This window comes from Suncus etruscus, chromosome 12, assembly GCF_024139225.1.
Source record: "Suncus etruscus isolate mSunEtr1 chromosome 12, mSunEtr1.pri.cur, whole genome shotgun sequence".
In the NCBI taxonomy this organism is placed as follows: Eukaryota; Metazoa; Chordata; class Mammalia; order Eulipotyphla; family Soricidae; genus Suncus; species Suncus etruscus.
Genome location: NC_064859.1, coordinates 60,173,851 through 60,318,029, shown reverse-complemented (window position 1 = coordinate 60,318,029; position 144,179 = coordinate 60,173,851). Strand labels below are relative to the sequence as shown.

The 144,179-nt window shown below is 35.2% G+C and overlaps 1 pseudogene; it reads right to left on the bottom strand.

Moving 5' to 3' along the window:
• Window positions 1-95,885: 95,885 nt before the first annotated feature.
• On the bottom strand, window positions 95,886-96,019 carry LOC126024976 (uncharacterized; annotated as a pseudogene).
• Between the last annotated feature and the right edge of the window lie 48,160 nt (window positions 96,020-144,179).

Sequence of the window (144,179 nt, the reverse complement as noted above, 5' to 3'; positions counted from 1 at the left end):
CATAGACAGACATTGAAGACCGATTCATAGGTTGCAGTTGAAAAACTGATCCAGGTGGAACAGGTCAGAATGCTGAAAAAATATAAAGCTGGCAGGTCAGATTGAAAGGTTTTCCAATTCCTAGGACAATCTCATTGGTGAGGGTAAACTTTGCCGCAAAAAGGTTTCATGCATTAGATTGTAAATAAATCAGTCTTAAAACAACCATAATTTTCAAGTCTAGATTACTAAGTAATATGGTAATGAGCACTTTAAAAGGAGTATACACAATGAAGTAATCCCTAACAGGTCTTGAGCTTTCAGGTTTCTTTCCTGAAAGCAAATTGAAAACAGGGACATTGTGATATAATAGTAAACTAGCTTGAGTTGAAAATAAACTTCAAAAGCATCTTCAAAAAATGAGCAATGTCGCTAGAGTTTATGGCATGCAGTTTACTGATTTTTACAGATCCTGGCTATTTTTTATATTTCTTGGACTGCTAAAATACAAGGACACTAAATGACCTTGGCAATCAGCCTTTAAGAGACCTACAGTCTCTTGCCTTACATTTGAATATATTCAACAAAGAAGGGTGAGTACTGTGATCATTAACTAACTTAAGAAAAGTTTTAACATGAGAAAGTTTTAGAATGTTAAAATGAAAAGTGTATGCTTAAGCCAAGAAAAATAGTCAACTATTCCCAAGCAAAAGTCACAAGCAAATATATCACTAGTTTATATCTCAGTTTGCTGATTAGTTTGAGGGAAACTTCCAAGACAAGGAGTCAAACATCTGAGAACAGATTCAACTATTTGGCTTGAACTAATGGAATAGAACCACAGAAGGATAAGAGCAAAGCAATTCATCCTGCAGGCATTTATGATGTATACACATCATTTCTCCAACTTCTACTGAGAAGGACAACTTCTTCTTGTTCTCCGTTCTTCATGTTTTCTTTATACTCTTGGTATTGTTTCTTAGGGACTTTAGTTCCCTGTTCCTCTTCAGAACCACCATTCTTTTTTTTTTTTTTTTTTTTTTGGTTTTTGAGGCCACACCCTTTTGATGCTCAGGGGTTACTCCTGGCTAAACACGCAGAAATTGCCCCTGGCTTGGGGGGACCATATGGGACGCCAGGGGATCGAACCGCGTTCCTTCCTTGGCTAGTGCTTGCAAGGCAGACACCTTACCTATAGCGCCACCATGCCAGCCCCGAAAACCGCCATTCTTTTTAATGTGTTCTTTTCTTTGAGCAATTTTCAAAGCTCTTGAATCTTGAAATTTTGCTTTGGTGTTTGGGAAGTTTTATTTTTTATCTCATTTCCTTATTCAATTGTATCATTCAGATAAGAAACCTTTATTGTTTTAGGGGGGGGAAATAAGTGATGTCATTTTTTTCTCATTAGAACCAAAATTTGCTTCATATTTTCATATTGTTTTCTCTTACTCAATTTTTATTAACTACTGTTTTTCAATCATGATGGTCAGCAAGAAGATAATAAAATTATACATTCTGTGCTTAACGTGTCAATAATAGAATGCACAAAAAGAAAGTTTTTTGCTATGTTCAAATGTCAAAAGTCAGACAAAACAAAGGGGTACAATAGAGATTGAAAGAAAAGGATGTTTCTTCAGAGCTGGTGTGAGAATATTATATCTGAACATAGCCTGATGAACAGGAAATAATCAGTTTGGTAGAAAGGTGAGAAGATTTTAGAAGCACAGAATCTAATGAGGTATGTAAAAGTTGGGTACACATGGGAGCATAGAAAATATGGGCATGCAATAATTTCCAACTATATTAAATTTATAGTAACAGAATTAAAAGCAATGTTACCAGAGACTAGTTGTGACAACACTTAAAAGGGTAGATTGTGTCATGAAGTTTATCAGGGTCTTTTCAAAGATGCTAGGCACAATGTACATTAAAGAATTATGGGTAGTAAGAAGAACTGTATCTGTCATATTTGTACTTGCTAAATTCAGTCAAAGAAATTAATGAAGTTCATCAATAAAAGCAGAATTTCTTCTATTTACTCAGACTTTGAAAATGAATTCAGAATAGCTCTAATTTGTTATTAAAGCTGTATTCAATTTGAGAATATTTCAGGGTGCAAAAGAAGTACATAGGGACTACATTGCTGACACCAGAGCCCAGATTTTTCAGTTAAGGGTGTATGAGTGAGCTAAGTAAGATAAATTAATATCATTAGAAGATATTTGCATATTTTAAAATGCAACTACAGTAAAAATGTCTGAGAAAAATTGCTGGGCTGAAGAAAACATTAAGTGTGAATTAAAGCATTTATCAGCTGGGGCCATATGGTCCTCCTTTGTCCTTAAGAATAGCTAGTTATTTGCCCCTGGAATTTTGATACCTTCTGTTGTCATCTCTATGTCCTTTCATATTCTCATTGTCTTAGATATTATGTTCACCAACGATGAAAGTTAAGTAGAATGGGTGTTGGTTTTGTCCAGACAGTATTTGGACTGGTGCTGAGAGTGGGCAGGTATATGGAAGACCCTTCAAAGTTTATTCCTATGGTATGTATGCATAGGCCCCAAATTTTATTTTATTTTAATTTCTTTCTTATTTTTTAACATAATTTTTATTTTAATCATAGTGGGCTACATATCATTGACAATAATATTTTAGGTACATATTAACATAAAATCAGGGGAATTCCCATCACCAAATTGTCCTCCATTCCTGCCCTACCTCCCATATTCTCCTCCCTCACCCCTGGGGCTGCCAGAATAAGTGGTCCCTTCTGTGCCTAGCTAACTACTTAGTGGTCCTACACCAGTTTGGTCTTGGTACCTCACTTATTCCCCGCTCTAGTTGGGAGGCGGGAATAGATATGTGGTTTTGTTTGAAGAAGAGAAAAATAATAAACTGGGGAAAAATAAAAATACACTGAAAATGGGTAGACTCCTTCTGGAAGCTCTCATCCTAGTTTTGAGAGACAAGGGGATAAAGGAGGTGGAACACCACAACAGTACAAAAAGAAGTGTCAAATAAAACATCCAGTGAACACTCCAACAATAAAAATAAGTACCACATAAAGGCCATGGTCTTGAGATAAAAAAAACATGGCAGAGCACATAAAGGAAAAAAAGGAAAGAAGAAAAAAATAAATATGAATGGAGACAACAACTTCAATAACCACAACAAAACAAATAAATCGGCAAAAACTAGATAAATAAATAAAAAAATTTTGCTTTTTGCCTTTTTTTCCCCCTTTTTTCTTCCCTCTGGCACAGGCACAGTAAATATTGGGGTCATTTAAAAAGGAATTCCCTTGGCCTAAGAGAAACAGAGTTTCTACACCCTTGAAGTATATTGTCATGAGATTAACTATAGACTCCTTGCAGGTTCATTTACTTTCCCCTTGGTGCTTTTGTGGTGTATGGAAGACTTGTCCTGGGTGATAAAATCAGACCTCTGTATCTAGAGATTTCAGTATCTCCACAGGTCAGGGAGTGGAACTTATGATGAAGTCTTTCTTTGTGGTTCTAGAAATTCTGTTCCCTCTGTGTCATTTTAATCCGTTTTCTGTGGTTGGTGGCCTTGGTCTTTGCGCTGATCCTAGGACGGGGCCTAGTATGAAAGCGTCTTTTGTTATGTTTCCAGAAGACCCATTCTGTTGCAATTGTCTCAGACAGACTTCTAGAACTAGAGATCATGGTTGTTGTGCAGATTGTAGCTCAAACCCTAGACTAGGGCTTTTTTATTGGTCCCAGGATACATACAGTTCGGTCATGGTTCTATCAGCCAGTCATCTATAGATCACAATCTTGGCTTTTGGACAGACCAAAGGGTGACAAGTCTCCTGATTTTGTCTTACTGTTTGCTGGTGGGGTAGGACAACCTGCTCTTAGGTAAAGTAGTTTCTATTTTCCTCGTTGTCAGGATATCATATTAGAGCTGGCACTTATTGATGTCCGAGTAGTATTAAGGATGTCCCAATGAGATTTGTTTCCTGTGGCTGTTGTGAAGAACTGTGCCATTTCTATGTCTGGGATCCAGTGTTCAAGGCTGGACAGTCAGTGTCTAATCACCTGCAGTCTAAGTTGTGTCCACGTGACATATTTTCAATGTGGGAGATGACCTTGTATTGTAAATAAGTATGAGTTCTTATCTCTAATAGATAAGAGTTCATTTTTATACGTAAGATTTTCCCGTTTTTTAGTGTGCCTTTGCAGGGAGAAATGGTGCTACATTATATTGCCAGTGCATTTGAGGGTGAAAAGAGAAGAAAACAGGTCACACACCCAAAAAAGATAAAAATAGAAATAAAAATGTATGTACATATATATATATATATATATAAAGAAAAGAGATTTAAAAAATTGAAATAAAAAAGTGATTAAAGGAACAGAGTGATGCAAGAGACTACCTTACTTTTGGGGGAAAGCAGGTAAAAAGGTGGTGTAATACAGGTCTTATACTTATGATGGAAGTATAGGTTTCCCCATTGTCTTTTGAAATTTTCTTGTGGTGTGTGGGTTCCCGAGCACCTTTTCATCACACAATCTGACCCTCTTGAGAATGGCAAAAGATTTGTGGCAGGGAGGTCTTGGGAAGAGTTCTTGCATTGGGGATACTTTTATAGCTAAGTCCGGTTTCAAGTAACAATCCACGTTAGGAAGGGTTGGTAAAGAGGACCGTGCAGCATGAGTCAGCAAAAAGAGTTGGTTACCTTTTCTTGCAGAGGACGAGGTGTGGGTTTGATTGGTTGTTTCTTTGCTTGGATGCTGGGTACTGGTTCGTTGGGGTAGGAGGTCAGTCTTGATACCTAATGGGTTAAGAACTGAGGGTCAAGAGGTTTAATAAGGTGGGAAATCTGGGTGGGATTGAGGGGTGAAGGGATAGTCGGATTTTCAAAGGGGGAAAAGGGGAAAGTATATGGAAGGGGAAGGAGAGAAGAAAAGAGAAAATCGATTGAAAAGAAAAAGAGAAAAAAAAGTAGTGAGAAGAGAGGAGAAAAGAGCATGAGAATGCTAGTATGCTTGACTGTCCATGAGTAGGGCCTGTAGTATAAGTCTGTAGGTCACAGTTGCTGCTTCAGTGGTCTGGCTGGTCACGTGTTTCAGGTCCTAAAATAAGATATAACCTATAGATAAAGAGTATGTTAAAGAGTTTTATCAGGACATTTTAATTGTGCAAGCTGGGTATGGTATCTCATGTGAGTGAGCCCCAAGATGTCATCTTAGTTTGTCCACCCTTTGTATCCAAGAATGCCTGTGGACAGAAAAGCTGTGAGGTTATTTTAAATATAGTAAGATTAAGGCATTAAAACAAATTGTTATGAAATGCTTCCATCGAAATCAGTGATTTTCCATGGTATTTACCTGCAATCCTATATAAGATCCCTAAGGCATTATTATGGGCCTTTGTAGTAGAAGGCTGATTACATACCTGTTCTCTCTATGCTGCTGTTTCTGTTGTTGCTGGTTTCTTTGTGCTATAATGTGTAGTCAAGAGTTTGTGTTGTACCTCTTTCATGTGTTTTGGGCACTGATCTCCGGTATATGTTGACTGTTACAGTGTTTGGAGTTTCTATCCTGTTAAACCGTGTTAGTTGATTGTTGAGCATTAGTTGTATATAAGTGTATGTTCTAGGTGCTTCAGAATAGTGCTATCATTCTGTGTTTGTCTTTCATCTTCTGGCTTACTTCATTTAACATAATATGTTCTAGGTCCATCCACGTTGCTGCAGTCTGTGATTGTATCATTTCTGACTGCCATGTAGTATTCCATTGTGTATAGATAACACATCTTAATGATCTATTCATCTGTTGTTGGACATCGAGGTTGGTTCCAAGACTTGGCTATTATACTGAGTGCTGCAATAAATAGTGGGGTGCACACATACTTTGGAATGAATGTCCTTCCAACTTGGGGGTAGATACCTAGGAGAGCGATTGCTGGCTCAAATGGCAGCTCAATTCTGAGATCTTTGAGCACTCTCCGGACTGTTCTCCATAGGTGTTGGACTAGGGGGCATTCCCACCAGCAGTGGATGAGAGTGCCTTTCATACTGCATCCCCACCAACACAGATTATTCCCATTATTTTTGATGTGAGCCATCCTCACTGGTGTAAGGTGGCATCTCATTGTTATCTTGATTTGGATTTCCCTAATGATGAGTGAAGGTGAGCATGTTTCATGTGTTTGTTGGCCATCTTTCGGTCTTCCTCAGAGAAGTGTCTATTCATTTTATCTCCCCATTTTTCTATAGCTTTATTTGGTTTGGGGGGGCTCAGCTTTCTGAGTGCTTTGTATATTCTGGATATCAGCCCTTTATCTGACATGTTGAGTGCAAAAAATTTTTCCCATTCAGTTAACTGTCTCCTTGTGTTAAGTAGGGTTTTTTTTTTTTGCCATGCAGAAGCTTTTTAATTTGGTGTAGTCCTAATTTTTTATGTTTGATGCTAAAGATATTGCTATTGGCATTCCATCATCAAAGACTTTTTAATATATAGGTCTTCAAGTGCTCTGCCTATTTTATTCTCAATAAACTTTATAGATTCGGGTCTGATTTCAAGGTCTTTAATCCATTTTGAGTTGACTTTTGTATATGGGGTGAGGTATGGGTCAATTTTCAATTTCTTACAAATGGTTTTCCAATTGTACCAACACCATTTGTTGAAAAGACTTTCCTTATCCCATTTCAAGTTCTTGGCTCTTTTGTCAAATATTAATTGACTGTATATTTGGGGGCTTATGTCTGGAAATTTTGTTCTAACCCATGGTCTGAGGCTCTGTCCTTGTACTAGTACCATGCTGTTTTGATCACTATGGCTTTATTGTATAGCTTCAGGTTAGGTAGTGAGATGCCACCCAGCTTCCTGTTTTTTTAGTATGTGTTTGGCTATCCTGGGTCTTTTGTGCTTCCAGATGAATTTTATGATTGATTGTTCTAAGTCTTTAAAGAATGATGTTTGAATTTGGATGAGGATTTTGTTAAATCTATATAGGAGTTTGGGTAGAATAGTCATTTTGACTATGTTGATTCTACCTACCCATGAGCATGGGATGTTCTTCCATTTCCCAAGATCCTCTTTAATTTCTTTCTGAAGTGTTTTGAAGTTTGCCTGGTATAAGTCCTTCACTTCCCTTGTAAGGTTGATTCCTAGGTACTTGATGTTTTTTGATACTATTTTAAACGGAGCTGTATTCTTAATCTCTCTCTCCTCTACTTCATTATTTTTATAGAGAAATGCTACTGTCTTTTGTGTATTGACTTTGTAACCAGCCACTTTGCCGTATTGCATTATTGTTTCTAGGAGTTTTACTGTGGACTCTTTAGGGTTTTCAATGTATATCATCATGTCATCTGCAAAAAGAGATAGTTTTAATTCCTCTTTCCCTATTTGAATTCCTTTGATTCCCTTCTCTTATCTGATTGCTATTGCTAGGACGTCTAAGACTATGTTGAATAAGAGTGGAAAGAGTGTACATCCTTGCCTAGTTCCTGACCTTAGTGGGAATGCTTTCAGTTTTTCACCATTAAGAAAATTTTAGCTGTGGGCTTTTCATAGATAGCTGTAACTATCTTTAGAAAGGTTCCTTCCAGACCTATTTTGCTTAGTGTTTTCAACATGAATTGTTGTTGGATTTTGTCAAATGCCTTCTATGCATCAATTGATATGATCATGTGAGTTTTGTCTTTTTTATTATTGATGTGGTGTATGATGTTGATTGATTTGTGTATGTTGAACCAGCCTTGCATCCCTGGGATGAAACCCACTTGGTCATGGTGTATAATATTTTTGATGTAGTGCTGGATTCGGTTAGCTAAAATTTTGTTGAGTATTTTTACGTCTATGTTCATTAGTGAGATTGCTCTGTAGTTTTCTTTCTTGGTGGTATCTTTGCCTTCTTTGGGAATCAGAATGATATTGGCCTCATAAAAGGAATTGGGGAGGATTCCTGTCTTTTTAATGATTTGGAAGAGCCTGTGGATCAGTGGAAATAATTTTTCTTGGAATGTTTGATAGAATTCACCTGTAAAACCATCTGGGCCTGGACTTTTATTCTTGGGGAGTTTCTTAATTACTGTTTCAATTTCTTCTGACATGATGGGCTGTGTAGCCTTTCTAAATCCTCCTTTTCTAGTGTTGGAAGCTGGTATTTTCCCAAGAATCTATCATTTTTTTCTGGGTTCTCTAGCCTAACTGAGTATAGTTGTTCATAATATGTCCTCATGATGTGTTGGATTTCTTGGGGTTCTGTTGTAATCTCTCCCCTTTCATTTGTGATCCTGCTTATTTGGGTGTTTTCCCTCCCTTTTTTGGTGAGTAATGCCAGTGATTTGTCTATCTTATTTATTCTTTCAAAAAACCAACTCCTGGTCTCATTGATTTTCTGTTTTATTTTCTTGGTTTCTATGTTATTTATTTCTGCTCTGGTTTTTATTATTTCGTGTCTTCTGGTTGTGTTTTGGTTTCTTTGTTGCTGTTGTTCCAGCTTGTTAAGATGGTCCATTAAGCTGCTAATTTTGTCATTTTTCTCTTTCCTGACATAGGATTGTATTGCTCTGAGTTTCCTCCTGATTACTGCTTTTGCTGTGTCCCACAAGTTTTGACAAGTTGTTTCTTCATTGTCGTTTGTCTCAAGGAATCTTTTTATTTCTTCCTTGAGTACCTCTTTGTTTTTGAGCAACATGTTGCTAATCTCCAGGTGTTGGATTTTCTTCATTGTTTCTTTTTACAGTCAATTTTGACCTCTGTTGCATAGTGATCAGACAGGGTGCTTCTAATAATCCTTACCTCTGTGATTTTATACAGGTTAGATTTGTATCCTAAGGCATGGTCTATTCTGGAGAAGGTTCCATGTGGACTTGAGAAGAATGTGTATTCTGCTTTCTGGGGGTGAGGGCCCTATATAAGTCTATTAGCCCTAGTTCTTCTAATTTTTCATTTAGGGCTCTTGGTATTTTATTGTTATTTTTTTGTGGATCTGTCCAGTGGTGATAGTGGAGTATTAAGATCTCCTACTACTGGGACCGGCAAGGTGGCACTAGAGATAAGGTGTCTGTCTTGCAAGCGCTAGCCAAGGATCAGGACCGCAGTTCAATCCCCCAGTGTCTCATATGGTCCCCCCAAGCCAGGGGAAATTTCTGAGCCTTAGCCAGGAGTAACCCCTGAGCATCAAATGGTGTGGCCCTAAAAACTAAAAAAAAAAAAAAAAAAAAAAAAAAAAGATCTACTACTATCATATTTCCTTTCATGTGTTTCTCCAGTTGTGCAAGCAGTTACCATACATATTTTGCTGGCTCTGCATTAGGTGCATAGATATTAACCAGTGTTAGCACTTCTTGGTCTAGTTTTCCCCTGATCAGTAAGTAGTGACCCTCTTTGTCTCTGATCACTTTCTTGAGGTTGAATGCAATTTGGTCTGATATAAGAATGGCCATCCCTGATTTATTTTATTTCTATTGGGCTGGATAATTGATTTCCATCCTTTTATTTCAAGCCTTTGCTATCTTGTACTTGTAGGTGTGTTTCTTGTAGGCAGGAAATATCTCGTTTATGTTTTCTAATCCAGTTCTCTATTATGTGTCTTTTAATGGGAGACTTTAGTCCATTAACATTTAAATAGATTATTGACATAGAGGGCTGTGTGCAGTTGTGTTGTTTAGGGTGGTTGTTACATTCAGGGTTTTGGATTGTGTAATTCATCTCTGAGTAGGTCATTTAGGGTTGGTTTTGTTTGCATAAATAGTGCGAGTTCATTTTTGTTTGGGAATGATTTTTAGGCTTCCTTCCATATGAATGAGAGTTTTGCTGGATAGTGGACTCTAGGTTGAAATTTTCTTTCATTCAGTTGTTTAAATATATCATTCCACTGTCTTCTTGCTTGAAGTATTTCATATGGGAGATCTGGTTTGATTCCAATGTTCCTTCCTTTGTATGTGAGGGATATTTTCTCCCTTATTGCTTTAAGTAGGTCACCTTTCTCTTTGTTTCTTACCATTTGAATTACTATGTGTCTTGAAGTTGGTTTGTTAGGGTCTATTTTGTTGGGGTCTCTTTTCACCTCCTGGATTTGCTCAGATGTGTCTTTCCAGGGGGTGGGAAATTTTTCCACTATTATCTTCCTGACTAATTGTTCTTCCCCTTTTCCTGTTTCCTCCCCTTCTGGCATAAATAAATTCTTAGATTGTTTATTTTGTCTTAGTTCATTAAATACTGGACTTTTATCTCCAGTGCTTTCCCTTCTAGTTCTTTGTTGGCTTCTTTGTTGTCTTTGTTTGCAGTTTATCTTTGAGTTGTTCTATGTGTTTCTCGAGCTGTGCGATTCTGCTATTCTGGCTTTCTGCAGTTTTACGAATTTCTTTTAATTCTGTTTCTATGGAGTATTTCATATTTTGTAGGAATTCTTGTTTAAACTGGTTCATTTGTTCATCTATTGATTTATTGTAATCTCAGGCCAGTGTGTTTTTCTTTTTTTATTTAAATATCTTGATTACATATATGATTGTGACTAGGTTTTGGTTATGTAAAGAAAATACACATCACCACTGCAACATAACCACCACCAATGTCCCAAATTTCCCTCCATTCCACCCCATCCCCACCTGTACCCCAGACAGGCTTTCTAGTTCCCTCATTCATTCACATGATTATGGTAGTTATCTGTGTAATTATTTCTATAACTGCACTCACCACTCTTTGTGGTGAGCTTCATGAAGCGAGCTGGAAATTTCAGCCCTCCTCTCATTGTCTCTGAGGATTGTTGCAAAAATGACTTTTATTTTTCTTAAAACCCATAGATGAGTGAGACTATTCTTCATCTTTCTCTCTCTCCCTCTGACTTATTTCACTCAGCATGATAGATTCCTTGTACATCCATGTATAGGAAAATTTCATGAGTTCATCTCTCCTGACAGCTGCATAATATTCCATTGTGTATCTGTACCACAGTTTCTTTAGCCATTCGTCTGTTGAAGGGCATCTTGGTTGTTTCCAGAGCCTGGCTATTGTGAATAGTGCTGCAATAAATAAAGGTGTGAGGAAGGGGTTTTTGTATTGTATTCTTGTGTTCTTAGGGTATATCCCTAGGAGTGTAATAGGTGGGTCAAATGGGAGCTCAATTTCCAGATTTTGGAGGAATCTCCATATTGCTTCCATAGAGATTGGACTAGACAGCATTCCCACCAGCAGTGGATAAAAGTTCCTTTCTCCCCACATTTCCTCCAGCACTGATTGTACTCATTCTTTATGATGTGCACCAATCTCTGTGGTGTGAGGTGGTATCTCATCGTTGTTTTGATTTGCATCTTCCTGATGATTAGTAACGAGAAGCATTTTTTCATGTGCCTTTTGGCCATTTGTATTTCTTTTTTTATCAAAGTGTCTGTTCATTTCTTCTCCCCATTTTTTGATGGGATTAGATGTTTTTTTCTTGTAAAGTTCTGTCAGTGCCCTGTATATTTTTGATATTAGCCCCTTATCTATTGGGTGTTGGGTGAATAGTTTCTCCCACTCGGTGGGTGACTCTTGTATCCTGGGCACTATTTCTTTTAAGGTGCTGAAGCTTCTCAGTTTAATGTATTCCCCTCTGTTGATCTCTAATTTCACTTGTTTGGAAAGTGCAGTTTCCTCCTTGAAGATGTCTTTAGTCTTGATGTAATGGAGTGTTTTTCTGACGTCTTGGTCTATATACCTTATGGTATCAGGTTTGATATCAAGGTCTTTAATCCATTTGGATTTTACCTTCATACTGGATGTTTACTGGGGGTCTATGTTCACTTTTTTGCAAGTGGCTAACCAGTTCTGCCAGCACCACTTGTTGACAGGGTTTTCCCTGCTCCACTTAGGATTTCTTGCTCCTTTGTCAAAAATTAGGTAATTGTATGTCTGGGGAACATTGTCTGAGAACTCAAGCCTATTCCACTGATCTGAGGGTTTGTCTTTATTCCAATACCATGCTGTTTTGATAACTATTGCTTTGTAGTACAGTTTAAAATTGGGGAAAGTAATGCCTCCAATTTTCCTTTTCCCTAGGAGTGCTTTAGCTATTCAAGGGTGTTTATTGTTTCAGATGAACTTCCTAAGTGTTTGATCCACTTCTTTAAAGAATGTCATGAGTATTTTTAAGGGGATTGCATTAAATGTAGAATGCTTTGGGGAGTATTGCCATTTTAATGATGTTAATCCTGCCAATCCATGAGCAGGGTATGTGTTTCCATTTCCATGTGTCCTCTCCAAGAAATAATCTTGGAGCAGGCTTTATAGTTTTCTTTGTATAGTTCCTTCACGTCTTTTGTCAAGTTCACTCCAAGATACTTGAGTTTGTGTGGCACTATTGTGAATGTGATTGCCTTCTTGACCTCCTTTTCTTCCTTATCATTATTGGTGTATAAAAAGGCCATTGATTTCTGTGTGTTAATTTTGTAGCCTGCCACCTTGCTATATGAGTCTATTGTTTCTAGAAGCTTTTTGGTAGAGTATCATGTCATCTGCAAACAATGAGAGCTTGACTTCTTCCTTTCCTATCTCAATTCCCTTGATATCTTTTTCTTGCCTGATCGCTATAGCAAGAACTTCCAGTACTATGTTGAAGAGGAGTGGTGAGAGCGGACAGCCTTGTCCTGTACCATAATTTAGAGGAAAGGCTTTTAGTTTTTCTCCATTGAGGATAATATTAGCAGTTGGCTTGTGGTAGATGGCTTCAACTAGATTGAGAAAGGTTCCTTCCATTCCCATCTTGCTGAGAGTTTTGATCAAGAATGTGTGTTGGTCCTTATCAAATGCTTATCTGAGTCTATTGATATGATCATGTGATTTTTTTCCTGTTGTTGATGTTGTGTATGATGTTGATAGATTTACGGATGTTAAACCATCCTTGTATTCCTGGGATGAAACCTAGTTGGCCGTAGTGTATGATATTCTTGATAATGCGTTGGATCCTATTTGCCAGGATTTTGTTGAAGATCTTTGCATCTGTATTCATCAGAGATATTGGTCTGCAATTTTTTTTTTTGGCAGCATCTCTGTCTGGTTTTGGTGATGTTGGCTTCATAAAAGCTGTTTGGGAGTGTTCCCGTTTTTTTTTTTTTTTTTTTTTTCCAATTTCATGGAAGAACCTGGCTAGGATTGGTAGTATCTCCTCTTGAAAGATTTGAAAAAATTTATTAGGAAATCCATCTGGGCCTAGGCTTTTCTTTTTGGGCAGGTGTTTTATTACAGTTTCAATTTCCTCAGTAGTGATGGGTGTGTTTAGATATGCTACATTCTCCTTACTTAAATGTGGAAGGTTATGTGTCCAAGAATTTTTCTATTTCTTCTAGGTCCTCATGTTTAGTAGCATAAAGTTTCTCAAAGCAGTCTCTGATTACCCTTTGTATCTCTGCAGTATCTGTCATGATATCCCCCTTTTTATTTCTAATACAGGTTATCAGATTTATCTCTCTCTCTTTGTGAGTTTTCCAATGGCCTATCAAACGTGTTTATTTTTTCAAAGAACAAACTTCTGCTTTCGTTGATCTTTCAGATTGTTTTTTTTGGTTTCCACTTCATTGAATTCTGCTGTCAGCTTTTTATTTCCTTCTGTCTCCCTATTTTTGGTTCCTTTTGTTGGTCATTTTCTAATTTTATGAGCTGCGTCATTATGTTATTCAGGTATGCCCCTTCCTTCCTGATGTGTGCTTGTAGAGCTATAAATTTTCCTCTCAGGACCACTTTTTCCATGTCCTCTAGGTTCTGGCAGTTTGTGTCTTCATTATCATTTGTTTCCAGGAAAGTTTTGATTTCTTTTTGATTTCATCTCTGACCCACTGGTTGTTCAGTAGCAGGGTGTTTAATTTCCAATTGTTAAAGTTTTTCTTCTGTGTGGCTTTGTAGTTTACATCTAATTTCAGAGCCTTGTGGTCAGCAAAGGTAGCCCACAAGATTTCTATCCTCTTAATTTTATGGAGATATGCTTTATGTGTCAGCATGTAGTCTATCCTGGAGAATGACCCATGTACATTGGAGAAGAATGTGTATCCAGGTTTTTTAGGATGGAGTGTCCTATATATATCTACTAGTCCTCTTTATTCCATTACTTTTTTCAGGGCTAGTATGTTTTTGTTGGGTTTCAGTCTGGTTGACCTAGCAAGTGTTGATAGGGCTGTGTTGAGGTCTCCCAAATTATTGTGTTATTATTGATTTTTTTCTTTCAGGTTTGTCAGTAATTGTATTAGACAATTTTCTGGACTCTCATTGGGTGCATATATGTTTAATAGTCTGATTTTTTACATATCTTGCACATATCCCTGGATTAGTACATAGTGTCCATCTTTGTCCCTTACCACTTTTCTGAGTATAAATTTGGTATTATCAGGTATTAATATGGCCACCCCAGCTTTTTTGAGGGTGTTGTTTGCTTAGATGATTTTCTTCCAGCCTTTGATTTTGAGTCTATGTTTGTTCTGACTATTCAGATGTGTTTCTTGTAGGCAGCAGAAGGTTGTATTCATCTTTTTGACCCATTTTGCCATTCTGTGTCTTTTAATTGGTGAATTTAGTCCATTGACATTGAGGGAGATTATTGTCATAGGATTTAATGTCATCTTTGTAGATAAGTTTGCTGTGTTTGTTGGTCTCTCTTGTCTTTGTGTTCTGTTCAGATCGATATATGCTTTCTTTGAGTTCTACAAAAATCTTCCATATTGCTATTTTAAGTTCCTTATTGGAGAGGTTAATCAGGTGGTTGAAATTTATTAGGTCATCTGAGCTTTATCTTCATTTTATGTGCATGGCGTTTGCCTGCGAGATTTTCTCATTGTCACGCTTGTAGTGTGGTTTTTCCTGCGTGTTGTGGTGGGGTTCATTGGTTAGAAAGAGTGTGCGGTCATGAAGCAAAGTGAAGCCGCTCTTCTGCTGCCTCTAGTTGACTGTTTTTTGGGTGTGTACTCCCTAGGCCTCTGAGGAGACCTTTAGGGATTCAGAAACACAGGCAGACAGGCACAGGCAGGAGAAATTTCCCTTGAAGTCCTCAGAGTGATCAAAGGCACAGCAGGGCGGAACCTTCGCAGGCCAGAGAGTTCGGCTTATTGAACAGCGACCCCCAGAGCCAGAATGTACTCACTGGGCAGCTTAAAAATGCAGTGTTTTTGGGATGTGCTCCGTAGGCCTTCAAAGAGACCTTCAGGGTTTCAGAAACACAGGCAGACAGGCACAGGCAGGAGAAGTTTCCCCTGAAGTCCTCAGAGTGAACCGCCAGTGTGATTTTCATTTCTTTTAGCATGGCTTGGAATTCTATTCTCATGGCTGCTTTTAGGTGTTTCTCTCTTGAGTCTGTGCATTTTGGTGGACTTGGAAACTTGTTCTGATTTCTCTCCATCTCCCCTGTTGTTAATGTTTTCCTTGGTTTACCCAACTTTCTTTGCATTTATTGTCTTGGCTTGGAGTGCAGTGCCTTCAGGTTTCAGCCCGCTTTTGCCACCTGTGGAGTGAGGCTGGATTCCTTCTCCAGGTGTGGTTATACGTGAGTATGTTGGGTGATGTTGCTGAGTTTTGGACCTTCCCTCATCCTCCTGTCAAATCTGGTCAATCGCCAACCCCTCTCTGCCAGACAGTGTAGGTTCACTCTCTGGCCTGTCCCTGAGCTCAAGGTTCCCTTGAATGGCCGCCTTCTACCCTCTCCAGTAGGAGACCTCCTGTACTCACTCTGGCCTGTCACAGGAGCTCAACCTTCCCTTGAATGACCGCCTTCCATCTGCTTCAGTCAGCGACTTTCTGCACTCACTCTGGCCTGTTCCGGGAGCTCAAGGTTCCCTTGAATGGCTGCCTTCCACCATCTTCCTATTTTATTTTAATTTCTTTACTTCACACTGAGATGCTCAGATATTGTCCCAGTGTCTGCACTCTTGCTCCTGTCAGCATTCAGGAAATTTGTGGGTGGCTGAACCTAGGTCAGCCAAATACAAGGCAAGAATCTTACCCACTGAAATAGTGTCCTAGTCCTTGGGTTTCACATTTTAGTAATTTTTGTTTGTTTGGGGCGGTGTGTGTGTGTGTGTGTGTGTGTGTGTGTGTGTGTGTGTGTGAGACCAGGTTAAATCCAAGATTCTTCAACAGGTCTTGGGATAGGAGTATAGATTTTCAGCATGGAGGTAATAGGCCACACACAGACTCAAGGAGTCACATGAACTTAAAAAATTTCTGAGCTCTGCTGTGCTAAGAATCTGCAGGAGTGGGATCATAGTAGATGGACACAGCTGAATGTCTAGAACCTGGGAAAATTCCCGGACAGGCATTATCTCTGGCAGCTGTACTTAAACTTCTAAAAAAAAATGCTCCATTCACAGAATTCGGGGAATCTCTGACTAACTTGTGGGCGGTAAAGTGTGTACCCACCAGCACCTATAAGAGCCTAGGCTAAGGCTAAGGCTGTAGGATGGATTTTAATACTCCATCCCAGACATTAAGTAAAATATATTTGGAATTTCCTTCACTTGGTGCATATATATTAATTTGGGTCTTATTGATTAGAAAAATTGATCAATGTACGATGTTCTTTCTGTCTCTTACTATCATTTTTGCTCAAAATATATTTTGTTTGATCTAGGTTAGGTCATTCTAGACTTTTAAGGCTATAGTTTGGGATATTACTTTTTCCAGATTTTCACTTTAAGCCTGTGTTGATCATGGAAGATCAAGTGTGTCTCTTGTAAGGAGTAAAAGAATAGGTTTAGTTTTCTGAACCATTTGGTCACTGAGTCTTTTGATAAGTGAATTTTTGCAATTGAAGTATTATTATTAAAATAAATTTAACATTGGTTCTATATTTTTTAGAAATTGGTCTGTGATTTCTTCCATATTTTATTTTCTTCTCCTGTATTTCAATTTTGTATCTACCTCTAAGTAATGTTATGTGTTTTTTCCCTACTTGGTGTGTCAGTTTACATCCTTTCTTAAGTTTAAAAGATGTGAATTTTCAGGTATTATTATTATAATCTGTTCATTATACTTTTATCACAGTTTGTGTTTGAGAATGTTTAAGTGTTTAAAATAGATGTACTTATGTTTTTATTTATTTGCTGTTATAGAGGGCCACTTAGAATGTTTTTTGTAGATCTGATTTAGGTACTGTGCATTTTTAAGCTATTTTTGTCTTTACACCTGATGTCACTTTTTTGAATTTGAGTGATAGATTATATAGAATATTATTTGTTTGAATGCTTATTTCATCCCCTACATTGTTTATTTTATATCATTCCTATTCTAGACTGTACATTTACATTTAGTAAATGTAATGTAAAAGTAAATATCTTGTGAGTAATATATGAGATCCCTTATATGTCAATATTTTATTTGTTCTTTCTGCATTGATCTTTGTCTTACTTTTTGTCTTTTGACATTATAATAGCAATGTGTCTTGATTTTCTTCTTATTGGGTTTACTTGTTTAGATCTCCTTAAACTTATAGATTCTGGGATAAGACTCAATGCTCAGAATGGGAAAGTACTAAGTATACTTTTTCCTATCAATATTTCTTCCCCATTCACACTTTCTTATCCATCTCCTATAATTTGAGTATTATTCCTCCTGAATTTCTCCCATAATTTCACTTTTACTTTTAGTTTTTAGGCCACACCCAATGACACTCAGGGATTACTTCTGGCTATGTGCTCAGAAATCACTCCTGGGTTGGGGCCAGTGAGGTGGCGCTAAAGGTAAGGTGTCTGCCTTGCAATCGCTAGCCAAGGAAGGACCGCAGTTCGATCCCCCAGCATCCCATATGGCGCCCCCAAGCCAGGGGCAATTTTTGAGCACTTAGCCAGGAGTAACCCCTGAGCATCCAATGGATGTGGCCTAAAAAAAAAAAAACAAAAAACAACAACAAAAAAAAAACAAAAAAAAACAGAAATCACTCCTGGATTGGGGACCATATGGGACACCAGGGGATCAAAGCACGGTTTGTCCTAGGCTAGCACGCAAGGTAGACACCTTAGTGCTTACACCATCACTCTGGCCACAATATCACTTTTTTTTTTTACTCATTTTTCCTTATTTTTGATGGAAAAATATATGTTTTGTGTATTTTATACTTTAGCACACTGATCCATTCCCAGGTCATGTAAATCTTCTCTCAGACTCCTCTTATTATTTATTCTATTGAGTTCCTCAGTTTCATGATTTCTGACTGAAGCTTTACTAAAGTTTTTCCTTATTCTTATCTATTTTTGTAATATCTTTATTTCACTTTGATTTCCTTTTTGATACAAATTTTATGTACAAGGATAGTTTTTAGTTCCCAAATGTTAATGTTTTTCTACCATCTTTAAAATGTCTTATTTTTTAATAAATAATTTTTATTTTGACCAAAGTGGATTACAAATCTTTCACAGTAATATTTTAAGTACATTGAATTTTAAGTACATTGACATTGAATCAGGGGCATTCCCACCACTCATGTTGTCCTCCCTTCACCCCTTTTCCCAGCATACATCCCATATTCCCCTTTTTTTGCCCCTGGTCTGCCAGTATAAGTGGTCCCTTCTGTGTCTAGCTTGTTGTAGATTGGATATTGACTCTGTTGTAGTTGGCTTTGGATTTGGTGTTTAAGTCTGATCATTTTTTATTTCTACTCAATGTTCACACAACTGTTTGGTCTTGGTATTCTCCATTATTTCCCCCTCCATTAGTAAGGCAGAACAGGATTGTTCAAGCTATGTGGTTCTGTTTGAAGGAAAGAAAAAATGGAGTGGGGTGGGCAAAAATCAAACAAGCTAAAAACAGAAGGAGTCCTTTGGAGGCTATAAATATCAATTTAAGAAAAGAAAGGGAAAATGAAAGGAGAACATGACAACAATACAAAAAAAAATTGAGAAGCACCACAGCAATAAAGACAACAACCAAACAATAACCACGGTCCCAAAATAAGGACAAAACAATGCATGTTCACACACAATGCGTGTGCGCGTGCGCGCACACACACACACACACAACACAGCAATAGCAATTACAAAAAAAATAAGAGCAAGTGTCTTATCTCACCACCTACAATAAGATGAAATCAGAAGACACATCATTCATTGATCTGTGCAAAAGCCAAGATCAATAACTACAGAAGACTGGCTGTGACCACCATCACTGGGCAGAATGTATCCTGAGACCAATAAAAAAAGACCCTAGTCTAGGCTTTGGCCTATAATCTGAACAACAACCCAGATTTCTAATTCCAGAGGTCTGACTGAGACAACTTCAACTGAGTAGAACTTCTGAAACATAATCAAAGACTCCATCCTAGGCTTCATCCTAGAATCGGTGCAAAAACCAAGACCACCCAATACAGAAGACTGATTAAAACAACAGTGATGGAACAGAACTTCTAGAACCGTAAAGAAAAATTCCATCCTATGCTCCATCCATCTTTAAAATGTTTTTAATTATTTTACTTTTGTTATTCATTTTTAAATTTTAAATACATTATCTAATCATCATTGTAGAAATGTTTGCTCATAATACATTTGTTTCTAGAATTCCATGTTCCAAACATCTAGGTTAAAATTTCCCAATCACTGTACCAGTATTTGTAGTCATCTCCAAGCCAGTCCCCTTGGCAGGAAAAAAATTATTTAATTTATATTTTTATTACAACTACATGATAATGGAATTATCAAAAAATACAGAGAAGAAAATTTGTGAAGAATTTTATATCTCACAATAGAGATATGCTATGCAATGCTATACTATGCTACTTTGACATCTAATTTGGTGTGTTTCTACTGGAGTATCAGTATTGAAAATTTTGGTCCAGTAATTCCAAGCTCTATTGCTGACACAGTGGTGAATGTGGGACATAACTACGACTGCCGTAGTTTCTGGTAGTATGAGGAGGTGGGGAGCAGAGAGGCTGCAGACAATAACTCAGATAAAAACCCTAGATATATCAGTATATGTAGATAGATTATTAGTCTATTATACTATAGATTATTAGTCTATTATCTAAATATTAAAATACCTTTATTTCTGGTCAGTTAAGTTTCACTGCAGAGATCAGTGGTAAAGCAGTGAAGTTGGGCCATTAACATGACAGCTATTATGAATTGTTAGTTCAACTGCAGAGTGGGTTTTTTGGTTTATGAGTTGTTCAGAGTGGTTCAGTTTCACGTAACAGGGGTCTCAAACTCAATTTACCTGGGGGCCGCAGGAGGCAAAGTCAGTAGTAAGCCTTGAATATTGGGGGTGTGACCCAAACAACTAAAACAAAACAAAACAAAAAAAAGATTCCTCTAGGGCAGGGCTATAAAATGCTGTACAGAGGGCAGCAAATGGCCCATGGGCCGCGAGTTTGAGACCTCTGAATGAGATCCCTGGATATTTTTTTCTTGGCTTATAAAACTTCAAAGAATAAAATGCTTCTATGAAGCTGGCTCATGAACTGACCTGGTGGTTGCTGTGGGGTGTGGTTATGTATGGCAGGGCTTCCATAATATAATAAGGTTGAAATGAGGAAGGTTGCCAAATTTCACTCAGACAAAGTCCTGCAGGGTTCAGCCAAAATACTGACATACTTGAAGTTTTGGTAGGTTAGGTATCTCTGCAGAAAATCAGTAGTAAAGCAGTAAATTTGGGTCATTGATGTTGTGGCAATTGTGGATTATAGATATCATACTTTTTATAGTTAATTTCTACTTTCTAAAATTGTTTTTTAAAAACAAATTAATTTCACTTCATTTTTGTAGCTTTCTGAATATTTGAGTTATGCCTAGCATAAGTCTAGAAAATGTTACAAGTACATCAGAGAAAAATGTGTCTTCAGCTCTTTAAAATTGAAGAAAAATTTTTTTGGAGAGAAAAATTTTCCTTGTTTGAAAATCATGGGTATAGACTGAGGCTTGGTTGAGACTTCTAAAATTTATTTTATCATTTGTTTTGAAGTGAAAAACAATCTCTCCTAATGATGACAGATATAGTTTCATTTTAATTCATGTTCTTAGAGTTTCTATTTTCTTTTTTACTTTAAAATAACTTCTGATTTTAATAGTTTAGACTTTCTGCTGCTGGGCAGTCAGGAGAGAATTTTTGGCTTCAGTCCAAAAATCTAGAGGAAGAGGAAGACTCATGGGATTCCAGCAGGGTTGAGTGTATGGGGATTGTGGAACAGATTAGGTACAAGGCTGCATAAGCAGTCATGCAGTTTAGGGTATAAATGACTAAGGAATCAAGGTGGAGGAAGCTGTGTAATAATTCTGAAGCCTGAGGAGCTAGTTAAAATTTAGTTTGAGGCCATAGTGTGGTAAGATTATTTTGATTTGAGTCAAATTGTCAGTTCACAGGACTTATTCCTGGTTATGTGCTCTGGGGTCACTTCTAGTGGGGATCAATAGACATAGGTGTTATAGGGATCAAACAGATTAAGTTGTTTGCAAGACTAGCACCTTACCCATTAAATTATCTTTCCAGCACTAAGTTTTTCTTCTGCTACAGAATGGCTGAAGGGCACAGGATCAAGGTAACAGACTTCAAAATTAACACTATAAGTAATAATTATAACAATTTTAGTCCCTTCATAAAAATAGAATTGGTTTTTACTAAAGAAAGCAACTTAATTATTTAATAAAAAATAGTAACTCTTATTTTAAATGGCTTGTTATGTATCTATTCTATTAGATCAAGAGGATATATCATGTCCCAGGGATCACCCCTTAGGTGAAGAGGTCTAAAGCAGGGATGCCATAAAGTTTAAGAAAACAAGATAGAAGAGAGAAAAGCATGGGGTCAGAGGGCTCCCAACCTCATAGACTGAGAGTCAGACTATCCTCCACACACAATAAATATTTCTCAGGTCCAATCAACATGAGAAAGACAAATACCTATATAATTCTAATAAAGCCTAAGTAGGTCTTCACAACTCAAAAACTGATGTGTATGGAAGAAGAAAGCTAATGAAAAGTCTCTCTGGATTGTCTTCCGAGTGAACACAGGACTTGCACTCCTCACCATCAGGGTGTTTTCCGAGAACATTGGCATTCTGGTAATTAAAATGTAAGAGTATTTTGATTACCTTTTTATATCTCTCTCTTTAGACTTTCAACTCCCTAAACTTATTAATTTCTTGGATGTCTTCATATCTAACACCTTGATATTATTTAAATCAATCATACTATGTATTTGCCTACAATTCCTGACTACACTTTATATGAGAACATACTTTTATATTATTGAATTTGTCAGTTGTCTTAAAATGATCAAAATAGCATCAAATCCATCTTCTTATTCTTCTTGATACTTCTGTATATTCAAATATGCATTAACTTTGTCCTATCCTTCCAGCCCCATCAGTATATGCATCTTCCTTTTGCATTGTGAGGTTCAGAGTGCAAAAGTACTCTTATTTAGGTGGAAAGGTTTCTTTTACAATTCAAGTCCATTGCATATAATTATAATGTGACTTAGTTGAGACTCCCCATTGCAACATAAGCTGACAATTCAATTGGCAAAATAAAATACAAAAGCCACTAAGATGAGACCTGGGGACTAATACATTAGAGGGCAATGGCTGAGTTCAGAAGATTTCCAGTGGATGTTTCCAGGAAAAGGGAAGCTATTTCTCAAGAAAAATTCTGGTATATTTTGGAAAATTTCAGGATCACAAGTGAAAAGAAAAAAGATGTCTCACACTGTCCAAATTAAGTACCCAAATTTATACCACCTTTCACAGATATCAGGACTACACTTTTTTGTTTGAGTCACAAACATCTGTGCTAAGGGATCATTCCTGGTGGGGTTCTTGGGAAATTATAATTTGCTGATGAATGAACCTGGATTAATGACAGATATGTCAAAAAGTCTTATCCAAACTGTATATTCCTCTGGCCCCTATATACACATTCAATTCAATTAGGGTCTATCATTACGGGCAAGTTTCCATTCTTTATTATACTTTGCATTCTATTTGACAATGGAAGAAGTGGTTAAGTTTGTTCTATCTTGATTTGTTTCCAATTTCTAATCATTCAAAGTAATTATAATGTCAAAGCAAATAAAAGTCCTCTACTACAGAAAATTGTATCTCCTTATAAGTTTATATTTTCTATTTTAACTTTCAAGAAAAAATGTAATAAAAGTAATCTTCCAAAATATTAGGACTAGACTTATATATCATATTTTCTGTCTCTGGACTTCTCTGCCTATAGAAAAAGGCTTTTTTCTAACTCTGATAATGTTCAGATTACTGAATATATTATCTTCCATTATTTAGTGGGATCATAGGTTTGAGATAAGAAATATAGAAAATACAAGTTCTTACCTTGCTGTTTCCACAATCAACCAGTTTTGAGACTATGACAGTTATTTTTTTCTTGAGCTTCAGTCAAATTATATTTATTTATCTTATAATTTGGTTTGTTTTGTTTTGGCCACACCTGGTGGCTGCTTATGGCTCTGTACTTAGAAATCACTCCTGGCATGCTCAGGGTATCATCTGAGATGCTGAGGATCGAACCCGGGTCTTTCTTGAATTGGCAGTGTGCAAGGCAAATGCCCTACCACTGTGCTAGCACTCTAGCCCCAATCAATTGATATTTAAAACAACAAGTAGATTCTCAGTGTCCTTCATATTTTTCCTTTATAAAGGTATATATGTGTATCTGTGTGTATGTTCTAGTAACACCCCAAGGTCACACACTTCTGTATTTGTCACACTACACAGTCTTTGACACAAAAATCCATACAGTTTAGGGTTTGAACCTTAATCATCTTACTTGACCTTGAACTGAACTGATTTTTATAGACTGTTAACTATAATGTAGACTGTGAAGAAATAGTCTTTAATGCATAGTATTGTTAAACTCTGTCTGGATCAAATTTTATAAACATTTCAGTCAATTATGATAAGACTATTGAGAGAATTCCTAAACAATGCTGACAGAACATGTTTTTCAAATGAAAAATAAATAGGTCTCTCACTCAATACATAGCTGAACTCAATTTTAAACTTCAAAAGGCACAATTTTGACAGCAAGATCTTTAAATAAAAAGAATGCATTGAATATAAAATGGCACTTATGAGGAAAAATTTCATTTTTTTTTCAATTTTAATGATTTTTTTTTATTTAAACACCTTGATTACATACATGATTGTGTTTGGGTTTCAGTCATAAAAGGAACACCACCCATCACCAGTGCAACATTCCCATCACCCAAGTCCCAAATCTCCCTCCTCCCCACCCAACCCCCGCCTGTACCCTAAACAGGCTCTACATTTCCCTCATACATTCTCAATATTAGGACAGTTCAAAATGTAGTTATTTCCCTAACTAAACTCATCACTCTTTGTGGTGAGCTTCCTGAGGTGAGCTGGAACTTCCAGCTCTTTTCTCTTTTGTGTCTGAAAATTATTATTACCAGGGTGTCTTTCATTTTTCTTAAAACCCATAGATGAGTGAGACCATTCTGTGTTTTTCTCTCTCTCTCTGACTTATTTCACTCAGCATAATAGATTCTGTGTACATCCATGTATAGGAAAATTTCATGACTTCATCCCTCCTGATGGCTGCATAATATTCCATTGTGTATATGTACCACAGTTTCTTTAGCCATTCGTCTGTTGAAGGGCATCTTGGTTGTTTCCAGAGTCTTGCTATGGTAAATAGTGCTGCAATGAATATAGGTGTAAGGAAGGGATTTTTGTATTGTATTTTTGTGTTTCTAGGGTATATTCCTAGGAGTGGTATAGCTGGATCGTATGGGAGCTCGATTTCCAGTTTTTGGAGGAATCTCCATATTGCTTTCCATAAAGGTTGAACTAGATGGCATTCCCACCAGCAGTGGATAAGGGTTCCTTTCTCTCCACATCCCCGCCAGCACTGTTTGTTCTCATTCTTTGTGATGTGTGCCATTCTCTGTGGTGTGAGGTGGTATCTCATTGTTGTTTTGATTTGCATCTCTCTGATGATTAGTGATGTGGAGCATTTCTTCATGTGTCTTTTGGCCATTTGTATTTCTTCTTTGTCAAAGTGTCTGTTCATTTCTTCTCCCCATTTTTTGATGGGATTAGATGTTTTTTTCTTGTAAATTTCTGTCAGTGCCTTGTATATTTTGGAGATTAGCCCTTTGTCTGATGGGTATTGGGTGAATAGATTCTCCCACTCAGTGGGTGGCTCTTGTATCCTGGGTACTATTTCCTTTGAGGTGCAGAAGCTTCTCAACTTAATGTATTCCCATCTGTTAATCTCTGTTTTCACTTGCTTGGAGAGTGCAGTTTCCTCCTTGAACATGCCTGAAGTCTCAATGTCCTGGAGAGTTTTGCCTATGTGTTGTTCTATATATCTTATGGTTTGGGGTCGGATATCGAGGTCTTTAATCCATTTGGATTTTACCTTCGTACATGATGTTAGCTGGGGGTCTAAGTTCAATTTTTTGCAAGTGGCTAGCCAGTTGTGCCAACACCACTTGTTGAAGAGGCTTTCCTTGCTCCATTTAGGATTTCCTGCTCCTTTATCAAAAATTAGGTGATTGTATGTCTGGGGAACATTTTCTGAGTATTCAAGCCTATTCCACTGATCTGAGGGTCTGTCCTTATTCCAATACCATGCTGTTTTGATAACTATTGCTTTGTAGTAAAGTTAAAGTTGGGGAAAGTAATTCCTCCCATATTCTTTTTCCCAATGATTGCTTTAGCTATTCTAGGGTGTTTATTGTTCCAAACAAATTTCAAAAGTGCCTGATCTACCTCTTTGAAGAATGTCATAGGTATCTTTAGAGGGATAGCGTTGAATCTGTATAACGCCTTGGGGAGTATTGCCATTTTGATGATGTTAATCCTGCCAATCCATGAGCAGGGTATTTGTTTCCATTTCCGCGTGTCCTCTCTTATTTCTTAGAGCAGAGTTTTATAGTTTTCTTTGTATAGGTCTTTCACATTTTTAGTCAAGTTGATTCCAAGATATTTGAGTTTGTGTGGCACTATTGTGAATGGGGTTGTTTTCTTAATGTCTATTTCTTCCTTATTACTATTGGTGTATAGAAAGGCCATTGATTTTTGTGTGTTAATTTTGTAGCCTGCCACCTTGCTATATGAGTCTATTGTTTCTAGAAGGTTTTTGGTAGAGTCTTTAGGGTTTTCTAAGTAGAGCATCATGTCATCTGCAAACAGTGAGAGCTTGACTTCTTCCTTTCCTATCTGGATTCCCTTGATATCTTTTTCTTGCCTAATCGCTATAGCAAGTACTTCCAGTGCTATGTTGAATAGGAGTGGTGAGAGAGGACAGCCTTGTCTTGTGCCAGAATTTAGAGGGAAGGCTTTTAGTTTTTCTCCATTGAGGATAATATTTGCCACTGGCTTGTGGTAGATGGCCTTAACTATATTGAGAAAGGTTCCTTCCATTCCCATCTTGCTGAGAGTTTTGATCAAGAATGGGTGTTGGACCTTGTCAAATGCTTTCTCTGCATCTATTGATATAATCATGTGGTTTTTATTTTTCTTGTTGTTGATGTTATGTATTATGTTGATAGACTTACGGATGTTAAACCATCCTTGCATTCCTGGGATGAAAAATTTCTTAAATGTTTTTAGGTCTTCTACATTTTAAACTTCCCTTTTTCAAAGACTGCCCCATTTTAGAATTCTAGCCTGAAAACAGAAACCCCTGCCAGAAGAGCAGGGAGCCGCAGAGACAAAGAGGCCTGAGACAGTTAGAAAAAGGTCTCAGACAGTTAGCTCGAGTTAAGATAAGCAAGTTCTGCTCTCACAGCTCCCAAGGACAGCAAGCCTGGGAGATAAAGACTTGGGCATGTGGGATCAAGGCCCATTTATACTTACTATTATGTTATAGCTGCCACTTTAAGTAAGCTTTAAGTTTTATAGAATATATGTATATCAATAAGTTAAGTTAGCCATTAAGTATTCTTATATTATTGCTAATAATTATAAGCCTAAAGTGATTTCAGCAGTACCAGTCAGAGGGAGCTCTCGGCACTAGAAAGCCCAACTCCCATGCTTCTGAGGCTGACGTATGTGCCACTCTGTGCCAAGGAATCTAACCATTAGCTACATTTGAACCTTGAGATTTAGTGATCCCTTTCTTCTCTACAACTAACAAGGCCAGGTTGTTCCCATCCTGGCCCACTGTGATAAGCTGACACCTGCAATATGTAACACTAGGGTTGATAAGTTTTAATGATCATCTCTCTGTTCATTGAATATGTTTCTTTCTTCTGGCTAAGTTATGATGTAAAAATGCACAAACTGCGCCTGCGCCTGTAAGAAATGATGACACTGTTCCTTTAAGAAATGATCTATATAAACCTTGTTCAAACAAAGCTTGAGGTCTTTGCTTTGGGATCTGTCCCAGGGCACTGACCCTGAATCCACAATAAAATCTCACCTGTGTTCTTGCATGGTCTCTAAGTCATTCCTTGGTACACTAGGGGCACCGTGATGATGGCTATTTTTCCCAGACTCTAACATTTGGCGACCACAAAGGGACTTCCTTGACAGGTGACGCTCAAGTTGTTCTAACGAGGCTGGACCAGATGAGATAAAGCTCTTGTTTGTCTTGTCTTGTTTGTGCAGGTTGTGCTGATTCTTTTGGACTTTCTTGGTCTTATCTGATGCAGCCATGGAGGCTGGTTGCTGATTGTGTTTATGGTTATTGGGAATTTTTCAGTTGTGTCTTTGAATATTTGTCTCTAACAGGTTGCAATTCCTCTATGACTGCTTCTCCTGTCTATTCACCTCTTTGGAAAAGGTCCTGGCATTTGGCATAAAATGGCTGTAAGGTCTTGGCACTCTCTGGTGGCTAGAATTGTGGCTCTGGTACTACTCTCCTATTGGTGGCATTACAGAACCTGAGAATGGCTTTCTAGGTTTAATCCTGTGTCTGGTTTTTCTTGTGCTGAATTAACTGGGATTGCTCTCTGTTGGAAGACACCTTCTCTGCCCCTTTTTGAGAGACAGAAAGCCAGCTCCGTAGGAAGTCCTGTGGGTAAGTGTATAAGAGCTCAGTATCAGTGGTGGTGATTGAGTACTCGCTGACTCTCGTGAGAGGGGATTTGCATTGCTGGCTTGATAGTCGTATCTGAGAGGAGCCACCAATCACGGTCCCCAAGGCGCCTTGGTGGACATTATTGATGGGCCACAGGGACACCTGCGTAGGTGTCTTTAAGGTGAGTACCTGGGGTGCATGAGCCCCTGGGGGCAAAAGCCTCAGCCTGAGTAAGTGGAGGTGAGACCAGGGAGGCTGAGACCTCCAGAACTGGGGCAAGACCCTCGCCAGGTACTGAGCGGGATGGGACATTGTTTTTCTTTTTGGAGCATGGACTGTTCATTTTTGTAGCATTATGGGGCAGTAGCTAGCCACCCCTCTTTTCCTAACTCTTGATCACTGGTCGGAAGTGAAGAGAAGAGCTAAGGAGCTTGCATTTCCAGTTAAGAAGGAAAAGTGGAGGCCCTTTGTGCAGCATAGTGGCCCATTTTTAAGGATGGATAGCCGGCTGAGGGGCCATTCTATTGTGAATTAATTCTGAAAATTAAAAGTGCTGTTTTTCAGCCAGGAGAGTGTGGTTATCATGGCCAGGAGTTATATATTATGGTGTAAACCAACTCAAGTAAAAATCCACGCCCTTGGGTGAAGTGCTTTCTTTCCCCTAACCATTTGCCTCTGCAGAATTCTTTGCTTGCTGTTCTTCCCCTGAAGGCTCTGCAAGTCACGGAGAAAAAGAAGACCCTGGAAAAAGGAGGAGAGACTTAAATCAACAGCTGCCCTGGACATTGAAAATTAGGGAACTTTTTAAATTCAGATCTGTAAGGGTTAAAAGATTCTCCAGGGAGAAAAAGTAACAGGGAGATAAGAGCAATAACTCCCTTTGTTCATGCTTCTCAGAAATTTTAGAGCAAGGTCATAATTCTGTCACTTGACTTGTAATAACAAAATATTGGTAAAAGAAAAACTTCTTGGTGTTTTAAAAGTCAAACGGACACAAAAGTGTTAAAATTTGAGTCTTTTATATTTTTATCAGACAATTTATTTTAATTTTCAGGGTCTTTAAAAGAATTTATTGGTAATTTTATAAGTAGGTTGTTTGGACTTAAGCTCTAAGTGTGGAAATGTATCAAATGTCTTTAACTATATTTTATAAACATAAGTTTTGGATCGATCCTTTTGTTTGTTCATATGTGTGTTCTATTGAATAAAGTGGCCACTAGTGTGAAAAGCTTTGTTTAGTACTGTTTGGTTTTCTGTGAAATGTTTGTTTATTTGGTATCTGTACATTTCATGAACAAATACAGTTTTCAAAGCCTTATTCATTTTTAAGCTAACAGACTGTGGCATCCTGCAACTAAAAAGCAAAAGGCAAGGCCCAGACCTAGTACTTATCAGGGGCCAAGGATCTGTGTGCATTCCTGATACATGGCAGAGGGTGTAGGGGGTTGTAAACCCCAGATTTCTCAATGGCCATTGGGGATAAATTTTCCCTGGAGAAAGTCTGAATTTTGCGATCACCCAGCCTTCCTCCCATATGTTAGTTAAGGCCAAAGGAAAATAAATTTATGGGCCTCTTAAAGCAGTTCCTCTGACTTAAAGGTTCCTTAAAGTAAATCATCTGGTGAAAAATGTTGCAAATTATTGTAATTAACTTTTCTAATGAATTGAGTTTTAATACAGGCAGTGAGAAATGCCACCTGTCCTAAGGAATTTTACCTGCCCTAAGGAATTTGAAGAAGGAAGAAAGAATTATCAATCAGTTCAAAGTAACTTCTACAATTTTAAACCAGGTTATGACAACAATGTAATGTGGGAAAATAAAGAATGACTAAGTCTTGTCAGATGGAAGTAATTATAGCAAATTTTTCTAATATTAAAGTACTATGTCTGAAATGGTTTAAAAAATAAAAAAGAGGATCCTTTTGAGTAATGGTCTAAGTTATTAAAGAAAAAGGTAAAGTAACTAAAATTAAATGAAAAGATCAACCTTTAAAACTATAACTTCTTTAGATTATAAATTTAAATGTACTTGGTTTTGCACTGGTCTAAATTTTTTGTCAATATAGTATATGAAAATTTTAACACTTATAAGTACAATAGAAAATCCTAGCTTTTAAAAGTGTATTTAATGTTTTAATTAAAAGTCTTCTTTTCAAAAATATTATTTATATAGAAGGATGTGTGGTTATGCAAGAAGAATAAGAAATAGGTTTAATACTGGGGAAAAAGGAAGGAAATTCTAAAAGAGAGTAACCAGTTGGTTGCAAATAGGACTGAAGAAAATTTGCAGAGTGAATTCAGAGAAATATGAAGAAGGTGAGAGTATGGATTAATTAGAAAGAAAAAAGGAAAGTAGGTGGGTGCAGAAAGTTTAAGAATGTGTAAAAGAAATTGGGAATGTGTAATAGAATAAAAACTGTATAACCAAATTGGATAATAATTATTAATATGCCTTAAGTTGACATAAAAGGAGTTTGAATGTTTTAAAACATGTTATAGTGTTATTGGGTAAAAATGAGGTAATAGGAAATCTTAAAAACATCTAAAAGATGGGGCCGGGTAGGTGGCGCTGGAGGTAAGGTGTCTGCCTTACAAGCGCTAGCCAAGGAAGGACCGCAGTTCGATCCCCCGGCGTCCCATATGGTCCCCCCAAGCCAGGGGCGATTTCTGAGCACATAGCCAGGAGTAACCCCTGAGCGTCAAACGGGTGTGGCCCAAAAACCAAAAAAAAAAAAAAAAAAAAAAAAAAACCATCTAAAAGATAAAGACTAGTTTTAAGGGAAATAACCAAGAATTTAAGAGGTGGTGAATAGTGATTATTAATCAGAACTCTTTAAGCATTCTTCCTGGTATTCAAGATTAATTTGTGTAGTGTGAATTGCAGGTATCTTTTGCCTGCAAACCGAGGCCAGAAGACAAAGAAAACTTCTACTTCCTGTATGTAGAATTAAGCATGATTAAAACGTTTTTATAATTCTTCATTATTTCCTGCCAAGAATATTAATAAATGTATTACAAGAAGCTTTGTAAACATGGTCATGGTTTAAAGAATTAAAATTATGAAATATTTTATTGTAAAAGGACTCGACAATCAAATGGATTTGAAATTTTTTGTGCAAATTTAAGTAACATTTACTTTTTCTCTCTCTCTATTAACACTTTCAGTACCGTTTTATGTCATGGCATCCCCTTGCTTTGCACAAGATACAAGCAGGTGACTTTCCTCCCTGGATAAGGAGTGATCCCCATGCAGATGGGAAATCGTAAATTAGTGAGGGGACCCCAGTGCCCTCTTTCAGAGGAATATTTGGAGTTGAGGTGGTGTGACAAGCAGGCACCTTTAAGCAGTTGGCTGTGAAGACCAGACCAGGAAGACACCAAGATGAATGGCCTAAGTAAGGAAATTGGAGATTTCCTAGAAGTTTTTGAACCTGTGCTAATTGGACACACAGAGACTGTGGGCCCTAGTCTCACCCTCCACCCTCAGTATCAAGAAAAGGAAAGAGGATTCGAGATCAGAGTTTCTTCCAAGCCTGAAGAGGAGTGGAACAGACAGGCCACCTCTGGAAATTTCTACAGAGGGTGAGATGCTCACGGCCATCCACAAGATCGTCATGCTGAACCGACCAACATCAGCCAAGCCCGAGTGACTATGACATAATAAACCTGCTGTGTCCCCAACCTATCCTCAAAAATGCTCTGTAAGTAATGGGGGTGCCCCAAATGGGGATTTCTCCAACAGTGCTGTATAAGTGCAAAGGAAAAAAAAGCCAAGTTATTAAAATACCTGGTAAGGTACAAAATAAAGGTGAAGAGAAAAATTATTTTTGTAGCTAATTAACTTGAACACATTCTAGTGGGTTTTAAGTTAGGCCACTTCTTTGAAGTAACTTATGTGAAAATGTTCTTACTAGTTGTACTAGACCAGATCATAAATTGTAAACGCAAGCATTAGTCTGGCTGAAGTAACTCAGAGCTATGTTATTGATAATGCTATAATGTTTTGATTTCTGTTTAATTTGTGCTATCATTACAGACAATAAGGACAGCTGTGCCATTCAAGTTGTACCATTTACCACTCTAGGGCCTAATTGGGTTAAGTAATATTCCCCTGTCTAATTGATCTGATTCTTTTCAGGTGTTAAAACTGCAAAAGCGAACCAGTTAACTGCTCATTTAGGAAAATATGAGATTTCACCCTACCTAAAAATTGAGACTACAGCCCCTTGTCAGCCTGAAGTAGCTACAGAAAATTGATCTTTGACCACATTCCCTTTATGACTTCTAGAAAAACAGGGAGCAGAATGGTCATCAGAAAAAGCTTCCAGGGAAATAAAGGGGAAAAAAAGAAGGCCACAGGAGTCAATAAGCCAAGTTAACAATTAAAAATGACACTATGCCTATTTTTCCCAGAATTTGGAGCAGGTAGTTTCTTCATTTCTGTCTGACCCAGTGCAGAAAAGGCAACTGAAGTTTCGGGCTCTATTGTTCTCCCCATCCCAATAGCTGTTTAAGTTGCAGGATTAAAGAAGGGGCAGAAACCTCCTTTTTTTCTTGACGAACTTAGCTCACAAAACCAGAACAAAAGGCAGACAGTCCTGGTGTCCTTCGGCAGTGAGCGTAGTGACTGCATGGCAAATAGCAAAAGCAGAAGTGACGCCCTCGAAATTCCTCCCCTAAACCTTGACTTGGTGTATGGATGTCCACCCTCGTGAGGAAAATGACTAATTCTCGTAGCTCTTTTTCTTCCACTGCAGTTGCCATCCGCCTAGCTGTGCTGGCAACTCTACAATCACAAGTTTGAAAACATCTTGGGTGAGCCTACAAGCCAGGAGAGCTTGCTGTCCCTCACCCAGTCAAGCCCGGGAGATCTCCTACTGGTATGGAGACATCAGACCTTAACCCTGGAACCGAGGTGGAAAGGCCCCTTCCTCGTCCTCCTGCCCACCCCCACTGCAGTGAAAGTGGACGGAATCCACGGTCACATCTCAAGCCTGCACCCATGTCTCCTGAACAAGATGGCTAGTGGGTGAAAAAGACTGATAATACCCTTAAGCTTTGCCTGTGCCGTCAAGAAATGCATTGAAGCAGTCAAATTAATGATCATCAGACAATATCAACAAGAACTGGATGATGAAATGGCGGAAACTATGAAACGTTGAAATTAAAGTTATTCACAACAGGAGAAGTGGGGAATGATGAGGAAAAATGTCTTAAATGTTTTTAGATCTTCTACATTTTAAACTTTCCTTTTTCAAAGACTGCCCCATTTTAGAATTCTAGCCTGCAAACAGAAACCCCTGCCAGAAGAGCAGGGAGCCGCAGAGACAAAGAGGCCTGAGACAGTTAGAAAAAGGTCTCAGACAGTTAGCTCGAGTTAAGATAAGCAAGTTCTGCTCTCACAGCTTTCAAGGACAGCAAACCTGGGAGATAAAGACTTGGGATGTGGGATCAAGGCCCGTTTATACTTACTATTATGTTATAGCTGCCACTTAAGTAAGTTTTAAGTTTTGTAGAATATATATATGTCAATAAGTTAAGTTAGCCATTAAGTATTCTTATATTATTGCTAGTAATTATAAGCCTAAAGTGATTTCAACAGTACCAGCCAGAGGGGGCTCTCGGCACTAAAAAGTCCAATTCCCATGCTTCTGAGGCTGACATATGTGCCACTCTGTGCCAAGGAATCTAACCATTAGCTACATTTGAACCTTGAGTTTTAGTGATCCCCTTTCTTCTCTACAACTAACAAGTCCAGGTTGTTCCCATCCTGGCCCACTGTGATAAGCTGACACCTGCAATATGTAACAATAGGGTTGATAAGTTTTAATGATCATTTCTGTTTATTGAATATGTTTCTTTCTTCTGGCTAAGTTATGATGTAAAAAAAAAAAAAAAAGAAAAATGCACAAACTGTGCCTGCGCCTGTAAGACATGATGACACTGTACCTTTAAGAAATGATCTTTATAAACCTTGCTCAAACAAAGCTTGGGGTTTTTGCTTTGGGATCTGTCCCAGGGCACTGACCCTGGATCCAGAATAAAATCTCACCTATGCTCTTCCATGGTCTCTAAGTCATTCCTTGGAACACTCGGGGCTCCATGATGATGGGGATTTTTCCCAGACCCTAACAGGCACAATGCTTTAATGATAAAAGAGAATTGTGCATTAAAAAGACTTCTTCAAGAAAGTTTCCTTTATTTATATAAGTATATATGTTTTAGTAAGAACTCAATACATATCAGTTGTGATAACATATGAGGATATATTATTTTGTCACCACACCCATAAGTTATTATCTGTTAAATAAAATAACATCTAAGTTTTATTTAAAGAACTAATTTACAAAGTTGTCTATAGTTGTGTTTTAGGTATGTATTCTAACATAAATACTACCACTAGTGTCAATAGTAATCACCAGTGTTCCCAAATACCATCATAAACCTAGTCCCACCCCATACATGCCACTTTAATAGGCACATTACTAAGTTTGGTGGTTGCATCTTAGATCTTATGTTTTTAGTGTTGTTAAGTCCATTTTTTATAGATACACCACTACCCTACATCACCGATATAACTAAAGATTCAATCCCTGTTCCCTTATTCACTTCCATTTCTTATCTTCTTCCTTCCAACTTTGATTTCTTTTCTTCTCTGTCTTTCTCCTCCCTGGTCTAGGGTCAAGGGTAATCTAGGCAAGACATTTTCAAATTCTTGAGTTGACAACTTGAACAAAAATCCCAATTTATAAAATAAGCTGCAAAATTAAATTCATTACTGATCAGCTGATATTATAATCTTACAATTCTTTATTGCTAGCTAAGTGTTAGTTTACTCACAATTCACTATAAATTACCCATAATATATAAAGATTTTAATTTTTTTTTGTTTTTGGGCTACACCCGGTGACATTCAGGAGTAACTCTTGGCTATAAGTTCAGAAATCACTCCTGGCTCGGGAGACCATATGGGACACTGGGGTATCAAAACCAGATCTGTCCTGGGCAGCTGTGTGCAAGGCAAACACCCTTCTGCTGTGCTATAGGTCTAGTCCATATTTATAGAGATTTTAATATGACACAATATAATTAGACCCTCTAAATGTCACATCACAATCTCTATAGTCATACATATTTTATAAAGATTTTTTGTTTGTTTTTTGTTGGTTTTTGGGTCACATCTGGCAGAACTCAGGAGTTAATTCTGGTTCCACACTCAGAAATCACTTCTGGCAGACTCAGGGACCATATGGGATGCTGATATTCGAACCAAAGGCCTTCTGCATGAAAGGCAAATGCCTTACCTCCATGCTATCTCTCCAGTCCCAATATAGTCATATATATTTTATAAATGAAAATAATCATTGTTCACATAATATAAGAATCACTATACTAATAATTGTGTATTGTTGCTTACTTTTTGTTTAATAGCTGTGTTTAGTATTTTTGCACTTTTATAATTTCATTATATCTTTTTTTATTCTGAGCCACACATAGTATGCTCAGGACTTACTCCTGGCTCTGTTCTACAGTGTTACTCCTAGTGGGACCAGAGCATCATAAGGAGTGTCCAGAAATCATACAGAACCAGTTGCATATAAAGCAAGTGTCTTATGTTTCTTCAACTTCTCACTCTTTCTTTTATTTTTCAGTTTTTCCTATACTAACATATTGTCTCAACAGCAGTGTCTTATCCATTCCCTTACTCTTCTCATGAATCACTGAGAGTAGGGATAACAAAGACAAGCTATCCATAAAGCTGTATTGGTGTTGCTTTCTAACTTGTGCTTTTTTCATGAACTGTGGCAACTGAACTCTAGTCAGTGTTGCTATCTTTTTTCACCTTGTTTAAATGTTTCAGATTCCTAAAATATTAAAAATTAAATTTAAACAATAAATTAAATTAAATTAATTAAAAAACATTTCATGTGAGATATGTTTAGAAGAAAACTTAAAACTGAAAATAATGTGATGTTATTCTTCAGAAAAGAATAGCTACATAAATTTTTAGTATATAAATATATATAAGTCCCCAGAAACTTTGTTATAGTATTCTGTAGCTTCTAACCTACTGAAATTGTGATTGGCAACTGAATATTGTTGTATTTGTAGTTTATTTGTAGGCAGTTTAATCTTTATTACAAAAGCATTTCAGACTTTATCATTGGGTTTTTGAAATTTCTTAATCAGAAAATTGGGATGTTGCTAATAAATAAAGCAGAGCTTTGTTTTACTCCAATTCAGTTAAAAATATTTCTATTTCATAAGAAAAATTATTTTCACCTCGAATGATCTCAAACAATAATGCTATTTGCTCAAATAACAGACTTTGGTGCCAACATGACTGTTTCTTTGTCTCCACTCAATTTTCCAACTTCAGATCAGAGTACCGAGTTGGATGCAAACAGGTTCCTGCTTTTTTGCTCGGAGATATAATAATTCATTAAGAGATAACCAGTTTGCCCAAAATTATTTCCAATTGAGAATACATAATTAATGTGTTCACTTTTGAATAAATCTTTATAACCAAAGAGATGATTTGACTACAGGGTGTTGACCTAGAATTGGAATAAAATTTCTTTTCCAAAACCATAGTATTTCCAATCACAAATTTCAGGCTTTGAGTGAATAGAAGGAAAAGGTGCTCTGGAACACAATAATTATTTAGTATTAATGATATTATTTCTATTTTTAAAGTATAAGACACTCAAGATGTATTTATGATGTAGCAAATAAAAAAATATAGGGATAGAGTTGGGCATAAGAAAAGAACAGATTAACAAAGGAGCAGTCCTAAAGCCAGGGAGATAATACAGCTAGTTGTATGTTTGCTTTGCACACAACTAACCCAGGTATGAGCCCAGGAATTCTATATGGCCCACCTATAACTGTCAAGAGTTATTTCTAAAAGCAGAGCTAGGAGTAATCCCTAAATACTACTGAGTTTAGCAAAAAAGTAAAAAAGAGAGAAGAAAGAAAAAGAAAGAAAGAAAGAAAGAAAGAAAGAAAGAAAGAAAGAAAGAAAGAAAGAAAGAAAGAAAGAAAGAAAGAAAGAAAGAAAGAAAGAGAAAGAAAGAAAGAAGAAAGAAAGAAAGAAAGAAAGAGAAGAGAAGAAAGAGAAAGAGAAAGAAAGAAGAAAGAAGAAAAAGAAAGAAGAAAGAGAAAGGAAAGAAGGAAGAAAGAAGAAAGAAAAAGAAAGGAAGAAAGAAAAGGAAAGGAAAAAAGAAAGGATAGGAAGGAAGGAAAGAAGGAAGGAAAGAAGGAAGGAAGGAAGGTAAGAAGGAAGGAAGAAAGGAGGAAGGAGAAGAAAAAAGCAAAGTGATCTTATGCCACTGCCACCCCTGTGTAAGGAACTCTATCCCTAAGGACAAGGCTAAAGTAGAGCAACAGACTTGAGAGGCCTTAGCTGCTTATATCTACAAGGGAAGGCACTTGGTTCAAGAAACAGCTTGTACCCAAAAAAAGGTACTAGGCATTGAGAGATCTTGGCTGCCTGTCCATGAGGTACTTAGGGAAAAGGAAAAACTGATAGAGGACATGGAATAAATATTTGAAACTTCAATAGACCTTTCTTTGAGCCTCTCTTAAAGACCACTCAGATTTCTGTAAAATCTACCCTGTCATGAACAGTTATGTATGCTTAAGCAATTATTTGTCTTAGGGAATATCTAACTGCCCTCAAATTTAGTTTTGCTATTAGTTTAAGTGCAGTCATATTAAGGGTTAATATATATTTGGTTTTTGGGTCACACCCAGCAGCGCTCAGGGGTTACTCCTGCCTCTACACTCAGAAATTGTTCCTGGCAGGCTCGGTGACCATATGGTATGCTGGTATTCGAACCACCATCCTTCTGCATGCAAGGCAAATGCCCTACTACTGTGCTATCTCTCCAGCCCCAAGGGTTAATATTTTTAACCCATTTCAGCGTGCACGAACTGGAGCAAGGCCAAAATAATAAAAAGCACCTTTCGTGTGTGTGTGTTTTTGTTGTTGTTTAGAGTTTAAAGATTAAGAATTTTAAAAAAATATTTAAAATGTTTATATTTTTAATCTCTTTATTTAAACATCATAATTACAAACATATTTCTAGTTTGGTTTTAGTTGTAAAAATAACCCATCCCCCTTCACAAGTGCAACAGTACCACCAGTGGTCCTCAAACTATGGTCCACGGGCCACATATTGTATTTGTATCTGTTTTGTTTCTCATTGCAAAATAAGATATATGCAGTGTGCATAAGAATTCGTTCATAAGTTTTGTTTCTACTATAGTCAGACCCTCCAATGGTCTGAGGGGCAGTGAGCTGGCCCCCCTGTTTAAAAAGTTTGAGGACCCCTGAATTCTATGCCGTCATCTCCCTCCTTCTCCATCCCTTTGCTGTATTCAAGAAAGGAATTCTATTTCTCTAACTTACTACCATTATCATGATAGGTGTTAATGTAGCTATTACTTTAACTGAACTCACTGTGCTTTGTGGTAAGCATGGGCAGGTCCTTCCAGCCCTCATCTCTATTTTCTCTGTGTATTATTACAATGTCTTTTATTTTTCTTAAAACCCAGAGATGAGTGAGACTATTCCTTGTCTATCTTCTTAGCTTAATATAGTCCCATTTGTTTATCTCTGCTTCCACTTGAAAAAGCACCAGTTTTTGAAAAATAATCTTGTTAGCAGAAATTTAAACAAGATAACAGAAGCAGCACAGAAACAAGAGGCAGCCCTGGGTCAATAAAAATAAATATACAGTTTGCCCTGAGCGACTTGCTATGTTCATTTTATTTGGTACAGTGTGAGAACTAATAAGTACTTTTGCAATTATGATACCTTGCCAAGACATTTAGTATAAACATTCTAGCTGTAATATTTAATAAATAAAACTGAATTTGAAACTCACTTCTGAGTTCTTGAATCTCTTGTTTTCCCATCGCCAACTCTGTGCACCCACCTTCCTGAGCAGGGAGCCGAGAATTCCATTAGTAACCTGACCACTAGGCTCTGACAATTCTACAGAAAAAAGTTACAAATATGTGAAGATAATGTCATAATAATAGAATCAGGATGAGCCTGATTGCCTAGAGTACCAGAAGATAAGCATCTCAACATCATGCCCTTGTTATACTGACCTGCTTGCAGTCAAACATATCCATTCCATAGTGCCTTCATACCTTCTACCTTTCTTTTATCCTTTCAAATAAAATATATTCTGAATTTGGTTACCAGATACTCTTTTTTTGCTTCCAATTCTTTTTGCTTGAGAACAAAGTCTGCAAAAATTTCAAATTAAGAATCAAGGAAAGTTCCTTCTGAGTGGTTCTAGGAAGAGAAGAGGACAAACATCAGGGATATCTGTGGGAACATGACTGAAATGCTTTTAGGGTCTTTTTGTTAAGTCTCAACTTGGGCCATTCCAGTTGGTTTATTTGCTCTTGCCCGGATGAAAGTTTCTTTCAAAAAAGACTTGGTATTTTCCTCTCAAGTTTCTGTTAGGATCCTAGAGAACACAATGCCCTACTAAGTCCCACATGCATGCTCTACAGTACTCTTCTCTGAGGCCTTAAGCCATTTTTTCTATACTTTCCCAATTATTTCAACACCAATCATTATAAAATGAAGTGCTTGTATTTAAAAAAACAGTCCTATGAGTTATAAACTGTGGCCATGATGTGCATAGTTTATTTTTGCTTTTTCTTTTAGGGAAATTTTTTTTCCATCTAGTCTCTGAGATTGACCTATATTTTCAAAAATAGGATTTATTTTCTGTCTGGTTAAGAATCTTTCAGATCTGGGCTGAAACATTTATGATTATCAAATAAATTCTATAAAAGTCCTGAAGCAACAAGTAGTGACAAGTAGTCTAACAGTGTTTTTTTCAAGAACATTTCTCTATCAGCTATAATCCCTGTTAGTGAGTATGCCTTTGAGAGATAGATAACTGATTAATTAAATATCGGGATTATTTATTTTATTGACAACAGAATGTATACCATGAGTCACACAATCCAGAAAACATTATGCAGATTATGAGTTTAAAATTATGAGTTTAAAAGACAGACGGGTGTAGAGAAAAAGAAAAAAAAAAAAAAAAAACTAGAATTGGAAGGACAGATTATCAGCTAAGAAGAACCACCTAAAAAGAGGCCAAGAAATATGCACAAGTATTTTTCTTCAAGTGTGTAGAAAAATCGTGATCATATAATTATTTCACTGGATCCTAATTTGGGTTATTGCCGATGATACATATTGGCATCCTAATCACCAGATGTCTTCAGTGTTGCCACTTTTTATTTTATAACTCATGTAAGTACGTCTTTGTGGAACTAACTCTTTTGATGAAACTGTAGCATTAGTTTTCTTTGTCATCTGCTCTGTCCATCTTTGATGTCTTGCTCACGTGTTTTGTCTGTCATATGATCTTGTCTTCACTATTTGCCATATATTTCTCTATACATACATATGTATTATATATACATACATATACATATATATGTAATACATATGTATGCATATATATGTATATGTATGTATATACATATATATCAATATGCTTATAAGTACAATATACTTCTCTATACATATATACATATATATTCAAATGCAGGTCAGCAGTGATGTGCATTTATAGCTACTATATTTGGAGCTACCCTTAGTTTCTACTATATTATTGAATATGCTTTATATAATTAAGGTGTTGTGAGGCTATGAATAATATTTCATATAACCTGTACAAAATTATTTCAGATTATCAACTGAAGGTCTTTTTTTATATGATTTATCCATCCTCATCTCCTCTATAATATTCTTTCTTCTAAGTGGGCATATTAAATGTTTCTAGGATATGTACCAAAAGTCTGTCTTCTGAAATTACTTACAGAAAAAAATGATATTTTTCTTTTATGACACTGAGGATATTCACCATTTTCCTCTTGTTAATTTATTTTAAGGCTCTTTTCCAACTTCTTCTATTATATTGAGATGTTATATGCTACATCTCCCCATGTTATCAAATACTGAGACCTAGGCAGGCACCACATTTATAAAGACCCTAATTGCCAAAGGGAGAGTTTTTAGAAACTGTCTTCTATTACAAAAACTTTTTCAAAGCAGAGAGGATGTTTGAAAAACATAACACCTGTAAGAAAAGATGCTTGAAAAATTAATCTGTACTCTCAAGCATTAGGGCCCTGAAAACATCTTGGTTGCCTGTCTATGAGGTATTTGGGAAATAAAGGGATGTAGAATAAATATTAGTTGAGACATACCTTCAGCTAACATTCTAAGATTACTCAGATTTAATATTTACTTGGATTCAAATATTCTTTATCTAATCATTATTACTCACTTTTCTTAGAGCCTCTCTTAAAAATTACTCAGATATATAAACACAATTTATGAGGAATATTTTTATAGACTCAAGTATTTTCTTTTTCTTAACCTATGTGCAGCCATAGTAAGAGTTAACATTTCAGGCCCCAGTTCAGTATGCATAAAACCAAAAAATTCCCAACTGACTTTGCTACTGGAGAAACTACTAATAGCAAGAAGCAACCTCAAACGTAAAACTATCCTGCATCAGAAATATGCCTTAGGGGCCGGAGAGATAGCATGGAGGTAAAGCATTTACCTTTCATGCAGAAGGTCATCGGTTCGAATCCCGGCGTCCCATATGGTCCCCCGTGCATGCCAGGAGCAATTTCTGAGCACGGAGCCAGGAAAAAACCCCTGAGCACTGCCGGGTGGTGACCCAAAAAAAACACACAAAAAAAATAAATAAATAAATAAAAAAATAAAAAAAAAGAAATATGCCTTTAAACAATTTGTCCCTATAATTTTTTTGTAAATTAGCCTTATGATATGTCAAGAAATTGAGTATAAGTATTCCACTTTATGCTTTGAAATAAACGGAACAGAACTTGATCCCAACTTGACTCCTTGTCCTCTGTTGCCCATTCGCAGACCCTGGTACACACGTTTCAAGGGACCCCAGAAGATTTCTTTGTGTCAAGACTAATCAGTCTGTGACAGTTATAAGCTCATCTTCCAGTACTGTTTATTCCTGTCTTCAGCTATTACTCTGCTAATGAGGCCTTCTAGTAATATTTTCATTTCACCTAACAAGTTCCTTCAGTTGTTATTTTTGTTTGAGGTTTTCTCATTTCTCTACTCTTGTATCCTCTTGAGTCATATTTGCTGTTCATTCCATGTTTTCCTTGAGTTCCCAAAAATTCTCAAAATTTCCTCTCTTAAGTTCTTATCAGAGAGGTGGCCGATACTAGTTCATACAGAACTACCATCTTCATTCACTAGGTATGATGGGGATTTGCATTGCTTTCCTATTGTGAACTTTGCAGTGTGGTGGTAATTTTATGTGTTTGTGGTGGAACTCAGTGACTGGAAGAAATTCATGGCTGTGGAATAAAGCAGAGTAGCCCTGCTCCTCTCAGGGCACTCTGACATGAGGTGAAAATGGTTCTTCTGAATCAAAGAGGAGCCCTTTGCCAATCCCTCTGTTTGCCTCATAATCACATTCCTTTCAATAACTTGAGGTGAAAATGGCTCCTCTCCTTTTCCTTTCTTAGGAAATAACACAGAGTTTTTAAAGTGCAAGTCAGATTTTGAAATGGTTGGTCAAACAGGCCACAGTTCAGAAGTAAGTAATTGGCAATAGAATATTTTGGGGTACACTGTATTCTGAGGAGAATACCTTTTCTTCTTTTGTTTAGGGGTCAGACAAAGCTGTTCTAATGGCTTACTCTTGCTTCTTCACTCAGAAACTATTCTTGGTAATGCTTGGAGAACAATATAGGATGTTAAAGATCAAACCTCAGTAGGATGCATGCAGGACTAGGTCCTACCCACTGTATAATCTCTCTAAACTCTCTGTGGAAAATAATTTGATTATGTAATTAATTATTGTGCTCCAAAAATAACAGTAGCACATTGGAAGATATATATCTACCAAGGTGGGATCCCTTATATGTGAATGAAAGTAGATTGAAAACACAGATGTGTATGATGCTTACAAGTCAGAATATAACATCACTTCTGATCTCAAATTTTAAAGAGATATGTTAGGCTTTGTTCTTAGCAGATCTGGTATCTCAGTATCTCAATGTGAGAGACCAATCCAATTCTTTATCTAAGAGTAATGAATCCAACTCAAAAAACGTATTGACTATGGGAGCACAGAGAAGGACTGGAAATGAACCTTTACATAATTATGTAATTCTGGTGAATATGATACTCCTTGGTAAGATATAACTAATACCAAAATATCTAAGAAATAAAGAGGTTTTCTTGAAAACTTGCTTTTAAAATTAGAAAATGAGAAATAAAAGGAACCCAAAATAGGTAGACAGAAGGACATAATTAAGATTAGAGCAGAAATCAATGAAATGGACATAAAAAACCATACAAAATATCTACAAAAGCAAAAGTTGGTTCTTCGAAAAAATAAACAAGATTGATGTATCACTAACAAAAACTCACAAAGAAGTAGAGAGAGAGAAACTTATAAACTGAATTAAAATGGAAAAGGGTGAGGTCACTATGATACTGCAGAGATTCAAAAGGTAATCAGAGACCTACTTTGAAAAACTCTATGCCACAAAACATGAGAACCTGGAGAAATAGATAAATTCTTGGTTTCCTACAATCTTCCACAGTTAAACTAGAATGATGTAGCCTATCTAAATAGACCATCATTACCGAAGAAATTAAAAGAGTAAACAAAAGTCTTTCCAAAAACAAAAGCCCAGGGTAAGATTTAATGTAGATAACTTATGTATCATCTCTGCATCAGGAAAAGGAACTAGAGATGGGAGGTAGAGAATAATGGTTGAATTTCTCTAAATTCAAACCACTGAAAGTAATCAGCAGAAGCAGAGTCAGTACAGACCAGTTTATATAAACAGGATGAAGTACTCAATGATTTTCAAATGCAGTAGGGCTTCTATATTGGGCTCAATGTTTTTAGAAATCATTCCACATCAAAAAATGTTGCAGGGATGTAGCAAGGTGACCAATTGAAAATTCTCATAATATTGCCTCTCTATCCTCAGTTGTTTTGTAACTTAATGATCATGGCTTATAAAATAACTATCACAAAGGTTAGAGAATAATACTAAAAATGCTCTCAAGATGGAGGTAGAACTTGCTCTCAAAATACATATAATTTATGGGTAACATAAAGAGAAGATTATGTGTCTAATTTGTGGAATTAATTAGTCCTAGTTCAAAGAGAACACAGGGTCCTAAAAATAAAACTTAATCAAGACACAAATAGAATTGTTTGTGATTCAAATTTTTTAATGTGGTGCCAGAATAGATCTTTAGATTAACTGTAGAAATTTTAAAATAGCTACACAAAATTCAGAGGATTTGAAATTCAAGTATGTTTATATATGGAAAAGCAAGGCATTTAAAGCCACAATTAATAGACTAATAAATGAATTGAAGTTTAACTAACATTAAAACACATTAATATATAATAAAGCAACAAATTAGATAAGAGGATCCCCAAAATTAATAAAAAGGGAAGCAACAATATAAGAGAAAATGAAGTAAGGAAAGGTATAAATATAAAATAAAAATCAACTTTATTTATGTAATTTATATCATATCATTACTAAGAATAGCATGAAGTTCAAATGTTAGAAATTATGTTGAATTCCAAAAACATAATCCTAACTATAAGCTGATGATAAGCTATATACTTCAAAGGAAAGAAAAATTACATTATGATACTAATAAAAATGGATTTTTATAAACGGTAAGAAAGATTAAAATTAATAACATTACAAATTATAGAATTATTACATGATTACTATGAATTATCAAATACTTAAAAGAAAATGATTAGTAAAATATATGTTCACATAATTACAGCATTTCAAAAATAAAGTTACAGTCCACTTCATGAAGCTCACCACAAGAGTGATGAGTTTAGTTAGAGAAAAAACTACATTGCGAACTATCCTAACAATGAGAAGGTATGAGGGAAAAAGAAAGCCTGTCTAGAGTACAGGTGGGGGCGGGGTGGGGAGGAGGGATATTTGGGACATTGGTGGTGGGAATGTTGCATTGGTGATGGGGGGGTGTCCTCTTTGTGACTGAAACACAACCACAATCATGTTTGTATCCAAGGTGTTTAAATAAAGAATATTATTTGAAAAAAAAGAACAATTGATGAAAGTCTAAGGAAAAAGAGGAAAATGTATCATTGTTGAAGGTATCGTCAACCTCATTCAATAATTGATCCAAAGAAACAAACATAATGTCAGTAAGTATAGAAGATTATAATAAATACATATTTTTATTCAAGTGCATGTAAAAATATTTTATGTGGCCTAAATTATAATACATCAGGTAGGGCATTTGCCCTTCATTTGGCTGCCCCAGCTTCTATTTCCAGCATTCCATGTGATACCCCATGCACTTCCAAAAGTAATCTCTGAGCAGTACTGGTGTGATCCTCCAGAAAAATCCTTAAAAATATCCTAAAAATATCATATTTTGGGATAAATAAACATTGCAATTTAAATATTTGAAGACTTACCTATGCTTTCTAACCACAGTAAAATGTAATAAAATTATAAAGTAAGTAGGCAATATTTGAAAATAAAATAACATGCTTCAAAAACAATTTATGAACACAAGGAAGAAATTAAAAAAATATAAAACATTTAAAATGTAATGAAAATATCAATATTTGGTATAAGGTATCAATATGTTTACAATAGAATAATCTCAGATTAATGATCATGACTTACACACTGGGAAAAAAGTTATTGAACTTTTAATGTAGGGACCAGTGGAATAGTACATAGATGAAGGCAAATGACTTACTGAGACTGTGGCCACAACAAAAACTTGAGCATTGGCACCAATTATGCTCCCCCATACCAATTGTGACCCCTGCGCACTGCTAAGTATGTTCCTTTTGCCCTAAAAACTGAATGCAATCTGAGGAAGAAAACTGATAAGCTTTAGCGCTAATTTGATAACAAGTTATTTTCTAAAATGATGTAAGTTAATTAGGAAAATATTGCTTCAGTAATAAAAATTAATTAAAAGTTAATTTCTAGACTTATCATATAGGTAATCAAAAGAGTAAAATTATAAACAACTGTTATAAGAAAAAAAATAAGTGGTAATAGGAGATTTTTTATTTTTATAGAGGTTTTCAATGAACTAAAAGGAATTAAAAAGATATAAATAACTTTGCATCCATTAATTTTATAACTAATGTAATCAAATATTGATAACTAAGGTTGTCAACTTATAAATTTATCAGTTATAAAATTATAAATTATAAAGTTTAATAACCAAATTTACTTCCTGAAAGATAAAATTACGAAAACTAATAAATAAATTTTGCATCAATTAGAGAAGAAATCATAATTATTAATGTTTGATATCTCAAACACCAATAACAAAATAGTTCCAGACAGATAGCTTCACTGAAAAATTCTGTCAACTACCTAGAAAAAAACAAAAAGCCATTGTACCAAATCTCTATCAATGTGCAAAATTACAACGTAAGACTCATTCTTTTTTTGGGGGGGGGGCACACCTGGCATTGCTCAGGGGTTACTCCTGGCTGTCTGCTCAGAAATAGCTCCTGGCAGACACGGGGGACCATATGGGACACCTGGGTTCGAACCAACCACCTTTGGTCCTGGATCGGCTGCTTGAAAGGCAAACGCCGCTATGCTATCTCTCTGGGCCCACATAAGACTCATTCTAATTTAATTTATTATGCAATGATCATAAAGTAAACCAACATACAGAATTATATAACTGTTATTACTTGTCCAAATAGTCCAAATATGTCTATGAATGTAATGATAGATGCAGAACATACATTTGCTCAAGGAAGATGTACACAATGTTAGCAGGCAAATGAAAAGTTATCACTATTAATTAACAAAGAAATATAAATCAAAATAACAATGAGATATCACTTTAGGAGAGTGAGAATAGTATATTTCGAAAAGACCAGAAAAGAATTCATTGGTGGAAAAGAATGAGACAGGACACTTTTTGGGCATGGTTACCCTGCTTGGGCTCCATGGAAAACAACATGGAGACTTATCCAAAAATTATAAACAGAACACAAAATGTATCACATTATCAGTATTTCATTTCAAGTAATAAGAACCTGAAACATAAATTCCAAAATTGATTTCACATGTTAGCTCTTCAGTATCAATATTTATAACTCCAAATCTGGAAACAACCCAAGTGATAAAAATGAATGGATAAGAAAACTGGTATATATGGATACTGAAATACTACTCAGCCACAAAAAATATTAAATCCTGAATTTTAATTAAATATAAATAGAATGAAGATTATCGTGTCAAGTGAACCAAAAAGAAGGACAAGTACTACATGATCTCATTTACATAAGGACTATAGAAGGAATAATAGTAGCCATTGAAAGCAAGCCCTGAAATTCTGTAAACAGAACTGATTGCTGAGCAAGGATTAGAGTGACAGATAAAAAGGAATTTATGGATGTCAGAGAAATAACACAGCACGTTAGTTACATGTGGCTAGCCCAATTTTACATCCCGTATCCCTATGACCCCCTGAACCTTCCAGGAGTGATCTTTGAGAGAAGACCCAAGAGTAAGCTCTGATCACTGCCAGGTGTGCCTGCTTTTCCTCCTCCAACCAAAAATTAACACACACACACACACACACACACACACACACACACACACACACACACACACACACACACACACATACACACACACGAAGAAGAAGGAATAAAGAAATCCGGCGTCAGTTGCCTCAGGTCAATCAGAGTAGGTATAACACAATGATTTCAGTGAATCGGTGGACTGAGGAGCAGGACTTTTGGAAGAGAGCCACTGCTTCTGGGCTTAACAAACATTTAGTGAGCAAAGGTGAAAGCAAGGAAAAAGACAAAGGGAAAGGGTTGCATGCGAGAACAAAAGAACAGTGAAACTAAAAGAATTCCTAAAAATAGTGTGTAAGCCAATATTAACATCTGTTTTCAAAGGAGTCTCAGGGAGTATGTGGGCTGTGGGAGATATCTCAAGATCAGGTGACAGGAAAACTGTGCTTGCACATTAATATCAGTTCCATGGAAACATTGTTGTGTTCTGCCAAGTAATATGCAAGTGATTTGACCATGCTATGCTTCTAACAAGTTAGTAATTGAGGAATAGTGGTACTTTGATGGTGGGTGTGGTACATAATTATTATATGTCAAAACATTAATGCTAATGCAATTTAAAAATAGACTGTATTAACAAAATTAAAATGACAATAATGTGATAATGTCAAGAAAAACAACAAATTGACAGCATATTAGAGATAAAAGGAAATGGTCTTAGTTAATGAGGAGTATTTATGAAAAATTTATAATTAACAACATAGTCAATGAGAAAATATTGAATGTTTTCTTCCTAACATGAAGAACAAGACTAGGACAAACACATTTACATTAGAAAAAAAGTAATTCTATTTATGGGTGATATAATGGCTTGTTTAGAATAAACATAACGACCAAGAACACCAACTACAGAAGATGGATTAAAACGACACTGAAGAAACATAACATAAGAAACAAAGAAAGACTTCATAAACTCCATCCCCTGAGCTGCACAGTCACAAAGATCTCTAGAAACGAAGGTCTGATTTTACCATCCAAGACAAAGCAGAAGTCTTCTGCACACCACGAAAGCAGCAAGGGGAGAGTAAATGATCATGCAAGGAGTCTAGAGTTAATCCCATGACAGTATACTTCAGGGGTGGAGAAACCCTGTGTCTCCTAGGTCAAGGGAATTCTCTCTACAATAACCCCAATAGTTACTGTGCCTATGCAGGGGGATAAAGAAAAGGAGGGGAAAAAAAAAGCACAAAACAACCATTTTTCCACATGTTTATTTATCGATTTATCGATTTTTTGACGTCTTTATTTTGGTGTGGAGATTACGATTGATGTCTCCAATATTATTCTATTTTATTTTGTCTTGTCTTTATCTTTCTTTTTGCATTCGAGCATGAGTTGATTGCAGAACTGAGACTATCGTGTGGTGCCTATCTTTATTGCTGTAGTGCTCACCGGTTATTTAATTCGATAATTTTTTCTGTATTGTTGTGGTATTTCAATTACCTTTTTCACATCCTCTCTCTCAAACTGAGGTTGGAAGCCTCTAGAGAGACTCAGCCCATTTTCAGCGTATTTGACTTTTTACTTCTTTTTTTTTTCCTCTTATTTTGTACCCAATTCTATTGCTTTTCTTGCCTTCAAACAAAACCACATACCTCAATTTTTCTAGCTGTGCCTCTTAAATAGAAGGGGAAACGAGGGTTCCAGGACCAAACAGATATGAGATCACTAATAGTAAGCCAGACAAAGAGAGGTCCACCTACTCTAGCAGCCCAGGGGGTGATGGTGGGGTATATGGGTTGTAGAAAGGGAACTGGAATGGGGGGAGGACATAGTTGGTGATGGGTATTCACCTGATTCAATGTTAATATGTACCTAAAACAGTACTGTGAAAGATATGTAAGCCATTATGGAAAAAAATATGTTTTTAATCAGAAACTTTCTTTGACTTACATGTATTATTATTATATCAATTATATTATATGTTATGTCACTATATTATGTTGTTAGCTTACCTCATTATGTTAATCAATTTTGTCTCTTGAATAAATTCTTACAATAAAAAAAGAAAAAAGTAATTCTATTTATGAGTGATATAATGGCTTGTTTAGAATAAAAATCATAAAAAATACTTAAGTTAAATATATGAAGTGAGTGGGGCAAGAAAGAAATGCAGTTATAGTAGAGCACTTGCTCTGCTGTATGCAGCTGACCCTGATTATATCTCTGACACCCAATATTGTCCTCTAAGTGCTCCAGGCATAATTCCTCAATAAAAACAGTGGTATGTCTGAAAAACAAACAACAAGGTCATAGAATATAATTTTTTATCAATACTAGCAACAATTTTAAATGTCAATATATTTCATAAAATGATATTTAGGAATGAAAATAAGATATAGTAGAACTGTAGAAAAACTATAGTGAAAGCTATATTTTTAAAGAATACAAAAATAAATAAAGAAATACCTAGATTGGGAGTTCAAGGACTGTTTTTGTTAAGATATCAGTTCTCCCCAACTGTATCTATTGATTTGGGGAAAATTATTCAAAACTTCAGCAAACAGTTTGGAGACGTTGAAATTCTATTATAAAATTTGAAAGATAATGCAAAGAACCTGGAATAGCAAAACAACACTGAACAAGCATAACACATGTGGCTACTTCTAAGTGATCAGATTTCAATTAATTACTTAGAATCCCAATATAAAAATAGAGGAACTGATTGAAAACATACAGATAAAATGTGTCTAGAGATCATTAATTGAATAATAAATAGAAGACAGGAGAAATAATACAAGGAGAAAAATTATATAAGGAAATTATATAAGGCTCATGCCTCCCATACAGCTGATACCAGTTCTACTCTCTGCATTGCAAATGGCTTCCAAGCACTGAGGCAAGACAAGTGTAAATATTGAGCACCACCTAGTGTGATTACTTCTCCCCACACACACACAAACAGGGAAAATTAATTTGGACAAAAATGCAAGGCAACTAAATAGAGAAAAAATATACTTTATAATGAGCAGTGACAGACAATAAGATTACCTTAATTCCTACCTCAAACTGAAATTCATGTACTAAAACCTAACCTTTACATGCACTTGGAGGCAGAACCTCTTGAAAATAATTTGGTCATGGGCAAAGACTCATGAAAGAGATCCTAGAGAGATAAAGACGCTGAACTTTAGAGTGAGATCTATGGGGATGGAGATACAGTATAGGGAGGGCAATTGCCTTGTACACTTCAACTGATGTTCATCCCTGATATCCTATATGCTTCCCTGATTTCACCAAGATTTATCCCTGGGTACAGAGCCAGGTTTAATCCCTGAGCACTTCTGGTATGACTCCAAACAGGCAAATAAACAGAAAAACTTCATGAGATCTATTACCAGGTACTTTGAAATTTTCTAAATAATAGCCTGGAAATTTAGATAGTTTCTCTTTTTTTTATTTTGAGAATTGATCAAAAAAAATTTTGTCACTTGCTGTATAATCAAATGCTCACACTTGCAATGAATACATTACTACTTTTAACCTCTTTTTTTTTTTAGAAAACAAAAATAGGGGTCAAAGTTCAGAAGGCAGTGTGCTTGCTTTACACACAGCCAAGCCTGCATCCAATCACAACACTCTCAAAACCACCAGGAGTGATTCGAATGCAGACTCAGGAGAAAGTCCTAGGCACTGCTGTATGTGACACACCCCCTCCAATGACCAACAATAGAAGAAAATGTAAACATAATTTGGATACTAGATGCATATTTATTTTTGGTAAAATGTCTACATGGAAGCTCAAAGTGCTATTAGTAGAAACTAGTCAACTAATAGAGAATATTAAAAAACGATAAAATTAAATAAAGATAAAATACTATAGCTATGCATCTGGTTTGTGAATGGAAAACATTAGCCAAATTTTTACCTGGTTATTAGCTGAATATCATTAATTTCCAAATCACTTATTTTTAGAAAATTACCACTACAAATAAAGATTAAGTTCCTTATCCAACATCCCCTTCTATTAAGTGTATATTGGATATAAACTCTTTTCTGCTTTCCCTTAGTTCTCTGTTATCTTCTCCATCTATCTCTACATAGTATGTCTTTATATAAAACTTATGTGTTTTTAAGATTATGCTTTAAAAACAGCTTACTAGAAAGACTAGAAAGGTTAAACTGTACTTTATAAAATATCACTCAAAGGTTGGAAAAGTAAATGCGAACCAAGATTCATTAAGAACCCCAAAGTAGTCTATCTGATAAAGGAAATTAATGCCAAGGAAGAGTTCAAAATTTTATTTATTGTCACCACTCTAATGAATTTCTGACTTCTGCCTCTTTTATCAGCCTATTGCCTCTCTTTCTCATAATGGTCATGATAGTCCTCCAGGACTGGTAATACATAGGAAATTGATATCTTTGAAAGGAAACTGTACAGTAGCAGCTAAAAAATAAATAATATAAAGCTACAGAATGGACCAATGTCAGTGGTGAAGGTGATTCTTTTCTATATTCTGAGATTCCTGGGAGAGCAAATAGTGATGTATTTGGCCTTTGTCTTATACTGGATCTGAGAAGTTATCTTCACTACCATAAGACCTAGCTAAAGCTTTCTTTATCATTTTTCTCTCCAATTATTTTAACCCATTATTAATGAAGACACTTAGGATATATATTCTCAAGTACATTTTCTGTTGTAAAACAATTTTACTTTGTTCTTTCAGGGTAAATTTTTTCTTTTTCGGAATTAGTTCTTTTATTACCACACTAACCGTGCTCATGGGCCTATGCCACTCACACGTGTTACAGATACTTTCAAAGCTATTATCAGAATAATGATTTTTGCTTGTCAGAAAATGGGCCTCTGTCTGCCTTTAGGCATTTTACGCCCAGCTTTAAGTAGCAATTTCTAGAAAACAGAGAAATGCCTGGACCATTGCTAGTGGTGTTGAGTGCTTTTAATAGTCATTAATTCTGAAAAGGCATGTCCAGAATCTAGAATCTTTTTGTTTCCTTCATTCTTTAATGCTGAGATCAGCAGGCTTACATTTACTTGTATATGGATTTAAATTTCAATAACTACTGTACTTAAACAGAGATTTTGTCCAAAACATAACTATACACTTAGAAAAATAGGCTTTCTTTGTTCAATAAAACTTATTTAATGTTTTCCCAAAGTTGAAATGAAATTGCTCTCTAATGTTAGGAGATAAGTTCAAGAGAATTCATACAATATAGGATTCTTTTTTACCCCTTCAATATGGTGAAATATTTATAATATGTTGCTTTAGAGTTATGTCACTGATCAAGTTTAAAAGGAAAAAATGCCACAATAAATTTGTTGACATACATAGAATTTAGTCATAATTTATTATTAACAAAACATTGAATATTTTATGTTTCTTTGTTTTGAGTCGCATCCATGGTTTATCAGGGCTTACTCCTGGCTCTGTACTCAGGGATTACTATTAGTGGGGCTCAGAGGGACCATATGCAGTTGCAAGTATCTGACCTAAGTCAGCTGCATGCAAAGCAAGCACCTATGATTTGCAATATTATTTTAGTCAGTGATACAAGATCATGGTAAAAACCATAAGTTTCTATAACTTAAATCACTTATTAATGAATCTTTTTTCCATCTTGAAGGAAGTTAGATGTTAAATTATTGACACATCTCCAAATTCAACTTTAGGTCTTATTCCCTGAAACTAGATACATTTCTGGTTCCTTAGGAAAATTGTCCCCATTTTGCTGACTCTATCTTGAACAGTCTCCAAACTGAGATTTGAAATTCTTTCTCTACACTTACCCATGGAAATGAATTCATTTACCAAGAATTTGAATTTACCCATTTATTTGCTAAGGATGGTCAAGATAAAAATACTTGGCTTTTTTTTATATTATAACCAAATAGTGGTCTATATTGAAAAAATATTGTACATTAACTTTTCAATTTTTTATTTTTTCCATGTTAATTGTGTGATACTCTTAAACACTTGAGGAAAAGCAGAACAGTACTTATTTAATAGAGATTTTTCACTTCCAGTATAGAATCAAATAAATTGTAGAAGGTACTTAATGTTTATGAAACATTTCTGTTAGATTTTTTTTTTCCAAGTGTAAACCAATGTTAGTTGTTCTCAGAATGTTTAAGATAAGCTAGCCTTTGTTACAATTTTGATATATGGGTTACACTAAATTCAAGTTTTACTTAAAATAGTTTCAGCTAATTGGGATGCAATTGCATGATAAATTAAGAGAGATTTATAAAAGGCCAATAGTCTTCTAATTATCACTCTATTTTTGTCTTCTTTATTCTTCTTTCCATAAAACCAATATTTATTTCCCTTTCCTGAAACCCAGTATTGTTGACCTACCATTTGTCTCCTGTCTACCAGTGTTTTTTATTGTTTCTTGATCAACTCCATATATACTAGGAGAATCCAGGCAAATCAGGTTGATATTTGTGCCAATAACCTCACAATATCTATTCACAATAGCTCATAAAAGTAATTTGGGTATCTAAAAATGAATGACTTGATAAATTGTAATACAGATATGTATACATTTAGGTATATATACACTGCATATTATTTAGTCTCAAAAAATTAAATTCTAAGATATGCTACAATATGAATTAACCTAGAAGACACATAAATGTGAAATAAATTCATCACTAAGATGAAAGTACTATGTGATTTCATTTATTGTAAACTGTTGACAGTTGTTAAGGTCTTAGAAACTGATTGTCAAGAACTTAAAGAAGAAAAGGGACAATCAATTAGGAAGCTCAGGGCTTTTCCTGGTTCTATTACTCAGGGATTACTCCTGGCAGTGCTGCTATAGAACTCAGGTCATCTACATGTAAACACTAAGGCAAACACCTTATCCATTACATTATCTCTACAGCCTTAACTAAATATTTTGATGGTTCAACAGCATTGAAAATTAAAATAAAACAAAAACAGCCAAACAAAAAGGATTGCACTTGTTTTAAGACTCAATTGCATAATCTGCCAATTATATTATAACTCACCAAAATAGCTAGGGAATAATTATATGATTTTCTCTGAACTGTGACTTTAGGGGCTTGAGTGATAGCACAGCAAGTAGAGTATTTGCCTTGCAAGTGGCTGACCTGGGTTCAATCCCTAGCATCCTTTATGGTGTGATTTCTGAGCTCAGAGTTGGGAGTAAACTAGAGTGCTGCTAGACACAAAAGAACTGTGAATGTCAATTTGTTGATGGTCATAAAGATTTGGGAATCTGTTAACAAGTAGGAAGTAGTTCATTGCAATTTGTGCACTATTATGGTTGGTGTCCTGTCTACAACATGAACTTTGAATTAAATATATTTAGATTTGAAATTTAACTCTATCTAGCTTTGTACATAATATTGCATATCTTTTATTTGAGTCTCACAGTTCTTATTCTTATTTTAATTTTATCTTTTAAATTGATTAATTTTATTTTTAAATAAAATTAATCAGTGTAATGTACAAAATTAAAAAGTGAAAAGAAGTAGAAACTGGTGATCACAGTTCTTGCTTTTAATGTGTGTATATTATTATATTATGTATAATTTTAGTCTGTACAAGAACTGGGTGCTGAAGGAGATAAAATGATATGCATACTACCCCTATAATAACATTATTGCAAACCACAGTGTGTAAAAAAAGGAGAAAGAGAAGAAAAATGTATTCTACAGAGGCAGACAGGAGGAGGGCAGGGGAGAAAGTTGGACATTGGTGGCAAGTAAGGCCCAGGTATTGTACTTTATATGATTAAAACTCAATCATAAACAACTTTTAACTATGTATCTCATATATTCAACTAAACATTTTATTTATAAATAGAAAGAAAAATTCATATATAGTTTTGATATTAATATAGGACACATAGGAATCAATTTCAAACACATTTTAGTTTTTGGTTTTATATTATAAACAAATACATAGCATTCCCTTAATATTATGAAATGCTTATAAACAAGCCATTGATACTGTCAGGAAAACTAAATTGAGGTTTTCTTCCCTTATTTGTAGTGGTTTTGTTGTTTTGTTTTATTAATTAGATGCTTAAAAGATATTTAAAGATATCACCAAGTTGAGAAGAAAATATAATTTTCAATGTAATACACTATTTATACATCTAATCATCAGGAATTTAGGAATTTTTTTTCTGATTAATTTCACTTAACATGGTGCCTTACAGTTACACCCACTTTGTAACAAATTTTAATATTTTAATTTTTTCTTAGAGTTGCATCATATGTGTATACATATTGTTGGACATTTGGGCATTGAGGTTGTTTTTGTATTACAGCAATTATGCCCAGAACTGCAATGAACATTTGTATTCACTTTTTTTCTTTTGAATGATTTGCATTTGTGGAGGTATATAAAAAAGGGAAATAAGTGAGTCACATGGCAGATCTGTTCCTTGTATTTTTTTTTTTAAGATGTAGCCACATGTTTTCCTAGACAGCCTGAATCAGAGGATTTTCCTGATAACTGTTAACCAAAGTACATTTTTCACTAAATCCCAACCAACATTGTATTTTGGAAGGACAAGGATGGGTGGGCTTGGACAACAACACCTGATTATGCTCAGAGTTTAGTCCTGATTCTGCATTAAGAGATCACCCCAGGCTCTGAGATGCTAGATATTGATCTGAGGTTTGCCACATGCAAGGCAAAAGAAAGGACACTAACACCTGTAATCTCTCTCTGGCTATCTTGAACACTTCTTTTTTTATGTGCCATTCTCACTGCTTCTGACATGAAAGCTCATTCTCATTTTGATTGTGTTTCCCCTAAAGTGATGATGAACACTTTTTCATATACCTACTGGTCATCCATATGTATTTTCAAATAAGTGTATTTTCTTATATTTTAATAGGTTATGAATTTTTGCTGTTCTTAGTTGTGAGTTATTTATATTGATAAAATAAATGAAAATTAACATGATTTATGAATCATATAAAATTTAACAGATAAATATTGAAGAATACAGTGGAGACAATGAGTGATAAAATAGTATACTTCTGGGGTCAGAGCAATAATACAGCAGGTAGGGCATTTGTCTTGCATGTGGCTGATCTGGTTTCAATCCCTGGTGTCCCATGTAGTCCCCCGTACCCATCAAGAGTGATTCTTGAGCACAGAGTGAAGAATAATTCCTGAGCATCACTGTGTGTGACCCCCCCAAAGAAAACCCCCCAAAATAAAAGTTTATTTCTATATAGGCTTAGAAGAACAAGAGAGAGAATTGGAGATTTTTTGCCCCTCATAAAAGTCAAATCAGATTAATATACAATAAGAGACATAAGTACCTAAGAGACTAAGTTGCTACTTAAGTTCCTACTAAATAACAAAAAGTAATTAGAAAATATTAAAGATGTCCACTTTCTTCTAGCAAGGATCTTCCCAGTGACTTGACAATGTCAGGGCAGAAAGTACTAACATTTGAGTATTTGTAAAATGAAATCCATAGGATGCTTTGTTTCTAGATGTTTCTGCAGAGACCTTGGGAATCTACTATATGAAGCCTCTGTCTAGAGGAGGTTAATTTTTAACTATTAGGACTGAATCCTAAGGACCAGAGACAGAGCATAGGAATTAAAGTGTTTGCTTTGCATACAGCTATCCTGATTAAATCTCTGCTTTAATCTGTGGAACTGCATTTAATCCCCTGGGCAATACCAGGAGTTATTTAAAATGACAAATTGCATAACATTATTGACTATAGTACTTAATTCAATAATTAAGATTTGAGATTAACCTAATTGTCCAGTAATAGATAAATGGATCATGAAGACAAAATATATACACAGTAGATTACTACACAGCTTTAAGGAACAATGGAATCATGCACTTAATTGGAACATAGTTAAAACTGGAAGAAATCATGTTAAATGAAGTAAGCCAGAAGGACAAACACAGGGTAATCTCACATATATTGTATTTAGAGTAACTTGAGCAAGAGAATGCAATAGTTTAAAAGGGATATGCCTAGCATCAGTAACAGGAATCAACCCCCCACCCCTGAGAGTTCCTAATACTGCTCTGGCACCAACTTACAACATCCTGATGATGAGGAAACAGCAACAACTTGATCTAAGGTCAGGTTTCCTTACTCCTTACTTACAGTAAGATGAAATCAGAAGACACTCTGTTCTTTGATATGTGCAAAACCCAAGATCACTAATTACAGAAGACTGACTTTGAGAACCACCACTGAGCAAAGCTTCTGAAACCATAAAGAAAGACTCTAACCTAGGCTTTTTCCTAGGATCTGTGCAAAAACCAAGATCACTTAAAACAGAAGACTTATTACAACAACTATGATGGAACAGAACTTCTATAACCATAAAGAAAGACTCTCTCCTAGACTTCATCCTAGGATCTGTGCAAAAATCAAGGTCTCTAATTAAAGAGGACTGATGTTAACAACCACAACTGCTACCATAAAAAGACCTTGGAGTTTGACAAGGAACATGTCTGGAGCCTGTAGTTGTTCCATGACATATGTTTCAAGGGTGGAGAAATCCTGTATCGCTTAGGCCAAGGGAATTTCTTTTCTAATTTCCCCAATACTTACTGTACCTGTGCAAAAAAAAAAATCTTGCCACACCAGCAACCCCTTCCTTTATTTTTTTGTTGTTATTGTTTGTTGTTGGTTTGTTTCTTCTTTTCTTTTATTTTCTTTCTTATTTTAAATTTATATTTATAGCTTCTAGATAGAGATTCTTCCCAGCTTCTTTTTTTTTTCCAGCAGAACTATAGAACATGAATCATCTTGTTCTGCCTCATAAATTGAGAAAAAAGTGGATGGTACTAGAGGCAAGCAGTCTCTCATTGAGTGGAAATAAAAACTGATCAGACCTAAATACCCAATCCAAAGTCAATTACTATAGAATCAAGAGATCCAATCTACAACAAGCTATACACAAAAGGGACCTGTTACGCTAACAGTCCAAGGGGCAAAGGGTGGAGTTATGGGATGCATTGTGGGAACAGGGGTGAAGAGGGGTCAACACTGGTAATAGGAATGGCCCTAATTTACTGTCACTATGTACCTTAAATATAAGGTATATATATTATATATATGAATATATATTATATCTAATTTATATCTAAATATATTATATATAAATATAATAACATAACTTATAATTCACATTGGTCACAATAACAATTATTGTGAATAAAAATTCACATTGGTCACAAGAAAGAAATTGAGTGGGTACGGTTAAGAACTCATACCTTTTTTCTGTCCTTTCTCAAACTGAGGTTGAAAGCCTCTAGAAGGCTTCGCCCACTTTAAGCTTATTTGATTTTTTACCCCATTCTATTGCTTTTCTTTCCTTCAAACAAAACCACATAACTCAAACCATCTAGCTCTGCCTCTCAAATAGAGGGAGAAACAAGGAGGGTACCATGGCCAAACAGACATATGATCACTAGTAGTAAGCTAGACACAGAGGGGACCACTTACTTTAGCAGCCTGGGGGGTGAGGGTGGAGGATATGGGTTGCAGGAAGAAAACGGGGGTGGAGGGAGAACAAATTTGGTGATGGTAAATCACCCGATTCTATGATAATATGTACCTAAAATACTACTGTGAAAGATATGTAAGCCAACATGGTCAAAATAAAAAAAAGAAAAATTAAAAAAAATAATGAAAGAAAAGAAAAAACATCATGAGAAGCAAGGGAGATGGGGTCAAGGGGATCCATGTACATTAATGACATAGCTAAATACCTAAATCACTGTGTCAATAACACTGAAATAAGAGACCCAAAGTTTAAAAAACTACATTTATATAGGTGCTGTCTATTCAAGCATGGGGGTGTGTGAGTGGAGGGAAGTTGGCACTGGTGGCAGGATCCAGGTTGGAACACTATATGCCTAAGTCTCAACTATGAATAACTTTGTAAATCATGGTGCTTCCATAAAATATTTTCTTAAATCTTTGTTTTATAACATTTTTCTTACTGTGGCCTCCTTTTGACCTTGTTTTCTTCTTGTGGTCTCTCTATTCTATAAGATTGAACAGTAGTTTTGTGCCATGACCCCCATTTAGGCAATTTCCATCTGTTACCTCCTTGGACTATGTTGGGGATCTATGAGGAATTGTATGTTCTCTATTTGAGAAATGCTGCATTAATCTTTCAGATTATACCATAGTCTAGGTCAAGACAATCCTGATTTATGGGACCATAGATGCTATGCAACATAGTGGGTTTTTTTATTTGAAAACCGTTAAGCTTGGGGAGATTTGTTATTCAGCAATATATAGTAAATATATTTAGACCAATCACTCTGACTGTCTTAGCTATCCATCAATTTCTATGACAAAAACTTAGATTAAAACCTTAAACATGGGAGTTATTTATTCTCTCTGTCCTACCAATTTTATTTTTATTGTGTCTTTGCAATGAATAAGACTCACTTCTTGTTTGATTTGAAACAAGTTAGTTCATTTGCTATAAATCCTGCATTTTAAAATTGTAGCTGCTAGCATTTTCTGAACACACACTTTATAACAGACATGAGATTAGGACTTATGTACACATCATTTTATCAAAATTATTTTTAATATTAGGCAAAGACAAGGGAAATGAGATATGTAGACATCATTCTGGCCAAAAATACCTATGCCAAATTAGCCAATGATTTTAGAAAATCCAATGGAATAAAATTCCATCTATTTATATCTAATATAAATGCATTATAAATGTAGTTATCCATTAAAATAAAATACTATTTTTATCCCTAACTTATTTCCAGTAAATTGAGCTCCTCGGAGTCTCTTTATATGATTCTAACAACTCCTAGTTTTAGCAATAGGTCTTAAATAAGAATTTAAATGGATTAACAGTTACATATTTTATTTGATTTTATTTTTATTATGAACATTTTTTAACAAAAGCTACATACTGTGAGGTGGCATCCTACAAAATCAACACCCAAAACTTCATGATTTTTTTTTATTCTATTGAAACCATTGTGATGTACAAAGTTGCATTTCAGATATACAGTGAATCAGGGTTACTCCCACCACCAGTATAAACCTCCCTCCACCAATGAACCCAGAGTGCATCTTATAACACCACCATTTCCCCACTGGACTGCCAGTATAACAGGCCCTTTTTAAGTTTAGATTGTTTTAGTTTGGGTCTCTTGATCTTATTGTTAATGACTTTGGTTTGGATATTTAGTTTTGTCCTTTTGTTTTTCTACACCAATGCACCTGAGACCACTTGACCCCTATTCTCCATCTTTTCTTCGTTTTCTCCACCATTGCACTGAGACTATTTGATCCCTAATCCCCATCCTTTATTTTCCCCCTTCTTAGTTGTATAGAAAAATGAAAAAAATATGAGGTAAAACTAAGTAATCTGTATCCCAAGGTTTTATGAAGAAAGCAGGAGCTCTTATCTAAAAGATTAAGTGGAGGGAGCAGGGTTTTTGGTTTATTTTTTTGTTTTGTTTTTATTAAAGGCTCAGCAAAAGTTTGGTAAATAGAAAGAAAAACCTTTGCCCTAAAGACAGTGTGTCCCTACCCATGAAGCATACTGTCATAAAACCAACTACAGGCTCCAAGCATAACAAGTTGTCTAATCCCAAAGTCTTTCTTTATGACCCCAGAACAACTCTTCAACAATCATGGTTGTCTTAGTCAGATTTTGTAATTAGAGATTTTAGTTTTTGCACAGATCCTATGTTGACGCCAGGGTGTCACAGAGCATCATAAACTCTGTTTATGTTGTATATAGTCCTTCCCGTGTTATATATAACCTGTCCTTTCCCCGGTTCCCTGCTTACCACATTAAAAATCCTTTTCTATCTTTTTGATCTTTCAACCCGATTTGTTATTTCTCCCTATTTAAAACCATTTTACCATCAGTTCTTAAATCCTCAGAAACCAGAACATTCCCCCCACCCCAACCAGCTGCCAGCCTGCACTCAAAGTGAAAGTACATCCTCCCAGCCCACTTCCTGCCTTGGCCAGTGAAGAAGTTGCTGCAGCCACTGCTGCTGATTTGCTCTTTGCAACATCTTTTTTCCAACCTCCGTTCTCTGTGGACTGTTGCTCACTACCGGATTTGGCTTTTGAAGGACCATCAGCTCAAGGACATTTACTGATGCATGGCTGCTGTGAGCCATTTTTCAGACTCCACAAGACCACATGGCAGGCTAAAGCTGTGCTCTGGATTTAATTTACCTCCAGACTATTTCAAAAGACGTAAAGGGACTACGCATATTCCCTTAGATGTATTTCCTTAACAGATATAATTATTTTGTTTTGTTTTGTTGTTGTTTTTTGTTTGTTTAATTTTGGGGCCACACCCCGGTGATGCTTAGGGGCTACTCCTAGCTTTGCGCTCCTGGCTTGGGAGAACATACTGGACACGGGAATTTGAACCACTGTCTGTCCTGTATCGGCTGCTTGAAAGGCAAATGCTCTACCACTGTACTATCACTCCAGCCCCAACAGATATAAGTTTTATTTTGTATTTCCTTATGTATATGTCTATACATTATGTATATGTATATGCATGTATATGTAGTTTATCCAATCCCTTATTTGAATTTTTTAGTAGGAAATTCTAGTAAATAAGGTTCCCTTGAGTTCTGAGTTAATTATAGAACCAGGTCATAGGGGTTGTTTAGCTTGTTATTTTTACCCACATATGCACAGGTAGTATTATGTGTCATTATACCTCCTTGCATGGCACATTAAAATGAAGAAATATTAGCTATAGAAGGAAATTCTTATCTAATAAGGATAGGAACTCCAAAATTTTATATTGCAGGGAAGCCTTTCTGCCACATCCCACTCAGGAGCGGCACACACCAGAAAGTGTAGTGCTCTCCTGAAAAGGAATTATTTGCCAAAAAGGCCCCCTTAGAGCAGTCAAAATCACTTGACCCTTTGCGTGGATTGTTTGGCCATAATTCCAATAGTGGCTGTAACTATCTCTCTCTTTATTTTTAACCAATATTAAAAATCAGGCCTTAGTAAATTCTTTCTAACAAAGGAGGACAGTACAAATCTCGCCAAAAGTCTCCCACTTAACAGCTCCCTGTAATTTTTGCTACTTTGGCGCCAAGATCAGGTTTTTCCCAAAACTTAGCTCATAGTAAAGCAATTTTTAGTTTTCCCCTTGCTTACTCAAAACAAGGTAATTTTCAGTTTTCCCCCAAAACTCTAAAACATTTCTCTCTCTTCCCACTTCCCTGAAAATTACCTGTTTCCCTTTTGCTTACCCAAAACAAAGCAAGCCCAACAGAAACTGCCTTTTCACCTTCAGTATCGGTTCTTTAATATGCTAATTTAAGCCAGGGTCCTCCATTCTTTTCCCAGTTTCTTTGATGTCAAGAATTTGCACCCTACATTCCAAGCCTCGACCTTTTAAAGGCAGCCAGCTCAAAAAATAAATTTGTTTTCGTCTTTTCAGACGTAAGTCCCCATGCAATCTGTGTGGTCTCATTCATTTTTACAATATTATTCCGTCATTCGCCATTCCGTGTGCCCACTCTCTCCCCGTGGAATTTTTTCCCGAACTCCACGAAGGATCTATTTGCAGGCGCTGAAAACTGCAACAGAATTGGCCCACAACAATTGGCGCTTCAACGAGGGGCCATTAGGAGAGGGTAAGCTATCATCTTGTCTTTTCTTCTATCCTTTTTTTCCCTTCTCTTTTTCCTTTTAGGACATGAAATTGGACCTCGTCAAGGTTGCCTAGGAACCCCTGGAAAGTACCAGGTTTTAAGACGAGAAGGTAAACGGGAACATGGGTCAAAATTATTCTAAGCAACAAATTCTCTCTGATACTATAAAGTATATTCTAAGAGCTAAAAATTATGCCATATCTCCACAACAGATACAACAATTTATTTTATTCTTAGAAACTTATAGCCTCTGGTTTATTGAGAGGGGTACTCTATGTTTGGAAGATTGGCTACAAGTACAGCAGGATATCCAGGATGTATATAAAACGTATGGTCCTGATGCCCACCTAAATCTTATCTAAACAATTTGGACAGAGGTTATGGAGGTGATGGATGATAAACAAGAATTAGTACATGCAGCTCCAACTACCAGGGCAGAGATGAAATATAGTTATAATCAGCAGTCCAGGCAGAAAACCAATATAAATTTTAAAAGAACTAGCGATCAGGGGCTTGATAGAGCAAAGGATGGCTCAGAACCTTTAACAGCTGATATGCCGGTTCCTTCTATAGCATCTCTAAACTTAGAGACAAAAGAATCCCCCAGAAGACACCAAGTTAAAAATAAATCAAAATTAGCTTTGGCTACTGTTTCTCCTGTGCAAAAAGTTAAAAAATTTTTAGAACTAAACAATCTGTATGCTGCATCTTCTCATGCTACTGAGTCTTGTTCTCCTGTAATTTTTGAGAAATATGATAACACCTCAGAACAACCTTTAACATCCATAAGAATTCAGGACAAAGATATTTTAGGCCACGAAGATACCGGAGCAGACTTTTCCTGCATCGCTGGAAAAGACTGGCCCCACTCTTGGGCGGTGGAACACGCTCCATTCCCTTTGAGGGGTCTAGGATTGCCTAAAAGTGTTCTAAAAAGTGCTGTTATCCTAACTTGGAATAATGGTGTAAGCAAAGGAAATTTCCAGCCCTATATTCTACCTCACTCATCATATACTATATGGGGAAGAGATGTGCTTAAAACTGTCTAAAAATCATGATTAATAACATTTTTGCATATCTAATGCATAAAATTTTTCCATAAGTCTCTGCTCAAATGTTTTCTTTAAATAATAATAAATATGTATGTATCCGTAAAAGTTGCAGGTGGTATCTAATGCAACAAAAGTAGAAATTTGCCAACTAGAAATTTATAGAGGTAAACAAATGCACTTAATTTTTTTCTATTTCTCTTCAGAAACCTCCCTTTTTAACTAAGAGTCAACTCTTCTATTTTCTTCTAAAAAGGCCTTTTCCTTTCCTAAAACAATTTTTTTTTATTAATAGCCAGAAAAAATCTGGCGGGAATAATTTGGAGACGTCCAAAAATTTCCCACAACTTTTCTCATCTCATCTCTTACCTGCAACTCACCTTTATGTTTGTCAATATATGTGCTGTGTGAATCTAAAAGTTTGTCTGAGTGTGCATTTAAATTGTATGTCTGAAAATTGTGTGTCTGAAAACAATGTGTGCTTCTTTAATATAACTGAGCATATTACAAACGTGCAATTTTGAAAAAACAGCCTTTTCCTAGGTCAAACCTCGCCTCAGAGAAAAGCAAAAAAAAATGTGTTTGCACTTTGAATTCAAGCGGCTTCTAGGCCCTGAGGGGGAAGGGACTTTCCCCCCCACAGAGCTCATTTGGTCATCAGAATAAGGTCAAAATTTCTCAAGGTTTCCAAGTTTCTCTTTCTAAAAGGTTTTTAATAAATCAAAATTGTCTAATAATGTTGCAGTTAATTAAGATTTAACCATTTTTAAATAATATTAATTTCGTGTATATATGATTTTTTACAACTTAATTTTAAGAAAAAAAAATTTTTCTTGGTCACATAAATTTATTACTGTGTGATATTATCATTGGTCATAATAATATTAAACCTGGTATCAAATTGTGTTAATTCTTTATTGTTATCTAAAATAATAATACATCTAAAACTAATTTTCAATCGTCTTTAATAACATCTAGCATTTTATTTACTTATATTTTTATAATAATTAAAAGTAATTTTTATCCTTTCCATCTTTAAGCCTTAATAAAAGTTTTCAAATGTTAACAAATAGCTGGCATATACCACCTGTCAGCACTGGTCTCAATTTAGTTGAGGTGTATTTCATCTACAAGGGATGCCCTCAAATTTTCAACAAATTTTAGTACCTTTAATTGGTAAAAGGGGACTTATCCCCAAAAGTCTACAACTTTAACAATTAATTAATCAGGCCATTTCATTTGTCAGTCTATTAGCGCCAAAGTAGCAAAAATTACAGGGAGCTGTTAAGTGGGAGACTTTTAGCAGGATTTGTACTGTCCTCCTTTGTTAGAAAGAATTTACTAAGGCCTGATTTTTAATATTGGTTAAAAATAAAGAGAGAGATAGTTACAGTCACTATTGGAATTATGGCCAAACAATCCACGCAAAGGGTCAAGTGATTTTGACTGCTCTAAGCGGGCCTTTTTGGCAAATAATTCCTTTTCAGGAGAGCACTACACTTTCTGGTGTGTGCCGCTCCTGAGTGGGATGTGGCACCTTTCACCCTGACCATTTGTGATGGTGACTTGACTTAGGCTTCATCTTATTGGACTTTGACTGTTCACCGTCAAACCTAGGATCCTATCTTTGGTACTAGCACAATTTTCTGGTCTGGTACCAAGAACTGAACTACTATAGAGTAAGACCTTAATGGTGCCCTGGTACCAACTTGCTCCAGAGTGGGCTCATCTGACACCCTGATGACTTGAAAACAGCAACAATTTGCTTTCGAGCAGGTTTTCCTGCTTTACCAGCTAATGGTGAGATGAAAACAGAAGTCCATTGTATTTTATATGCAAAGTGAAACAGCAGAGAAAGAATTTTTTAAGTCCTCTTTAGTTGTGCTTCGAAAAATTCAGTACCTAGAAATCAGCTTAATAGAATTAAGGTGAAAGATATATACAAAGAAAACTAAAAACTTGACTAAAAATATTAAAAAAGACACAAGAAAATAAAACCTAATTCCTTGTTCATAAATTATTATTAAATTTTCAAGATGACAATTTGACATATTTAATAAAAATTCAATTAATATGTATTAATTGCAAATTAGGATGCACCTAAATTTTTCAAGGACCATTTTATTGTGAAATAAGACAATTTGGAAATTTAGCATATATATGTTTGATGTCTCTCTATTTCCTTGATAGATACGTTCCACAGAAAACTTGGAAAGCTCCCTGATATATTTGAGCCAGATTACACTTGTTTAGGGAACAGAGCAAGCTGGACTCAAGGCCTGTTTGTAGAAAAAAAAATCATTGATGGCCACTCTCTGAACTCAAAGACAAATAAATGGCAAGAGTGGTTTTCTAGCTATCTATTTTTAAGGATTTCTCAAGAAATGAAGAGCACTTTTCACCATAGAACCTCCCATCCACCACTTAGGTTTCCCTTTAGCACTAAATGATACAGGCTGTCCCAAATAACAGAAAAACAGATGCATGTCTGGGAGAACAGATTGCACTTCTCTGAGTAGATATTGAGAAAAAAAAAACAACAGGTAAAATCAGTGGCATAGAGGCTGAGACAGACTGTAGGATATGCCCTGAAAACAGACAAGATAAGCATGTTATGTTACATGATTCTGCACATACCCCAGGAGTTTAGTTCCCCAGGGATAATAATCTTGTACTACGTAATTTATGCTTTCTTTACAGGAGGATTATCATAGTCCCACATGCTAAGTCCATGAAAACAGTATATTTTCGATTGCTTACTTTGAGGAGCTAAAAGATAGTATAGGCATTAGAGAACACTCAAGATTCCTGACACTAATTGGTCCTCCAAGCATGCAGAGCATGCCACCTCTACTGTAGTGGCCTGGGTATCCCTAGTACTACCTGGCAGAGAAGAATCTATTCTTCTGACCCCTGAACAGAACTAGTAGCCCATTTGGCCAAGAATCGCCAGTCAGTGGGACTCTTTAGCCTCCTAAAGTAAGCAACCTGTTTATTCTCCACCTAAACCAAAAAGTTTGAAGAGTTTGAAGTGTGAGTTAGAAGAGCTCTTTTTACATGAAATGCTGATTCCCTCTGGTGAAGGGCATAGAGATGATGAACTGCAGAATGATGCAGAGAATAAAGCTTCCAGAGACACGTTTCTTTCCATTTCCTTTTCCTTTGGGCCTAGTCCCAACAAATCCTTTTGCCAGATAGAACTCTGAAGGAAAGAAAGCAGCATTTCAGCTGGCTGTTTAAAAATGTTCTCTCCTTCAGCCAAAACTGAGACAGAAATGCCAAGACTTTTATAGTCAGAGAAGAACTGACTGAAATCCAAACATGTGCTGAATTTGATGAGTGTGAGGGGGTGGCAAGGGAAGAGAAAGCATATTCATAAATACAAAATGGCACATCTAAAAGCAATTGTAATTCAAAATTTAAAATGTTACCCTCTCTTATTATATAGTGGAACCTTCAGAAAAGATAAGCTGTTTAGATTTTAAGCAAAATCGAAGTGGTATATTACAATTGTGTCATAGTATTCTTTCTGTGAAAGTCCTAGTGAACAAGAAAAGAAAAACACAGAGGCCTCCTTTAGGAGCTCACTCATGACTTGGCCTCTTCTAGTTCATTGGTCTTCCATAAATTTAAAACTAATTTGCAATTAGTGAAGTGAAAGGAACTAAAGGGAAAGAAAACTAATCACATTAATGTCAGCATACCTTGACTGGGATATTGGATTACTTCTGGGTATAGCGCATTGACAGTCTGTTATAAATAAAGTAAAATCAGTGAATATCTGTGCTGCTTTTAAAAAGAAATCTATAATAAGAATCACTTTAAAATTTGAGGAAACATGGGCAAATCTTGTGAAATCAATGAAATCTCTTATGTTGTAAATGTTGGATATTCTAAAACTTGTTTGGATTGGTTCTTTTATTTAGAACTGAAGGCATCATGATAATAATGACATGTACATTTAGATAATCAAGTATTTGATCCAAAGTATAAGTCTATGAGTGAGAAAGGGAAAGTAAGAGAGAGATACAGGAAGAGAGGGAGAGAGAAAGGGAGAAAGAGAGAGAGAAGACAGCATTTTTTCACAAAATAAAAAATATGATCCTACAATGGAATACTATGTAGCAGTTAAGAAAAACAAAGTCATAAAATTTGCCTGCACACAGATGAATATGGAAAGTACTATGCTCACTGAAATGATCAGAAGGAGAGGGAAAGACATAAAATTATCCTGCTTATTTTTGGGATATTTAAAAAAAAGATAGATGGTAATAATACTCAAAAAACAGCAAAGATAAGTGCCAGGAAGATGAGTCCATGGTAGGAGGTTTGAACAAATAGCAGGGGAGTACAGTAAAGGCAGAGAAGGGACCACTATGACAATGTTAGCTGGAAATGATCATGTTGGACAGAACTAAGTGCTGAATGGCAATGAAATGATAATCCTTTGATAACAATAATCCAAACCACACTGCCTAAAAAGAAAAGAGAGATAAGAAAATTAAAAATATCTGCCATAAAGTTAGGTGGAAGGGGTGAGAAGGAGGAAAACCAAGGACATTAATGGTGGGAAATGTGCTCTGGTAAGGGATGGGTGTTGGAATATTGTATGATTGAGACTCAATTGTGGACAACTTTGAATTGTTTCTTATGGTGATTTAATTAAAAGTTATAAATAGATAATGTGTTCTTTCTGTTCAACTCCCTTATGGTTGTTTGACATTTTGGTTTGTGGGCTCAGGACTCTTTTGAATAAGAAAGCAAATTGTTATATTTGATCAAATAAATTATAAATGGCAAGCCTAAGAGATACTATGGGAGACACATCATCATTTCTTAAGGAAAGACAGATCACCAAGAGAGATCAAAAGGTAAATACAACACACACTACTCAGGAGTTTTCCCGGCTTTAACTCTGAAGACATGTGGCAATTCAAACTCCATTTAGAGAAAAATATCACAAGAATAAGACACTAAACATTATTCTATTAGGGACATATAAATGTGTAATTAGATGGTAACAACAAGCAAATGATAGTTAGCAGATGGGGAGGTAGTAGAGAAGTGGGAAATGAGGGGATCACTCTTAGACAATAGGAGAGGGAAACAAAGCCGTCAATGGAGGAGGGTGTGGTGTTAGAAACTTGTAGGCAAGTATCCCACCTTTAACAGTATGCAAATCACTGTGACTAAAATAAAACTATAAAACAAATTATCCTCAAAACATATGTAACAAAATATCTACTTTGGCCCTCTTTCTTCACTTTTGCCTCTATATTTGCATTACTTCTTTATTTTTCCTTTATTTGATGTGTTTGATTTCCCCTAGTGTTCTGTGGTCTCTGTTGTGAAGTTGGGTTTAGAGAGATGGAAAGGACTGTTAGAGCAATTGGAAACTCTAGAGCTTCAGTTGCAATAGTAAATTCATAGAAAGTACAGGCAGCATCCCATATTTGCAAATACAGCCTGATTCACAGGCTGGCTCAATTGTCTTAATTGCTTGATTATACCAAACAGCAATTGATTCCCAGAATGGTTTTATTTCAAAACAAACAATTTTTTTTGTACCAGTCATAGCAAAACAATGATAACTCATTGAACAGAAATAATGAGATCTAGAATTCCATAGCAGAAGGGATGTAGTGAAGGAAAGCAGGAGAGAGAGTAGGGGGAAAGGAGGAGGAGGAAGAGGAAGAAAGAGAGAGAGAAGAGAGAGAAAGAGAGAGAGAAGTGGAAAGAAACAAAGGAATTTTTCTCTGGAAAGCTCAGGTGATCAGTTATCTATGTAAAAAGCAATTGTCATTGTTCAAAGAGAGAAGGTTCATTATTCCCAGTCATGGCACCGATGATTAGATGTCACTGTGCTTCATGCCTTTGAGATGTTTAGTCTGAACTCTTAGTCAGCTCAGATGACTGGAGACCCAACTAAAGAATTTAGAGTGAAGCTTCTGCCATCCTGGCCCTGTTCTCCCCCAACCTCTTTCCTGGTTGTGCTCTATATTGTCCTCTACAACTTCATTCCTAATAACTGCCATTTGATATATTGTGAACATCCATTGGCTAAATTGATGCAGATCACCTTGCCAGACTAACACAGCTTTGGAATTTTGCCTAGTGTTTCAATCCTGCTTCTTTTATTATGAAAAATTCAAAAAGAAATGAAAGCATGGCATTGTGAGACTGAGCACAAGAATACACAGGTGTGCTGAGTTAAGAAAAAGAGATTATCAAAGTGTGATCCCTGACTGGACAGTTTATAAAAGGGAAAAAATGTAGGAAAATGGGTTTTCAGGCCTCCTCGTGAATCTATTAAATTAGACTTTCTAGAGGAGACATTAGCACTCTCTGTATTAACATATGTTCTATGTATTTACCAATTCACTAATTTAAAAGATTTTTTTAAAAATTGGGATGGTGTGTGGGTGATGTAAAGGGTTTAAGCTACACCACTTTGCTCAATCAAATCTCTATGCTAGGGATAACTCCTGGTTGTGTACTCAAGGATAAATTTTTGACAATGCTGTGTACCATGTGCAATGCCAAAGACTGAATTGAGTCAATTATATACAAGACCTTATACACAAAGACCTTAGCCTTTGTACTAGCTTTGCAGTACCTCCATCCCTACAAATAACTTTCCCAACCTTGAAATCCTGCCCAGGATACAAGAGCCACCCACTGAGTGGGAGAAACTATTCACCCAATACCCATCAGATAAGGGGCTAATCTCCAAAATATACAAGGCACTGACAGAACTTTACAAGGAAAAACGGAAAAACATCTAGTCCCATCAAAAAATGGGGAGAAGAAATAGACAGACACTTTGATAAAGAAGAAATACAAATGGCCAAAAGGCACATGAAAAAATGCTCCATATCACTAATCATCAGGGAGATGCTAATCAAAACAACTATGAGGTACCACCTCACACCACAGAGATTGGCATACATCACAAAGAATGAGAACAAGCGGGGATGTGGAGACAAAGGAACTCTTATCCACTGCTGGTGAGAATGCCATCTTCTTCAACCTTTCTGGAAAGCGATATGGAGATTCCTCCAAAAACTGGAAATTGAGCTCCGATACAATCCAGCTATACCAATCCTAGGAATATACCCTAGGAACACAAAAATACAATACAAAAATCCCTTCCTTACACCTATATTAATTGCAGCACTATTTACCATAGCAAGACTCTGGAAACAACCAAGATGCCCTTCAACAGATGAATGGCTAAAGAAACGGTGGTGCATATACACAATGGAATATTATGCAGCCATCAGGATAGATAAAGTCATGAAATTTTCCTATACATGGATGTACATGGAATCTATTATGCTGAGTGAAATAAGTCAGAAAGAGAGAGATGCAGAATAGTCTCACTCATCTATGGGTTTTAAGAAAAATGAAAGATATTCTTGCAATAATTTTTAGAGACAAAAGAGGAGGGCTGGAAGTTACAGCCCACTTCATGAACCTCACCACAAAGAGTGATGAGTTTAGTTAGAGAAATAACTACATTGCAAACTATCCTAAAAATGAGAAGGTATGAGGGAAATATAAAGTCTCTCTAGAGTATAGGTGGGGGCGGGTGGGGAGGAGGGACATTTGGGACATTGGGGGTTGGAATGTTGCACTGGTGATGGGGGTGTCCTCTTATATGACTGAAAATCACAATCATGTTTGTAACCAAGGTGTTTAAATAAAATATTATCAAACAATAAATAAAATAAAATAAAATAATGGTATCTCAAAACAAACAAAAACAAAACAAAAGCAAAACTTTCCCAACCTTGACCAGTCAACTTGTAGCATATGTTTTATCTGACCTTCTCTCCTCTAATTATCTCTCTCTTTGGAGCTCTTACAATGATCTCCTACACAGTTTATAAGAATAGTTCTTAAATATCTAATTCCATTCAAAAAATAGGGATAAGAAATTAACAGACACTGCCTCAAAGAAGAAATACATATGGCCAAAAGACACACATTAAAATATGCTCCACATCACTAATTATCAGGGAGGTGCAAATAAAAATAACAAAGAGGTACCACCTAACACCACACACCACAGAGATTGGCACATATTACAAAAGACAAGACCATCAGTGCTGGCGGGGATGCAAGGAAAAAGGAACTCTTATTCACTGCTGGTGGGAATGCCATCTAGTCCAGCCCTTCTGGAAAATAATATGGAGATTCCTCAAAAATTGGAAATTGAGCTCCCATATGATCCAGCTATACCTCTCCTAGGGATATCCCTTAGGAACACAAAAAGACAATACAAAAATTCCTTCTGCATGTCTGTGTCCATTGCAGCTTTATTTATAATAGCAAGAATCTGGAAACAACTCAGATGCCCAACAACAGATGAGTGCTAAAGAAACTGTGGTACATATACACAATGGAATACTACATAGCCATCAGGAGAAATGAAGTCATAACATTTTCCTATACATGGATGAAGATAGAAAGTATCATGCTGAGTGAAATACGTCAGAGAAAGAGATAGACACAAAATAGTCTCACTCATCTATAGATTTAAGAAAAAATAAAAGACAGGATTTTAACAATACCTAGAGACAATAGATATGAGGGCTGGGAAGATGGGCCCACGATATAAAGCTTACTACAAAGAGTGGTGAGTGCAGTTAAAGAAATAACTACACTAACAACTATCATGACAATGAATGAAAGAAGTAGAATGTATGTCTTGAATATAGGCAAGGGGTGGGGGAGGTGGGAAATGGGGGACATTGGTGGCAGAAAGGTTGCACTGGTCAAAAGCGGTGTTCTTTTTATGACTGAAACTCAACTTCAAACATGTCTGTAATCATGGTGCTTAAATATATTATTTAAAAAATGAATAGTTCTGAGATTCTTTGTTTTCTTACCTGGAAGATATATTATAGAGTATCTAACAATTTCATGTATAATATTTTTATTTTTAAAATTCAAAAATATTTTAAATAAACAAATTATAACAGATGTGATGTATTTTCTTTTCATCTCCATAAGATTTGGCTCTTTCAAGCTAAAAGATAAAAATATCAGAAAATATAAAAAGGTATATAAAGAGGTTAGTAAAGGGCAGACATTTTAGAATGTCACATTTAATAAGTTCGTTTGTTGTGGAGTACTTAGGAAGAGCCATTCTAAAATTCAGAGTTAATAGTGTAATAAGCTATTGTATGTAATAGGTGTTCCAAATATATATAGCAGAAGATAAATATGACTTGACATTGGAGATAAAAACCAGTGGATTGAATAAAATTGCTTGTAGCAGTATGTTAAGAACTATTATATTGGAATCTGGGCCCAGCTGGACAATTCCAATTTGGATTAATAATATCTGCTCTGAATGTAAGATTGGAAGAGATATGACATTATACTAATTTATCCTGACCAGTGATACTAAAGATACAAATTGCTAGCAGTGATATTATAGAAAATGATCTCTAACAAATATAAATTCCACATATATAATAAAAAAAAAACAAGAACTTTTTTTTTTTTTTAGTATTTCATACATTTACTTGGAAACAACCCAATATATTTCTTTTTTTTATCTTTATTTAAACACCGTGATTACAAACATGATTATAGTTGTATGATTACAGTCATGTAAACAACACCCCCCTTCACTGGTGCAACATTCCCACCACCAATTTCCCAGATCTCCCTCCTCCCCATCCCCCTACACCTGTACTCGAGACAGGCTTTCTACTTCCCTCATTCATTCACATTGTTATGATAGTTTTCAGTGTAGTCATCTCTGCAACTGCACTCATCACTCTATGTGATGAGCTGCATGTCCTGAGCTGCACCTACCAGCCCTCATCTCTCAAAACAAGAACTTTTAATGGAAGTAACTCTGATAATAAATTTTACTATCAGTCTAGATTTAGCATATTACTAATGATGCAATGATAGTCAAAAACCCTGGTTGAGAATGCATACATCAACCTAAGGAAGGAACAGAGCAAGTCAGTACTGGATCCCAATGGCTAGGCTCTGAAATCACTCTCTAATATCCTGACATATATCATGTGGCTGCCAAGGAATAAGCAAGCATAAAGCATTTGGTAAATATAAATAATTAACGGGAAAGAAATTATAGGTCTTTTAAAAACAATCTGTCTTGATTAGCGTAAAAGAATTTAGATGAATAGCTTTATATAAAATCAAATACTCATTTTCATTCTTGTGACTATTGGTGCTGTATTTACTCTAATTATTTGTAAGTCACAGGAGAGAATTCAGGCTGCATTTTAAAAACAATATGTTATTCAGATATTTTAGTAATTAACATTTAGTTTACATCTGCCCTACCTGAACCCTACACACATACCCTTATTTTGTGCATGGTGGTAAAGATATTATTAAAGCTGTTCAGATTACTGGAGTTGGACTATTTTACCTTTAGAGACCATTAAAAAATGGAAACATTCTATATATGATCTGGAGGCCTTATAAAACTGCCAAATGTTTAAAATGTTGTTGTCTGAAGTGAAATTAAAATCACTGATACAGTGGTTTCCCTGTTTTAAGTTACAAAAACCACCTTTCAATATTTATGAATACTAGAATTTCTAGTGCCAAACATGTTCCTGATTTTTCCAAAGACAAAAGACATCTGTAACCATAGTCACATAATCTGCATTTTTATTTTTCCATTTGAGTATCATCATCTCTTTAATGCAATGCTAATAAAAACATTCGTGACCATAAATCACCTATAACCCCTGGCAAGAAATATGTTAAGTAATCCTTTAGAGACAGGAAACTTACAGTGATTTTAATGTGTCCAGGTATAAAATACCTGTGATAAAATCATGATTTTAATATATTCAGAAAAAAACTCCTTTGTCATCTGAACTGATGTCATAATAACTGGAATAGTTTCTTTTGTGTAGAAATATACAACTGAGTACCAAAGGAAAACTATCTATAATAACAAGCATTTAAACTTGAATCTCTGTTTCCTTATTAGTGTATTTATTCGAGTATAACACACACCCAAGTATAAGGCGCACCCCTAGTTTTCTATTAAAATTTGGTATAAAATTTTGTTTCACACCAAGCATTGTAATTGACAAAAAAAACTTTGTTGAACATGTGCGGCCATGATAAAAATCATTTACTGACAACGTAAACTGTTATAAACACAATACCGAAATAAAATTACCGGTAACAATATTTATTTAAAATGCTTCCAAGTCAGATTCATCATCAGATACACGAAAGACTTGTTCCCATTCTCCTCGAGTTCATTTTTCATCAGTGTCCCAATTGGCAGGAGCATCTGTTTCTCCAGTTTCTTCACTTTCTTCTGAGTCTGAATTCCACAGTAGGTCATCTTCTGTGCCGTATATTTGATTGCTGATGCCTGTCTTCAATACACTCTTGATGATCATTTCTTTTGGTATGTCTTCCCATGGTGTTTGAACCCAAGATGTCACGAGAGATAGGCCAGGTTTCTTGAGGGTTTGTTTTCTTCGCCCTCCAGTACAGTGTGTAGTGTGAACTCACAATTCTCCTGTGCCCTCATTGGACAGACCGCCACTGCCACCCCATCCCACCCCTCGTTTAGAGCATGCACCCAAACTTTGATTTCTTTTTTTGGTAGAAAATTGTGCGCATTATACTTGAATAAATACGGTAAGAAAAAATGGGAAAATAGTAAGTCACAGTATACTTATGAAACTTAATGAGGAAACAATTTAGAACTGCATATTCCACAATGCAATTACTCAATAGACATTATTTTCTCCCCCTTAACTTTCTTTATTGTAGGTATTGAATACCTGGAGGTTGAGCCTCCATCTAATTCTTAGGGGAGGAAACAGTGTCATCTGGTCAATATTAAGGCTTCAATCTCTGATTCAAATCTCAAGTGTGATTAACTGATTTCCATCCTTTTACTCAGATTTGTTTTTTGTTTGTTTTGGTTTGGTTTTGGGCCACACACTGGTGATGCTCAAAGGTTACTCCTGGCTATGCACTCAGTAATTGCTACTGGCTTGGGGGACCATATGGGGTGCCGGGGATCGAGCTGTGGTCCCATCTAGGCTAGCGCGGGCCAGGCAGACGCCTTACCCCTTGCGCCACTGCTCTGACCCCATATTACTCAGATTTTATCTCTGGTTTCTTGCTGAATTCTAGAGATACAACCCATTTCTTGACTTGGATGTGTAAGTTCCAGTCCTAGTAGAAAGATGACTTATCCATTGAGATATCAACCTCCATTTCATCTCTATAATAAAAGTTCTGAAGATCTGGGTGACTTTATGTACTTCTACAACTTCTTGAAGCAAAGCCCCTGTCTATCTATTATATTTTTCTTCTCTGTGCATCATGGTAGTAGTCTATATAGGAGAGTAGCATACTTAATTTTAACACATGATCTGAGGTTACCTGTATACTCTAGACTTTACCTACTTCATGTAGTCTTATACTTTTATATACAGAATCTAGTGTATGGGCTGGACATATTCCTAAAAGCTAATAGGTTTGTATTTTTTTTTTATTTTGGGCCACATCCAGTGATGTTCATGGATTACTTCTGGCTATGTGCTCAGAAATTGCACCTGGCTTGGGGGACCATATGGGACACCTGGTGATCGAACCAGTCTGTCCTGGATCAGCCATGAGCAAGGCAAACTCCCTACTGCTGCGCCATCACTCCAACCCCTAGAAGCTAATATTTTTTAAGTGTGTAAAGTGACTATCTCACTCTAATGTTGACAGACCCAAAGCAGTACTCTTGAACATGTGCTGTGTCACCAAGTATAGCTAAATGCTAAGCTGGATATACAAATTCTTCACCAAATGTTATAAGGCACCTACTATATGGCTGACATTGTTCAAGGATACAGATAAAATTGTTGTCACCACGGAGCCTATATTTAGGTGAAAATCTAGAGAGAAAACACTTGTGCTAATTGTTTCCATTAGCTTTGTCAAATCTACTCTTCACCCACTCCATTTTTGCTCAATAAAAACTGAATATGGATTAAGTGTTCTGTTAATATATTATTTGTCCCAGGCTTACAGTGAATTTGATTAATGGGGAGTAAAGACAAGAAAGCAAAAGAAGAGGAAATGGACTGTTTATTTCTTTTGCTTATGCCACATCACATTCTTCTCATAAACTATTGTTTCTCTTTGACAGCCCTCTCTTTTTGCCAATCTGTGCTAACACACACTTCTCTCTGGGTTCTGACAGCTGCTAAGTTTATGACTTCTCTAAGTTCGACTATAATGCAACCCATATCTTGTAAATAATTCTTTTTAAATATTCTTAAATAATTGTTATTTGAATATGCTATTTACAGCTAGGACTCTGACTTGTAATAAATTAATAAATAGTTAATATTTTTCCAGGAAGTGATAAGTACTATGAATTCAAAATGAAGAAAAACAGGATATATTTAACTTGTGAAAGTGGCAAAGTGACCAGTGTAATTGTTATGTACAAGTAACATAAATTACAAGGTAACATAATTACAAGGTATACCTTTTTGGAATATAAATGAGTGTTCTTTCATATGGAAACATGATAAAAACATAATTTTAAAAGTGTACCTATTGGGGCTGGAGAGATAGCATGGAGGTAAGGCGTTTGCCTTTTATGCACAAGGTCATCGGTTCAAATCCCAGCATCCCATATGGTCCCCCATGCCTGCCAGGAGCGATTTCTGAGCCTGGAGCCAGGAATAACCCCTGATCACTGCTGGGTGTGACCCAAAAACCACACAAAAAAAGTGTACCTATTGTGTTTTATTGAAAAATATACTATGTTAATGTGTTTAAATGCCTCTTGATAGTCAAGAATAATGATGACCTTAACTGAAATCTAAGACTGGTTGGAGGCAAAATATAAATCTAAAAGGGCCCAAGTGACCATAATCATAATTGTTTTGCAAGGTAGATTCAAACCCACTATGACTATTTACAACTGTCATGGAAATCTTTTGAAATGCCAAAGTATGGTCAGAATTTGGGCATAACCTTGACTTCAGTAAATCTCCACCATAGAATTCTTTCCACAAAAACCATTAATACCCACCCCCCAAAAATTATCCTTGTTCCTACATCTATATCAACTAAAAATCTATGTAGACATTACATTGCTATCTAAAAACCCCACACTCTTGATTCTTTGTGTACTACTAATTTTAATTGATGTTTATACTCAGAACAAGAATGAGCACACCTAGAGTCAGATTCTTCAATGTACATTGTTCTTAATTAAATGTTTTCTACTATTTTTATGACATAGTTTATTTTATCATATGTGAATTTAATGTAGAAACCTGAGTTTGTACCTATAATCATGACTTAACTAGGTTGGTTCTTTTTGAAACAGATATACTCTTCTTCACTGAGAAGTCAGACTAGATCTACAATAGTAGGTCACATTTGACAAAGACATAAATTATTTGAAGTAACTATAAAATAAATGTAAAACTCCAATATTTCATATAAATAACACAAATGCATTTTAGTTTAAGTATGTCTCAAATATTTCATAGATTATAGTTATACAAAACCTATAGTCTGTTTTATATTTTTTTTGTTTGGGCCACACCCATTTGATGCTCAGGGGTTACTCCTGGCTAAGCACTCAGAAATTGCCCCTGGCTTGTGGGGACCATATGAGACGCTGGGGGATTGAACCACAGTCCTTCCTTGGCTAGCACTTGCAAGGCAGACACCTTACCTCTAGTGCCACGTCACCGGTCCCTATTTTATATTTACATCTAAGAAGTTATACACAAAATCTGGCAACCTTAATTTGGAAAAATGAGTAATATAAGTGAGTTCTGGAGGAAAACATTTTTGGGCAACAGAAATACCTTCACAAAAGCCTGAGAATGTGTGACCATAGAATATCAAGAAATAATAGCCTGTTATCTCAGCTATTGTGGACTAGATGGAAGGGAGATGGAAGAGACGTTTATAATCCAGTTTGAACTTTCTATAGCAATTGGGAAAAAATACAGGAAGTTACCAAACTGCTTCAGCCCTATATACAGCAATAACAAATGAGCCTGAAAATTACTTGAGAGTAGTCAATATCACCTTATGTACAAATAGCTCTCTTATTCAAATAATATGCAAATTAACCTGATGCTCTTTAAACTCTTGAAACTGTGGAAAATGTCTAGAAATCTGGAGGAATACTGTACTATTTGCTGTTCCCCTGCTGATAGGGACTTTGCCTAGAGCAAAGCACATTCCATTGTCCCTATAAACTCAGAGTAGAAGAAAACCCCAAACTCTGTACTAATGATTGAATTCATAGCAAACCTCCTCTGTTCCTGAACTCAATCCAAAGTAGCTCATATGCATGACCTCTCTGTTCCTTGGAAATATGCATGGAAAATTACTAGTAACAATATTACAAATCACAGACCCTTAATAAAAATTAAAATAAAAGGAAGAAAAATTTAGGAATTTTTCTTGTTATCCACATCAAAAAAGAAAGAATAAAGAATATATAAACAGCAAAACTTGTTTCATATGAGCACAGCTGAATATGCCCTCCCAAAAATGATGCCCACAAGAATTTGGTACTTAAAATTAAAGAATAATTGAATATGGTATTTAATTACAACTTTTTTTTGTTGTTGCTTTTGTTTGTTTTTGGATCATAGCTGTACTCAGGGATAACTACTAACTCTGTACTCTCAGAACAACATGTAGTTCCAGACATCAAGTGACTCAGGGAAGAAGCAAACTGGGAATTTGAATGAGATAGAATTAGGAAATTTAGCACTTTGGCAAGGCTTCAAGATTTTGCCTGAATGATGTATTCATCCCACTGCTCTTCTCACACTAGATGTTCATAAAATCAGGCAAAAAGATAGGAAGATATAATATAGCCTCATGGATTGAGGAAGGGGTGGAGAGTGAAGAAGGCATATACAGGTATGAAAAGACAAGAAACATTGGCACCAACAGCAAATAATATCACATAAGACTTACTAAAAATGCAGATTCACAGACCTCACCCTAAATCTATGAAACAACTCTCTGGGAGAAAGACTAGCAATCTGTATTTTAACAAGTTCTCTAGGTCAAGGTCTTTGATAGGCAGTAACACAGTTACAAGCTTGTGTAAATTCTTGAGAGATGATAGGTTAGACTCTACCTTGCTACAAGACATTTTTAATAATGTGTATTTAAATAAAAAATTAAAATATATAGGTTAAGAAAAATATATTAAAAAATATTAGCAATATTCTATCAGCTTTACTTAGGGTACTCTTGTCAGCTCAAAGATTATTAAGGGTTGAACTTGGGGAACCCAATTCACTACATCCAAGGAAAGCTTCTAATCTGCTCTATTAATCTCCAGATTTTTATGAACATTTTTTCTCAAATTGACATGCTTGTATTCAAAAAATGGGAGATATAAATGTTCTCTGTAACTCTTATGCCTGAGCCTTAATCTATTTTTTTTAGAGAAAATTAAGGTCATCTGTGAAAGTCACTGGAGAAAATTAATTTTAGTTGATAAAACTGTAAAAAATTATTTCATGTGAGCACAACTGAATATGCCCTCCCAAAAATGATGCCCACAAGAATTTGGTACTTAAAATTAAAGGATAACTGAATATGGTATTTGATTACAACTTTGTTTGTTGTTGCTTTTGTTTGTTTGTTTTTGGAACACAGCTGTTCTCAGGAATCATTACTATCTCTGCACTCTCAGAACAACATGTAGTTCAAAGACATCAAATCCATGGCAGATGAGCACAAGGCAAGCTTACTGCTCTCGGGCCTCTGATTACAACTTTGTTAGAAAATAGGATAATGACTATCATTTTTTTCTTCATTTTAAAAATATTTTAATAAAACTCATTATTGTCAGATATTTGAAAAAATGCCTTTGCAAACATTTATAGTCTAATATCTAAATTTGTCTGTGTTAGAATTTTATTCATATTAATTTATGAAAAGAAAAGAAAGTGGAAGGGGAAGAAGAAAGGGAGGAGGGAAGGAAAAATGAAAAGGAGGGAAGAAAGGAAGGAAGAGAAAAAGGAAGGAAGGGAGGAAGGAAGGGAGGAAATAAGGAAAAAATAGTATAGGAGATAAGATGTTGTTTTGTATGTGGCCAACAAGAGTGATATCTGAGCACAGAGTCAAGAGCAAGGACTGAGCACCAGGAGAATGGCCACTTCACACACACACTCCAAAGAAGGGAAGGAATCTTAAAATATGCCTTAAGAAAACATTTATATTTGGAATTATATAAAATATATATAAATATAATATATGTATATATTATATATAGTTATATATATTTGGGAATAATCAATTAAAACAGTTTTCAACCAGCTGCTGAAAGTATTTCCTTCTACTATTACTTTTTTATTTAAAAATCATAAACAGAAGAATAGAGATATTGTATGCTTTCATTCCTTTGAGGTCATAAAATAGGCAAAAGAAAATTTTGTAATAGATATCAAAATATATGAAGGGAGAAGGAAAACATTATGTAGATGACATAGAATGTCTAGTGTTGCTATTCTATGTCCTGATAGAAATCAATTTGGGGACTGTCTGTCCTTGACAAAATAGAACACTCTCTTCAATGACTTCTATTTATTTGTATTATGTTTTTTTAAAAAAATAGAAAGTTCATGACACAAAATATGTTTATGTTTTAATTTTCTTGCTTTTTATTAAACTGATATGTGATTTTTTTAAATATGGTTTATGTCAGAGAGTTAGTACAGCAGGTAATGTGTTACCTTTGCATGCAGCTTATCCTGGATCAATTCTTGGATCTGACTATGGTCCTCAAAGCACCACTAAGACTACCCCCTGAGCACTGAGTTAGGAGTAATACGTGGGTACTTTCGGGTGGTACTCCAAAACCAAAATTAAAACAATATTTCTCTCATTCCGTGGGGGTTAACATGTAAGATATACAAGTTACTGAACAAAATTTAACAAGAAAAAAATCTAACCCTATCAAAAAATGGGGATAAGAAATGGTCACTTCCTCAAAGAAGAAATACAGATGGCCAAAGGCACATGAAAAAAATGTTTCACATTACTAATCATCAGGGAGATGCAAATCAAAACAACAATAAGGTACACACCACAAAGACTGGCACACATCACACACACACACACACACAAAAAAAAAATAATCCAAGAACAAGCAGTACTGGTGGAGATGTGGGGAGAAAGGAACTCTCATTCATTGCTGGTGGGAATGCTATCTAGTCCAGCCTTTATAAAGAAAAAAATAGAAATCCTCAAAATATTGAAAATTGAGCTCCCATATGATCCAGCTATACCACTCCTAGGCATATACCTTAGGAATACAAAACCACAATACAAAAATGCCTTCCTCACACCTATATTCACTGCAGCAATATTTACAATAGCCAGAATCTGGAAACAACCCAGGTGCTCGACAAGAATGAGTGGCTACACAAACTGTAGTACATATACAAAATGGAATACTAAACAGCTGTCAAGAAAAATTAAATCATGAAATTTTCCTAAACGTGTATGGACATGGGAACTATTATGCTAAGTGAAGTGAGTCAGAGGGAGAAAGACACAGAATAGTCTCACCTATCTGTAGGATTTAAGAAAGATAAAAGATATTATGGTAATAATACCCAGAGACAAAAGAGAAGAGGTTTGAAAGCACCAGACTATGATATGAAGATTACCACAAAGAGTAGTGAGTGAGTGCATTTAGAGAAATAACTACACCAACACCTATCATGATAATGGTTATGAGTGGGAGAAATAGATGGCCTGTCTTAAAGACAGGCATGGTGGGGGAGAGGAGGGAGACAGGGATGGGGAGCATTGGTAGTGGGAAGGTTACATTGGTCAAGGTGGGGCTCTAATTTTTATGACTTAAACCCAACTACAAACATGTTTGTAATCATGGTTCTAAAATAAATATATTATTTAAAATAAATAAATAAATAATAATAAAAATAATATTTCTAAGTATTTATAATGATGCCTCATCACATTTGACTAATTTCATATAGAAATAGGTAAGAGAATTTGTCAAAGACAAGTAAATATATTTAGTGAGAGCACTGTGAAAGAGCAGAAGGTTTATTAAAGAGAGCAGACTGCCCTCTTGGAGGGCTGAATGACTCAGAGATGAGATATCTTGCATGTTGCTTGCAGATGGTATTGTAATGATTGTGTAGAGTACCTTTAGTGCTTCTGCAGCACATTTTCCAGATGTGCATCTTTTTTACAGTAGGCATTGTTCTATAAAACCCTAAGTAATAAAATGCTCTGAGAACAAGATGGTCATTTATTCTTCAAATTTTGCTCAATATACTACTTTGTAACCCATAGCTCTACAGATTCAAGTCTTTCTCTTGAACCACCCAGGACTCATAGGTGGTCTGTTTCATACTGTTTGTCCTCAGTACAGATTATTAGCCTGTGACTTCTGAGAGTTTGCAATAAAAGAGAAAGAACCTGATACCACAATAACAAAAATTTCTGCCTGAATTTTTAAAAAAATAGATGTATTAAAAGAAAATGCATCATAATTGATGTAACTGATCATAATACATTTGTTTCAGGATGACAGGAAGCAAAGTTATGAAAAAATATAAAGAAAATAGGAGATCTAAAATAAAAAACAAAGAATTGAAAAAAGAAAAGGAAAGAAGATATTTTCGTGGTAATTATCTTGCATCACCAATAAAGTCATTAAGACAGAAGCTTTAGCATGCTCTTTTTTTCAGTTAATAGATGGACTAGAAGAAAAGAAAGATGTGTGTGTGTGTGTGTGTGTGTGCATGTGTGTGTGTGTGTGGCAGTTGGTGTTTGCATAGGCACAGCAAAATATGGAAGAAATTGGAAGGAGAAACATTTGGCCTAATTTTTTTAAATGATTTATCATTTTAAGTTGCTGTAACAGTCACTTTTTCATATGTTCAGGTCCTACTTCTGAAGTTTCAGATTCATCTATGGAGATCATGATGAATAGAGACATCTCCATCAAATACAAGTACTTGAAGCCTCTTTCTTCTTGGATTTAGTATTAACTGACAGTGACAAATATCTTCAGGATTTAAATATCCTGAGATTAGCCAAAAGAACTATAATTGGAAAATAGTCTCTTATAAAGACTTACTAAAGTTCCTTTGAAATGGAGAATTCTTAGGCCTTCTCTCTTAAGGACAATGGATGTACTAGTTTTTTAAATGTTTTCACATAAGATGATTGGCTCTATATATTTAAATAAAAGAAATTTATCAACCAAGTTTAAATAAGTGAGATTATTACAGTCCATATATTACTTAATCTCAGAATAAATACATACTATTGATATGAAAAATAATAATAATCACAAATTTTATCAAATTTTTAAACCTACCAAACAAAGGTGCTAGTTCTTCCTGTAGTTGTATGACTTTTTTTATTTAAACACCTTGATTACATACATGATTGTGTTTGGGTATCAGTCATGTAAAGAACACCACCCATCACCAGTGCAACATTCCCATCACCAATGTCCCAAGTCCCCCTCCTCCCCACCCGACCCCCGCCTGCACTCTAAACAGGCTCTCCATTTCCCTCATACATTCTCATTATTAGGACAGTTCAAAATGTAGTTATTTCTCTAACTAACTCATCACTCTTTGTGGTGAGTTTCCTAAGGTGAGCTGGAACTTCCAGCTCTTTTCTCTTTTGTGTCTGAAAATTATTATTGCAAGAATGTCTTTCATTTTTCTTAAAACCCATAGATGAGTGAGACCATTCTGCGTTTTTCTCTCTCTCTCTCTCTCTCTCTCTGACTTATTTCACTCAGCATAATAGATTCCATGTACATCCATGTATAGGAAAATTTCATGAATTCATCTCTCCTGATGGCTGCATAATATTCCATTGTGTATATGTACCACAGTTTCTTTAGCCATTCGTGTGTTGAAGGGCATCTTGGTTGTTTCCAGAGTCTTGCTATGGTAAATAGTGCTGCAATGAATATAGGTGTAAGGAAGGGGTTTTTGTATTGTATTTTTGTGTTCCTAGGGTATATTCCTAGGAGTGGTATAGCTGGATCGTATGGGAGCTCGATTTCCAGTTTTTGGAGGAATCTCCATATCGCTTTCCATAAAGGTTGAACTAGACGGCATTCCCACCAGCAGTGGATAAGAGTTCCTTTCTCTCCACATCCCCGCCAACACTGTTGATTCTCATTCTTTGTGATGTGTGCCATTCTCTGTGGTGTGAGGTGGTACCTCATAGTTGTTTTGATTAGCATCTCCCTGATGATTAGTGATGTGGAGCACTTTTTCATGTGTCTTTTGGCCATTTGTATTTCTTCTTTGTCAAAGTGTCTGTTCATTTCTTCTCCCCATTTTTTGATGGGATTAGATGTTTTATTCTTGTAAAGTTCTGTCAGTGCCTTGTATATTTTGGAGATTAGCCCCTTATCTGATGGGTATTGGGTGAATAGTTTCTCCCACTCAGTGGGTGGCTCTTGTATTCTGGGCACTATTTCCTTTGAGGTGCAGAGGCTTCTCAGTTTAATATATTCCCATCTGTTAATCTCTGCTTTCACTTGCTTGGAGAGTACAGTTTCCTCCTTGAAAATGCCTGTAATGTCCTGGAGTATTTTGCCTATGTGCTGTTCTATATATCTTATGGGTTTGGGTCTGATATTGAGGTCTTTAATCCATTTGGATTTTACCTTCGTACATGATATTAGCTGGGGGTCCAAGTTCAATTTTTTCCAAGTGGCTATCCAATTGTGCCAACACCACTTGTTGAAGAGGCTTTCTTTGCTCCATTTAGGATTTCCTGCTCCTTTATCAAAAATTAGGTGATTGTATGTCTGGGCAACATTTTCTGAGTATTCAAGCCTATTCCACTGATCTGAGGGCCTGTACTTATTCCAATATCATGCTGTTTTGATAACTATTGCTTTGTAGTAAAGTTTAAAGTTGGGGAAAGTAATTCCTCCCATATTCTTTTTCCCAATGATTGCTTTAGCTATTCGAGGGTGTTTATTGTTCCAAATGAATTTCAAAAGTGCCTGATCCACTTCTTTGAAGAATGTCATGGGTACCTTTAGAGGGATAGCATTAAATCTGTATAATGCCTTGGGGAGTATTGCCATTTTGATGATGTTAATCCTGCCAATCCATGAGCAGGGTATGCATTTCCATTTCTGTGTGTCCTCTCTTATTTATTGGAGCAGAGTTTTATAGTTTTCTTTGTATAGGTCCTTCACATTTTTAGTCAAGTTGATTCCAAGATATTTGAGTTTGTGTGGCACTATTGTGAATGGGGTTGTTTTCTTAATGTCCATTTCATCCTTATTACCATTGGTGTATAGAAAGGCCATTAATTTTTGTGTGTTAATTTTGTAGCCTGCCACCTTGCTATATGAGTCTATTGTTTCTAGAAGCTTTTTGGTAGAGTCTTTAGGGTTTTCTAAGTAGAGTATCATGTCATCTGCAAACAGTGAGAGCTTGACTTCTTCCTTTCCTATCTGGATTCAGTTGTATGACTTTTTGATAGGGCTCTGGAATAAATGTGCTTTTCTTAATTTAAAAATTTCCTCACTTCAGCAAGCAAACTGGCATTCCATGGGCTAAATTAAGGTTTGGTTTCCTTTATTTTTTATTATGATGTCAAAATCCTGTGAGAAATCAGGAACAAGAAAGAAGACATAACAGTTCCATGTCTAGATCTCATCTTTTACCCCAGGGAATGGCAGCAGTGCCTGAAAATAGCTTTAAGATAACCCTGAAGATTTTATTTATATATATATATTTATGAGAAAGTATTCTAAACTTCATTATGCTCTTTGGCATAACAGACATGCTTATCATATGTGCATACATATATGGATATACACACATATATTGTATATTCTCAAGTTTACACATTTATATGTGTGTATGTGTACACTGAAGAATATACACATATATAGTGAATTATTGCTGTTCTTTTCTTCTTAATTTTGAGTGGAAGGACTATTCAATAGTCCCTAGGGATTACTCATGGTTCTTTACTTAGGGGTCATTCATGTGGTGCTTGGAAATTCATATGTGGTAATAGCGATTGAACCAGGGTTTGTTGTTTACAAGGTAAATATATCTCTCTAGCACATTACTGCAGTTTCTGACTACTATTTCTTCTATGAAATCTTATATTTGTTTTGAGACCAACTCCCTTCACCCACTTCCGAAGTTACTACATCACATAGTCCAGAGTGACTTCACAGAAAAGAGAGAGAGAAGATGATCCAGGTTTTATAATGAAGCACTAACTCAAGTCAAGAAAGAGTAGTGAGATAAGCATAACCTGGAGGAAAAACTTTTACATCATATATAATTGTTAAGAATGTTAATATCTAAATAATGTTCATTTAATATTCAGCTAGAATTTATTGAAAAGTAAACTGTATATTATAAAGAAGATAGATTTTAAGTGACAATTTTTAAATATAAAGCATGTTTATATTTGAAAAAGAACAAGGAAAGAAAATGAAGGTGCTATTATTTTCATTTGACAATTTAAAAATTAAACTCTTTCATTTTGCAGGGTTCCTCAAACTTTTTAAACAGGGGGCCAGTTCACTGTCCCTCAGACCATGGGAGGGTCTGACTATAGTAAAAACAAAACTTATGAACGAATTCTTATGCACACTGCATATATCTTATTTTGCAATGAAGAAACAAAATAGATACAAATACAATATGTGGCCTGTGGGCCATAGTTTGAGGACCACTGATTAGGGGGTTGATTTAAAAGACTACACTTAGAGAAGTAAAGAAATTAGATTGAAGCACTGGGACATAAAATGATTAGGATGAAGGAAGTGGAGATGGCAAATTAAATTCTAGTTGTATTACAATATCAATTTAGTGGTGTCTCCAAGAAACAAGGTGACAAGTTTTTCCCTCTCTTTATATGCTGAAATCAGCCAAAGTTACTAAAACATTGTTGGAGTTAAGAATTATTACTCACACATTGCTAGAGGCATTATAATACAAATACATAATTATGTTATTTAAATTAAAATTCGCAACACACATTCTCATTTTTTGTTGGTTACATACTAAAAGATACTCTGAAACTAAAAGATAATTCAAAATACTCCAAAAAAAAATCTAACTAAAGAATTACGTAAGGGGTGTGCATCATTCCCCTTTACTTACAATCAGTTGTTAGATAAATTCTGTGTTATAATGCTATTAGGATTGGAAATATGAATGTGTTCTTTCTTGATCTAATATAAAAGTTAATTAAAATTTTTACGCATGGGGAGACAATAATAAGTCCTGAGAATGGCCAAGTGTGGCAAAAAAAAAAAAATAACAACAAAATGTAAGCATGGCAATAATTTCCTTATTATTTCTGAACAATTTCACTTTGGTACAAAATTAGAAACTAATTCCTCAAGAGCCTTATTTTATTTTATTTTCTGGAAAAATAGAAACTTTCTTGAGAATGGTGACCAGTGTTATTTAAAACCATATTAGGGTCCAGAGCAAGAGCACAGTAGGCATGGGTGTTTGCTTTACATGCAAGTAGACCCAAGTTTGATCCCCAGAAACCCATATGATAACCAATGCCTGCCAGGAGTAATTTCTGAGCACAGAGCAGGAATAACCTTTGAGTCCCACTCCATGTAGCCCTAAAACTAATCAATCAATAAATAATTATTAAAATATATTTTTCTTTAATCAATTTAAAGGTTTTATTTTTTTAGCTGTAGAGATAATATATCAGAGAAGACACTTGCCTTGCATGTAACTGACTTGGGTTCTGTCACTGCCACCCCATGTGGTTTGCTGGGCCCTTCCAGGGGATATCCTTAAGCACAGAGCCAGAAGTAAGCCCGGAGTACAGCTGGGCTAGATCCAGAAATGTTTAAATATTTGGGATTTTGGGGCCGGAGAGATAGCACACTGGTAGCTCATTTGCCTTGCAAGTGCTGACCCAGGACTAATGGTGGCTCGAATCCCGGCATTCCATATGGTCCCCGTGCCTGCCAGGAGTGATTTCTGAGCAGAGAGCCAGGCAGGGTGTCCCAAAAAGCAAAAAAAAAAAAAAAAAAAAAAGTAAATATTTGGGATTTTTCGCTTTATTAACTTGATTCTGCTTAGTGAGGGGATATATAAATATAGAGAGTGTAAGTATTGCAAATACAATATGCAAAACACAATTCACATAGCATCTTGTGAACTCTGTTATTGATAAGGGGTATCAAATGACTTAAAAATGACTGAATACTTGAACACAGCCAGTGTACTTATACATCATTAAAAAGTTATTAGAAATATGATTAAAGAGCTTAAGAAAACAGTAATATATTTTTATAATAGCCAAAAATGTGCACAGGTAAAATATACAGAAATAGATAAAAACTAAAATGTTACAGTCCATTCATCCTTAGAAGGATGTCACAGTCATTAAAAATAGCTTTCTTAGCATACATAATGACATGGGAAATGGTCTGGAAAAGTAAAAAAAGAAATCAAAGTATGATGGTTTGATTCTTATTATAGACATTATAAATGTCGAGGAAATGAAATACAAAATGCTCAAAGAAATGTTTTAAATATCAGAAACTTCTAAGTAATGAGATTATGATGTGTTATGATTTTTACATTCCTATAATATTTCACATATTAAAATGATTGTTCCCTTGGCCTAGGAGATACAGAGTTTCTCCACCCCTGAAGTATACTGTCATGGGATTAGCTATAGACTCCTTGCATGATCATTTGCTCTCCCCTCAGTGCTTTTGTGGTGTATGGAAGACTTCTGCTTCGTCATGTATGGTAAAATCAGACCTCTGTATCTAGAGATCTTGGTGGCTGTACAGCTCAAGGAATGGAGCTTATGATAAAGTCTTTCTTCGTGTTTCTGCTTCTTTAATTTTGTTTTAATCCATTTTCTTTTGTTGATGGTCTTGGTCATTATGCTTCTCCTAGGATGGAACATGGGATAGAGTTTTTCGTTGTTTCCGGAAGACCCGTTCAGTTGTGATTTTTTCAGTCAGACCTCTGGAATTGGAGATCTTGTTTGTTGAACAGATCATAAACCAAAAGCTAGTCTAGAGGTTTTTTGTTGTTGTTGTTGTTGTTGTTGTTGGTCCTGGGATGCGTACAGTCCAGTCCTGGTTGTAACAATCAGTCATCTGTAGATAGCGATCTTGGTTTTTGCACAGATCAAAGGGTGACATGTCTTCTGATTTTGTCTTATCGTTGGCTGGTGAGGAAGGACAACTTGCTCTTAGATCAAGTTGTTTCCATTTCCTTGTTGTCAGGTTATCAATTTAGAACTGGCGCGTGTTGGTGTCAGAGCAGCATTATGGATGCCCTGGAAAAGATTTGGTTCCTGGAGTTGTTGCCCTAGGCTTTTATCCCATTTAAGACTTTTCTATTAAAATTTCATACTAAGGGGCCGGGTAGGTGGCGCTGGAGGTAAGGTGTCTGCCTTGCAAGCGCTAGCCAAGGAAGGACCGCGGTTCGATCCCCCGGCGTCCCATATGGTCCCCCAAGCCAGGGGCGATTTCTGAGCACATAGCCAGGAGTAACCCCTGAGCGTCAAACGGGTGTGGCCCAAAAACCAAAAAAAAAAAAAAAATTTCATACTAAGCAGAACCAATACAATAAAAAAGGGGGTGGGGTGGAGGAGGCTACCTTTACACTTGGAAATAAACTCACTAAGATGTATAAATGTTAAGGAATTAAACATACAAAGAATATATAGATCTCCCCATTAAGTCTTTTGATATAGTCTTGAAGGGGGTGCATTTGTTTAGCCACTCATCTGTTCTTAGGCACTTAGGTTGTTTTTAGAGTCTGGTTATTGTGAATAGTGCTGCAATGAATATAGAGATGAAGAGGGATATTCTACATTGTGTTTTGAGACTCCTAGGATTTATTCCTAAGAGTGGAATTTCTGGATTATATTGATGCTCAATTTCTAGTTGTTTGGGAGAACATCTGTATTGTTTTTCTTAAGGCTGATCTAGATGTCATTCCCACCAGCAATGAATGAGAGTCCTTTTCTCCTTTTATCTGCACCAGCACTAGTTGTTCTTATTCTTTGTGATATGTGACAGTCTCTATGGTGTGAGAGGTTACCTCATTGTTGTTTTGATTTGCATCTTCCTGGTAATTAATGATGTAGAGCATTTTGTCATGTGCTTTTTGGACATCTGAACTCTTTTTTGAGAAAATGCTAAGTTCAACTAGTGCTTCGTGTTTCTTGGACATTACCTAATAATGGGGTTGGATAAATAGTTTCTCCCATTCCATAAGTAATCTTTGTATCCTAGTCACCATTTTTATGAAGTTCAGAAGCTTCTTAGATTAATATAGTACCATGTGTTTATTTTTGTTCCCACTTCTATGGCATGTACTTCCAGTACTATATTGAACAGAAGTGACAAGAGGAGTCAACTTTGTCTTGTGCCAGATCTTAAAGGAAAGGCTCTTATTTGTTCCCCATTGACTATAATTCTTGCCATGGGTTTGTGATAAAGGGCTTTGACTATAATGAGAAATGTTCCTTCAATTCCTGTCTTGTTGAGAGTTATTTTTATCATGAATCTGTGCTAGATATTGTTAAATGATTTTTATGCATCTATTTATATGATCATATAATTTTAATATTTTCTTTTGTTGATATGGTGCATTATATTTAATTGATTTGTATATATTAACCCATCCTTGTATCTTTGAAATGAATTCTGTCCTTGGTCATGATGTATGACCCTATTAAACTTCTATTAAACTATTGGATTCTATGTTCTAATATTTTGTTGAGGAGTCCACTCATAAGTTTCATTCGATTGTTTGCTAACTCTCTGATACCAGGTTTAGTCTATATCTATAAAACTGAAATAATTGAGATTATCATTGTATTTTATATGCATGTCAGTTTTTCACATGAGCACTGGCTCAAGAAAAGTTTTCAATTTATGGGATGTCAGCTATCAATAGAGTAGGTGCTATCAGACAGGGTCTCCAGTTCTTTTCCACTGTGGACATGACCTGATGTATTGTTTCTACTTCCACCTTCTCTTTGGTCTAATATCTTAATAATGTGCGATGTAAAGTAAATTAAAACTTTCTGCTTTAATTTTCCCAGAAAATACAGGGCTATGGCTACTCCAAGATTAAAGTGGATGTGGATGAAGGTGTACTGAAAACAATAAACCACAGGATAAACCCCTTCATTGTCAATGACTAAAGCATGAGTCAGTCAATGAGGAAGAAAAATCTTAGATGAAAGATACAAACATCCTTTGGAATTGTTGAGGCTGCAGGATACATAAAAAGTATATATGTTAAAATACTTAAAAGAATATAGAATTCTGAGTTGGAGCTGTAGTACAGCAGGTGTGGTGCTCATTGCCTGTGATCTCTGAGTGCAGAGACAAGAGAAAGCTCTGAGCTTTGCTGGGTGTGGCCCCAAAACAAACAAAAAGAATATGTTTATCCATGAATGGAATAAGCAGCATAATTAACCAATATTTTCTCCCCCATGATTAAAAGAAACAGATTATGCATTGAATTCAAAATAAATTATTTCATAAATTAAAATACACAAAATAATAGCTTATCATATGATATACCCTCTACATTAATAATTAAAATGCATTAGTAAGGCTTAGGGTATATATAAATACAACTCTAAGCTATATACTCCCATAAAATAAAAAATCTACACTCAAATAATTATGACACTTGTCATAATCAATAATATGATAAATTAATTTATCATATAAGTCACAGATAATCTTAGTCATCTTAGTCACAGATAGATAACTTGAATTTTGGTGAGGTGTGATGCACACACTCCAAAACTAAAGCTTCCATGTTCCAGGTGCTATGGGTATGACCAACAGAGCTTAGCAAAAACCTTGCTCACAGCTTGACAGTGAAACTTTAGTGAACAATACATGACAATACCCAGTAACTTTAACATCAATATAGAATATGAAAACTACTCTATTACAGAGAACACAATACCATTTATGATGTATATACTATACTTCGCTTCTTGTTCTGCCCCAGGGATTAATTCATTCCCCCTTTTATTGTGACTATAACTATACTCCTTTATAAATTGATAATATAACTAGTCCCAAAACTTGGGATGCCTGATTGTTTCATCTTATTTCCGTCTTACATTAATTTATAAGAAACATTAAAAAATAGTCAGAACAATATTTCTAAGTGACATGTGATCCAGAATGCTGGTGAGTAAAGACATGATAACATTTTTCAAACTATAAAAATTGACATCTAATTTTATAAATAATTTAATTATTTAAACACCATAGTTACAAAGTTGTTTAAAATGGGTCAATATTGTATACCTACAAATAGATTTGTTTGTACCACTATTATTTAGAAACTATACAATTTGGTTGCTAATATCAAATCTGAGATATATACAATGGCTTTACTATATTATTATTAATTATTTAAGACATGAACCTATGTGACATTCTTTGTAAAGATTTTTTTCAAAAAATGTTAAATAAGACAGTAGAGATTTTTACAGAAGTTAAATCACACTCAAAGTGTGACTTGTGTGCAGTCAACCTCAGTTGGATCCTCAATGGTATCCTCATTTGTATAGGGTACCTGAGTACTGCCAAGAGTGACCCCATATGCAAAGACTTTGAAGTAAGCCATCAGATATTCTCCAAACTCAGAAAATGTAAAGTATTTACTGTAGTATAATACTAATTGAAAACTTTATCTTTTTTTATTTGATGGTCTCACTCAGCAATTATCAGAGGTTACTTTTGGTTCAGTGCTTGGTAGCTGTTCCTTGTAGTTCTTGGGGTACCAGATAGTGTAGAAATAGAAAAAGACTGCATGCAAAGCAGAAAGAACACTGAACTGTCTTTTCAGCATAAGGAAATGATTTAAAAAGATGATATGCTAAATGAGATCTTATATGAAATTAATATAATAAAACTCTTAATTAAACTAATATCCCAGGCTTTTACCTCATAGTATACCCCTTAAAAACTTTCAGATATATTATATATCCAAGTATAAAAGAAAGTATGGATTTTTGAAGAAAGGATAGTTAGGTTTCTTTATGATCTCCTAAAATATTAATACAACTATAAACAAGTAGGGCATGAGAAGTGTTAAACATTGAAGAAAATATATAATAAATTGCATCATCATAACATAGGTAATTGAATTTATCATGTCATCATTTTAAAATTATAAGATATGACACATGAATTAGAGATTCAAATGCAAAATATACAAAGATCTCTTACAAATTCATTAAACAGAGGAAAGCCCAGGTGAGGTAGTATAAATGGCCATCAAATCTATGAAAATTTGTTCAATTTCATGTTACAATAAAAGTAAAAATTTAAAAAAGTTGATATTATTAAAATAAAAAGTTCAAAATATTAATAGCAAATTATAACTAAGGCTATACTGAAAATTTTCAGTCAATTGTAGAATCAAAGCATTGATAACTTATATGAAAACTGTCAATATCACCTAAGATCAACCTAATTTCATACTCCCTAACTCAGACTTTTCACTAAAGGTGAGATATATCACCCCTAAATTGTTATTTTTATTTTCATCAGGAGTTCAGAATGCATTAGAAATCTTAGTAGCAATGATATTTATTAATCAAAAACAATCTAAATATTCATCAACGACAGTAGATTAGATTAGGAGACTGGTATATTTACACAATGGAATTTTATATTGCAATGTGAATAAAGACAATTTTGATGAATACGACAAATACAATAGGAAGTCAAATAACTGACAGATATAATTATAAAATTTACCAAAATTGTTAGGGTTGTCTAATCTGTTAATGGCCCTGTTGGTAGAAATATTGACAGCAAGAGGAAAAGTAGGGGTTCACAGAATTACTGGTAGTATCCTATTTCTTGTTCTCAATTTTGTTTACATACTAATAACATTTGTGGAAAGTTCTCTATAATACATACTTTTATACATTATAAACACTTTAATAAAAAGTCAAGAATGCAATGGCCCTTAAATTATTGGAATTTAATTCTAATTAAATTCTACGGTTTAATTTAACATGAGATGTTTCTGTAATTTCAGTGGCTTTTAGAGAAAGAAACGAAAATTCAACTGAATATAACAGGGCATAATGAAATGTGTATTTGAGCTCCCTTTTCTTTAAATGTTCCCAGAAAAGACTTCATAGAGTTTATCAGGACAAATATCCAAAGTATAGTTTCAGAGAACATCAGATAGAAGTCATGCAGATTTCTATGTGGAGTGACAGCACAATTTCTTCAGATTAGACAATAAATTATTATTCAAACAATAAAGAGAAAATTAACATATGCAGGAATTTATAATTACTATGGACCTAAATATCACATTTTACAAAGGCTTTACAATTTTGATACACTAATCTTTATTAACAAGTCAAATTTGAGGCTTAGGAAAGTGTTTAAAGGGAACATGCGTGCTTTTGATTTTTATATATGTTTATTTACATGCATGGATGTGAAATTTATGTCAACTAAAGTAGGATCAAGTTACTTTTTTTTTTCTCGTTTCGGGCAGATCGCCCCCCCACCCCCCGCAGGCATCCCGCAAAGTAGGCGGGTCACCTTTACCCGCGCAAAAATTCGTCTCATATCGGCAATGAGGACCTGGGTTGTTATTTTCCTTACTCATAAGTTTAAGGCATGGATCAAGTTACTTTTAAACTTTTTCTTAGATAAAATAGCAGGGATAAATGAGTTCCCCTACTATTGATATTTCTTATTTCTTTTTAGTGGATGTTTCTTCATAGTATCTTGTTAGCCTTGGTATTATCTTTTTCTAACTACAGGGTAAGTTGGCCAGGTTTGAAACATTTAATAGAGCAATGTTTAGTAGGGAAAGCATTCAGTATGGGAGAAAGCTAGAATGTGTTTATAGTTGAATTTCCAAGGCCATTATACTCAGTTTTTTTTTTTTCTATCCCTATATTCAGTTTTTAAAGGAAAATTTGTATGAAGTCTTCCACATGGCCACTTTATTAACTTGGACTTTGAGAAAGAATAGAAGCATGGTGTAATGCTTAAAATAAAAACTGGAAATAAAAACAGGGTCCTAGGCAGAATAAGAGAATAAGAGAATCCTCAGCTAATTAGGTGTTGCTCTGGTGGAACTATAAAACTACATGAACAAAACTAATGCTTATTCCTCCCCACTTCTGATGCTACAGAAAGAGGTCTTTTTGTTATGCACTGGGACAGTCATTCTACAGTTCCTTGGGGATTTAACTCTATCCTTTAATAGATCATTAAACTAGACTTTTTTTTAAAGTATTTCATTTCTAAAAATTTTAGTGCTTGAGGGCATCTGCATCTTGTTTTCTACCAACAAACTTTTTTTCCATTAATAGCTCTTCAAGAAAGAATGTAATAAAAATAATCTACTCCAGATTAATACCAATGCAACTATTCCTTACTTTCCCAGGATATTATCTGGGGAAAAGTAGTCTGGCTAATTCTAAGAGAGATTTTCCAATGGTACTTATTATAATATCAGGGGATCCAATTCAATTTTCTCTATAAGAAGCATAGTTCTATAGACAGATGAGCACATGATAAGAAATGCGCATTTCTTCTGAATATGGCAAAATACATTAGGAAAGAAGAAAATTGTCTTGAGCTTAATCATTCTTATTAATCCTACCTTGATATTAGAGTCCATTTCACAGCATTAAAAACTACCACTAGGCATTAAAACATAACATAAATTACATCTTAATTTTTTTTGATTTTTGTTTTTTGGGCCACACCGATGATGCTCAGGGGTTACTCTTGGCTATGCACTCAGAAATTACTCCTGGCTTCGGGGACCATGTGGGACAGCAAGGGATCGAACCGCGCCACCACTCCTGCCCTAGTTACATTTTAATTTTATAGTGAAAACATTCTCAAAGTCAAATATTCATTTCAGTCGCTATTAAAATTATTAAATTTCTGAGGATATTTGGCTGGTCTTGCTTTAAAAATTGGCACTTTTAAGATAAAAAATAGTAAACAATACGTTATATATGATCCACTCTAGTTTGATCTCTGGGACTGCATATGGGTACCCTTGAGCAAACCTAGAAGTGATCTCTGAGCAGAGTCAGGAGAAAGCCTTGAACACCAATATTATGGTTCAAAACACCCATGCCCTCTGAAATCTTGGTAGCTAAAAAGATAATTTATTCAGTTATATGGAAGAAAGTATGGGTGAAATTAATTACTTGAAGTTAAGTTTATTTTTGCCAGTAGTATAGCTCTAGTAAATGCATAATAATCTATTAATAAAACTCATGCTTTGGGAAAACTTTTTTGGTGGAGGTAGTAGAATACAGTCAGACCCAGATGTCTGGGTTTACTTCTGACTTTGTGCTCAGAGATCACTCTGGTAGGACATTGGAGAACATATGTGGTGTCAAAAATCAAATTCAGGTCAACTGCATGCAGGACACATACTTTACTACTATACTCTTGCTATACACTCAGTATGAACTTTTCTGGTTACCAAAAAATATAATTTTTTTCTTGTACTTTCATTAAGCTTCTTGAGTAGATAATGGTACTTTATACTACTTTCCCAATATTGAAATTGTGGTTAAGAAGACTACATGATTTAAATATATATATGTATATATACGCATATATATGATAATAATACCCAACAAAAATGGAGATGAAAGTCAAGAGGACTTGTCCATTGTAGAGGGAACAGGAGAATGCAGATAGGGCAGAGAAGGGACTACTGTGACAATAATATTTGGAAATGATCACTCTGAACAAGAACTAGGTGCTGAAAAATAAAATGATATACAAGATAACCCTCCAGTAACAATTTTGCAAACCACAGTGCCTATAAGGGAGAAAGAGAGAAGGGAGAGAGAGAGAGAGAGAGAGAGAGAGAGAGAGAGAGAGAGAGAGAGAGAGAGAGAGAGAGAGAGAGGATATCTTACATAGAAGCAGGTGGAGGAAGAGGAAGGTGGAAGGAAAACTGTGGACATTGGTGGCAAGAAATATGCACTGGTAAAGGAATGTGTGTTGGAATACGGTATAACTAAAATTCAATCATTGGTAATTGTGTATCTCATGGTGAGTCAATTAAAATATTAATTAAAAGGTAGAGTACATGATTTATTATATGGTCAATATACTAACTTAAATGGAAAACTGTACTTGGAATATTTTTATTTGGAACACTTGATGCTCATGGTAGTAGACACACTTGCTATATTGTCTTGAGTTTTCTCATTATCTCTTTTTTATCTTGACACTCAGTAATGTCCATTTCATAATGTGAGCACTACTACTATGCAGTCTATAACACTGATACTTTCCACAAATTACATCTTGATTTTATACTAGAAGTAAAATTTTGCTTGTTTAGATGTAATCCTCAAACTATTGATAGAGCAATATTGCTAGAATTTAAGTCTTCCCTAAATACCCATATTCCAGGAAAGCCAATGAAAAGGAAAATAATGACAGCTCAGCAGCATTCATTTTACAGAAATTCCAATAGTCATTCCAATAATCACCATATTCCCTAAGTGCCCAACAATTAAACAATTAAAACTAATAGGAATATCTTTTTGCATAATGAAGAATGGTGGGACAGAAAAAACTAATGCTACTGTATATTGTTTTTCTATTGATTCATAGTTTCAGACCTAGCCATGAGGAAATTTCTATATTAGCGATAACCGGGATTTTACTGAAGACTAACCAACCTAGGTGATTACCTCTAAATTGTATTTTATGTATACCTGCATACATATAAAGAAAAAAATATAAATGCCAACTTTTTCCACCACTAACAGATGGAAAGGATGATCACTTGAGAAGTATAATTTTTGTTCTTAAAGAGAAAACACTTTTATATAAACAATTTTATAAATACTGACAAATGATATTTGCTATTAACATTTTCCTTTCTACTTAGAGGAGTATGCTATGGCTTCTAGACTTTCAATTTTTTAGCTTAATAAAATCCATTATATTTCATTTTTCCAGTGAAAGATTATTTTTCTCCTTTGTTTTTCACTGGATAGTACTTCTAAATTTTGGCCTAAAGACACTGGTCCTTTTTTTGTACTCTATAAACAGTGTCATGACCTCTTATTGGTTCTCTTCTACAGTGAGGACTGAATTTTACCCAGAACTTTGCTACCATTCAATTCTCTATTCAAATTTCATAACCCCAAAGAGACTTGCCACTTAAAACATTATCACCTCATTACTTTATTACTTTATAATATTTTATCTTACTTTTTCCCCTTTCAAATAATTTAGTATGACTATGCTCATAGTATCTGTGGATTTAGTGGCTATTGTATTTAGTAAATAGAATACAAACTTATAGGCAAGAAACTTTTTGTCATTTTAGTTCACCACAATATTCTCATAACCTAGAAAATATTCTAGCACTTGTTAAATTATTTTGTTTTGTTTTGGGGTCTCTCTTGACAATGCTCAGGGGTTACTCCTGGCTCTGCACTCAGAAATTGCTCCTGAGAAGCTCAGGGGACCATATGGGATGCTGGGAATGGAATCAGAGTCTGTTCAGGGTTGGCCAGATGCAAGACAAACGCCTTACCACTGTGCTATCACTCTGGTCCCACACTTGATAAATTTTAAGCATTTGAATGAGCTAAACAATGCTCAAAAGAAATCAAGTTAGGGGCCGGTGAGGTGGCACTAGAGGTAAGGTGTCTGCCTTGCAAGAAGGACCGTGGTTCGATCCCCCAGTGTCCCATATGGTCCCCTCAAGCCAGGGGCAATTTCTGAGCCCTTATCTAGGAGTAACCCCTGAGCAGCAAACGGGTTTGGCCTGAAAAACCAAAAAAAAAAAAAGAAAAGAAAAAAGAAATAACTTATTTTACATCCAAATATTTACCGCTCATTTTATTATAATTATTTCCAGTTTAAATGAACAAATTGGTCTTGTCATGAGTTTTGTCATGAGCACCAATTTTCTTATTAAAACAGGTAACTGGAATTTTCTGCAAGTAAAAACTTACCCCCACTGGATGCTGATATTGGGAGTTAATGAGAGATTTTTCACATGAATAAACAGAGTTGACCAACCAGACATTTAACTCAGGTCAAACATAGAATACACCTGATTAACTATGAAGTAAGTTTATATATATATACTGAGTGGAATTGTGGATAAAGAAAAATAATTACATTTTGATCCACCATAATTACTACGCTATGCCATGTATTTTTCCTTGAGAATATTGTGTAATCAAATAGATTATTCAGACACTATGTATTAGTTTATGAAGAGATGAAGAAAAAGAAGACAATAAAATTCAATGAAGTATGATTAATATGTATAATATCCTCCCATGTCTCAAGAGAAACTAAAAAATAATTTGTATGGTTGCAGAGTTAGAATATAATCCTCTAACAAAGAATGCTCAACTCTATTATGTATTGTGAATGTAATTACATGAGAGTTACATAATTTATAGCTTGCATTGCATATACATTACAACAGTGGATCTCATCATAATTCAGGTAAAATTCCAAAGAGAGTTATTTACCCTTTGCAATGAAAATGTTGATATTTTATGAGCACACAAAAATCAAAATTGCATTTTTTTCTGTAAAAGAATTGTAGTGCTTTATTTCCCCTAAAGTAGTTTTACATGTGTTTTATCTCATTACCATCATTACATAAAATATAAAAAACAGACATCTTTGCTCTCATTTGGCAGTTACAGAAATAAACCTGAGACAGGTTTGACAAATTGCCCAGTTAATTATGATACTTTAACACACATATTTTAATATACAGTCAAATTGAGGATTTGTGCTCCTGATTATATTGTGCAAATGGACAATTATGATGGTGGATTTAGGTCATAATCAAGGGACAATGAATTAGAAATGTCTCTGTATCTCTATATCCAAAGTTTCATTATCTGGGGCACCATCTGTACACATAATTGAATCCCAAAACAGTGAGAGAGTTCTGTTGATTTTTCACAATGAGAGAGAGAATATTACCATTGTCTAAGATGTTTAGAAACCCACTTATTCCTTGCTGTAGATATTAGACTGCGTAATATTTGGTTTTTACCTTGAAGCTCAACAGGAGGTATGCAAAAAACAAGGTAGAAATGATTTCTCTATAACAACATCAGCCTGTTATATCTGTTCTGTAAGATCAGACTCTAGGGCTCAGAAGCTGGCTCCAGTAGCAGAGCATATTCCTATCATATGTTACTCTGGTTTAGTCCTTGGTGGTTGTGTCAATGACAAAAAAAAGCTTGGTTGAAGAAATCTTGTGCTTCTTTGTTTTATTCATTTAAAAAGGGCAGCAGGTATCTAGATATGGAAGGGCCTCCAACTCTCTTATTTCCCTAAAACGTATTATCCTGCAGAAGAACAGCTGACAGAAAGGCTCCCAATTCTCTTCTGAGAAGCTTATACACCCAACCTACTTATCTACAATAAAATTAGAAATCCAAAATGAAGCCAAGAGACCAGTTACTCTTGTCTTCAGGAATTCTGTCATGTTTTAAGATTGCAGTTTGGTGGGGCCAGAACAATAGTACGTGGGTAGGGCACTTGCCTTGTACACAGGTGACCTTGGTTCAGTCTCTAGCACCCCAGGTAGTCCTCTGAGTACACCAGGAGTGATCCCCTGAGAACAGAGTCTGAGAACTTTTGGGTGCAGCCCAAAGAAATCTAAATAAATGATTGCCTTTCATAGAACTAAAGAAACACATGTTTACTTCAGACACCCCTGAAAGTTTTTTAAACTTTATTTCAAAACCTATATAGCATTCTGTATTTTCAGAAAACTTCAGAAGCTGGTTTTGGCACCAAATAACACCTGGATCCCAGCTGCTGCAGATTACTTCCTCCAGAGTCTATAATTAAAACCAGGAGAAAAAGATTCAGTGATCCCTTTCACTCTCAATGATTAACCCCTATGTTTCTCTTGGCTAAATACCTGCAGAAAGAGATTCATTTTCTATGTTATATCTTAAAGATACCTTTTGATTCACTTGCAGTATAAATCCAGATTTATTTTTGCCTTTGAATGGATAATCCCCTAAGGAAACACCTAGAGTGTCCTTCTTCAGGTATTTAGGGACAGTCTCCACGTAATTGCAAATGCAAAAGAAGTCTTTGAGATCTAATTCTTCCAGATAAGTTCTTTTGTAACACTTTGATGATTTAATTATTTGCAACTCCATGCAGGAGAAATTCCAGGAACATGTATTTCAGAACTTCATTTTCCTATTGAGAAAGGGTATATAAAAATATTCCTCTAAACAACAAAAATCACATAGACTGAAGTCCAAATTTTAAGTTAAACTCTACTAGCAGGGTAGAATTTCACTGCATTGACTAGACTCAAGTAGTGGTCTCTCTGTTATTCCGACATCTAGATAATAGCATCGTACATTTCTTAAAATGGTTTAGTTCTGTTAGTTCTGTTAGTTATGAACTTTTCAAATTTCTTTTTAAAACTTTGCAGAGTAAACTAATCTGACCCTTTCCTTAGAAGAAGGAGCAATAACGGACATTTTGCTCCTTAATGCAAAGCTGGGACTCCCAGATGGTGAAAAGACCTTGTATGTCTATGTTTCTAAAGTGAAAGGAATCTCAGAACAATATCGCTTCAAAATAATCCCACCCCAAATAAAACATAAATGGGTCCCACTAATTTATCTATTGGATAGTTTTCCATGAATTTAGATTTAGTGGTTGCCTAGAAGTGGCCCAGTTGCTTTCAGTCACTATCACAGGTCTGTTGTTAAAAAATAGTTCAAATGTCACATTAGAAAAATCAGCAGATATTTTTACATTCTATCTGATTCTGAACATAATTCAAGCAAAGTGGATAACAAGTGGATAACACAAGACTGCTTTGGGAAGTATTAGGCACTCCTTGACTCTACCAATCTGTTTCTCAAAGTCAGCATTTGGCCTAACTAGTTTACTCCACTCCATGGACTTGAGAAATTATTCAACTACTATGTAGAAGATTTTAGTCACACTTATTCCAACAGCCCAATCTTAAAAAATAGCTTACTTTAAATTTCTAATTAATTAATTACTTTAAATTATCTAATTGTATCTATTGGAATTGCAAGCCAAAGGTAGTTGAAACAGATGTTGCAAATATTAAGGTACTATCATCAGGAACATTAGTCCAATTGTCTAGACATACAGCATGAACTTAAGTTTAGAACTGCCTGAATGAAATCAGATCAACATTTTTTTGTTTTGTTTTGAGGTCACACTTGACTGTACCCAGGGCTTATTTCAGGCTCTGCTCAGGGATTAATTTGGGTAGGCCACATGGAAGGCAAGTACCCTGCACACTGTAATATCTATTTCTCCAATTCCAAACTAGTAATAATTTTACCAAATCTACTTTTCTTATACTGAATACTCATGTATCAGTGGAGGAGAAAAGAGGAGGGCTAGAAACCAAAAATTCCCATTGCCTGTGGCTAGTAAATAAGCAATTATTAGGAGAACAAATTGCTAAAAACCTGATAATCAACCATTATATGTGAAAAAATGTTATAATCAGAGAGTGGGAGATAAAATTTCACAGGAAAATCTTCATGCTGATCAGGCTGTAAGGAGAGCAGCCTGAGTCTCCTTGTTCTTTCTTTAGTCCCTTTATTCCTGCTGTCTCAAACCTCCTTGTTCTTTCCTATTCCCAGGAGGTGGAGGCTCACAAGCAAGTACATTAATAAAATTTAGTCTTTGGTCTGAAGTATGACCAGAGTAATATCATCAAAATGCTACATGTTTTTACTACTTTGAGAAGAATTACCTCAGCCAATTTTGTGACAGAATATTTGAACTAGGTGTCCCCACTATTACCCACTAGATCTTGGCCCCTGTACTAACATAACATCCCCAAAAGATAGGAATTCCTTCTGTCCTTCTGGACCTTATCCAAAAAACTCTACATAGAAGAAAATAAGCAGACAATTTTACTCAAGTGCCAAAAGTAAATGGATACAAATATAAATCAGTGATACCTTCTCTAATGGGTTGAGGCCTTTACAAACAAAATTGAAATGCCTTTGAGGTAGAAAATGATATATAAAGCTATATTAATAACTATTGAAGAAAGTGGTCCATAGATTTGTATTTCACTTGGATTCAAAGTTTTAAAGGACCACTTTGTAGCATAAAAATATTTTAGGGAAAATAAACTGCTCTGGGTTACAGTATTTTCTACAAACAGGAGAGTCCTGGCCTCAAGAAAAGTTGAAGGGATGAACCAGACCCTAAAGCAAATTTTGGGTAGGCTTAGCCAGGCTAATTTTCAACCCTTTAAGTACTCTTCTCTTAACTGTATTGTTGCTGCAAATGACACCTAAATTAACGTTAATGTCAACCTATTTGAAGTGTCTTCAAGAAGCCCTTTAAGAGTATATGTGAATAAAATCTACCCTAACCTAAATAATTCTCAAGTCAATGATGACTATAAAAGGATTTTAAAATATTGGAAGTTTATTTCTAGTTCTAGGAAAGACCTTGTAATCAAATGTTTATCCATCCTTTAAAGTGGTAATAACATTAACATCCATGTCCACTCAGAGCAATTGCATTTTCACAGCTGCCCGTATTTACTCCCAGGAGTGTCATTTTCACATCCTTTAATTTTAATATACTACTAGGTATTTAGAGATGGTATAATATTCATAAATTTTGTGCTTACTCTGTAGCTTGCTCTTGCTTCACTACATGACCTTGATTACAGCACACTGAGTCCCATCTAGTATGGCTGTCATGGCCTATAAGCACCACCTGACTCTGGTACAGAACCATGAGTTTTATACTGATGAGCTGACCATCTCTAGGAAGGAGGACCCTATAACATAAGCAAACAATAGTGTGGTGCATTAACTTCATTCATTAAAACCATGCAAGGTAAAATTATTGCAATGATTTTATTTAGATTGCATTATTTTAAAACAAAATGTTTTTATATATAAAATCTTTATCTAAGCATCATGATTACAAGCATGACTGTAATTGGGTTTTAGTCATAAACAGAGTACCCCCTTCACCTTTGCAATATTCCCATAAAATGTTAAAAATGAACCAAAATACTTCACTATTCCTTTAAAAGCTGAATTGGAAATATTCAACAACTTAATAGTCATTGTAATAGGAGAAATGGTTTTTAATGTGTTTATAATGTTTACACATGCCAACAAAGTGAATTAGGATAATTGCACTTTTTATGTCATAAATGAAGAAATAGAAGCTCAAAAGAGAAAAGTGGCTCTAATTTAATTTAGTGGCTTACCTCACTGAATTTTGGGTTAGGAACTTGAACCCAGTTCATCAAATACCCATGCTTTTTCTGGAGTAGAATTCTCATAAAAATTTAGTATTATTGGGGTGGGAGAAAAATTAGTATTATTCTGTACAAACTACCGATATTTTTATAGTTACAAAATCTCAAAATATTAAGTAATCTGACTAGATTTTTAAACAATTTATTTTGAAACAATTTACATTAGTCAAAATACTCTGGGTGGCTGGACCAATAGTGCAGTGGGTAGGTGCTTGCCTTGCTGCTAGAGTCAATTCCCAAAATTCCTTATGGTCCCCTGGGCACCATCTGCAGTAATCCCTGAACTTCACTGAGTAAAGCCCCCTCAAATACTTTTATTGGTATAACTTTAGAGCCCAAAATTCTATTCCTTTTAGGAGGCACACCTGGTGGTACTCGGTGTTCACTCTGACTTATATTCAGGTATAACTCCTGGCGGCTTTGTGGGCCATATAGGATGCCAGGATAAAATCTGGTATAAGGCAAGTAGTATCTCCATTGTACTATCACTTGACTCTAAGAGTCCAAATGCTTAACAGGATGAAACTATTGTTCTACCTTTTGAATGACTGTTTTGGGTGATAGAAAGAAACAATCATAAGGAAGAAAAAATGGATTCCTTATATGATTTCCTGGTTTTAATCTCCAACCAAACCCATAGCCTATTTTTTTAAAATTAACATTACCTATTCCAGATAGTTTTAATTTCCTCATGTTCCATCCTGACCATTTTTATCCTAATTTAAATATCAGATTGGGCATAAATTAAAATGCTGCTCATGTAATTTTACATAGTCCTCTTATAAATCATAAAAATTTGATTCAATCAGCAAAGGAAATTACCTAGAGGCTTCAAGTGTTTATATCATCAAAAATATTATGGGAATATCTTGATCCAAAACTAACTCCATGCTTGTCAAAATCTGCAGTATAACCAGAGGCTCAAAATCAAGTTCTAATACTTTTGGCACACATTTAAAAATATCACCTCCTTGAATTATTTTTTGTCAGCCCTGGCTCACCTTTTAAGTGTCCTTTCTACAACAGTGTTTCTGCTTCTTCTCCCCACCCCCATTTTTCTAACTTTCCTGGATCTACAAGAAATTCCTACTGCTGAATGTGATTCAAGAAGCATAATAAACATTTTATATTGTGGCATGGAGTATCCATCTCTCACTGCATTTTCCCTTAAATTCAGAGATACCGGAAGAGAGATCCAGGGGCGAAAATGATAGCACAGCAGATAGGGCGTTTGCCTTGCTCGCAGCTGACCCGGGTTAAATTGAAGCATCCCATAAGGTCCCCTGAGCCTGTCTGGAGTGATTTCTAAGCGCAGATCAGGAGTAACTTCTGAACACAGCTGAAGGTAACCCCAAAAACAAAAACCAAAAAAGACAAAAATGTAGAGTAATCCAGAGATAAGGTTCAATGAGCTGGAATTCATGATTTGCATACAAGAAGCCTGGCTTTGATCTTCTGTGTCATAGGGTCCCTTGAACCATCAGTTGGAGTGGCCCCTGTGAGCACCACCTGTGTTTTGAATCCCATCCTAAGAACCAGTAGGTGTGGACCAGTAGGCGTGGTCCCCAAACTAAAACAAAAAGACAACACCCTTTTTTTCCTTTTATTGAAATACCATGATTATAATGTTCGTGACTGAGTTTCAGTCAGTCTTACATTGTACAACACCCTTCATCAGTAAACATTTCTTTCTGTGTGTCTCTGTCTCTTCTCTCCCTCTCCCACTCCCTCCCTCACTTATTCTTTCTCTTTCCCTCTCTTTTTATTAGACACTGTGATTTGTGCTACTGTTAAAAGAAGGAGTACTGTGCATATCATTTTATCTTCATTCAATAGCCAGTTCTTGTCCAAAGTGAATTCCAATTATCATTGTCATAGTGATCCTTCCCTTCTCTATCGTAACTGTGACTGCTTCACTATTTGTAGCAAGACTCCTACCATTGATTGTTCCTCATTGCCCTCATTTCTGTTGACTCTGGGGTTACTCCTAGCTATGCACTCAAAAATCGCTCCTAGCTTGGGGGACCATATGGGTTACTGGGGGATTGAATCACGGTCTGTCCTAGGCAAGTGCAAGCAAGGAAGACACCATACCGTTTGTGCCACCGCTCCGGAACTCTAGATATTATTACCATACTATTTTTTTTCTCTCATATCCCACAAATGAGTGTTATTATTCTTTAAGACCACCTTTAAATGTCACTTTTTAAAGGTAGACTTCATATAATCTTTCAGATAAATCTATATCAAGTGCTTTTTCACAATGACCTTTATTTAACTTGATGATGCATTTCACTCTTTGACATATTTTCATATTTTACATAAAGATATTGGAGTAAATAACTATTTTCTATTTATTTTTAATATTATATTTAAGCACCATGATTATAAACATGTTGTAGTTGGGTTTTGATTATAATAAAGAACAATCCCCCTCAGCAGTGCAACCTTCCCACCACCAAATGCTCCTCATCTCCTTACTCCCCTACCCCCTGCCTGTATTTGAGACAGGCATTGTATTTCTCTTACTCTCTATCATTGTCATGAAAGTTGTCAGTGTAGTTATTTCTCTAACTGCATTCATCACTCTTTGAGGTAAGCTTCATATCATGACTGGTCCTTCCAGCCCTCATTTCTATTGTCTATTTATAAAGTTTTATATTTAACACTGTACTTTATAAAGTTGCTCATATTACAATTATTTCTGGAATTAAATGTTCAAACACTAGTCCTACCACCAGTAACCTTCCCGTGCCCATTGTCCACCAGTTTTCCATCCTCCCAAGGGAGTTTCTTGTTAGGTATGAATAATTTACTTAATTTTTTAGTTGTTAAAACTAAATCTTATGAATTATTGGGAAAAGACTTTGCTAAAAGTAAAATTTTGAAAATTGCTCTATCTCATAATGGGAACTTTAAGCCATTGTCTGTTGGCTAAATAAAATGTTTGTTGCTCACTGATCATTCTGATGTTGGTTTTGTTTCTTAAATTTGATTGCTTTTATGATAATTTTACATCTAATTTGGTACATTTTTACTGGAATGGCAATACTGTGTTCAGGGCTTATTCCAGACTCTGTGCTTAGAGCCCTCTCCTGGTTATTCTTCAAGGGTCTAATTCGAGTCAGTCACAAGCAAAGCAAGTGCTTAAATACTGTACTATAGCTTCTATCCGGTATATTTACTTTTACTTTTCAAATCACTGTTTATTGGAGCACTGTTTACAATAACTAAAATATGAAAGGAAAGAATGTAATGGTAATTAGACAATAAAATACAATTCAGCTACTATAAAAAAAGCTTTGCCATTCAAAACAAAATGGAAGAAATAGAAGATAATTATAAACAAAATATGACAGAAGATAAAAGACCAATATTTGATGATTTCCCCTATGAAACTTAAACATGAATTGCATCAATATTATATTTTAAACATAATAACAAATATATTAGGAAGCTATGAATGCTTTATTTGAAACTCAGTGGGTGACTTTTCTGTGTATGTAATGTAAAGATATAAATGGAAGATCAAGGCCATTAGCAAGTACAGGCCTTGCTAACCTGGGTTCAATTAGCACCACATATGACCACCTGAGGCCTATCTAAGAGCCACGAGTAAACCCTGAGCAATTCAAGGTGTGATCCCCCTGCCCACCCAATTAAAAGAAAAGGAGAATAAGAAGATAAGATAAAACAAAATTAAAGAAGAAATCCATAGACATTGTTAATATAACTAAGGTTACCTAAAGAAAAGGATGTTTGGGGAAGTGAAAAGGAGGGGAGAGGAAAAGTGAATTATATACAAGTCAGTAAATCCTACAAATAAAATGATTTGTTACTAACATTTAATAGTATATTAACTATGAAAGAACTGTCCTAAAGACATGGGAATAAAGCAAAAAGCAAATTAAATGTATAGGGAAACAAATCATTCAAACACTTGTTCAGATCAACTGTAAAAAACAAAAAAACAAACAAAAGTCATGAACCTTTGGGACTAGAAAGATAATCCAGCAGATGGGATGCTTGCTTTGCAAGTGGATGACTAGGGTTCATTTCCCAACACTGCATTTTTGATCCCTGAGGTCTTCCATAGTGGATCACTTGTGCATAATCAGGAGTAAGATTTTATTTTATTTTTTCAATTTGTTCAACTGTAACTAAATCTAGAGCTCAGACAGATTTTTTTTTTACTGAAACCCAACTACAAAAATGTTTGTAACTATGCCTCCCTCTCTTCTCTGTCTGATCTCTCTCTTACACACACACACACACACACACACACACACACACACACACACACACACACACACAGAACCCATTAACAGTCATGATTTACCATGTGCCAAAAATATAACCTGATGGAAAAGTTACTCCCTAATATTTTTCTAGACCATAGCACAAAAATTTTATTTTGGACCACAGTTAAAACCATTTGGCTAATGAAACTAATTTAATTTAATAGTAAAATAAAGATACCAATAATTGCAATATAGAGTAGAATGTATATTTGTAACATCAACCATATTAAATGGAAGAATTTTTTCTGAAATACTGAAAAGTCTTAAAATCTAAAAAGAATGATTTCTTTTTTGGTAAATTCAAAATCAAGAGAAAAAATTTAAAGAGTAAAAATATAGCTCTGATACCCTGGTGAAAGAAGTTTTTCCAAAACAGTTTTGTTGAAGTATTGTTGACAGTGCAAAGGGTTTGGTAATCAAGTCACTTCAAGATTTAATTTACATAGATTAGCATATCAATTTTCTATACCTTCCTCAAAAAGTGCTAATCAATTTTAGCAACTAGTAGAGTGAAAACACCACACAAATTGCTCTCATGGCCACAAACTGCTAATCAATTTCGAAAACCCAATCAATCTGCATTTCATGCTGTCTTTTCTCACTTGACATTTTAAATTTTTCTCATAACCCGAATTTGGAGAAGTGAGTTTTCATGCTAAATAATGAAATGAAATTATATTACATCTTAGCTTTAAAAGTGTTGTATTTCTCTTCCAGCAAATATTCCTCTGGTTGGTGTTGGGTGTATGTCAAATAGATCAAATTCATTGATTTTTTTTTAACTAATCAAGGCCACTTGAAAGTAGTTGCTAATCTTTTCCCCATCTAAGAAGGAAATTGCTACATTTATAACATTGTATTTTTGTTTGTTTGTTTGTTTGTTTTGGGTCACACTCGACAGCGCTCAGGGGTTACTCCTGGCTCTATGCTCTGAAATCGCCCCCAGCAGGCTTGAGGGACCATATGGAACGCCGGGATTTGAACCACCGTCCTTCTGCATGCAAGGCAAACAAATGCCTTGCCTCCATGTTATCTTCCTGGCCCCATTTTATAACATTCTTAGTCTAAATATGTGAGTGACGTGCTAGTGCATCCAAAGAATATTGCATAACCAGCATTTTAGAATGGGTAAAGTTTGAAGATATTGTCTATCCAGATCCATGTCTTAATTAGAGATGCAAAGTCACTGAAGTATAAAGTATCTGCCCTGGTCTCTTGCACCCAGACCAAGAATCAAGGTTTGCAACATGCATGAAATTTTTCCTGACATATGGGCTTTGGTTGGTATGAAATTATTTCCAATTGGAAAGGAAAGTGATCTAATGCTCCACATTAGCCATATGCCCTGAAAATCATTCCCTCTTAGGTAATTTAAAGATGCTCTAATCTTATACTAGTCATTAAAATGTTTGCCATATTTATATGTTTGCCATATTTCTACACTGAGATTTCTTTGTTTCAACTATGCTATTAACTTTTTCCTCCCCTTACTTTGCAATTGAATTAAATCAGCAACCATCTGTATCCCATAGCAGTAATATATTATTAGAGAAATACTGTGACAGCTCTTTGGAAATTAGGCTTCAAAACAAAAGTTGCGATTATGACAGTATATATATTAATAGATGCTACAAGTAAAATGTTCTCTAAAATTCTCTGCTTAATTATGAAGACCTGTATCTTCAATTTTACATATTAAGTATCACAGCTTTAGAATTCTGGCTCAGGAAGCCATCTAGAGAAAAGACAATATAAATTTGGTGTGGAAACAGATTTGAGCAGGGATTTTGAGACATAAAAATACAAAACAGACATTGAATAGAACCACAAATAAAAGAAATTCCAAAACTAAGGTGAGCTGTAGGATGAGTTGGAACATAAATTAGCAGGCATATCAGCACAAAAAGAGAAAAACTATGGGAATGGAAATACTTGTATTGTTCTGAACATAGAAACTTGTTTTTACTGTTTTTTTTTTTCTGAAATGAGTATGTCAAGTGAGTGTTTAGATATATTTCTCTATAGGATTATTTTATTTTTAATTTATAGGAGTATTTCCCTTCAAAATTTCTGGCTTAGCAATCATTTATTTCTTCTAGTATAAAAGATGTAGTCCACTTTATTTTGATCATATTTTTTTCCTGTGAGCACAGCGTTCACTTCTAACTTTGAGGAATAGCTAGATATTTATGGTCTACAGAAGTAGTTCACCAAAGATGCTAATTACTATAGAGAAATAATAACTTTATAGAGGAGAAATTCCATAGGCACCATCAGTCAAGTGATTAAAGTTACAATTCCCAGAAAAAATACCTCTGGCATTCTGTCTCTTGATGTTATGTGAAGTATGAGTGATCCGAGGATCCCCAATGGAACTTCTGCTTACTGTACATAACCTGAGTCTAATAATAAGAAAACAATTAACAAATTTAAACTGAAAATATTCACCAATGTTAGCCCTGAGCACTTCTGGGTGCTCAAAACAAAACAAAGCAAAACAAAATCCATAAATAAGCACAATTAAAAAAGCATAATTTTAACATTGGCATTTTGGTGCTAGAAAGTGCAGGATTTTGTACATTAAAAGAATGAACATTAACACCATGGTAACCATGTTACTTCCATAATAATAAAATATTTAAAGTTTTTTCTTCAAAGCCACTATTTATTTCTTCATAGCTAAAACTTCAATTATGGCCTTTTTTCTTTAGAGATTTAAGTTTTCAAAACTAAAAAAAATTATTTAGAATAAACTAATGTTCTGTAACTCAATCTCTCTTTATATACATACATATAATTTAAATTTCCTATTTTAATAAAGCTCATTTTTATACAAATACTCATTTAAAATAGAATGAAAAAGAAGTTTTTCAATTGATTTTCCTACCCAACTATCAGTATATTTAAAACCTCATATATTTATGTATGAATCAATTCATGTTTTCTTTCTGTCAAAAAAACAAAATATGTTTATATGGACTAGAGCAGTATAAAGCATAAAAACATGGCTTGATGAGATTTTTTTGACCACAAAATAAATAACTATAAAGATATAGCATAAATTATTTATTTGCTAAAATCTATTAGTATACTTTCCAAAAGACTACTATCTGGTATAATTTATACAGCTCAACTTTTAATTTCCCCTGATGTATGCATGAAAGCAAATCCTGTTAATTTACTACAAATAATATTAGAACTCTCACACAGGAGTACTGGAGAGACCATGGGAAATTGAAAGGAGATGTCTACAGTTCAAATAGGGACCTGTGGGGCCTGCTGAGATTATTTCTAGATGAAGGTAATGGGCTCTATGTGTTGAAAGTTAACCCACTGATATTGTGAGCCCAAAGAACTCACACATTGATATGAACCCTATGTCAGATTTCTGGCAAACACTGTGAACAGTCTTCTCAGGAAGGTGAGTGATGGGAGCTGGGTAGTGACTGTTTGCATTATAAAGATTGACAACCTGCATCCAACTATGGGTCAAAATTCAAATGGAGTATATTCACACTTGATTGATTATACATGTCACCCCCAAAACAATTCCAAGAGGGAATAGTGTTACCCAGTTCTATTGGAAGTTAAGAAGAGCTCTTATGTTTTAAATTAATAACGGCTGTCAGGGATCAACATTAATTTCTGTCTTTGACTTTAGAAACTTCTATTTTATTTGTATGATGCATATTTATGTTCTAAGAACATTTGAATTCTACAGTAAGGAGCAAGTATGAGTCTTTAATGTCATTGAGACCATGGTAGGAAGTTTGTCACAAATAGTGGAGGAGTACAGTTAGAGCAAAAAAGGGACTACTATGACCATGATAGTTAGAAATGATTGCTCTAGACAAGAACTGGGAACTGAAAGGAGATAAAGTGATATTCATGATATCCCTTTAGTAAGAATATTGCCAAACCATAATGTTTAAAAGGAATAAAGGAAGACAAAGAGAGAGAGAAATAAAGTCAGAGAGACAGAGAAAGACACAGAGAGGTGATACAGAGACAGAATGTGACAGAGACAGAAAGAGGGAGAGAGAGAGACAGTTACACAGAGAGAAATAGGATAATGTTTATGATTATTATGGCTTAAAATATGAAAATTAAAAATAGAGATTTTCATTGAGAGAGTAGAATGAAAGAAAAAAGAAAGAAAAAGAAAGAAGAAAAGAAAGAAAAAGAAGAAAAGAAAGAAGAAAGAAAAAGAAAGAAAGAAAGAAAGAAAGAAAGAAAGAAAGAAAGAAAGAAAGAAAGAAAGAAAGAAAGAAAGAAAGAAAAAGAAGAAAGAAAGAAAGAATGAAGGAAAGAAAGAAAGAAAGAAAGAAGGAAAGAAAGAAGGAAAGAAAGAAAGAAAGAAAGAAGGAAAGAAAGAAGGAAAGAAAGAAAGAAAGACAGAAAGAAAGAAAGAAAAGAAAGAAGGAAAGAAAACAAAGAGAAAAAATGTCAGCCAGCCACAGAGGCAAACAGGGGACAGGGAAAGAGGAGGGTGGGAGAGAAACTGGGCACATTGGCAGTAGCAATGTGCACTGGTGAAGAATATAACCTATTGTATGACACTCAGTCATGAATAACTTTTGTAAAAAGTTTTGTAAAAAATTTTGTAAAAAACAAATAACTATATTATGAACAAACTTGTAAACCACTGTGTTTAAATAAAGTAATTTTTAAAAATCTGAAAACAATGTGCTGGTCCAGTTTCTACAAGTATCCTGGTACTACATATTATAGATATAACTAAAGAACTAAGTAAAAACTGAATTTTTTTAAAAAATCAATTTATGCAGCATGAGGAAACAGCATTAAAATAGGACAAAATAATATATAGTATATCTAATTAAACAGTTCTTGCTGTCATTATCAAATAGTATTAAGTTATATTGATTTAAATAGATAGTTGGAAAATAGTTTTCTAGTCTAAAATGTCATGGAATGATAAATTCAGTAATTCATTAAAATTAAGTTTGCTATACTATGATATACATTTAAATTTGACTGACTCATTATGATACATACATTTTTTATCTTATTTATAAATGACTTTAAAAGAGTTAGTCCAAGCTGTTAGCTACTGTTTCACTGCCTCACCTTCCTTAAATGACATTTATGGGAAAAGATAGCTGATTATACACTACCAATCATATGCACATTCTAGCTGGCAGGCGAAAGTAAGCTACCAAAAAAAACACACCATTCTTTGTAAGGAAGATTTCTGAAAGCTTCTCAATTTCAATTACATTTTGATGCTCATAACTTAAAATCATGGAAATATTCAGCTGCAAGATTTTTAGAATTTTAGGTTTAATTGCATCTACCAGGAACCACACTAAAACCTCAGTCTAATATAAAAGAAAAGGGGGGAAATAATATTTAAGTAGGTGTTGTCTACAACTACTTTGTCGTTGTTGTCTTTTTTGGGTGGGGGGGGGGTAAACATCTACCACTGCTCATGGCTTTCCCCTGACAGGTGGGACTTGAGGAACTCTATGAGGTGCCAAGGATCTAATCCAGATTGGATCAATCCAGTACAAGTCAAGTGCTTTGCCCACTGTATCATCTTCCTGGCCCCAATTCTCTGCAATTATTTCCAAGTAACTGCTATTCCTGTGGAACATTTTTTTTTTTACCAAGAGGGGACACAGGGACAAAAGGAACTGCAACAGGCTAAGCAAAACATACTAGGTTATAAATTGTTATGACTAGATCCTGTAAATTTGCACTTTAATTTTACTAGTGACTCCTCTTCCTATATGTGCTTCCAATTTTGATTATTTCTTTCCCATTTAGATATTATGTATTTTCTATGTGATCTCAACCTGTCCATCCCTATAATTATCTCCTAAAACTAAAATTTTGAACCTTAAACCCACAGTATCCAATGCCAAACCTATTATTTGTCAGAGTATAATTTCCTCTGGAAAAAAAATGTAATTCCTTTACTGCTTGCTCAACTGCTGAGAGTTATTTAGTGTGGATTCTCTGTATGACAGTGCTCTGTCCAACCATTAAGAAACATAGAGTCTAATAAAAAGAAAAGAACATCAACTTTTGATCAGGTTAAAGCTAGGTTTAAATCCCAAGTTCACCAATTCTTGAACACTTAGCTATGTGAAACGATTTAATTTGATTAATATGAGCAACCCCATTGTGGTTATAGTAAATGTCAGTGTTACAAAAGTAAGTAGGTTTAATATCTCATTTTTTAAAGTAAGACCGTGATGGCAAAAGTGCCCAACATTTGTACAGTTTACCTAGGAAAAAGTCTTAAAACTCCTTCTCATGTCTACACCATTAAATCCTTTGTATTGGAGTGCAACGATTCTTTTCATCTCTGCAGAAATCTGCATCAGATCTCTCTACTCAATTGCATTAGTTTCAAGCCTCAATTCAATCTCTCTCTCTCTCTCTCTCTCTCTCTCTCTCTCTCTCTCTCTCTCTCTCTTTTGGTTTGTAGCTGAGGTCTTATTTCTCCTTGTAACTCCCCCTGGTATATGTCCATAAAAACAATGTGTCTGAGCAAGTGCAATTTAGATTTTTCTTGTGAACTAAGGGAAACTCCTGTCTTGTGTTGCAACCTTTCACCTAGTCTTCAACAGCAACTCTCCAGAGTGATGAAAGGCTGTATTGTAGAGATCTTTACCTTAAAAGCCAGTGCTTCATGACAGATGCATCCATATAACCCTGCTGACAAGTTCCCTAGTGCCTGAAAACTTAAGGTAGACAATTATCTCAGCAGCTCCTTGAAACAGAAAGCCAGGCTACTGCCAAAATACTGTGACAGAAATCTCTTAGTGATGAGAATACATACGGGAAGAGTCAATCAGAAGGATTTTATTCTGATCACTATATTCGATGCTATTAGCTAGAATGTATCTGTTTAGGATGTCTAATCTGATATAGCAGGAACATGATGATTAGAATATTTGTTGTAAGATGACACTATCTTTTAACCCAAAATAAAGGCACCCCCCCATCTTTCTCTTTTTTAAACCTAACTTTTTGATCTGTAAAAGTCCACCTGGATCTTACTTTACCCTATCACACCTGGTGAATTTTGTACTGAGAATAAAGAAAAGGCAGGTTGGCTTTTGTATACAGAGAAACCGTGAGGTGAGAAACAAATTGACTCCATGACTCTCCTGACTTGCTTGGCTTATTAATTATTTGCCACTATCCTGCTTCTTCAGACCCGTACTTGAGAGGGTAGAAATATGCATGCGTGGTGATTTCACAATGTTGGAATGTTTTACAACTGAAATGTTTTACAACTGAACAGTGATCCAGGGATCCAATAAGATCCCACTGATGACGAGTGACTTGATAATGACTATGACAACCCCTTGAACTGGACTGTGTGTGCAGTGCCCTTCACAGGAATATTGGTGCACGTGGCCCCCATTCTAAACTGCTTTATGTTGCTCTGTGTCATATATAAGATAAGGAAATGGAAAAAGCCCTATTGTTCTGAGAATGATGCATGCACATTTATGCTTTTCAGATAAGTCTACCTCTACTAGCAGTGATTCCTAGGAATTATCTACAACAGAACTGGCTAAAATGTTCCTCACCACCTTAAATGCTGTAAAAGGTTTTTCCCCTTTTATTATTCCAGATTTTACTATGCCTATGCAAAATAACATTCACTTTTAATACTTTGCTATAAGCTCTGATCTGGAGTTCCTATTTCTAGTGGAAGACATTCCAGCATGACTTATCTAGCTCTTCTCTTATTTTGTGTGCTTAATAAATAATCTCAATTCTTGTTTAACAAAGAAAAAAGGGGGAGGTGTGTAGCTAATCACCTTAGGCACACACCCTGTTTTAACATACAGAGAACACACCTGGCTTTCTCTACTCCCCTTATCATATTTTCCCTAATTATAGAAGCACACACCAGCTTTAATCCCCTTTCTCATCTTACCTGATTGTCTAACACAGAGTCCATGCCCTTCTCTCCCTTAATTTAAATATACATTTTGCACCTACAATAAATGGAATTACTCTCCCTAAGTGGCTGGTGACTGCTTCTTTGTGTGTGCTCTTCTTGCCAGGGATTCAACCTCACCAGCGACTCTGACCTCACCAGTGACTCTTACTTCACCAGTGACTCTGACCTCACTAGCAACTCTGACTTCAACAGTGACTTCTGCGTCTTGAAATCAAACCTCACTCGCTTCATTTACATTTTATTAACATAATGTAACTTTTTTTTTACTTTACTTATTCTTTTAAAAGTAATATATTTTGAAAAAATTGATCCCTTGAAGTTTATCCATCTTTGAGTCAATACCTTATATAAGACTTGCTGTGTTGATTAGTTTTGTTAATCAATACAGGAACTTTCAATCAAACCTCTACTTTTCAAAAAAGTACAGATCAAAGTACAAACTGTCACCTACAGTGCATAATATAATTAATGGTTTTTGTTTGACTTCTGAATAAATCCTGAACTCCTGGTACCAGTCCCATTTGGTGGGGGGCAGTTGGGCCACATCCAGCAGCACTCAGGAGTTACAGAAATTGCTCTTGGCAGGCTTGGGGGACCATATGGGATACCGAGGATTAAACCTGGGTCATCCATATGCAAGCCAATGCCCTAACCACTGTGCTATTGCTCCAGCCCTTACCAGTCCTATTTTTGCTTTAATTATGAGTCTCCCTGTGTGCATATATATACATACTCTATGCTTGCACCATACACACCAATAACTTAATTCGTATGCCCCAACATACAGTACAACACACATATTATCCTTATCCACAGTATACACATCACAATGTGCAGAGTACATGCACATGTACTTACCATAAAGCTTGTATTCTTTTACTCACTACACATAATATATATATATATTTATATACAAAACACCACAAACTCTATAATTACACAGATAGCAATAAATTAAAATCTCTTTGAAGTTCTTGCAACTGCTCATTATTCGTTTCCTTTTACTGCTATAGTTGTAGAAGCAATCTAACATATACATTGACTTTTAGCCTTCCCTATTCTACTGTGTGTCTTTTTCTGTGAGTAGGTGTGTTCAGACTTTATCATAATGGTGATAACATTTTAAAGAGAAATAAGAGCACAAAAAGTTTCTTAAAGTTGGGGTTCAGATTTAGAATATGATTCTTTTTGGGGGGGGTAACACCTGGTGGCATTCAAGGTTACTTCTGCTCAGAAATTGCTCCTGGCAGGCACGGAGGACCATATGGGATGCCTGGATTTGAATCACCATTGAACCTGGGTCTGCCAATAGCAAAGCAAATTCCCTACCACTGTGCTATCTCTCTGGTCCCTAGCATATGATTCTTATTACATTAATTTGACTACTGAAAAACACAAAGTTAATCCAGTGCAAGAAACTATACCTATTCATAAAAGAAGACTCAAATTCATTTTAAATTCAAAGTCGTATTTGGAATCATTTCAATCACTTTATCTCTTTGTCTGCTTGACAGCTTTTTAAGAAACATCTCTTAAGTGAACCAAACCTAGAAATATAGGCAGGTGGCAAGATTCATTTTCTATTGGTCTTGTAATTTTAATTTAGAACAAAAAGCCCCTTTATGAGAAGAAAAATATCTGCCACAGAGGCAAACAGAGGAAAAGGAAGGTATGTTGGATGAAAGTTGGGAGATTGATAGAAAAGTTATTACTTAATTTAATCAATACAGGAAGTCTAATATAAGGTATTGATTCAAAGATGGGTAAACGTAAAGGGATAAATTCTTTTTTTTTTTTTTTGGTTTTTGGGCCACACCCAGTAACGCTCAGGGGTTACTCCTGGCTATGTGCTCAGAAGTTGCTCCTGGCTTGGGGGACCACATGAGACACCGGGGGATCGAACCGCGGTCCATCCAATGCTAGTGCAGGCAAGGCAGACACCTTACCTTTAGCGCCACCGCCTGGCCCCGGGATAAATTCTTGCAAAGAGGAAAACTGGGATTATTGGTGGGGGAAATGTGCACTGGTGAATGGTGTTGAATATTGTATGATTGAAACTCAAACATGAACTATTTTATACTGTGTAATAAAGTAACTGCATTATGATCAACATTGTAAATCATGGTGTCTAAATAAGTAATTTTTAAAAATCTGTAGAGAAAATAGGGAGAAGATATGGGTTGATAAATACCAAAACTTTCTATTCAACAGGCTCATCGGTGATGACCCTGCAATGCAACAGAACACTATGTATTAAGACACAAACAAATCAAATATAATTTCTGCTACAATCCTGTTACTTTTTAGACAAATCTTTTGGTAGTTTTCTTAGTGACATACTATTTACATTATTAAAATTGTATTATTAATATTCATAGGATAAGTATTAAAGAGTTTAATATTGAGAAAATCTGATATATTGTAAGTTTTATTTTGTAAATTTAAAAGATGAATCTATAAATAAAGTAGACAAAATTAGACACATGGAGATAAATTTATAGAAGAAAATGGAATCACAGATATATCTTAATACTATGTCTCACCTCAGAGGGTAAGGGAACAAGCCAACTTCATATGAGCATTAGCAGACCAGGATACAACTAATATCATATAACAAATTCAGGCATGTCAGTTGTGATAATCACACTTTCCAGGACTACTTTGCTTATACTTCATGCTATTGAAAGTTTTTTTTTATTTCTTCTTGTTAAGTTCCAAATTTGAATGGTACAGAGATGAACAAGGATTATCCTGTCAGGCATAGCCAAGCTGCCTCTTGTCAGATCCTGGAATATGTCCATGGAGCTAATATTAGGCAAGAATTTTAGTTGTGAGTAATAGAAATTGTCTATGACTGACAAAATAACAAGTAGTGGATTTATTGTAGCTATCAGCATAGCCAGGGAAAGCAAGAAGAATGCTAAAAATAGCAAAATAATGCTGGTCAGGAGATGTAGTTATCGTCAAATCTGACAACAGATACAAAGAAGTAAAACTGCTTCTTTGTACCATGCTCTACTGAAAATAAATAATGCTGATAAAGCTAAATATAATTAGAGATTAGGAGCCACATGTTTTCATATAGCCTTTCAGTATTATTTTCCTATTTCTACTAGGTTTTGGGGGGTTGTTTGATTTTGTTTTGGGGCCACATTTAGTTGTGCACAGGGATTATTTCTGGCTCTGTATTCAGGGTTCATTTCTGACAGTGCTTGGGGACCATATAAAATGCCAGGGATCCAACCTTGCGAATTGAAGATTGGCTGTGTGCAAGGCAAATGCCCCTACCCACTGTGCTGTCACTCCAGCCCCCAAGTAGTAGACTTATTTTAAGAGAAAAAATTAAGTAACTATTACATGCGGACCTTCCCCCTAAAATTTACCATATAACTTATGTGACTAATATTTTAATCTCCAAAAGGCCAATAGTGAATACTGTATTCTATTGGCATTTCACAACAGGATCTGTTAATTACGGATAGTTTTAGTTTGCCTTTTTTCCCCTAAGGAATATAATAGTCTCAGAATGTTAGAAAGTAACATTTCTTTACATTTTGAAGTATATTTATACTTTTGAAGTATATAATTATAATATAAATATACTTTAAAATGGCTAGAAAAATAAATTTCAAGCATTATATTGAATATATGCATATATACATACATTACTTTTACATATGAGTAGAAAAAGTTGTTAAAAGACTCATAAATTTACAATTTTTCCTTGCATTAAGTGAATATATGCGTATATAATACATAACTTTTACATATATAACTAAAAAATGTTGTGAAAAGTCTCATAACCTAAATTTGTGGTTTCTTCCTTAAATTTAAAATTTTGTGTTCATTTCCTCTCTCCATTTTTCTTTTTCTTTTTCTTTTTTTTTTTGGTTCTTGGGCCACACCCAATGACACTCAGGGGTTACTCCTGACTATGCACTCAGAAATCACCCCTGGCTTGGGGAACCATATGGGATGCCGCGGGGATTGAACCACAGTCCATCCTAGGCTAGCATGGGCAAGGCAGACACCTTACCGCTTCTGCCACCACTCAGGCCCCTCCTTTCTCCATTTTGACTGTTTTTTTAGATTTGAGGAAGCTAATATTTGTGAGTACTTTGCATATCCTAGATATCACCTCTTGTTCTGATAAATTGAGTGCAAATATTTTCTCCTACTCAATATCTTTTAATTGTAGCCTGTGTTTCTTTTGTCATACAGTTTGATGTTGTCCCATTTGTCCATGTTTGATTTAGTAGCCTTTGTTTTTGCATAATATCATTACAAATGCCTAGGTTTTTTTTTTTTTTCAGAGTAATTTGTAGATTCAGTTCTGACCTCAAGGTCTTTAATTTACATTCAGTTGACTTTCATGTAAGGTATGAGATATGGGATCCAGCTTTAATTTTTACTTATGATTTTACATATGACTGACCAACGTCACATGAAAAATGCTCATAATCCCTTATATTAAGAAAATCCAACTTAAGATGATGAGATATAATCTTATACAGTAAAGAGAGTACAAAATAAAAATATTGGGAGTAGTCTATCTGTGTTAACAGGAATGTGGTAAAAAATAAAAGAACTATTATCCACTGCTGGTGTGAATGCTGTCTGGTTCACCTCATGAAATGTTCTCAGTAAAGGGTTCTCAGTAAACTAAGAATCATGCTGCCATATGATCTAGCAATTTCATTTTTGGGTATCTATTCCAAGAATAGAAAAGCTGTCATTCCAAAGGACAAAAGTTTATCACCACTATTCATCACAGCACTCAGTACAATAGCTAGGGAGATGTAAATCCAAATAACAATGAGGTACCAGCTCACACCACAGAGACTGGCACACATCAAAAAGAACAGGAACAATCAGTGCTGGTGGGGATGTGGGGAGAAAGGAACTCTCATTCACTGCTGGTGGGAATGCTATCTAGTGGAGCCTTTATGGAAAACAATATGGAAATTCCTCAAAAAACTGAAAATTGAGCTTCCATATGATCCAGATATACCATTTCTAGGGATATACCCTAGGAACACAAAAACACAACACACAATTGCCTTCTGCACGATATTCATTGCAGCCCTAGTTGTAAAAGCCAGAATTGGAAACAATCTAGATGACCAATAACAGAAAAATGGCTAAAGAAACTATGGTACAAATACACAATGGAATACTATGTAGCCATCAGGAGCAATGAAGTCATAAAAGTTTCCTATATATGGATAGAGATGGAAACTATTATGCTGAGTGAATTAAGTCAGAGGGAGAAAGAGACACAGAATAGTCTCACTCATCAATGGACTTTAGAAAAATGAAAGTCTTTATTGCAATAATACACAGAGACAATAGAAGTGAGTGCTGGAAGGACCAGCTCATGATATGAATGAAGCATATCACAAGAGTGATGAGTTCAATTAGAGATAACTACACTGATAATTATCATTACAATGGTAGTGAGTAAGAGAAATAGAATGCCTGTCTCAAATACAGGCTGGAGTCGGGGAGGTGAGAGGGTAGTATTGGTAGTGGGAAGGTTGCACTGGTAAAGGGGGTGTTCTTTTTATAACTGAAACCCAACTATAAGATTGTTTGTAATCATGGTGCTTAAATAAAGGTATTATTTAAAATAAATAAAATTAGCATATCTGCAATAAAAGCAAGATATAAAAGAATTGTAATCAACCTAGATACCCAATAACAGATGAGTGGATCATGAAGATGTGATAAATATATACAATGGAATACTACATAGCTATAAAAAATGATGCAATCATGCAATTTGCTGCAATATGTATGGAACTGAGAGTTATTATGATAAATCAAGCCAGAAGAAGGATAACTACAATATTTTATCTCTTACATTTGGTTTGTATAATAAGTTCATGAAAGAATACAATAGTTTAAATGAGGTTTCAAGAACATTCTTAGCACCAAAGTCTAATGAAGAAAAAGAAAATATTTAATGGTAGTGAATTAAGACAGATGTGAAATAACAGGGAACAAGGGCCAAGAGCAATCAGGTGCATTGGTGCAAAGGACACTCAAGTGCACTCAGATACAAAAGACAGAACGCTGAACACTAAAATTTCAGAACATTGAAATCATGAGACTAAAACTTTAACAACCAAAGTTAAAAATGTATCTGTCATGGTGGCAGCTGAGGTGGAGGTTTTTGGTATAGGGTGGACTCTGAAAACATTATTGAAGGGAGGTTGATACTGGTGCTGGAATTGGTGTTGAAACATGGTATGTCTAAAACTTAACAACAAATAACTTTTTAAATCATAATGCTAAATTAAAATTTATTATTATTTTCTAATAGTACTAAATATAAAAGTATTTTTTCCAATTGTCTCTGCTTCAGAGACCAAGTGTGTCTGTTTAATACTAATCGGTATTACAATAAATTCTAGGATGAAAATGTCAAAAATGATCACTTCTTGAAGAAAATCAACTCCAGCATATTTTAGAGTACCACAAAAGAAACAAGACCCAAAACAGTTAAGTCTGTGCTACATGACCTAACCACAAATTGTATTCAGGATATCCTTGGGAAAGTTATAGTCTCTCTTTGTAGCCATTAATGTGCTCATGATTAAGGTAGCCTCAGACTTGCTTTGAAATGACATGTTTCTGTCCTTTTCCTTCAGCTGCCTGTAAATTCCTTCTACAACCATATATCCTATAGAATAAACTACCTGATCTTTTTGGAGGGCCTGTCTTTTGAATACCAGATTAGTTGAGTCCAATGGTATAATAAACCTGAGTTCTCCCACTCAGCATATCACTTGTTTTTCACAGGTTTGCATCAATGTTGATTTCTGTAATATTTTTTATTTCTAGCTGTAAATAGTGTGGAATATTCAAACATCTAAGTAATTTAAGAAACTATAATTATCAGTGTTGCTAGAGCTGAAATTTTTAAAATACATGTGCTCTCAAAAGCATAACAACAAACTAACATGATACGAGACTGTTATTAAGTATAACCTAATTTAGATTACAATTATATGTTTGATTTTTGTTTGGTTGGGGCCCCATGTGACAGTTCTCAGGTTTACACCTGATTCTGTGCTCAGGAATCACTGCTAGTAGGGTTCATAGGATGGTATAGGATGCTGGGAATGGAACCAGATCAGCCATGTACAAGGAAAGTATCCTGCAAGTATGATCTCTCCAATTTATTTCAATTATATTTTTAAAATCACAAGTTCTTTTTAAGGGAATCAATATATAGAAAGAACTATACATGACTTGGGGTACTGGTGGCAAGAATGGGCACTATGTAAATTTGTCTACCTGAATTGAAAGGGAAGTACAACATCATTATGCAATGTACATTAGTTGTATGGAAGAAAACAAAGAAAAATTTATTAACATAATGGAAATGGTCAGGGGCTGAGCTCAAAAAGAAAGAGTATCTTTTGAAGGACTACAACATTTTTTAAATGAAGAAGGAAAAATTTAAGTAAATTATAAGTAGAGAAAAGGAATTGTAAAATGAATAAAATGGTAACTGTAATAGTTTTTAATCTAAGACATGAAAAGATAGCAAGAAAAGGTAAGACTAAGATCACAGAGAACTTAACTTTTTTTCCAGAAAATAATGTTTGCTCAGTACAATAATTAGAGTTATCCCTTAGTGACAACTCTCTAGTTTTGTAAGTAAATAATACTCTAACAAACAGAATTAAACTTCCTTTATTTTTTTTTCAGAGGGGAAAAAGAAAACTTCAAGATTATAATAATAAAAATTCAACTTGCTATTATCAAAGGAGGAAATGTTTTGATAACTGCAGTCATCAAAATGTATTTACAAGCTGAAAATGACCAAAATACAATTATCATAGTTTAATACACTTTGCTATGGAGTTAAGAATATGTCAACAACCCCATTATAAATCTTCTTATTCAGTGGTTTCAAAGCCTAGCATAAAATATTTGCTCAGAGTTATTTTGCAGTTCCAAGTAAATTACATTTACACATTTAAAATAAATGGTAAACTTATTTCAGTTACTTTAATGTACAAGTTTCTTCTTAAAGATGCAGATGAGGAATATTCTGTTCATCTCTTCCTCCATTTTTTGATGGGGTTGGTCATAATCACATAAAAAATGCTCTCCATCATGTAACATCAGTGAAATGCAAGTAAAAACAATGAGATTTCTCATCACACCAGTGAGATTGACACACATTACAAAGTACAAAAATAACCAATGTTGGCATGGACATATGGTAAATAAAAGACCCTCATTTACTACTAATGGTAATATCAACTGGTTCAATTTTTGTAAAAAACAATATTGACTCTTGAGAAAACTAAGAACTGATCTTTGACATGATTCAACAATTCTATTTCTTGACATCTACCACCAGAGTTTAAAAATTCTAGTCAGAAAAGACATTTATTTCACATTTATATTCACTACAACATTACTTACTCTTGCCAAATATGGAGACAACCCAAGTGTCCAAGAACAGACTAGTCAATAAAGAAGCAATAAATATTCTACACAATAAAATACTATGCAGCTGATAGAAAAAATGAAGTCATGAAATTTGCTGATACATGGATGAAAGTGAAGAGTATCATGCTGTGTGAAATGAGTCAGAGGAAGAAGGATAGACAGAATTATCACACTTATGTGGTACATAAAGAAAAAATGTAAGATAGTAAAAACCCATTGATGATAGAAATTGAAAGCTATAAGGAATAGTCTTTAGTAGAAAGTTTGTCACAAAGCAGGGAGAGCTATTAAGTCAGAAAATTAACTATGACAATGATAATGGGAAGTGATTATTTTGGACATGTGCTGAAAGGAGGTAAAATCATATGCAAGATACATGTTCAGTAACAGTATTGCAAACCACAGTACCTAAAAAGAAAAAAAAACAGTATTTACCACAGAGGTAGGCTGGGTGGGGAAAGGGAAAATGGGAAAATTGGCAGAGCTAAGTGAACACTGGTGAAGGGACATGTGCTTGAACATTGTACAACTGAAACTCAACCATGTACAGCTTTGAAACTATATGTCATGACTTAATAAACTTTTTAAAAAGAAATATAAAAATATTTAAAACAGACTGCAGATGGTTTAATGATTGTTTTTAAATTGAAACAAAGACAAAAACCTCAGGAGCTAAGCAATGCTGAGAGGAGTGTTAAACAGATGCGGGAAATCAAGAATCTCAGCTGGATTTCTGAAAATACAGAAGCAATAGCGGTAGCACAGAGGAGTAGCTAATAGGTCTAGAAATCTAGGACAGAGATAAGCTGAAACAAATTATGAAACAAAATATGGTCATACTAATAACGTGTCATCATTGTATTGGTGTGTAAAAATATACCATAGAGGGGCCGGAGAGATAGCATGGAGGTAAGGCATTTGCCTTTCATGCAGAAGGTCATCGGTTCAAATCCCAGCGTCCCATATGGTCCCCCGTGCCTGCCAGGAGCAATTTCTGAGCATGAAGCCAGGAGTAACCCCTGAGCACTGCCGGGTGTGACCCCCCTCCCCCCCCCCCAAAAAAAAAATATACCATAGAAAAAAGCAGGTCAAAATAACACTCATATTATTAGTACTTTAAATTTTATGCATCCTAAGTACAGATTAAGTTTAGCTTTATTCTCCTTTCAGTCTCATAAGTTATCTAATGGTTTGCCTTTCTTTCTGAAGGAAGATAATCTTGATGAGCTCCAGGTGGGATTTATAATGTTAATAGTTGAAGGCCTCTAAGTATTTTGCTGTTTATCAGTAGAAATCCATGTTTAGGTTCTCAATTCTCAGCTCCCACTTTTCTCCCCTGTGACCTTCTCTGCAATGTGAAAATTTGTTCTTTCAAGATCAATAGGACAACTTGTATTAGAGCTTTGACCCTCTCTCGAACTAACTTGCTCACTTGCTCTTGCTCTCTCATTTCTGTCTCTGATCTCTAACAAAGTTTTACAAGTGCTCCCCTAATTTAGTCAGGCTTACCAGTGCTGAGATTTTACAGGCTACACAAATGTAGGCTTGGAATATTGCCTGCTAACATTCTGCTCAATACACAGTATTAAATAATTAATTAGTTATGGCAATGAATGGGTATGTAAGGGTGAGAGAAAGACAGAGATGCACACAAGAAGAGAAATAAGAAAACACAGAGAAAAAACAGATGGAAATAGAAGCAACTAAACAACTAAAAAAATAGAGAATAGAGAAACTCCAAGAATCCCAACTCCAGTGAATCCCAACAGAGGAAATCTATTCTAGAATCAACAGTTCTGACAGCTGACCAAGTCTAAGAGTTTTATTCTATAATCCAGTTGACCAGTTAATCAGATAAGCCTGAAAGAAGTGAACAGATACAAAGCAGTGGGAACATAGCAGAAAAACTAAAGGAAAGTAAAAGATGATGGTCACTGTCCTAGGCAATGCTCCAAATAGATCTGTAAAGTATTTTCATCATTTCACAGATGAGCACATTGATATTCAGAGAAACTCAGAGACTGATGTAAGTTTGAATATGCACAGAAGTACAGCTTCTCTAACATTAGTTCCAATAGCTGTGTTATTAAACCATAACTGTGTTCTTCCTTTAAAAGGAAAATTTCTTGCTGAATACCAGTATTAATTTTATGGTGCTGTTCACTATATAATATACATAACATACATAAAAACTAGAAATAAAAGTCAAACATAGTCATCTCTGTTATAGCAATAAACATAAAGCTAGTTTAGATGTTTCATATATAGCAATAAACACAAAGCTAGTTATAAAGTTTCATATAAATAAAATGGAAAGATTAAAGCTATTAAAATCTATTTTTAAAATATAAGGTGGTATATTTTTGTTAAAATAAAATCAACACAATTTCAGTGTTTGTTTTCTATTTTTTGTATTATCAAGTTGAAATTTTTCTTGGCTACCAAACAATTTTTATTGTCATTCTAGCTTCTGCTTTTTTATTTTATAAATTTATTTCTGGTAAATGATGTTTTATCTTCTACTCTCTTTTATTGTTTAAAAAAATTGAGGCTGGATCAATAACACAGCTGGCAGGGCATTTGCCTTGTACATGGTCGACCTGGGTTTGATCCCCAGCCTCCCATATGGTCGTTGAGTCTGCCAACAATAATTTCTGAGTACAGAGCCAAGAAGAAACCCCTGGAAACCACTTATTGTGTCCCAAAAACAAAATTATTTTTTTAAAAATAAGACATTACATAAACAAAAATATAATTTATTTAATTATAAAACCATTGCTAAACCCTGTTGTCAATATAATTAACTCATACATCGTCTGCATTATATTCTTTAAAAAAGTGAAGCAGCAAACATCAATTTTAGCCAAAAATTTCTCTTCAATATGTCTCCTGCTCAATGTAGCTAGATATTTATTTCACCATAAGCTTCTGGGAGCTGAGATTAAAGGAGGGAACCTTAGAACCATATCTCCATTGATGCCTTCTCACACTATTGACCCTAACATATAAAATGTCCAATACACAGAATGATGGAATGATAGTCTCCTCTGTTATTTAAATGCTGCTTACTTATTAGTTGTCATAGATATGTTAGTTGTATGTTTAATCTTTCTTCATTTTATCCCATTCTTAGTTTTTAAACCACACCTGGTGGTGCTCAGAACTTACTTCTGGCTCTCTATATAGGGCCACTGGTAAAAGTGCTTGGTAAGACACACATGATATCCAGGGATCAAGTCTGCTACATCTAAAGCAAGTGCTGTTCTATTTCTCTAGCCTTTCTTCACTTTTGCTATTTTGATGCAACACCCAGCAGTGCTTAGGGTTCACCTGTAGCTCTGCATTCAGAGATCACTTTTAGTGGAGCTTAGAGGATAATATGGGGTGCCAGAGATTAAACCCAGGTAAGCTACATGCAAGGCAAGTACATATCCACTGTACTATCTCTTTCTTCCTTCTAAGTCCGAGTATTCATTGCTATTGTTTTCTATAATCATGCAGTACCCCTTTCATTGTTATGCTATTTTTGTTTTCATTGCTCAAATTTCTAATTTTCTTTGTATTTTTTCCTTCAGTGATTATTTACTTATTGGGGTTTTGGGACACACCCTATAGTGCTGACAGGTTCAGATGTGGCAGATTGGAACTCGGGTCAGCAATGTAAAGGCAAGTGTCCTACCTCCTCTACTTCATACCCTAAATTATTGTGTTAAAATATATAGTTGGAATTTATATGCTTTTGAATTCATCATATTTTCTTTATGCTATTAATTTCTGATTTCCTTCCAATATGATGTTAGAAGATGTCTTGGTCTATTTAAAACATTTTTGTTTATTTATTGTTTTGTTTTTGTTTTTGTTTTTTAGGGGTGTCACACCCAGCAGTATTTAAAGGTTACTCCTGGCAGGCTTGGGGGAACCATATAAGATGCTAGGGATCAGACTCAGGTGAGCAGCATGCAAAGCAAACACCCTACCAGCTCTGCTATCACTCTGGCTCCCTATTTAAAAATTTTAAAAACTGTTTTGTGGTTTTGAAATTTTCTGTTACTTTGCTGTGTCTACTTTTCCTACAATTCTATTAATGTCTGTTTCAATTAATTAGATGCCTAAATATTGTACCAAAAAGTCTTATTTTCAGGCTTAATATGTTAGGTGTTAGCTTAGCATCATAAATAGAAAAACTAGGTTAAATGCAGGGTGAGAAAAAAAAACTGAGGGAAAAAAAGGCATAAAATAAATAGCAGGATTAAGTTTGGGTAGATAAGAAGTGTGCTGCATTTTCTTGTAGATTGCTCAGTCATTCTAAAATTACTTTTTTTTTGCTGTTTGTTCTTTGTTCAGGGCTTATTCTTGGTCTGTGCTCAGGGATAACTCCTATTTGGCTCAAAGAATCATATATTGTGCCCAGAATTAAAGATGGGACAGTCCTGTGCAAGGGGGTCTGTCTTTTTGGACCCCTAACTTGTCTTTTCCATAGCTAAATACTTATGCAAATTGCAGTAAAAGAGCAAACTTGAAATGCCTAAGGAAAATAATTTCAAGATGTCAGGCTTACAGTTTATTGGTAAAGTAGAAGGTGACATTCTAGGAGTTAAAGGGAAATCAAAAATAAAGATGCCTTTCAGAACCACCTCAGACACTAACTGAATTGCAAATGACCCTCACATTCCTTCTTGGGGCATGTATTTGGCTGTACACTCTGGAGGAGCCTATATTCTTCCTTGAACACATGACTCTACCTTTCTCTCCCTTTACTTCCCAAGAAATCAATTTTATTTATGAAAAGATCATATATTCATTGACTATAAGGATCAAAATAAAAACCTTTCTGAAATAAAATGCAATTTGGAACTTTAAATTACATCTAGAATTTTTTTATATAATCACTTTATTTAAGCACCGTGGATACAAAATTATTCATGACTGAGTTTCATTCATACAATGTATATTGCCCTTCGCCGGTGCACATTGCCTGCCACCAATGTCCCCAGTTTCCCTCCCACCCTCTCCTATCCTCTCCCCTGTTTGCCTCTGGGGCAGGCATTTCACTCTCACTCCTTTTTATTTTTTTTGACACTGTGGTTTGCACTATTGCTAATAAAGGGATATCATGCATATCACTTTATCCCCTTTCAGCACCTAGATCTTGTCCAAAGTAGTCAGTTCCAACTACCATTGTCACAGTGGACCTAACCCAGTGGTCGGCAACCTGTGGCTCGCGAATCACATGTGGCTCTTTACACTTTTAATGTGGCTCTTCTGTTGCCGAGCGGCCGCTCCAGGAGTTTGGACTCTGCTCCTAGTCTCTGTCAGTGCACACTCTGTGTGGCTCTCAAAACAAATTTCAATCTTGGTTTTTGGCGATATTTGGCTTAGTTGAAAAAAAAGGTTGCTGACCACTGAGTCCTAACTGAACTGCATTCACCACTATATGTAATACACTTCCTCCCATGGCCTGTCCTATTGATTCTCACCTCTATTATTTCTGGATATTATTTCCACACTATCTTTTATTTTTCTTATATTCCTAAATGAGTGAGATTACTTTTTGTCTATTCCTCTTCCTATGATTCATTTTACTCAGCATAATAATCTCCATATCCATTCATGTATAAGCAAATTTTATTTTTCCTAACAGCTGCCAAGTATTCCATTTTGTAGATGTCCAACAGTTTCTATAGCCATTCATTTGTTGTAGGGCACCTGGATTGTTTCCAGATTCTGGCTATTATAATAGTGCTGCAATGAACATAGGAGTGCAGAGAGCATTATTTTATTGTGCTTTTGTGTTCCTAGGGTATATTCCTAGGAGTCGTATTGCTGGATCATATGAAAGCTCAATTTCTAGTTTTTTGAAGAATATCCATAATGTTTGTTTTCCAGAAAGACTGGATCATTTTGCATTCCCACCAGCAGTGAATGAGAGTCCCTTTCTCCCCACATCCATGTGAGTCAGCACTGGATTTTCTTTATGATGTGTGTCAGTCTCTGCAGTAGGAGGTTATACCTCATTGTTGTTTTGATTTGCATCTCCCTGATGATTAGTGACGTGGAGCATTTTTTCATGTGCCTTTTAGCCATTTGTATTTCTTCTTTGATAAATGTCTTCATTTCTTCTCCCCAACTTTGGGTGGGGTTAGATCAAATTACATCTAGACATTTCATATACAAGTTTTTGCACCAAACAGAAATTAAAGCAGTATTAATAAAAATGACAGAAGTCTGGAAAAGTAAATTTTATAAATATATTTAAAAAATTTACATAGCAAGATATCAAAATCACATAAAATACTATAGTCAATATATCCAATTAATTAAAAGGAAGAGGAAGAGTGTGCATTAAATCACAACTATTAAATCAATAACTCTAGCAATGCAATAAAAATTATACATTTGCAATGAGTTTAAAAATAGATTAGTTGAGGGGCCGAAGCTGTGGAGCAAGGCATAAGGCATCTGCCTTGCTTGCACTAGGCTAGGACTGACTGTGGTTCAATCCCTGGCATCCCATATGGTTCCCCAAGCCAGGAGAGATTTCTGAGCAAATATCCAGGAGTAACCCCTGAGCGTCACTGGATGTGGCCCAAAAAACAAACAAAAAATTAGTTTAAAGAAAAGGTTGTTTTTTTTTAATTATGACAACAAAGATGCAAAGAAAGAGGACAGGGTAAAGTTACAGTGGAAGCACAATCACCCATAAACAGAATTCTCGGTTGTCCCATCGATGATATCCCAGCCTTGAACTTTCAGCCAAAGAACATTAAGAAAAACAAAACTGGACCCATGTACAATACAATTACTTTGTCCCTCAAATCCCCAGTTGTAGTACATACTATTTCTTAGCAGCACACAATATAATCTAAAGATATTAGACTTATGTAACTCCTTAAACATTGAGGGCAAAGTACATTTATCTAGTTCCATGCACATGTTTACTAGTTTAAGTTAACCACAAAAGTTTTAGTGGGTTATTTTTCTTAAGGATTGGAGTCAAGGGACATAGTAAAAAACGTGTTAGAGTGTTATTTGTTTGCATAGGCCCACCAAAATATAAGGGACATGGAAAGAAAAATTATGGCCTAAATACAAGGAGACCCTACCCCTGAAGTTTCCTGGCACAGGACCGACTCTAGGCTCCAGGCAAACTAGTTTGTCCAATCTAAGTCATCGTCTGTAGTGACAATACCCCTCCATTCCTCACATAGTCTCTGTTGTTGGTATCATGCTTCTGTATTAAAGATCCTGGAGTCTGATATCCCATATTGCAGTCAGGAGGGTGCAGAGCATCCTCTCATTTCACCTCACACTTAAGGGGCAATAGAGAGAACCATGTCCTGTAGAGCAGGTCATTGTTGTTGTCAAGTCTTCTCAGTGTAAATGGAAGTCTCTTTTTAGGAGGTCGAATCAGACCCTTGGTAGTGTCTTTCCTGGTAGAGGATTGCTTCCAGCTGTTGCTATAAAAGACCTTGGATGTTTTGTAGATAGCTTGCCTGGTTCCGGCGTGAATGGAGGATGCCCATTCTTCTGAGGCTTGTGCCAGTTCATTATATCAATATTCAGGGTGTAAGGTACATTGTATTGAGATTTATTAGATAAGAACTTATCTGTATGTATAGTGTTTTCCCATTTTAATGTGTCTATGCAAACAAGGATCAATGCCATGTAGCTTTATCGGCACATCTGGAGGCAATAGGAACAAGACCAGAAATTTTCATGACATAGTTCAATCATAGGCATTAAACTGAGGGACAGTTCCACCAACAATCCTTACTGAACAGCTTACAAAGAAAAGACAAGATGAAAAGTGGATAGAAACATCATGGTAGAAGAATATATACAGAGAGTTATAGCTGTTAAAGAAAATACACATAAAATATTCAAAAGATATATGTGTTCAATATGTGTTCAATTTATGTCCTTCAAAATAGTTCTGGGATTGTTAGATCCACTGTATGTCTTTGGTCTGAGATTAGAACTGTGTTTTACTGAAGTTAAGAAGGGTAAATCTGGGGTACTGATGGTTGGGAGGAGTAGTGCCCCCGCGCAGTTTGAAACATGTGGACTGGTATGAAATTGCCAGTGACAGCCTGAGTATAACTGAGCAGCTATCTGCCACCCCCAGATCAAACTCCACCCCCTAAGCCAATCTCTGGAGCCTGCCTGGAAGTGGGGAAAACCCAGGGTGCCCCATCAGGTCCTCCCAGGAACCCACCTGGAGATCCGGAGGAAAGAGGGAGAGGGGGTCGGGTGACCCAGGTCCGGGCCCCCCTACCCTAGGCTGGGCCAAGAGGCCTCTGGCACATATGGAGGTCTGCCAAAGGCCAGCCCGTGCCTTTGAAGAAAAGGTTCTTTAATATTTATTATTATTAAAGAAAAGGTTCTTTAATATTTATATCTGAGAATCAAGAAAACATTGGTCAAAGTAATATAAAAAGTCATAACTGAGAGAGACCATCAAGAAAGTACAAGGGTTAAGGCATTTGTCTTGCATATGGTTTATGTTTGATCCCAGGTTGATCCCTGCCACTGCCTGTGTTTCTCAGAGGATGGCCAAAAGTAATCCCTGAGTACAGGGGTAGCACCAGAACCACCATGTGATAAAAAACAATGATTTATAATTGAGAATCTTTCAAAACTCATACCAAGATAATTATCAATAAATTGAGAAATTCCAATAATCCCATGTAAGAAAAAATAACATATAACTCTCATAATCACAAAATGTTATATCCAAGTATAACCTAGGAAAATTTTATTAAACTAATAAAAAACAAAATTTAAATACATTTATTATATATAAAAATGTATATATATATATATATAGCCAGGAGTAACCCCTGAGCATCACTGGGTGTGGCCCAAAAAACAAACCAAAAATTAGTTTAAAGAAAAGATTCTTTAATATTTATATCTGACAATCGAGAAAACATGTGTCAAAGTAATATAAAACGTCAAAACTGAGACTTTATATATATATATATATATATATATATATATATATATATATATATAAAGTGTAAGGGAAGGGTGATAACTCTCCCTTACATTAACTAATTTCATTAATTTAATGGACTTCTTTAATTTGAACCCATCATCAATTAAATTAGTAATATAAATGACAGCATTTGGGTAATATTAAGAGAAAAGGAGAGCTTAGACTAGGTAAGTTTTTTTATACTCTCCCTTGTGCCTAGATAGATAAAAGGATAGCAGAGGTTCTTATTCATGCACACTAAGCTTCATAAAAAATAAGAAATGCTATTGGAAGAGTGAGCTGCTGGTCTCTGTCCCCTAAGGGGTCTAGAAACAGATTCCAGGCAAGCAAGCCCCAGCAAGGGGGCACCAATTCCAAGGTTCCAGGTGTAGACTTCAGATCAGGAATGATTATACTTGACTAGTGGTAGTTAAGAACATGAATAGATTAACATGCACAGTAGTATATGTGCTGAGATAGGACCAGGACTTCCCATCAAGGGATAGAACAAGTGATATCATTCACCAGTTAAAAGTGATCAGACATTGGGCAATGACCTAGAATAGTCTACATTAAATTGTACAATAGACCAATTTCATATACATGTAGCTTTGTAAGCAAATATATTATATAATTCTCAAAAATAAACTCAGTAATAAATAATTTTTGCAATAAAACATTTAAAAATATATTATCTTTCCAAAGAGCAACAATAGAACTTACATCTAACTTCTTAAAAGAAACCAGGAACTAGGTTACCATAAAATATTTTCAATATGCCATCAACAACAATGAAAGTCAACAAATTAGAATCCTGTATCCAGTGAAAATATCTCCCAAAACTGTAAATGAAGTAACATTTTCAGACAACAAAAAAATCTCATTAAGTCTTTATCATTCATAATGTAATATATTCAGCAATCCTTAGAACAAGCATAAAACAGTAAAATTGTTTATAGTGAACAAAAATGTTTGCTATAAATGGAAATAGATAAAAATTTTAAAAATGATAGTTTATTTTAATAATACACAAGAAGGCAATTAATGAGAGAAATAGAATAATGAGCAACTGAACAAATTAAAAGTTTATAAAAGACTTTGTCCCTAATATTTACTGTGTCTATGCAGAAAAAAAAACTGCACAAAATAGTATTTTTAATTTATTTATCTATTTGGGTTTTTTTGGGGGGTTGATATTGTTGTTTGCTTTTTTTTTGCACTCTATTTTGTTTTTATTTCAGGACCGCAGTTATTATGTGGTGCTTGTCTTCATTGCTGTAGTGCTCATTGAATTTTTTGTTTGATATTTCTTTTTGTATTGTTGTGATGTTTCTCCTTTTCCCCTTTCTTTTCTCAAACTGATGTTGAGAGCCTCTAGAAGGACTCCGCCCATTTTCGGCTTATTTGATTTTTACCCCATTGTATTGTTTTTCTTTTCTTCAAACAGAACCACATCACTTGAACCTTCTAGTTCCGCCTCTCAAATTGGGGGGGGGGGGGAAATAATGGAGGGTACCAAACCAAATAGTTGTATGATCACTTAGAAGTAAGCAAAACAGGGGCCGGGCGGTGGCGCTAAAGGTAAGGTGCCTGCCTTGCCTGCGCTAACCTTGGACGGACCAAGGTTCGATCCCCCGGTGTCCCATATGGTCCCCCAAGCCAGGAGCAACTTCTGAGCACATAGCCAGGAGTAACCCCTGAGCGTTACTGGGTGTGGCCCAAAAACCAAAAAAAAAAAAAAAAAAAAAGAAGTAAGCAAAACACAGAGGGGACCATTTATACTAGCATCCCGGGGGGGGGGGGGGTGATGAGAAGGGGGGATATGGGATGCAAGCTGGGAATGGGTGTGGGGGGTGGAGAGAAGACAACTTTGGTGATGTGACTTCCCCTGATTCAATGTTAATATGTACCTAAAATATTACTGTGAAAGATATCTAATCCACTTTTGTCAAAATAAAAAATATATAAAAATAATAATTTTGTGCAGTAATTATTTACTCCTCTACTTAATTTATTGTATTAATTTTGGATAAAATGAATTTTGCTACATTATATTTGGGTTTAAAATTAGATTAAATGCTGCATTAATCATGCCTTTACTACCTCCTTTTGCTTTTACATATTTGCATGTGATTTTTTTGGTCCTTCTATACCCACATTCAAATATACATAACTCAATACACACAATAAAAGTTTTTGTTCATTCAAAAAAAAGTATATAAAAGATAGAAAATTCAAAATAAATACCAGTTTTATCCTAATAAAACGGTTGGAAATAAACACACTTCTTTCTTGTAAGATTGACCTGTTTATGAGAGTTTAATGATCATATAAGAACAAATCATTCAACTATAATGTCATATTTAAAATATAACTATACAATTAGGATAATAAAGTTCCAGAGAAATAAAAAATTCTCAGAGTTGAGCTAAAGACATTTTACTGTCCTTAATCTAGTAGATTCTGAGTACAAGTAGAAGCAACATATCTGAGTTTTGCCTAGGAAATGGTGGAATTACTGCACTTTCCACTACTGAGGAAATAAAGACCCTCTGGGGTCAATACATCTAAGAGAAAAATATGAAAGTGCAAACCCCTGGAAGAAATTGTGAATTGACATTGGCAGCTGTAGTTTCCTTTACATTAACGTGTCCTTAAAAGTACTATTCTAGAAATGTCCACTAGCAAAAGCCAAAGAATAGTTTAAGAAAGAGAAAGTTGGGGTCTTGTTTATGGCCAACAAAGGTAGAGTGTTGTTGAACTCCAGGCCCCTGTTTCCACATTATTTCCCTTTCTCATCTTCTTCTTTCCCACCTTGATCTCTTTCCATTTTTGTTCTCACATTCCCTAAGCTCTAGAGTCAAGGGTGATCCAGGCATTCCCCCTACATTTCATTTCTTCAGTCAATTAATCGACTAGTCATAGATAAGTGCATTCATCCTGTTTGTCTATCTTCTTTCGGAGTACTTCACTCAACATGATAGCTTATAGTCATAACTAGGTTGTAGCAAATTTCATAATCTCATCATTCCTTTATTTTTATCTTTTTATAACTGAAACCCAACTACAAACATGTTTATAATCATGATGCTTAAACAAAGACTATTATAAGAAAAGAAATTAAAATAAAACTTCAATTTTCTATTTTTCTTTTTCTTCTCTTCATTTCTTTATTTCTTCCTCTTCCTCCTCTTCTTCCTCTTTTTCTTCCTCCTCCCCTTCTATGTCTTCCTCTTCCTCCTTTTCTTTTTTATTTCTTCTTTCTCTTCTTTTTCTTCTTCCTCTTCTTTCTTTTTTTATTCTTCTTCCACTTCTTCTTCTTCTTCTTCTTCTTCTTCTTCTTCTTCTTCTTCTTCTTCTTCTTCTTCTTCTTCTTCTTCTTCTTCTTCTTCTTCTTCTTCTTCTTCTTCTTCTTCCTCTTCTTCCTCTTCTCACATTTTCTCCAACTCTTATTATTATTCTCTTCCTGGTTCTCTGGGACTCCAATGATTCCTATGTTGATTTGGGTTTGGGCCCTGCAGATTGTGTTCAATGGCTCCTTTTTGGCTCTCTTGTGCAGGAAAGTAGCAATTTCATCATTCCTTACATCATATATACCACATCTTTTATCCATTTATCTGTGATTAGACACCAAGGTTGATTTTATATCTTAGCTATTGTACTAAGTGCAGTAATACATAATAATATGCATCTGTCCTATTGAATTAATGGTTTTAAGTCCTGAACATAGCTACCCAAAAGCAGAATTGTTGGCTCATATGGCAGCTCAATTTAAAGTTTACTGACTCTCCAAACTGGTTTCCACAAGGGTTGTACAAGACAACATTTTCACCAGCAGCAAATGAAAGTTTCTTTTGCACCATATTTCCACTAGCACAGAATGTTCCTACTACTTTTGATTTGCACTATTCTCACTAGTGTGAGATGATATCTCATTTACTAATGTAAATTCTAAACAAATATTAGGAGAAGTTTTATGGACACTTAGTATTTTGAGCAAAGTCTTTAATATCAAAAGGTAACTTGGGCCATTTAAAGAACAAATATATATATATATATATTTGTTTTTATATAAATAAAAATAAATAACATGGATTAGAGTAATTGTCAGTTGACATTGTAAAAAAAACTATTAAATTAAATAATGGACTGGTGTCAATCTAGGTGTTTCTCAAACAAATTCTGAACAACTTAGATTTTAGCAACTTAGATATTAACAAACATACTAAGTTCTTAAATTCCAACAGAAGTGTAAATATGTTATTTAACTGAATCAAATTTCCCAGGATAAAATGATAGGGACAATCCAAGAAGTTAAAATTTAATGGGAAAGTTCTATGTTTGCATTTGGGCCCAAATTGTAACTTTAAAATGGAATATGGAACAAACATTGTTTTGCTACAGCATATAGCAACAAAATTTGTGTTTATAATACAAGTCACCAGTGAGATATGATTGCCAAAAATGATAATGAGCGTATGGACTGCATTAATTAAAATATGTCACTTCATTAGCAATACCATAATTCTGCAAATGATTAGACAGTTCTCACATCAAGTTCAGAGGAGAGTATGGTACACTCAAAACAAAAATTAGACCTGGAGTAGAGATAAACAGGGAGGTAGGATAAATCATAATCAAAACATTTGAAGAGAATTTAGATATTGTAATGATATTGCAATTTTTTGTGTTCACTAGCTTAGTTTAGGGACCAATAGAGACCCTCTGATCCACCCTTTCTTGTGATTGTACTTTTCTAAATAGGATTTGCCTCTTGAAAAACCACCTTCTTTTACTTGCTCAATCTTTACTCAAATTTGGCTTCAAACCATATCTGTAAGTACAACCCTGCAGTTCATAAATAACTGAAATGAGAGCACAAAGCCCAAACCCCTTGTCCTAACTGGGTGTCAGTGTAACAGTATTATTCCTCTGAGTTCTGTTACTGCCCAGATTTGTGATTTATCTTGAACTGTGAGCATAGCATACCCAGTATCTAAAATACACAGTCCATAAAAGTAATAATTTAAAAATCAAAATAAATAAGAAACCACTAGAGAAAATTGTGGTAGCCCAAAATAGCGTGGCCTCCACTGCCCTCAATAAAAGCTTAATCTTTCTGGTTTTACAGAAGTGCAGTGCAATGAATTTAGGAGCAAACTTGCTACTGAGAATGCTCCATTGTCACTTCTGCACCAATCATAAAATTATAATTACTAAAAGGTTAGAAATGAAGTTGAGAATCATGTATTTTACAATTAAAGTTCTTTACATGAGAAGTTTATTTGGATGGTTTTATTATTAAATTTTATCATCTCCTTTAGTTAAATATATAGTTTTAATATTAGATCTTTTGCCAAAGTGTGCTTTGTTTAGTTCATATGTTTACGTAAATGCATACATGTACACCTATGTAAAGTAAAACAACTCTTGGGAACAGAGAAAGAAAAGAAGGTAAGACACTTGCCTTGCAGATAGACAACGCTAGTCATAATATATGGTGTCTGGAGCACAACCAGACATTATTCCTGATCACGAAGCAAAGAATAACCCTGAGAACCACTTGGTAAGCACCTCCCCACAAAATAAAACAAAACAACTTCTAAACAGTATTTACTCTTATTATGTGGAAAAACACTAATATTTTTTATTTTTTTATTATTTATTTAGATTGCTTGCTAATCTTATTTTATACATTTTTTTGCTAAGATTATGCGATCTTAAGAACATGGAGTAAAGTATCCTTATGCCTCAGTGTTTATTTTAAAATAATGAATATCTACATTTCAAAGAAAAATCAACAATACTAACATCTCTAAGTCCTTGGTAAAATAAAATGCATTCATAGTCCTGGGGTCAGTTAAGACCTTAACATTTCTTGGAAATCAAATGTAGTTAGCTTTCATCATACACTTCATAATTTTTAAATCACCTGTTCTGAACTTTCCTCAAATTCTAGTCCTTTTTTATCTTTGCAAACTAAAAATAATTGTAATATTATTTTTAATAATATTACATTTAATAATAATAATTATTTTTAATAATATTACATTTAATAATAATAATACAATTATTTTAAACATAATTTAAATAAATAAATAATTTATGTAAATAAATTTTATAAATAATTTTATAAATAAATAATATTTATTTATTTAAATAAATTTTAAATAAATTATTTTTAAATAAATATAAAAATAATTGTAATATCTTTCTTATAAAGTGCTTTACAAGTAGTCTTTCCCCAAAATATTTATTTACTTAGTGTATGCTTCAATAGTTATAAGGACCCTTAAGAAGAAATTTTAAAATATAGAAGTAATAAAATAAAATGAAGATGCTGCAGCTAACATGTGTTTGCCACCACAGAGAATGTCACTGATGGCTATTCCCATCCTCTCTCATCGCCTAACTTCCTGGGCCACTAGACTCCCAATGGATTCTTTGGTTGCAAGACCTCAATTCTCACAAATCTCCTCCCTCCAACTCTTACTGTTAAGTTTTCACAGATACAGTGAAGCTGCCAGAGATAGCTCATCATATCTTTGACCTTACTATAACTTTTTCAGGGAGGTTGAGGCAATAGGTAACCACAACTCCTGGCATTTTACATGACTTTGATTGTATACAATTTTCTGGGAGAAGTTAAGAATTGGCAGAGGGGCTGGAGCAATGGCACAGAGCTGTAAGGCGTTTGCCTTACCAGCCCTAGCCTAGGACTGATTGTAGTTCCATCCCCCAGCTTCCTATATAGTCCCCCAAGCCAGGAGCGATTTCTGAGTGCATAGCCAGGAGTAACCCCTGAGTGCCACTAGGTGACACTCCCCACCACAAAAAAAGAATTGACAGAAAGAGATGCTTTTAGGAAAGAAATTAATCAACAATGCGAATTTATTTTATTTATTTAGGGTGTTGTTTTGTTTTGTTTTGGTTTGGTTCACACCTGGTGTCGCTCATGGATCTGCACTCAGAAATAGCTCCTGGTGAGTTCAGGGACATATGGAACATTGGGAATCAAATCACAATCCTTCCTGGATCAGCTGCATGCAGCTGCGTGCAAAGTGAACGCCCTACTGCTGTGCTATCTCTCCAGCTCAACAATCCAAATTTAGAATGAGAATCTGAGACAAGAGCAGAAAAAGAAAAATGAGATGCAACAAACACAGGATGGAGAAAGTCAGCCAAGAGGTTCAGTTGCACTGAGGTATGAAGGTGGAATAGTAGGACTCGGATTTGATAAAGGAGATAGAGATGAGATCTTAGTTGATTTAAGACTGAGGGGTAAGCCAGGAGGTAAATAATAGTAAACTACTGAAAATAAATGTGAATTGCAGGAGAAATAGGTGAATTAGTGGGAACAAAATTAAAAAGGGATGTAGAATTTGTAAAAATAGAATCATGTATTTCTATCCACAACTGATGGCAAATGTCCAACAATTTCTTAAAGAGGGTAGCCTCCTGGATAAGAACATAGAAGACCCAGGCATAACCGTGGGTGAATCCCTGATAAGAGTTTTACCAAATGTTCTTTTCAGGTGTCACTGATACTCCCTTTCTGTCATTAAACATCATTACAACAGATACACAGCTATCATCATCCTTAATGGGGAAAACCAAAAAGCCTTTATTGTACAGTCACAATTTTCACAGTTTTTAAAATCACTGTTTAACAATGTATATAACATTTTCTTTCCATAGCAATCAGGCAAGGAAGAGAAGCAGACCTGTTCTTCAATATCTTTCTAGCTTGCTAGTTTCAGGTTTCTTTTTTTCATTTATTTCCAATCTGAAGAAGTCTGTATTTGATCTTGAACAGGTACTTCTCTTTTTCTCCTCCTCACATCTTTTTAAATTAGTTTAATAAAAACTATCTTGCTTTATCAAAAATAAGATAGATAAAGAAATTCAAAAAAATTCAATTGGTAAAGAAGTATATTTATCACTCTATAGATGACACGATATATTGTATAAACTCTACTAAAGAAACCGTGGGCATTATATGTCATTAAAGAAATTCAGTTACAATATATCCACATAAAAAATTAGCAGGCATAAAATGAATACATAGAAACCTGCATATTCTTTTACACTACACAATGTGAAGGAGAAAAAAAATATCTAGTAAAGAATGAGGTGAAAGATCTATTTAGTAAAAGTTACAAATTAATTTTAAAATAAATTAAGATACAAAGGAATGAAATTATGCACTAAATATATGGATTGTAGACTCACCATTTTCAAGATGATCATCCTACACAAAGTAATTAATATAAACAATGTAATTCCCACCAAAATCTTCAGAATATTTTTAAGGACTTACAAGAAATATTTCTAACATTTCTATGGAACCATAATATGCTAAGAACCACCAAAGCAATCCTTAAAAAAATAAAAAGATGGAGGCTTAAATTTACATATCTTAATTTTTACTATAAAGCCATAATAAGTAAAAAGAATGGTACTATAACAGACAGAATCTCAGATCTGGAATTGGAATACAATTGAGGGCCCAGAAATTAAACCCATTCAGTACAGATAATTTATAAAAAGAGGCCTAGAAAAAGAACAGAGGCCTAGAAACATGAAGTGGAAAAAGTATAGTACCTTCAAAAATTGGTACTAGAAAAATTATATAACCATATGCAAATAAAGAAATTACACATATAGATAATTAACCTTCACAGATTAAACTAAAAATGGATTAAAGATTTTCATATCAAACAGTTTTACAGAAATGAATTAAGGAAAACCAGAAGTATTCTGCAGAAATTTTTGTTTA